A 144,179-nucleotide genomic window follows, 5' to 3' on the forward strand; every position below is an offset into this window, starting at 1 on the left:
ACAAGGCTGGACCAGGCAACTCACTATGAGGAAGAGGGTCTTACAAGCAGGCAAAAGAATCAGATACCCCTACTTCCGCTGTTAGGAGTCCAACAAAGACCCCAAGCGAATCAACTAGCTCAGCCTAATGTACACCCACACAGGCTCTCTGGTTACGTCTTTAGTTTCTGTGAGTCCCTATGAGCCCTGCTTAGTTTATTCTGTGGGCTGTGCTCTGGTGTCTTCAACCTCTCTGGCTCCTACAATCCTTCTGCACTTCAGTGGGGTTCCCAGAGCTCTGCCAAATGTTTGGCTGTGGGTTTCTGTGTCTGCTCCTGTCTGATCCCATTAGTTCCTGGAGGAAGCCTCTCTGATTATGATTGGGCTAGGTACTGATCTCTGAATATAGCAGAATTTCACCTGGATTCATTTAATTGACTCCTCTTTGGTTCTACCCTAGGTCACTGAGCCATCCAGCTTCCAGATCCTGGCTATCTAGGCAGTGTTGGGCATGGGCTCCCTCTTGTGGCTTGGGCCTCAAGTTAGACCAGTCATTGGTTGGCCACTCCCACAAACTCTCAGCCACCATAGCCCTTCCACACCTTGCAGGCAGGACAGGTTGTGGGCCGGTTTTGTGGTTGGGTTGGTGTCTCAGCCCCCTCACTAGAAGCCTTGCCTGCTTACAGAAAATGGCCGGATCAGGCTCCATAATCTCCATTACTAGAAGTTACTTCTAGGGTTACCCTCGGTTTCAGTAAGTTTCCACTGCATCAAGTTTCTACATTGCCTCTTAGAATGCCCACCTATTTCAGTCTCTCCCCCTATTCTCTCCTTCGTCCATGCATCCGCTGGCCCCCTTCCTGCCCCCACAAAACCTATTCTGTTTCCTCATCCCAGGGAAATCCATGCATCCCTGTCCCCTGCCACCAGCCTCTCCTCTATCTACCTTCTCTGGCCCTCTGTATTGTAGTGTGCTTATCCTTTATTTAACAGCTAATATCCACTTATAATTGAGTACATATCTCATACTTTTCTTGAAACAGATTTGTGACTCCATAAAATTCACATGTTAAAAACATATAGCTCAGCTGGGTGCGGTGGCCTATTCCTGTAATCCTAGCACTCAGAGAGGCAGAGGCAGGCAGATCTCTGTGAGTTCAAGATCCGCCTGGTCTATGAGTTCAGAACAGCTAAGACTATACAGAGAAACCCTGTCTCCAAAAACCAAACCAAACAAAACCCCAAAACCAAGCCAAACCAAAACACACACACACACACACACACACACACACACACACACACACACACACACACACACACACACACACACACACACCTAAGTAGTTTTGTAGTAAATTCTGAAAGTTAGACAACCACCATCACCACTGTCAAATTCCAGAGAGAAATGGTGTTGCTCTCACTCATTCCCTGTTTCTTCTTGTGCCATAGATTAACCAATTTCAGATTCTTCATGCAAACAATCAAATGACAATGGCCTTTTGTGTTTGGCTTCTTTTACTGAGCATAGTGTTGTTTAGGATCATCCATCTTATAGCAAGTGCCAATATTTTCTTCTTTTTTTATAGTAATACTGGTCCACATATAGATAAGTTGCGTTTTGTTATTTCGTTTACCCATTTATCAATTGATTTACATTGATTGTTTTAATTTTTTATTGTGACTTATTGACTTTTTGGTGACTTATTATGACTAATGCAGTGAACACTCATGCACAATTTTTTTGATACATACTTTCATTTTTACTGGACTTATGCCTATGTCATGTGATAACTCCATGTTTAACCTTTTGAAGAACTTCGAAACTATTTTTCAGAGTGGCTCAATGATTTTATATTCCCACAAGCAACATAAGTGTTCTGAGTTCTCTTAGTCCCTAGTCTTGCCAGTACTTGTTAATATCTATCTATCTTTGTGTGTGTGTGTGTCTCACACAAGCATTGGGGAAGGGTTTTTTTGGTTGAACCTAGGGCCTCACACATGCTAGGTAAGCACTCTGATATTGAGCTCTTCTTTTATTATTCCATCTTAATACATCTGAAATAGTATCTCTTTGTGGTTTTGATACTTATAATTTGAGGGGGGGCGCGGTTTGAGGCAGGGTTTCTGTGTATAGCCTTGGCTTTCTTGGACCTACTTTGTAGAGCAGGCTGGCCTTCCTCGAACTCACAGAGATGCACCTGCCTCTGCTTCCGAGTGCTGGGATTACAGGCATGTACCACCGCGCCTGATTTATTTTTATCATCTTAATGAGCAACGATAGTAAATGTATTTCATGTTGTTACTGGCTACACCCCCCGGCCCTCGCCCCCCCCCGACAGATAGACATTAACAAGTACTGCTAAGTTTAGGAGCAAGAGGAAATTATGTAAGAAAATCTTATTTTAATCCTTTGGCTATTTTGTGCTTTTATTGTTTAATCACAGGAAGCTAATATATATTCAGAATAATATTTTTTGTCAAATATATCCTTTGCAAATATTTTCTCACTTTGTAAATTATCTTAATTTTATTGATATATATATTTATATATAAATATTGCAAATATATATTTTGTTTTTCGAGACAGGGTTCCTCTGTGTAGCCTTGGCTGTCCTGGACTCACTTTGTAGACCAGGCTGGCCTCAAACTCATAGCGATCCGCCTGCCTCTGCCCCCAGAGTGCTGGGATTAAAGGCATGTGCTACCACCGCCCAGCATTTTTTTTTTTTTTTTTTTTTTTTTTTTGAGACAGGGTTTCTTGTGAAACCTTGACTATCCTGGACTTGCTTTGTAGACCAGACTGGCCTCAAACTCACAGAGATCCACCTGCCTCTGCCTCCCAAGTGCTGGGATTAAAGGCGTGCGCCACCATGCCCAGCTCCAGAAATATTTTTTAAAGTACAAACATTTTAAAATTTGATGAGTCGAGCTTGCAAAAGCAGATGTTCTTGTTCATTTTCTTAGAGGGAAAATTCTCAGCCTTTTACAATTCAGTATTTTATTTTATTTATTTATTAATTTATTCATATTACATCTCAGTTGTTAGCCCATCCCATGTATCCTCCCATTCCTCCCTCCCTCCCGGTTCCCCCCTATTCCCCTCCCCTATGTCTGTGACTGAGGGGGACCTCCTCCCCCTGTATATGCTCATAGGGTATCGAGTCTCTTCTTGGTGACCTATTATCCTTCCTCTGAGTGCCACCAGGCATCCCCATCCAAGGGACATGGTCAAATATGGGGCACCAGAGTTTGTGTGAAAGTCAGATCTCCTTCTCCACTTAATGGTGGAGAATGTCCTGTCCATTGGCTAGTCTGGGTAGGGGTTCGAAGTTTACTGCCTATATTTTCCTTGGCTGGTGCCATAGTTTGAGGAGGACCCCAGGGCCCAGACCCGCCTGTAATTTTCCAGGACCCTCTGGATCCTTCTATTTCCTCATTCTCCCAGGCTTTTCGCACCTAAAGTCTCAATAGGATGTCCTCCCCTTTGACCCACTTTCCTGGTAGGTAAAGTTTTTCATGGGGACGTACCCCTTGGACTAGTGTCTCGATATAAGTGAGTATATACCATTTAACTCTTTTTGCTTCTGGGTGAACTTACTCATTATGATAATTTCTTGTTCAATCCATTTGTCCACAAATTTTGGAAATTCCTTGTTTTTAATAGCTGAGTAGTATTTCTTAGTGTAAGAACTCAAGAAATTAAACACCACCAAACCAAATAACGCAATAGAGAAATGGGGCTCAGAACTAAACAGAGAATTCTCAACAGAGGAATATCAAATGGCTGAGAAACACTCAAAGAAATGCTCGACCTCCTTAGTCATCAGAGAAATGCAAATTAAAACGACACTGAGATTCCATCTTACACCCATCAGAATGGCTAAGATCGGTAACTCAACTGACACCACATGCTGGCGAGGATGTGGAGAAAGAGGAATACTCCTTCATTGCTGGTGGGAATGCAAACTAGTACAACCACTTTGGAAATCTGTCTGGTGCTTTCTCAGAAAAATGGGAATAGGCCTTCCTCAAGACCCAGCTATTCCACTCCTTGGAATATACCCAGAAGATGCACTACCACACAACAGGGACATATGCTCAACCATGTTCATAGCTGCCTTATTCATAATAGCCAGAACATGGAAACAGCCTAAGTGTTCCTCAGTAGAAGAATGGACTAAGAAACTGTGGCACATTTACACTATGGAATACTACTCAGCTATTAAAAACAAGAAATTCCCGAAATTTGTGGACAAATGGATTGATCTAGAAATTATCATAATGAGTGAGTTCACCCAGAAGCAAAAAGAGACAAATGGTATATACTCACTTATATCAAAACACTAGTCCAAGGGATACGTCCCATGAAAAACTTTACTTACCAAGAAAGTGGGTCAAAGGAGAGGACATCCTATTGAGACTTTAGGCGAGAGTAGCATGGAAGAATGGGGAAATAGTAGCATCCACAGGGTCCTGGAAACCTACAAGAAGAACTCTATGACAGGCAGATCTGGGTCCTGGGGTCCTCCTCAAACTAAGGCACCAGCCAAAGAGAATATAGGCAGTAAACTTCGAACCCCTACCAAGACCTAGCCGACGAACATGATATTCTCCACCGTTGAGTGGAGAGTGAGATCTGACTCTCACACGAACTCTGGTGCCCCCTTTACTGACCATGTCCCCTGGATGGGGAGGCCTGGCGGCACTCAGAGTAAGGATAGCAAGTTACCAAGAAGAGACTCGATATTCTAAGAGCATACGTAGGGGGAGGAGGTCTCCCTCAATCACAGACATAGGGGAGGGGAGAAGAGGGGGAAGTGGGAGGGAGGGAGGAATGGGAGGAAACAGGGGAAGGGCTAACAATCGAGATGTAATATTAATAAATTAAAAAAAAAAGAATGCTTTCCATGGTGACCCAGCAGAAGACCTATAATGGGGGCAAACACAACCTATTTGCATGAAGGGCTTTGGAGTGATTGGTGCAAAACTCCCTTACCACGCATCCTCTTGCTGGCTACATAAGCAGATTCTTTGGCTTCCTTTTCAAGCCTTCCGGTTACTTCCCTCTAATGCTGCCTCTTGGTAGTGTATATTAGGTCCATTAAAAAGATTTTCTCAAGTAGTCTTGTCTCTTTTTAATCTTTATCATTAGTAGAGCGGCCTAGTTGGTAACAAGGAGACAGTGGCAGAAGATAGGTAGCTGTGGGCAAAGGCATCATGGGTAATGGTGACAGTGTGGTTGCAGGGGTACTGATGACAGCAGGGTGGTGGTGGCAAGGCAGTAGCAGTAGTGGCTGGAGTGTAGCTGGAGAGTTCCATAGAGCAACAGGGAAGAAACAGTGAGGAACAGCCAGGAACGATACCAGAGTCTGTAGGTTCCAGTTGCTAGAAGATTTCCAGGGAAGTACCAAGCTTTAAGGGTCAAAGGTCCTAAAACCCAAAGCCTGAGAGCTCTAGCACTGGCTGCCGTCAAAGGCCAATAGTTCTGACAATGTAGGCAGGAGAGCTGTGATAGTTCCATTGTAGTAGCTGAGGGTCCCAACACCCCGGCTTTCCTAGGGGCTGTAGTACTGCAGTCACTATCTGCTGTTGCTGCTAACTGCTACTGGAAGCTGGTGATGACAACAGCTGCCAAGTGTCAGGGACACTGGTGGTTAAAGGCCAGCGCAATAAACTTCTAGCTGAGTATCTAGAACAGTAACTTACTGGCTTCCAAACTGTGGTGTAGCAGGCCTCTGACTCTCAGACCTAAAGTTGTAAACCTGAAGGATGCTAGCCTAGCTCCTAGGTCATGGGTGCGCAAGTGTTTAGGGCTGTCAGGGTAGGAGAGGCTCTTCACCTCGTCACTTCTTCACAGCCTCTCTTTAGCTAGGGCAACAGGACCAGGCAGCAGATGGCATCAGCAACATTCCCTCAGTCATCCTTTATTTTTGCCATCTGAATCTTGTTTCTCTTCTTCCTTCCTCCTCTTCCTGCTCCTCCTCCTCCTTTTTTGTTTTTTTGTTTTTTGTTTTTTTTTGAGGTAGGGTTTCTCTGAGTAGCCTTAGTTGTCCTGAACTCACCTTTTTTTGAGACAGGGCTTCTTTTAGGTAGCGCATATATTTGTGTCATGAGTAGCATGGTGTGCTAGCTGTTCTTGGTTGTCAACTTGACACACGTGGACCCTCAGGTGAGGAGTTGCCTGTGTTGGGTAGGCCTGTGGACATATCTGTGGGGAATTTTCTTCTTTGTTGATGGGGTCGGGAGGGCCTGGTGTACTGAGTGTCACCCCTAGGCAGGCTGCACAGGGAAGGAAGGTGCATGAACAAGACAGAGGACATAAGCCAGTTAGATCATTACTTCATGGTCTCTGCCTCAGGTCCTGCCTCCAGGCTCCTGCCTTGAGTTCCTGCTTTGGTTTGTCTCTGTGATAGACTGTATCCTGTAAACTGAGACAAACTCTCCTCCCCATGTTGCTTTTGGTCATGGTATTTATCACAGCAACAGAAAGCAAGCTAGAACACAGGATCACTGTAAGTGAGGCTTCTATGAAAGTATTATCAATCTTCTTTTCTCTGGGTGATTTTAAGATTATTTTTCAACATAGTTTGGGTTACTTCATGTGATAACTATGAATGTAGATTTCTTTTTAGCTACTTATTGTGGGATTCACTTGATTCTTGACTTGTAGCTCCTTTGGGTCCAGGAATTTCTCAGCTACTCTCTGTTAACATGCTATCCTGTTCACTTTCTTTCTCCTTACTGCATAACAGCTCTCTGCTCTGCTTCCATTGTCCCTTAACCTGCTTTGCTGGACTGTGCATTCATTATTTCCTCAATGCACTCTCTGTCTTCACAGGGTCTCCTTTCTATTCTTCTAAGTCATTTTTCTAGCTGTACCCAGTCTTCTCCAAAACATCAATTATCTGTTTTTTCCTGGTATATTTTAGAGAATCTTTAGAGATTTCAATGAATTAAAAAGAAACTCTGTAGTAGCACATGTGTATAATCCAGGCATTTGAGAGGCTGAGTTAGGAGTATTAAAAGAATGAGGCCAGCCCAGAACAGTGGAGACCCCGTCTTAGCAACAACAATAACATGCTGTTTTGTTGATAATTTCAAGATTGGCTTTCTTTCTTTTATTTTATTTAAAATTTTTTTTGGCTTTCTTTTTTTAAATAGTAAATGTAGTTTCCTTAACATGATAATGCCAAAATTTTCAGCACATACCGCTTTTCTTGTCTGCTGGTTCTTACAGTGCCGTATATCTTTATATCTTTATGTTACTGGTTAACCTTGTGTGCTGTTAATTGTCCTGAAAAAACTATGTGTGAAGATTCCTTGCGTATTCCAGAATAATTGGAGGAACTTTTATGTGCTTCTTCAAGGTTCTTCAGGACATTACCAATGTGGAAGCATTTAAAATTGTATTAATAGGTTGACATTTCTTTCACTTAACAGGTGTATCTGAAATTAAGATAGCCATTAATGCTGGGTGTGGTGGTGCACACTTTTAATCCCAACACTTCGGAGGCTGGAGGATTTCTGTGAGTTCGAGGCCAGCCTTGTCTACAGAGTACCAGGTCAGCCAAGGCTAAACAGAGAAACCCTGTCTCAAAAAACAAAAACAAAACAAAACAAAAAGATAACCATTTGTTAGAAGTTAAGATTCAGGATAGGAAATGTGGCAACAAAGACTGTATTGATAGTGGTAGGATTCTGCATTTTGATTATGATCATAGTACCAATAAATGTGTACAGAAGTATGTATCTACACAAATAAATTTGTGTGTTACAGGTAAGATTTTAAACAAGCTGAGTGGATTGTACCAATATCAGATATACATTAAAAAAATTTTTTTTTGGCTTTTCGAGATAGGGTTTCTTTGTAGCCTTGGCTGTCCTAGATTCACTTTGTAGAGCAGGCTGGCCTTGAACTCACAGCGATCCACCTGCCTCTGCCTCTTGAGTGCTGGGATTAAAGGTGTGTACTACCACGCCCGGCTACATTCTAAATATTATACTGTTGTTATATGATATGGTTATGATGGAGATGACTGAGTAGATAGTACATAGGACTTCCCTTTACTTTTCTTTGCAACTGCTTTTGTACCTGTAATTGCTTCAAATTAAAAAGTTGAAAATGAAAGTTTTTTATTACCTGACTTCATAGCTTGAGATAGTTAAGTACCTGTGTTTTAAATAAGAGGCAGTTACCAAAGACCTCTTTAATTTTAATGAGTTTAAAGTTTTTATTGCTATTAATTAGTATGAACACTATCTTTGAAAAGGAGTTTGTGTGAAAGCAAAGTTTAGAAAGAGAATGTGTATCTATCTTGGCATTAAGCTTCTGGTGAAGGTTCAGGCCTTGCCTGCACTATTAGGAACTCAGCCATCACAAGGTTGATGTATAGAGGCAGGAAATACAGTCTTTATAGTTTGTTTGTTTGGCTTCTCTGTGTAGCCTTGGCTGTCCTGGACTCACTTTGTAGACCAGGCTGGCCTCGAACTCACAGAGATCCGCCTGCCTTTGCCTTCTGAGTGCTGCGATTAGAGGTGTGGGCCACCACCCAGCTGAAAATGTAGTCCTAAAGGACTCTCAGGTACCAGAAAAAAGTCAAGCCATGAGAAATAGAACAGAACCATTGCTGCTGGGTGTCTGAGGACTATTGGAGCATGAAGAAGAGCAACACTATTATTTAGTGATGAACTGCGAGAATGTCGGGTAATGTTTTTGTGGTAACTATTTTTTAAAGAAAAACATAGATGAGTGATTTTGTTTACTTATTTATTTTAGTTAAAACTTTTTTGAATTGCAGGAAATAAAATAAATATAACATGGAGGACGGTTTCAACACCAGATCACCCTCATCTGCCTTCACTCTCCCGAGTTCTTCAGAGACAATGACTTCTATTCAGCTCTTGGATTTCAGAACAAGTTTGCTTGAAGCACTAGAAGAGCTGCGTATGAGGAGGGTGAGCCCATCCTAAGGTTTTAAGTAGAATGCTTTGCTATTATTTTCTTTCAAGGAAAGAAGCCCAAACAGCCTCTTATTTATGAAGGAAAAAAAAAAAAAAACAGATTTGTAGAGTTAGTTCTCTTCTTCCTTTTTTACATGGGTTCTGGGGATCAGGCTCCGCTCACCAGGTTTGTGGCTGGTACCTCTACCCACTGAGCCATCCTCCACAGCTCAACTCTGATAATTAAAAAAAAAGAGAAAGAGCCTAAAAAAGTTATAAAAGGCACTGGCTTTAGCAAGTGTGTTGGCTAGTTTTCATGTTCACTTGACAAGTTAGGGTCATTTGGGAATAAAACATCCTAATTGAGATTGGCCTGTAGGCAAGTCTGAGTGTATTTTCTTGATTGATGTGAGAGGGTCCAGCTCTCTGAGGGGCTGGTAGAAGAATCTGAGCAAGCTAGAGAGAGCGAGCCAGTAAGCCAGTAAGCAGCACTTCTTTATGGCCTCTGCCTCAGTGCCTGCTTCCAGGTTCCTGGCATCATGTCCTGTCTTGAATTTCATGGGCTACAAACTGTAAAATTAAATAAACTCTTTTCTCAAATTGCTTTTGGTTGTGGAATTTGTGCTGGCTAATTTTTGTGTCAACTGAACACAAGTTAGAGTCATCTGTCTGGAACCTCAATTGAGAAACTGCCTCCGTAAGATCTAGCTGGAGGAGAGTCTGTGGGGGCATTTTCTTAATTAGTGATTGATGTGGGAAGGTGCAGCTTTTTCAGAAGATCTTTAGTTTTGTCCTGTATTCCCTACTCTACCCTGCCCTCCCATCCCCCAGCCTGCTAATCCTTCCTGCTTCATCATTCCATTTCCTCTCTATCTCCCTGTGTACTTCCTTTCCTTGAAAGATTACCACAGCCCTTACTAATTTTCTGATCTCTGTGGGTATTTCGAATGAAACATGTATATTTATTTATTTTGCCACAGGTGGTACTGCAGGTCTTTACTTTTAAATGTTTTTTACAATATTATTTTGTTCATATTCCTTCTCCTCTCCCAGATCCTTCTTTCTCTACTGCTATGTTTTCTCTCTTAAAACCAAAACCAAAACCAAAACCAAAACCAAAAATATACACACAAGTGCATGCACACACACAAGTGCATGCACACACTTGTGGGCTTGGGGTGGGACTTTGTGTTTGTGTCTCCTTCTACATGTTGGGTTTTTTTTTTTTATCTAGTTTGAACTTGTGCAGGTCTTGTGCATGCTGTGGTACAAAGCCTCTGTGAGCTTATATATGCATCAGTCTTGTGGTATCTGGAAAACACTGCTTCCTTGATGTCATCTATCACCTCTGGCTCTTAGAATTTTTCCAGTGTTTCTCTTCCACATAGATCCCTGAGTCTTGAGGGGAGAAAGAAACATATTTAAACACTTAAGGCTAGCACCCACAATAATTTATTTTTTAGTTTTAAGAGACTAGTATTATCATGTAGCCTTGGCTGGCCTGGCACTTGTTGTATAGACCTGGCCTGGAGATCTACCGCCTGTGTCTCCCCAGTGCTCATCATCATTTTGGACTAAATTGGTAATGATACAATTTGAAAACAATGGGATACTTTAAATTTGTAAAGATATACAAATTAGCAATCTGAATCAACAAAATAGTTCATTTGAATCCACAGTACCTGCACTGTAGAAGTTTGCTCCATTTCTTATTTGTTTTGAGGCAGAGTGTCCTGTGCTCTGGGCTTGCTTTAGCCAGTGAAGCCAAGGATGACCCTCCTGCTTCCATCTCCGAAGTGCTGGATTTTAGCTATGCACCACTGCCTGCTGGGGATTGAACTCAAGAAGGCTTTGTTTATGCTAGCTAGGCAAGCTTTCTGTCAATTCATCCCAAGTTCTATATCTGATTTTGATAAATAACCTTGTCAGACAGATCCATGGGATTACTGATAAGGAATAGAGATCATCAGTAATAGCACAGGGGTCACCAATTCAGTATTTGAGTGGTTGGCATATGAGTTGAGTAGAGTAGGAATTATGTTGAACTTAAGAGCCTATATTGTATTGAAAACAACGTAGAAATTCCTATTTCAATATGGGGTTTGAAAGTTTTTAAACAAGTTATTTCTGGATCCAGATCAGTTGTCTAATGAGGATGAAAGATGTTTATCATGAAACTTTTAGAACATTAAAATGTGAGTTCACTTGATGTCACTTGATAAACCATTTCTGGGTTTGTACTTTAAGAGGAATTCAAGTTTTGTAGGTATAACATGCCGTGCCACTTAGTAACTGTGTTAACACATAGTATGAACTATGATAAAATTATAAATAAAAATTACTTTACAAAAAATCTGTTAAGTAGTCAAATAATAAGTTCTTGGGTTCTAAGTAAGCAGTAAATAAAATTCAATGGAATTTTGGGTAGTTTGAAGTATCAGTGATTTGCTAACTGGGAGAAAACTGGCCACACAGTAATATAGTCTGTAGCAAATAATTTTATACCACCTTTCTGTGCCTATAAAGTCAGTGCAATTACTATTGATTAGATCACTACAATACCTTTATTTTACACAGAAAACTGATAAATGGATATTAGCCATACTGTCAAAAGTAGCATTTATATTGTGAAACTTTCTTGGCATTTTAGCTTTAAGTTTTCTACTCAACTTATTTTTAATCTTTATCATTTAGCTTTTATGTTTTCCTTTTGTCCATCAAGCAACTTTTAAAAGTTTTAATAAAAATTCCTATGAGATTGTCAATGAAGGAAAATAAATTTAGCAAGAAAAATTCTATCTTCCAAGTTCAATAAAGTATCCCAGAATATAGAATCCTAAAAGTGTTTATTTTTTTTTATTAGATGCCTTAGGACTACAAGGATTTAAGTGTTTTTACAAAAACAATAAAGGAGGAGTAATTTGATGGTTTATTTACTCTTTATAACCTTTAGAAAGTGTTGTGGTTTTTTAAAGTGCTTGCTCCAGGCTGTAGTTTTACAAGATGGGCTGTGTGTTGGTTAGACACTTTCAATTCTTGACCCTGAACAGATTTAGGGACATAGCACATACAGCAGGCACATGTTCAGGAAGGCCAAGCTGTAACTGGGTACTTTTACTCTCCTTTCAAATTCATAATCTGTCTCCTTTAAAATTTCTCAGTTCAGTTTCTCTAGACTGTTTCATAAAATACTACACACTCTTTTGCATATTTTCTTACTCTAATTAGCCAAAAGTTGCTCACAATATCTCTAATATTGATGAAAAGACCCAAAAGTTCATTTTCTAGTAGTATTAAAGCAGCTGTTTTTATATTAGCAAAGTATTAGGAAGGCTTCTGATAGGGGCCATTAAAACATTTCTAACAGTTATTTTTTAAATACTTATTTTTGCTTTTAATTGTGTGTGTGTGTCTATCTGTCTGTCTGTCTGTGTGTCTTTGTCTGTGCATGTGAATGCAGGTGCCAGTGGAAGCTAGAGGGACCAAATTCCCCTGGTGCTGGAGTTACAGGCAGTTGTGAGCCACCTGATAAGGGGGCTGAGAATTGGAACTCAGGTCCTCATAACATTGTACCATCTTTCAGCCCTCATATCAGTTCTCAATTATGTTTTTCATATGACAACTATTTCTAATTTTTATTTGGAAATATTCTACCAAAATTAGAATGTACTTGTTTTCAGGCAAAGGTTTTTAAAATGTGTGTGTGTGATGTATTGGTGGACTCACACATGTGCCATGACCTGTGTATAGAAGTCAGAGATCAGAGCAGGGCGTGGTGGCGCATGCCTTTAATCCCAGCACTTGGGAGGCAGAGGCTGGTGGATCACTGTGAGTTCAAGGCCAGCCTAGTCTACAAAGCGAGTCTAGGACAGCCAAGGCCACACAGAGAGACCCTGTCTAGAAAAACAAAAACACAAAACAAAACAAAACAAAACAAAAAAGAAGTCGGAGATCAACTTTCAGAGTCTGATCTCCCCTTTCATCATGTAGGTGGTAGGGATTGAACTCAGGTCACCAAGCTTGTGCTGCAAGTGCCTTTCCCCACTGGACCATCATACTGGCCCTGATAAAGGGATTTGAATGCTTTTCTCACTTGTGTGGCCTGTAAGGGAGTATGAAGAGTTTTTGAAGCAGTGTATCATAACAATCTGTATGTATATCTTACTGTATCCACAATATCTTAAAGATAATATAATGCAGTATTTAAGAGACTTTGGAGACAGATAATTTGAGGCCAAATACAAGCTCTAGAGTTAAGAATGCTTCTATTCTCAATTACTTGGGTGGGTGAGCCAGGAGTTCTAGACCAACCTGGGCAGTATAGTAATCTTACTACTGGCTCACAGTGGACTTGCTGTGTAATGTTGGGTGTCATGGCTACCTTCAGCAGTCGACCTGACACAAACCTAGACTCACTTGGGAAGAAGGACCCTCAACAAAACTGCTCAAATAAGATTGGCCTGTGACCATGCCTGTGAGGCGTTTCCTTAGTTGCTGGTTGATAGAGGAGAGCTCCGTCCACTGTGGGCGGCACCATTCTTTGGTCCACGGGCCTGGGCTGAGTAAGAATGGTAGTGAAGCAAGCCTGTAAATAAGTAGCATTTCTTTCCGGTCTCTGCCTCAGTTTCTGCCTTGAGCCCCTGCCCTGACTTTCTCTGATGGCGGACTGTAACCTGTAAGCCAAATAAACTCCTCCTTCCCCATGCTGGTTAGTTTTTTTGTAAACCTGACCCAAACTAGAATTGACTGAGAAGAGGAAGGAGGAATCAGCTCTATCAGATGGCCTACGGGCACATCTGTGGGAACATTTTCTTGGTTGATGACTGTGTGTGTGTGCTATCATTCCTGGGAAGGTGGTCTTGGGCTAAGAAAACAAACTAAGCAAGCCAGTAAGCAGTGTTGCTCTCTGGTCTCTGCCTCAGTTCCTGCCACCCCCTTCCTGCCTTGAGTTGTTTCCTTGGTGTCCCTTGAGGCTGGAATGCTGGAACTCTCCCTTGAGCTGAGATAAACCCTTTCCTCCCCCAAGTTGCTTTTGGTCATGGTGTTTATTACAGCATCAGAAAGCAACTAGGACATTGAGAAACTATTCTTTTTTTTAACCTCAGTTTCTTCAGCTAAAATAGTAAGAATACCTGTCTTATAAAATTGCCTCCTAGATCCATCAGTATATACAATGGATATATCCATTGTAAGAACAATATCATGATAAAATCTTAACAGTCTACCTACTAAAAATAGTATAACCACACTGACATCATGAAGACATCTCCTACGTTAAAAATATTTTCAAAGATTTAATTATGTGTTTGAATGTTTTCCCTGTGATCTTGAAGTTCTGAGGAGGGTGTCTGATCCCCTGGAATTGGAATTAATTGTGAGCCACCATGTAGGTGCTAGGAACTGAACCCAGATCCTCTGCTGAGCCATATGTGCTCTTAACAGCTGAGCCACCTCTGCACCCCTCTTCTGCATTTTAACACACCTGTTTTGGAAAGAAAATGCATGCATATTTTATATAATATGCATATGTGTATTTATTTTTAAATAAGTCTTCCAACGTTACTCAACCTGTCCTTGAACTTGAAATCCTTTGTCTCTTTCTTGAGTAGATGAGTTAACAGGCATGTATTACCACCTCTGGCCAGTCGATTTTAATTATAGATATGTATTACTGCAAGAGATTCAAATGTTGCCTTCATTTTTCATGCAGCATATAATGTTGGTATTTGTTGGCATGCATCTCCTTTCTGCTTTCTATTTTAGAGACGCCCTGGTTGTGTCTTAGGGTTCACTTCTCACTGGCATGAGTCAGATAAATCCTCATAGGGAGGAGTTATTCATAAAGCACTCTTCCCTCCAGTGTGCGTTTAGAGAGTGCAAGTGACTCCATTATGGCAATGAAATAATAGGACATGCATGTTGGGACGTTTCTGGGAAAGGTCATATTTTTATTAAGATAGTGCATTTTTTCTTTAAAAAACTTTCTATTTATTGTTGTTATTGTTATCATCAGTGTGTGTGTGTGTGTGTGTGTGTGTGTGCGCGCGCGCGCGCTCATGTGCGCTTACACTACAGTATCTGTGTGGCAGTCAAGGAAAACTATGGAGTAGGTCATTTCCTTCTACTTTACATGGATTTTACATGAATCAAGACCATCAGGCTCTAAAAGACGCGCCTGTCTCTGCCTTCCAAATTTGGTATTAAAGGCGTGCACTACTCCTCCTAGCTTCTATCCAGGTTCTAGATTATTTGATTGATATGGGACCCCAGTCCTCTGCTGGATTTATACATTTAATTTGTAAAATGCCAGGTTTTTCCTTTAAGTGTGAATGTGTGCTTTTCTGTCTTTAGAAAAAGCTGGAACTAAATGCCTGAAGTTTTAATTTTCATAGCATTCTTTTTCTTTTCAACTTAGGAAGCGGAGACTCAATATGAGGAGCAGATTGCTAAAATTATTTTGGAGACCCAGGAACTGAAATGGCAAAAGGTAAGTATTCCGCTCCCAGGTTAGCATCTTCAGCGTCTATTAGAAACCCATTCCAGGGCTGGAGAGACTGCTCAGTGGTCAAGACCTCCTGCTCCTCCTGCAAGGGCCTGTGTTCTTTTCCCAGCACCCAGATGGAGCCTAAAGAGCTATTCCCTAGACTAAGAGTTCAAATGACAGAGTTTAAATTTGACGACAAATTATGGGAAATTTTAAGGCAAGACTGGCCCACTGGGTAATACAGAATATGGGAATAACCAGGGCAGTATTACCTGAGGGACAGATCTACAGTTGTATTCACGGAGAGAGAAAACAGGTAAGTAGTAAGAGGAAAATTGAAGTTGAACTCTGAGTAGGTTTTCAAATGTAAGTCATTCTTGGTTTTTGAGTTTGTTTGAGTCTGAGTCTTACTGTATTCAGTCTCATTTTGAATGTCTGGGCTCAAATGATCTTTCTACCTTAGTTTTTTGAGTAACTGGGACTACAGGTATTTTCAGCTGTACCCGGCTACATCTTTGTTTTGGATAGGGAAAATCAACAGTATTAAATTCAGAATAGGAGGGGCTGGAGAGACGGCTTGGTGGTTAAGAGCACTGACTGTTCTTCCAGAGTATCCAGGTTCGGTTCCCAGTACCCACATGGTGGCTCACTGTAACTCCAGTTCCAGGAGCTCCAATACCCTCTTCAGATCTTTGCAGTTACTAGGCATGCAAGTGGCGCACAGGCATACATTCAGGCAAAAACTCAAACACATAAAACATTTTAAATTCAGTAATTCACTAAATCAAAAAATTTAATTTATTCTTTTTTCAAATACCAAGAGCATGTTTAGGAGTACTCAGGCTGATTTCTAGGCTTTCGTGGAAATAAATATAGAGGCATAGCCTGGAAAGTATTTGAGCAACAAAGAGGATGATGCAGTAGTACTTTGATCTGTAACCATACTGAAGTTCTATAATAATTAAAATAAGGCTAGTGAGATGGCTTAGCTGGAAAAGGCGCCTACTGCCAAGCCTGATGCTTAAATTCAGTCCTGTCACTCCCTAGCCTGTGACCTCCACACATGTGTGCACGCACACATGCATAAACATCTTCACACAATAAATGAAGATTTAAAAAGTTAAAATAGCTTTGTTGTATATATGAATATATATTTAATAGATATACCATAATAGAGTCTAGAAACAGAGCCAAATATATATGACAATTTAATTAATGATAGAAGTAACTTTCAAGCCAACAAGGAAGAATAGGTTATTTAATAACTAGTATTTAAGTTGCATTTCACTGGGAGAAAAATAAAGTCAGATTCCTATCATACTTTTCAAACTTGTATACATAGAGAAACTGTTGTACATTGTCAGCAGTGTGTAAGAAGTACTGAGCTGTGTTGATCAGAATAGTGCCAAACAGCCTGTTAAAACCAGCTGTATTCATTAGAACTTATTGTGGTGAGAACATTTTATAGTCTTGAGGTTCCAAAAGGGGCACATCAGAATGAGAATATAAGGAGGGTTTCTGGGTTTAGGCTTAAATGCCTTTAGGTAGATGATTTTAACTGAGGGGATTGATTAGAACTGACAAATTTGTGATGGAAGATTTTAGCATAGGTCAAGGTAACAGTATGAGGTTAGGTTTTTTTTTTCATTTTTTTTTATTAATTTATTCTTGTTACATCTCAGTGGTTATCCCATTCCTTGTATCCTCCCATTCTTCCCTCCATCCCATTTTCCCCTTACTACCCTCCCCTATGACTATTCCTGAGGGGGACCTCCTCCCCCTGTATATGCTCATAGGGTATCAAGTCTCTTCTTGGTAACCTGCTATCCTTCCTCTGAGTGCCACCAGGTCTCCCCCTCCAGGGGACATGGTCAAATATGAGGCACCAGAGTACGTGAGAAAGTCATACCCCACTCTCCACTCAACTTTAGAGGATGTCCTGTCCATTGGCTAGATCTGGGTAGGGGTTTGAAGTTTACGGCCTGTATTGTCCTTGGCTGGTGCCATAGTTTGAGCGGGACCCCTAGGCCCAAATTTGCCTATCATAATGTTCTTCTTGTAGGTTTCTAGGACCCTCTGGATCCTTCTATTTTGCTATTCTCCCATGCTTCTCTCATCTAGAGTCCCAATAGGCTGTCCTCCCCTCTGTCCCAGTTTCCTGGTAAGTGAAGATTTTCATGGGACATGCCCCTTGAGCTAGTATGCAGATATAAGTGAGTATATACCATTTGAGTCTTTCTGCTTCTGGGTTAACTCACTCATTATGGTCATTTCTAGCTCAATCCATTTGTCCACAAATTTTGGGAATTCCTTGCTTTTAATAGCTGAGTAGTATTCCATAGTGTAAATGTACCACAGTTTGGAGAGATCGGGGATACAAGGCACTTTCCTCAACATAATAAAGGCTATATACAGCAAGCCAATAGCCAAAATCAAATTAAATGGTGAGCTACTCAAGGAAATTCCTCTAAAATCGGGAACAAGGCAAGGCTGCCCACTCTCTCCATATCTCTTCAATATAGTACTCGAAGTTCTAGCCAGAGCAGTAAGACAACAGAAGGAGATCTGGGGGATCCAAACAGTATGAGGTTCTTGAAGATAGTTTTGAGAATAAAGTATTGTTTTATAAACTAGGTGTTTCCCAAGTAAACATGTATCTTAGTTTTTGCATTGGTCCAAAACAAGTGGTGACACCTTTTTATTGTGTTTTTAAATGTTCTTATTAAGAACCGTTAGGCACAGGTATTCTAGCACAAATAAAATGGTTCTGAATGTTCTGTTCTTTTTTTCAGTTCTCAGTCCTCTTCCCTTCTTCAACCTGACTTAGAGAGGAAACCATTATTATTTAGAATGTAGTAAATCAAATCTGTACTGTTTTATGAAGTCATGGTTGATTCTGGTGATGGATAATTATATATGTTTTCATATTATATGTAACACATACATAGATGTTTTCTTGGGGTTTTTATCATTGGTGTGTGAGTTGGTACAGTATCTATAGGCGAGTACTTAAAACTTGAGTCCCACATTTGGATATGCCAACATGGAGAAATGCCAAGGGAAAGTTGAATATTGTACTGTAGATTACTTCTAAATCAGTAGCTAAGTGCACCCAATTTATCCTAAGACAACAGAAGCCATTTCCAAATCACAGTTTTAGTCCATTGTTGGATTCATCCCACAGGTGGCCAAGAATTCAGAAAGCAATACTAAGGTTAATGACATTGGAAATGTCATTTAAGAAATAATATGCATTTACTCATTTAAGGTTCTGGATTGTTAGCAAGGAGGAAATAAAATACTTGGGTACACATAAAGAATTAAAAACCTCATAAAGCACTGTTATTGGGACTGATGATCTGGATTAGGAGTCCACAGGCTTTTTATGTATAGAGCCGTATGGTAAACATTTCAGGCTTTGTAGACCATCAGAGCTCTCTAACAGCTATAGGTGGTGCTTAGATGAGTAAATATGTTATTCCTTTTTTTAGTTTTTCTTTTAAACTATTTAAAAATTACAAAACAATTCTTAGCTTACAGGTCACACAAAACAGGTAGTCGGTCAAAGCTGGCCTGTAGGTTTTAGTCCTGTTCCCCTACCCTTTCCTTTCCTCCCTCATTCCTTCTCCTCCTTCTCTTCCTCCCCTCTCCTGCCCCCCACCCCCCGCCCCGTCCTTGAGACATGCTCTCACTTTGTAGACCAAGGAACTCACAGGAATTTTGCTCTCTGAATTCTGGGATTAAAGGCATGTATCACTATTGTCAGGCAAGTTCTAGTTTCTTGATTCCTGATCTAGATCTATCTCTGTAGGCTCAGTAGAAAAGGCTGTCTGTATTATATATTTGCCTTCCTGATCCATTTCTTTTGATTGGGAGTTGTTTTATTTCCTGAAGACAGGCTGTTTCTAAAGTTTTCTTACATTTTCTATTCTTAAATTTCTTGTTAGCATGGCAGTCTAGGTATTGGAGAACGAAACCTAATATTTGTTTATTTAGGAGATCCAAAGATCTATGCCTTGTAGTTCAGCTATTGTGCTAAAAGACAAAGTAACTGATAGAAGTTTTTCAAACATGGCTTCCAGGTATTTCATTTTCTTTGGAGTCATCTTCAGAAGATATCTTTGAGTTTTAACTTATGTAGAAGAAATATGCTAATATTCAGTGTTGATAAGATTTTGTAACATATTGTATAAATCCCAGGTTTTCCTGAAGCAAAGAAATGCCTCAAATCAGGGGAGAAATAGCCAGTTTTATAGGGCAGTCTCTAACAAGTGTGCATGGTGAAAGCCGGTGACTGTTAAGCATATGGACATCACAGTCTTAGAAGTTGGGGACAGTAGGAGAGTATGAATAATACTAATGTGCTAGTGACTGTTTTTCCTTAAGAAGGCAGATGATGGACAGTACATTTCTGAATTAATGACAAGGCTTTATAAGGTTTTCTAATAAAAATGCTGATGAAGTGAGTGCTCTGTCTGGAGGAGAGGCTACTTAGAAGCATTCAAGAAATTCTTTTTACTCTCAGAACTGTAGCTCCATGGCAATAAGTTTCAGTCAACCCTGAGAAGAAGTAGGCAGTAATGAGAACAGAGAACCCATTAGAGGGTTAACTTTAGGAAGCCCATTCCTAGGAGCTGAGGTTTGGATTTACAAGAATGACATTCATCAGGAGGGTTCTCCTGCCACAGGAAGTATCACCAGGGTTAGCCTCAGTAATCTTAGTAACATTATTAGTGCTACAGTCGAGTATGGTTTACAGTCAGTCCTTGTTCTGATGGGAAATAGCCTTTAAAAAATCTCTCAAAAGATTAGGCTTTTGGGGTATCACAGAGCTCAGGACCATCTATCATGAAGATTATCTGGGGCATTTGCTTCAGCCTTCCTGTCATCCTTATAGTGTGCATGAATCCTCAGGAAGCATTAGAACATTGGAATGGTTGACATTACAACTTGGATTCCTGCTGAAGTTCTAAACCCTCCTTGTTTCTGCAGTATTCTGAAATATAGGTATCTCCAGAAGCACACCTGATGAGAATGGTAACTCTCTTCTGATAATTGGAAGCTTTGCAGAGTGAGATAAGTCCTGTCATCTTGGCTAGTTTACCTCTATTAAGGAATCATAATATAGAGGTCAGTGGAGACTGCTGACTCTTGCCTGATATTTTTCGATTTCAATTTGAAAACTTAACCTGTCAAAAAACAAGATTAAACCTAGATTAGGGAGAGTGCCTAACTGTAGAGGAATGTTAATTTGGAACATGGCTATTCTAGAAGGTCGGTGTGATCCGGCTAGAATACAAACACACCTTTAATCTAGGAGACAGAGGCAAACAGACCTGAGTTCAATGCCCAGTCTGGTATAGAGCAAGTATCAGGTAAAGAAAAGCTTAGATCTAGGCGTGGTGGTACATGCCCTTAATTCCAAACGAAGGTAAAGTTAGTTTGTTGAAGGAGGCACCCATGTTTGAAAGTGGTGTCTAAGTGAGTGGTGATTAATCAAAGAAAGATTTGACAGAGTAGGATATGCCCAACTCTCACAAGAAGAGGAAAGGGAAGTTGCTTAAAAGGCAGTTTTACAGAGAGAGGAGGCAGAACAATAATAGAGAGATGTGTTGCAGAGAAAGAACTTCAGGTGAAGATGGAACAAGCCAAGAAATGAGAAGCCAGAAGCAAATTGCTGGAATTAGTTTGAGGCCAAGCAGAGCAATTCTAGGCCAAGAGAGAAGCCAGATTAAATAAGTTAGCTGGGATAAGAGTTTGAGCCAGAACAGCTCAGTTGAACCAGCCAGCCCAGAGCTCAGAAAGAACAGAATTATTAAGCAGTAACTCTTAAAGGCTGAAAACGTTCTAGGCCTGGGTTAGATTGTATGGAGGCTAGAAGTCTTCAGGACTAGGCCTAGGTTAGCAAAAAGAGGCAGAATGCCTCCCAGACAATTGAGTCAGGAAAATAAAAGTTATTTTTTATACCTAACCTATCAGCTTATGTCATAGTAATTGCTTCGAGACTAGATTGTCAGGATTTCTCCACCTTTGAATTATAAGGACTAGCAGTCTTTTAAAAAAGTTTCTATATGAGCAGTAATTGATAATAAATAGCTTTCAAAGATATATATGTTGCTGATTATCAAAATATGTCTTGATTTCTGTGCACAGAGATTTTCCTTTTGTTTTCTTTTGAGACAGGGTCTCAAAAAGAAGGCCTGTGACTTGCTGTGTACACCAGTCTGGCTCTCAGCTTACAGAAATCGGCTTGCTTCTGCCACTCAGTGCTAGGATTAGAAGTATACACTAACACACTCAGCTGGTCATTTTTTCTTTTTTCTTTTCTTTTTTTTTGGGGGGGTTTTCAAGACAGGGTTTCTCTGTGTAGCCTTGGCTGCCCTTGACTCACTTTGTAGACCAGGCTGGACTTGAACTCACAGTGATCCACCTGCCTCTGCCTCCCATGTGCTGGGATTAAAGGCATGTGCCACCACTGCCCGGCTTCATTTCTTATTTAAGACTATATTACACTTAAGTCCTTAAATATATATATATATATATATATATATATATATATATATATATATATATATATATATATATATATATATATATATATATATATATATATATAATACCAATATGTATATATGTATGAATATAGTACATCTTTGTGTGTATATGTGTGTGCGTATATATATTTGTGTGTTGTGAAAAGCTGTCCTCCAGGCATGACATGGCTATTGCCATCTTGAAATCAGAACAGTTGTGGTAACTGCATGAGGTTCTCACAATACTTGGTGGGAGAGCATATGGCAGCTGCTGATACGGCAATGAGAAGCAAATCCTGGCTTACCATTTCCTTCCTTCTTTCTTTCTTTCTTTTTTGCGGGGGTGAGGGGGACAGTGTTTCTCTGTGTAGCCTGAGCTGTCCTGGAACTCTCTTTGTAGATCAGGCTGGCCTCGAACTCACGAGATCTGCTTGCCTCTGCCTCCCGAGTGCTGGGATTACCATTTCTTACAGCTAGGGTGGATGAGGTATAAGGAAAAGAGAGTACAAATTAGATTTGTGTTAAGTAGCTTCCCAGGGGATCCAAAATCTTAGAACTTATAAAAAGAATTTAACAATGAAGAACTGGAAAGTGATGTAAAGACAGAAGTGAGGAACAAGGCTGAAGGAAATGATGTATATGGTGCCTCGTTAGCCAAGCTGCTTAAGGTTGTGTTTTCCTGATAGTTAAAAGAGAGAAACCTTGGTCCTAGCATGAGTGTGTGTGGGTGTTTGTGGCCTTGCTAAGATCCAGGGTGAGTTGTATGAAGTAAAAGAGGCTCTTGTGACTCTAGATGACTTAGATTGGCATATAAATTGGGTTTGGAGGATGAAAAAAAGAAAGGAAAAAACAAAACAGAAGGAAGGACAAGATTTGGGTCAAGAAGAAGTATTTAGCTAAAAATAACAAACCAAATTCAGTGCTTTTAAACTAATAGAAGACTTTTAAGCCAGGGCAACAGTTTACTACAGGTGTCAAAACAACTAACTAACTAGCTAACTAACTAACTAACTAACTTAAAAAACAAAACAAAACAAAACACTGCAATTCAGGTGGAAACTGATCAGGGTTTCATAGACCCAGCTTGCATTCTATTAAAAGGCCTCATATATTGCTAACCTTTTTGTGTAGCTTACAGATTTAGAAAAGCATCTTAAATGTGTACAGGCACACCTGAAGGAGCAGGGATGGGAAATCAGTGTGCATATAGTGCAGGGCACAGCTATTGAGTTCTTGGGAGTTTTATTGTTCGATAAAGTACAGTTGAAACTCAACCAGGCGACTGAGAAAGCCTTACAAGAGTTTGTGCCTTTAAATATAAAAATATCAGCTAGGGAGTTTAAATGCAGAAGATACTTTGTGTGTTTGGGGAAGGTTACTCAGAAGATAAGATTTTTGGCCAGAGCCATGAGGCCCCACAAACAATGGAGATTGTTGCAACTGCTGTTGTCATTGTGCCATAAGTAGGTGGTAAAATTACTTCTGAACATAGTTCACTCTTTGGTTGCAGAACACGGACAGATAAAGCTGAATAGGGACGGGAACCTCTTTTTCTGCTTTTGTAGTATCAGAAGGCACCATGCAGACTGCTGGAGAGAATTGTTCGTCAGTCATGAGTCCTGTGTGCTATCCTATCAACACGCCAGGCAAGGTGTACTCACTGGAACAGTAGTAGCACAACCATTATGGATGCAAATGAATGTGTTTTGAGTACATTTAAGGTCTGTTTCACAGGAAGGAGCACACATTTAGTATGATATGCCAGGGTGAAAACTTGGGACTAGGAAGCACATAGACTCCATAATGTTATTATAATGTTTTAATGAATATGGTGTACCTATCATCTTGTTTTCCAAACTTTTTTGTTTATGCCCATAGATTACTGTTGCAGTTAGCCTTTGTTGGGGAAGCTTTTTTTTTTTTTTTTTCTGCAGTGGGCAATGGTTACCTTAGAGACATAACAGTCCTACTGCTGAGAACAAGTGACTGTTACTTTTTCACAGCACTCAAAGTTTAGACTTAAGTAGAGATTTAAAACAATCTTACACAAGTATTACCCTCTCCAAGATTCAGGCAAATTGGGAAAGAGGAGGCATAAAGAATGTAAGAGCCAGAGGCAGTGTTCGAATGTTGGGGAAGTCTGTCCTCCAGGCATGATGCAGCCATTTTCATCGTGAAACCAGAGCAGCCGTTAGTCTTCACTGGACACTTAACAAGATTGGACCCACTAATATTCCCTCATGAAATTACAATGCAGCATACCAATAGAGAGTGGGATACCCCCTCTTTCTAAGGGGGCATATATATCATTAACAGTTGCTGGGAGTGGTGAGACTCTTTTTCAGTGGTATTCCACCTGTAAGTTCCCCACATTCCTATAAGTAACTCCAGTTAAAGTCTTTGGTTCACCAAGCCAGACTTCAGTGGAATTGGTTTTTTGCTATGTATGTCATTGATTCTCTTTCTGGAATAAGCAGATGTTTGTTCATGTTTCCCCAGGAAAAAAATTCTCACAGCAATCTCTTTTAAGGAAATGGATGTAGTGTGGATAGTCTCCACAAAGGAGACTATCGTATTTTTAATTTGAGGGTCTAAGGGTAATTCACAAATCAGAACAAGGTGAATTTGTGAGACTTTTAGGGATACTACACTGTATTTATTGGCTGTAAGGGAGAGAATTGTTTGAATACTTAGAACAATTTCTTTTTGTAAGTTTGAAGATTAGATGAAAAATTGAGCAACGAAAAAGGACAGTTTCTTGTTTTTAAAATGTAAATATACTATATTTACATAACTTCTATCCTTCCCTCCCTCTCATCCAACTTTTCCCATGCCCCTCCATTCCTTCTTAAATTCATGACCTCTTCTTTATTATTGTTACTGAGTCCAATTAGTGTTGCTCATATTTGTGCTCGTAAATGTGGTTAGTGCTGATCCCTTGGCCTATCAGGGAATTTATCCCTGGAGAAAACTAGTTCTTCCTTCAGCAGGTATTGTGAGATTTCCTCCATCCACATCTGTATGCCAATGAATGTGGTCATTATGTAGGTCTTGTTTAGGTATCTGCACTGTTGAGATTTCATGGATGTGCTTTTCTGTCACATCTAGAAGACAGTATCTCACAGCAGGTGTCCTGGCCCTCTGTCTCTTGGGACTCTTTGCAGAGTTACCTGCACACTGAGAGCAAATTCATTTGTTTTTTTCTCTCTCTCTCACGCACGTGTGTGTGTGTATGTGTGTGACTTTTTAACTAGTTAAAAAATTTTATTATACAAAGTAACAGGTCTTGTTACATTTTCAAACATATTTTTCTCTTATTAATCTTTCTTCCCAACTGCCCATTCTACTGCCCTCTTCCTTCTAGTCTTCTTGAATTAGCTATTCTATTTTTACATCACATGAATTAATTCTGGTGCCCTTCCCAATATTCCTTAATTTATATTTGTGTGAGAGGCATATAGAACCCCCTTTAAAAAGCTAAAACATAGCCAGGTGTGGTGGTGCACGCTTTTAATCCCAGCACTGGGGAGACAGAGGCAGGCAGATCTCTGAGTTTAAGGCCAGCCTGGTCTACAAAGCAAGTCTAGGACAGTCAGGGCTGTTATATAGAGAAACCCTGTCTTGAATAACCAAAACAAAAAACAAACAAAAAAAAAGGAAGGAGGAGGAGGAGGAGGAGGAGGAGGAGGAGGAGGAGGAGGAGGAGGAGCAGCAGCAGCAGCAGCAGCAGCAGCAGCTAAAACATGACAGTGATTATGCCAGTGACCTTTCTGCTGCTAGTAAGTATCCACAGGTGTCTTTTGCAAGATGCTTCCCCCTATTTGATAACTGTGTCATTAACATTTAGGTATTTTGTCTATAAAGTCATCAATTTATTCTGCCTTTATTTTTCATTTAATTCTCTTTTTGAGAGTGTCTCACCTTGTATTGCTGGCTGCTCTGGAACTCAAAATGTAGACTAAGCTGACCTAGAACTCACAGAGATGGCCTGCCTCTGACTACTGAGTGCCGGTCTTTTTCGTTTGGTTTGGTTTTTTGAGACAGGGTTTCTCTGTGTAGTCTTGGCTGTCCTGGACTGGTTTTGTAGACCAGGTTGGCCTTGAACTCACAGTGATCTGCCTGTCTCTGCCTTCCAGAGTGCTGGCATTACAGGTGTGCACCACCACACCTGGCAACTGCTGGTCTTTAAGGTGAGCTTTAAATAATAATTTAAGAACTGGATTTGGAGACCTTTCTATAGAGCTCTTTGCAGTCCAGTCTTTGTGGCAGATTAGCCCCTATATTTTTTGTGTTAAAAACCATTAGCAAAAAGTAAGGGTCTTATCTTCAGAACTGACTCCTCAAATACCTTATCCTTGAGTCTCCAGCTGACTTTTTTTTTTTTAATCTTTGTTTGGACTGGTGTAAAAGGAACTTTTATTCGCCTGTTTCAGTTGCTGCCTCTTGTCTGCTAACCCAGGCCTAGTCCTGGAAGCTTCTAACTGCCATGCATTTAACCTAGGCCTAGAAGATTCTCAGCCTCTGAAAATCACTGCTTACTTAAACTCACCTTTCTTGTTCTTCCTGAGCCCTGGGCTGCTTTGTTCAACTCAGCTGTTCTGGCTCAAACTCCTCTCCAAATTGACTTACTCAATCTGGCTTCTCTTTTGGCCCAGAATTGCTGTGCTTGGCCTCAAACTAATTCCAGCAATCTCCTCTAATCTAGTTTCTTCTCATTCCCTTGCTCGGTCTTCACCTGAGTTCTCTCTGTTCACCTGAGCTCTCTCGCTCCAACCTGTCTATTACTGTCACAGTAAAACTGCTTCTCCTCCCCCCTTCTCTCTCCCATTGCCCCTTAAGTAGCTTCTCTTCCCTCCTTTTTAAACGAAATTGAACAACACACTCTTTTTAAAAGATTTATTTATTTATTGTGTATAAGTGTTTTGCCTGCATGTACATCTGCCTGCCAGAAGAGGACATTAGATAACATTATAGATGGTTGTGAGCCACCATATGGTTGCTGGGACTTGAACTCAGGACCTTTCGAAGAGCAGTCAGTGCTCTCAACCTCTGAGCCATCTTTCCAGCTCCTCCTCTCTCTTGCAAGAGTTGAGTGTATCTTTTTCTGTCAAATCTTTCTTTGATTAGTCACCTTTTCTGCCACTCAGTTAGGCATCACTTTCAACATGGGTGCTTCCTTCTACAAACTATCTCTACCTTCATTGTTCGAGATTAAAGGCATGTACCACTAAGCCTAAGCTTTTTTTTTTTTTTTTTTTTACCTGGAACTTGCTCTATACCGGGCTGGCCTTGAACTCAGATCTGCTTGCCTCTGTCTCCTGGATTAAATGAGTGTTTGTATTCTAGCTGGATCACACAGACCTAGACGTCTTTGGATGTGATCTCTTTCCAGAGCATCCATGATCTGATGATCTGAATTAAAATTCCTCTACAAACTGGATTAAAGTCTACATTATTTTCATAGGAAAAACTTTAGGATTACATTATAAAAGATTTGCCCAATATCTACAACTTTTATAAGTCATTTTCTGTCTAATTAGAGGTTTTAAATAATTTCAAATTTTTCTCATTTTGCCTTTATCCTATTTTTTCCTAATAAATTTAGTTAGAATTTTTCCCTCCCTCGTCCCTCCCTTTTCCTTTCTTCCTTCCTTCCTTTTTTTGTTTTTGTTTTTGTTTTTTTTGAGACAGTGTTTCATGTAGTTCAGGCTAATCTTGAACCTTTTGTGTAACTATGGTGGGCCCTGAATTCCTAATCTTTACTTCCCATGTGCTATGAAATCAGGCATTGTAGAAAACTTTGGAGTCAGCTCTATCTAGAGTCTAAAAATTTAAAAAGCAATGTATTTTTATTATGAAGAAACAAGTGAAAGCAACATTTATATGTGATTCTATGACCAAAAGATAATTAAATTGGTTAAAGTCATATTTCAAGAGAATAAATAGAAATAAATATGCTTTACAACATTTTCAATATTTATTATATGAATGTTTTTGTATAGTTATCTTCATGTATATATGTCTATCAACTGCATACCTAGTGCCCACAGAGGTCAGAAGAGGGACATCTGATTCTCTGGAACTGAGGTTACCAATGGTTTGAGCTGCCGTGTGGATGCTGAGACTGGTCCTCTGTAAGAGCAGCAAGAACTCTTAATATATGAGAAATCTCCTCAGCTTCCTGTTCTTAACTTGTAAACCAAATCAAGATTTAAAATCAGAAAATTTACTAGACTTTGTTTTAACTTCTCATAATTTTCCTTTTTCTTTCCTTATAATTTAAAAATAGGAGACTCTTCAGAATCAAAAGGAGGCATTAATAAAGCAACATGAAGAAGCAATGGAGGTTTTTAAAAATCAGGTGATGCTCATGATGATAGGCTAACACTGCAATAGCAAATTCTGTATTTTTCTTTCTACAATGAGTATTATGACAAACTATTCTCTAAACACACAGGGAAAAACACAATAGTATTATGGGAAAGCAGGAAATAAAATTATTTTTGCTTTAACTAATGGTAATGTAGAGAAAATTGGGAAAAGTGTTTTCTTGGTGCTGTATATGGCCTAAATAATCCCGTGCTGTGCTCATTCCCCCTCTTTCTTCTGTAGAAGTATGCCATTGTCCTACCATTCTCATGTTTCCCATGCTGCCTCTTTACCCAAATTGGCCTTTAAGGTTCATGGGTCAATTCAGCAGTAATTAAAAATATTAAGAGGAAGATGTGAAGCCAGGCATGGTGGCACCTGCCTTTAATTCTGGAGGCAGAAGCAGATAGATCTCTGTGAGTTTAAGGCCAACCTGGTCTATATTTCGAGTTCCAGGCTAGCTAGGGAACAGAGAGATAGATAGATAGATAGGGAGAGAGAGAGAGAGAGAGAGAGAGAGAGAGAGAGAGAGAGAGAGAGAGAGAGAGAGAGACAGAGACAGAGACAGAGACAGAGACACAGACAGACAGACAGACAGACAGACACTGAGACCCTGTCTCAAAAAACCAAATCAAAGAACAAAAAAGCAAAAACAAAAGAAGATACGAAGGAGGGAGAGGAGAGGATCCCTGTTTGCTGTCTGCTGAAGCTTCCACGAATAGTAGCCATCAGTAACTGAAAAATAAAGAAAATAAAACTAAAATATTTTAAAGAAATGAAAGCTATACCCTCATTAATTTGATATCCATCACCTTTAACTTTCTCAGATTTATTTTTACTCCTTAGAAAATATTAGTTTAGGGCCAGGCGTTGGTGGCGAACCCCTTTAATCCCAGCACTTGGGAGGCAGAGGTAGGCAGATTGCTGTGAGTTCAAGGCCAGTCTGGACTACAAAGTGAGTCCAGGACTGCCAAGGCTACACAGAGAAATCCTGTCTCGAAAAGAGAGAGAGACAGAGAGAGAGACAGAGAGAGAGAGAGACAGTCAGAGAGAGAGAGACAGTCAGAGAGAGAGACAGAGACAGAGAGACAGAGACAGAGAGAGAGACAGAGAGAGAGAGAGACACAGAGAGACACAGAGAGAGACACACAGAGAGAGACAGAGAGAGAGAGAGACAGACACACACACACACACACACACACACACACACAGAGAGAGAGAGAGAGAGAGAGAGAGAGAGAGAGAGAAAGAAAGAGAATAGTAGCTTAGGAAAATCCACTCAGATACAGTATCCTCTGTAACTTTTTCTTTATATACCACTATTCTCATTTTTTCTTCATTTTCATACATGTGTGTGGAGAAAAACAAACACACATGAAGAAATAAACCTGTGTACCTCACATTACTAGTTTGTTGAGGTTAGTGATAATTTACATCTTGGGATGAACTGCTTTAAACAAGACACACTTTCTTTTTTTAATTTGAAATAAGTCTAACATAAGCTAAGCCTTTTAATTGAAAGGTAAGGAAGCAGAAGCCCAAGGGTAACACGTGTTCCCTAGACTGCAGAAGTCTACATCTTGCACATAAGAACATCCCGATGCCTGCAGGGTGCAGGAGATCGTCAGAGTGTTGCCTCACACTTGTCTTCAGTCTCATCTCAACGCTTGTTTATTCTACAGCATTAGAGCTTGATTGCAGGGCCTTGAACATGGCTGGAAAGCCCTTGTCACTGTGGTGAATTAGCAGCCCTGCGTTTAGTTTTAAGTAAACTGTTGAGTAAATGAAGCGTATGAAAAAGAGATAGGGACATCTCAAAGAAAAAATATTGACAATTTCGCTGACGTCCTTAATGCTGGTTAGATTTTCCTTTGACATACTCTGTTTTAAAAATTTTTTTCAAATGACGGTCATTTTTATTTTATTATCATAAATGTTTAAGCAGACTCAGGATAGAAGTACTGTTCATGCAAATACAAATGCTGTGATTTCATAAAATTATATCTTTAGAAAATGATACATGCTATTGCTTAAAAGTGGATAGTAAGGGGCTGGAGAGATGGCTTAGTGGTTAAGAGCACTGACTGGTCTTCCAAACGACCTGGGTTCAAATCCCAGCACCCACATGGCAGCTCACAACTGTCTACAACTCCAGGATCTGACACCCTCACATACACATACATGCAGGCAAAACATCAATGAGCGTAAAGTAAAAAAATTATTTAACAAAATAAAAATGGATAGTAAAATATTCACATATTTAAGGTTTTTTTGGAGGGTTAAGCCAAACCTCAAAGGAACTATAGGTGTTTAAGTGATTTAGGTATTTATCTGCTTTTGTGATTGCTTTTTCTTCTCTTTCATACATCTATATTTTCTGAATGTGAGAACATGTTCAAAATGTATAAATTCAATATAGAAGTGTAAGATGGCTTTCATATTTTTACTGATCAGCAGAGATCACTGCTAATAGTTTACTTACCTGTATTTTGACTTTAAAACTTACCAGCTGCAAATGAAGATGTTTGTCTTGGAAGAAGAAAAGGTAGGTATTAATTTTTAAAGTAACTTAAAATATGGTTAAATGAATTATCATCATTGCTCACAATAATAGAAGTGAGTGTTAGTAATCAAGCAATCAGAATGGTGGTTGATTAAGTCCAGGACAGCCAAGGTTACTTGACTTTTGTGATTTTATGATTGAGAGTATTCAGGTATAACACATGGGATGACTTTACATAGTAAAATTGAGGCTAGAATTAAGGCTTCTTCAGCACCCAAATTGACATTCTTTCCTTGTGCAATGGCTCCTTCTGTGAGCCATCCCATGTTCCAGTGCAGCGGTTCTCAACCTGTGGTTTGCGACCTCTGGGGGTTGCATATTAAATATCCTGCATGTCAGTATTTACATTATGATTCATAACAGTAGAAAATTACAGTTATAAAGTAGCAATGAAGTAATTAAAGGATTGCAGCGTTAGGAAAGTTGAGAACTACTGCTCTGTACCTTTTCAGTGCGAGCACCTGCTTTAAATGTAAAACTCTTAAGATGACTCGCATCTGGTTGCCAGCCATTTGGGAGAGGAGACATGACTTCTAACAAATCAAGAAACTTACCTTGCACTAAATATTTTCTTATGCTAGCATAGACATATTGGACATACAATTTACAGTGTTAATTTAGAGACATACTCTTAAGCAAAAGACTTTTAAAGGAAATTTTCTACTATCTTTATATTCATGATATAAATATACCTATACCTTATTAATTAGAAAACACTTGACCCTCTGCCTTCTCAGTTTTGCTTGCGTGGATCAACTTGCCACTAATTAAAAATATTAGTTTAGGAAAATTGCCTCTATGCTGGATATGTAAATTTTATTCATGATATCATTCTATCACCAGTATTTTACAATAACTGTTTGTATAGAGCTTATTTTGTATTAAGTATTTAAAAGTAATCTGGAAATAATTTGAAGTATGTAAGAGAATGTGTGTAGGTTATGTGCAAACTGCCATTTTATATAAACAGGCTGAGCATCCTGAGGTTTTGCTATTTACAGAAGGGCTCTTAGATTCAAGTCCTTGTAAGTTCTGAGACATGATTGCATATTTTATGTAAGAGTTTAATAATTACACAGTGTCTATAAGTTCTCCTAGAAGTGTTCATATAAGTGGAATTATCATAATTAGTTTATTTTATGATAATTATAATTATATAAAGGTTATTACAGTATTTGATGTTTAAAAGCTGTTAGAAATGTAATTTTTCATGTAGACACATGCTTAAAGTGTGTGAAGTATTAGATTTAAAGTACAGGTTTTGGTTCTTGAGTTCTTCTATTTTCTCCTACACTAAAAATAAAGTATTGAAGTGTGATTTTTCTTGACTTAAAGGGAAAATATAAACTTGCTACAGAAATCAAAGAAAAAGAGATAGAAGGATTGAAGGAAACATTAAAAACATTGCAGGTAAAGTAATTTACTGTTTAAATATTAATTTTCTATTTTAGCATTGTGTCAACAAAACACCGTTCAACATGACTATCAAAGCTAATAATATTTATATCGCATTGTATTATATAATATGTTTGCCTGGGGACATATATTAAATAGAATACACATATGCATTATAGGATATGTATATTAAAATAGCCTTCATTATTTGTTGTAGTAATATAGGTGTGTTAGTCGCTGTTCTGTTGCTATGAAGAGACACTATGACCAAGACAGCTCTTATAATACAGATCACTTAATTGGGGGCTTGCTTACAGTTTTATAGGTTAGTTCAGTATCATCATGGTGGGAAGCATAGTGGCACAAAGGCAGGCAGACATGGGGTTGGAGAAGTAGCTGAGAATTCTACATCCTAATCCATAGGCAGAGAGAATGTGGCTGGACCTGGCTTAGGCTTTTGAAACCTGAAAGTCCGTTCTCAGTGAAACAGTTCCTCCTACAAGGCCATACTTACTGTCACAAGGCCACAACTTCTAATCCTTCTCAAATAGTACCACCCCCTGGTGACTAAGCATTTGAGCCTGTGGAGGCCATTGTTACTCAGACTGCCACAATAGGTAAATATCTGAAGATTTTTAAAAACATTTCATGTGTGAGGAAAACAAGTAAGACCTTTATGTTATAATTTATCTGTGGTCCTTAAAAATTAAAATTCTGGCACTAGACAGAGGAAGGCAAATCTCTGAGTTTGAGGCCACCCTAGTCTACATACTAAATTCTAGGGCAGCCACAGTTATATAACAGAGAGACGATGTCTCAAAAACCAAAACCAACGAAACAAAATTCTAACATTAACTGAATATTTGCTGCAGATTTTCTGCAGATAAAAAGACAAAAAAAAAAAAAAAAAAAAACCAAAAAACCATAGCCTTTGCCCTTAAATTGTTCAGTCTCATAGAATATACAGAAGTGTTTGGCTACTGGTAACTTATTCAGTACTTGTTCATAGAAAGTCTGCTCTGTGCCACTTTTCTTAGTGGAAAGGATATAGCAGTGAGCATAAAAGGGGAAAGATGTCTGTCTTGAGGAACCTACAAAAAAAAATGAAGTCAAAACTGAAACATTGTTGTAAAAGACGTTTTCATGATTTCAAAGTTTTACCGTATAGGTAACAGTACTTGAAAAGAACAAATTACATGATCAAATATTGCTAATGATGATTTCGATGGGTTCAGTGTTACTGTGCCATAAGGAGTACATAGCTTCATCTGTGTAATTTTCTTTTACAGCAAGTTTATACCAATATAAACTGAAGAAATAATGAGAGACTCAAAAAACAAAACAAGAAGTTCTAGCATTAACTGAATATTTGCTACATGTGAATTTCTTATTTTCTGCAAATATAAAGACTAAGAAACTACAGCATAAGTTGGGCATGGTGGCGCATGCCTATAATCCCAGCATTTAGGGAGGCAGAGGCAGGTGGATCTCTGTGAGTTCGAGGCCAGCGTGATCTATAAAGTGAATCCAGGATAGCTAAGGCTACACAGAGAAACTCTTGCCTGGAAACACACACACACACACACACACACACACACACACACACACACACACACACACGGCTTTTGCCCTTAAATTGTTCTCAGTCTCATAGAAAATAAGGAAGCTATATACAGTCATAATTTGGAGTGTCCTGTAAAACAGCTGATGTGGGATATTAAAAACTGTCAGTGTTAAGTAAAAGTGGTATACCTGAAATTTCAGCACTCAGAAGGCTCAGCAGGAGGGTCATGAGTTTGAGGTCATCATGGGCTACATAAATACCTTGTATCAAAAAAAAAAAATCACTGTCATGAAAAAAAAGTAAGGATGAATACACTTTGCTTAGAGAGAAACTATACACAATATATGAACCTTGATTGGATCTGTACCAAGGAAAGATACAGCCATAAAAACAATTAAGGCTTCAGTTGGGGAGATTGGATATGACTGTTTGTTAGGCTGTATGTATTACTGTTATTATTCCTCTGGGTATAATTTGTATTAGAGTTGTATAAAATAAAGTCTTTGTTCTTAGAAAATCTTAAAGTGGTAGGTGTGAAGTTTTTTAAATTCAAAAATATAAAACATTGTTCAGGGAAAATAAATGGTTATTGATTATGAATCAGTATTTTTAAGACTTTGTTTTTATTTTTTGTGAACTACTTTTTTCTTGTAGTTCTTTGTTATTACTGGAATTTTTACCTATTCGTTTTCTTGAGTTCATTCTTCTTTTTAATTAGTAATTTTTGGTTTCATATATGTGCCTATATATTCTGGACCCTTTATTTTCTACTGTCTCCTATTTCCCTCCTACCTCTAACCAACATCCACCAATAAATCTCTTTTCCTATTTGCTAGTTTTGTTTCTGTTTAGTGTCCCACAGAGTTTAAAATGTGAGTTTTGAACTGACCATCAGAGCCTGGTGAGCTCTCAAGTGGCAACCCAGCTGGGTATCATTGCCCTCCTCTCCTAAAACCCATCACCTGCCAACAGACCAGCAGTCTGCCATAGGGTCCTGTGAGTCTATGCCTTTGCCCATAACTGCTGTTAGGAGAGCCTGCCTTCTGTGGATCTAGTGCCAGTATGCACAACAGCTGATTGGTAGTTGCTTTGACAGTGTCCTGCCTGCAAGATGGCATCTCACAGCTTCCATCCCCATCCTTCAGCTCTCATATTCTATCTCATCTTCTGAAATGTTCTCTGTACCTTAAGGGAATGTTGTGAATGTCTAAGGCCGAGTTTTTAGCTGTCCTGGATTCTCGGCATCTTGTGCAGTCACAGGTTTTGTACTTATCTTCATTTATGGCAGGGAGGGTAGGCATAGCCTGTGTCTGTGGCTATAAACAGATGCTTAGTGAGTAGTTTGATGTGAAGCAGTTCAGTTACACAAGTTCTGTATTTTTCACTAAAATAAACCCTTTGTGGTAAGTGCTTCAAGTAGTTTTTTTTTTTAGTTTCCATTTATTTATTTATTTGTTTGGAGAGAGAGTCTCATTATGTAGGTCAAGCTGGCCTCAGTCTGCCTGCTTCTGCCTTCAGAGTACTGAGATTAATACCATGTGCCATCATGCCTGGCTTGATTTTGATTTTTAATTTGTCTTTTTGTTTAATTCTTGCCATAAATAAGTTTATATTTTTATGGCTTTGGAAATTTTAGTCCTAGGAGAAGGACATTACCACTCCAAGTTACCACCCACTCGTGTTTTATTACTTCTGTATACTCAGTTTTATATTAGATCTTAATATTATGGATTTATTTTTGTAGCACAGTATGAGATATTTATCATATTCCATATTTTCCAAATTGTTACACAGTTGTATTAACACTATTTAGAGTCTCTTGGAGATATTAGGCAATTTTTATTTTATACTTCTTTTGTTACTTTGAGATAAGAAAGTAAAGAAAAATTAAGTACAAATTGGCTGTGAACTCTAAGATAGATATTTTTAAGAAAAGGGAGAGAATGGATTCCATGTCTCAGAAAGACTAAATGAGATACTGGAAGATATTTATGCTATAGTAAAGCAGTGGTTCTCAACCCTTTAATACAGTTTCTCATTTTGTGGTGACACTCAATCATAAAATTACTTTTGTTGCTATTTCATAACTGTAATTTGTTTGTTTGTTTCAAAATAGGGTTTCTCTATGTAGCCTTGGCCATCCTGGACTCACTTTGTAGACCAGGCTAGCCTCGAACTTACAGAGATCCATCTGCCTCTGCCTCCCCAAGTGCTTAATAATTGTAATTTTGCTACTGTTATGAATAGTAATATAAATATGTTTCCTAATGCTCTTAATGCAACTTCTGTGAAAGGGTCATTTGATTCCCCAAAGATCTCACAACCCACAAGCTGAGAATTACTATAGTAAGAAATTTTTGTTTGAACCAAAGCAGTAAAAAGTAAATGAATCTCGAAGGAAACAAATGATTGTTAAGAGAGCAATAAAATGTATCAAGTCAGGTGCGGTAGAGTATGCCTTTGATCCCAGCCTTTGGGTGTTCAGAAGCAGGCAGATCTCTGTGAGTTTGAGGCCAGCCTGGAGTATAAAGTGAGTCTAGGACAGCCAAAGCTCTGTTACACAGAGAAACTCTATCTTGAAAAAAACAAACAAACAGACAGACATAAAAGTGAATTAAAATTGACAATGATCTGAGAAATTGTTGTAGTATCAGAAAGGAGAAGGTGTTAGGTACTGACTAGTATATACTTTCAGTTGTATACTGGGCCCTTGGAGAAGGAGACACTGTGTTAAACAGTGTATTGATTGTCATGTAAATACTGGTGGTTCCTATCTTTTTTTTTTTTTTTTTTTTTGAGACAGGGTTTCTCTGTGTAGCCTTGGCTGTCCTGGACTCACTTTGTAGACCAGGCTGCCCTTGAACTCACAGCAATCTTCCTCCTGAGTGCTGGGACAAGGCATGTACCACTACCTATAAACAAAGAATGGAGGACAACTATAGTTACAGAACACAACTGAATGCTTTTAATGTTGTCAGTACAAAGTAGTTGTATGGCAAGATGTTGATAATGGTACCCATCATTATTCTTTCAAGTTGATGGAATAAAAGGTCTAGTTCCTTTTTAAAATTTATATAGCTGTGAGCTTAGTGGTTCTTACCATACTGCAGATAATCAGTTTAAAATGATCCTAGTTAATTGGACATGATGCCATCTTCTGTAGTCAAACACTTGGGAGATTGGTATATAGGCTAACCTGTGCTACATAGTAAATTTCCTAATTTAAAAATAAATCTCAGTAGGGGATTTTCCCCATGATTATTTGTAAGATAAAAAAAATGTATGCCAGGTGTGGTGGCGCACACCTTTAATCCCAGCAGGTGGATCGCTGTGAGTTCGAGGCCAGCCTGGTCTACAAAGTGAGTCCAGAACAGCCAAGGCTACACAGAGAAACCCTGTCTCAAAAAAAAGTTCATGTAACTTAGAAAATGTAAATTACTAACAATATAGCTATTATAAAGACACCCTTTCTTATTTGTGTTTATATATATATATAAGTTAAAAATATATTTTTCTCAGAGTTCACATTTAATAGATACTGTAAGAAGAATAACAGGCTGATTTCTGTGACTGGTATATCAGATGGTCTGCTCACAGCAGACCTCAGGCCATTCCCAACAGTGGAAGAAAGACTGGCCAGCCCAGCCCTCTAGGAAAGGCATGTCTTGACTCCAACCACGTCTTTGTTTAAGCATGAGTAGAGTACAAGAGATTTTCTTTTGTCTTCTCAATGATGCCTGGCAGGAAAATGTGATCACTTCTGCTTAGAGAAATTATTATAGACACAGACATATACTTGTCACAAAAATAACTCAAAATGGATCATAGTTCAAAGTGTAAAATACAAACCTATATAGTGATTCTAGAAGATTATACAGGAGAAAAATTTAGATGGGTTTGGTAATGACTTTTCAGGTACAAGACCAAAGGCATGATCCATGCAATGATTGGTAAACTGGGTTCATGGAAATGAAAGGCTTGTGTGTTTCAGGAGACTTTCAACATAGTGAAAGACAAGCCACAGATAAGAAGAAAATATTTACAGAAGGTGCTCCTGATACAGACAGCTATCCATCACATAAAGAGAACTCTTAAAGCCCAGTAAGAGGAGAACAACCCAAACAAAAAATACGCCATAGATCTCAACAAAAACCTTACCAAAGATAAACAGACAGATGGCATATGCACACATGAGAAGATGGTTCACATCTATGCCATGAAGGAACTGCAAAGTATCAAAAATAACACTATACTTAAGTTGGAATAACCAAAATCTAGAACACAGATACTAGCAAGTGCTGGCAGGAATGGATAACAAGAATGTTCGCCTCTGTGGAGACAATTTGACTGTTTCTCACAAAATTAGTTATTTGTTTTTAAAACAGACAGGGGCTAAAAGTTGGAACACTTTAACATAGTGGAAACACTCTGTGTGGTGCTATGCTGGATACATATTATCCATTTGTCTAGACACATAGAATGTTCAAGAGTGAACCCTGTAGTAAACTGTGCATGTTGAGTGATAATGTGTCATTGTAGGTTCAGTAATTCTAACAGGCACATAATTTGTGTGCAGGAGGGGAGGAGGGGAAAGGAAGGAAGGAGAGAAAGAAAGTTGATCATGTATGAGAGAAGGGAATCAAGAATAGTTGTACTTTTCTCTCAGTTTTCCTATGAAACAATATATATTTTAAAATCTTGAAAAAGAGACCTACAGCTGAGTAGAATTATAATAATTCTTATTACTAAAATATTTACCATCCTCTCAGTTTTATGTAATTCAGTATATTTATTTTTGAGATGTAAAATTAGTATTATTGATTAAACAAAGTTAAGCTGTAATGATTTCATGTTTTACCTTCCCCCAAATCTCCATCTTTTCTCCCATCTATTTTCTTAGAAGATATATTTTGTCTGTCTTTTGTGTCTTTGTGCTCTCACACTCTGTCTCTCTCTGGGCTTGTGGTATTTTATGTAGTTTCTGTACATTTATCTTCTAGTTCACTAATTTTTCAACTATGTTTTATTTGTCATATAACTTATCCATTTAGGTTTTATGTTGTAGCTGCATTTCTGTTTTATAAAAGTTTAATTTGTTGTACTCTCAAATCTGCCTTTTTTTATAGTGTCTTATACTTTTCTCATACTTTTTACTTTATCTTTTTTGTCTTTAATTATATAAAATAATTTTATATCTTTGAGATTTTTATCACTTATCTCTAATTATTGGGGTCAAGTCTTCCCCTGCAGTGTCTGCATGCTGCGGTCTCCCCTTGGAGGTCTTTGGTTTTGATGTGTTCATAAATTTTAACTTGCTAGCCCATCTTTGCAGGAAGTGTAGTTTCTGGTGAAATTATGTCATGTAAGTTTTCCTACAGAACTCAGTTATGACATTGCCTTTTTTCCTTCTGATTCTCAAAGTTAGTGACAATCCCTGGTCATGTACATGTTCAGAGAGTGTGTACTGGGCCTTCATATTCTTTATCCTACAAGTTTAAGGTCTCTAGTTGTGTCTGTTTTCCTGAAAACCACATCATTTAATTTTTATTCTTGAACTAAAAATTTAGTAAAAAACAAGCTTTCTTGTGTTGGTGTACTGAATGTTTTTTTTTTTCAATTAAGAACCGCTCATTGACTTTTATTCATTGAACACGGTACTGGGCTACACAAGGACCTTTTCGTATACAAATACAGTGTACTAGCCTATCCCTTCATGCTCCTTAGTTCTCCTTCCTTCCCTTCAGTCATCCTTACTCCTCTAGTTTCACATCTACTTTCATATTATAGATACACATGATTTTATGTCTCTCTAGAAAACCAAAGAACCAAAGATGCTTTGTCTTTCTGATGTTGATTTAGTTTACATAATATGATTATCTCTAGTTGTGTCAGTTTTCCTGAAAACCATATGATTTAATTTTTCTTTATGGCTAAAATTTCCAATTTTATTATATACCATGTTTTCTTTACTCATTCCTCTGTTGGTAGACACCTGACTTCATCCCATGTCTTAGCTATTATGGGATTGCTGCAGTAAACATTGATGTGCAAGTATCTCCATGCTATGTTGATGTGGGTCTTTCAGGTAAATTCCTAGAAGCTATTTAGCTGGGTCATATAGTAGGTACCAATTCCCATAGTCCCATGGACTAGTTTACATTCATAGAGATAGTGTGTAAATGTTCTCTTTTGTACATATCCATGAGAAAAAAAATTTTTTTGAGATAGAGTCTCATTATGTAACCCTGGCTGGCTTGGAATTTGTCACATAGTGGTCTTGAACTTAAAGAGATCTGTTTCTCTCTATCTTTTGAGTGCTTGGATTAAAGGTGTGCACCACCATGCTTGGAATTATTTGCTTTCTAAATGACTACCATTATGACTGGGTGAGATGATATACTTTTAATTTGTGTTTCTGATAGCAAGATCGAACATTTGAAATATTTTATTGGTCATTTGTACTTCATCTTTTGAGAACTGTTTGCTCATTATTAGTGTATTTATTGAGTAGGTGATTTGATTTTCTGATATTTAGTTTTTTGCATTCTGTGTATAGTTTAGATATTAATTCTTTTAAAGACATATACCTAGCAAAGATTTTCCCCCATTCTGTAGGCTGTCTTCTAATTCAGTTAATCATTTCCTTTGCTGTGTAGAAACTTCTTAGCTTTAGGAGAAAGTTTATCTGCCAGTCAGTAGAGATGAAGACTGACTTTGTGCTTTCATAGGGACTGTGTTCAGGTAGTTGCCTCCTGGTGTTCTTTTGGCCTGGGCTGAGGACGTAAGTGTGCTTATTATCCAGGTGAAACTGGACAGCTTTATAGATACAGGGATAATTTTCAGTCTTTCATATGCTACATTTTATTTATATATTACTTATTTTATTTATACTTTAGGTTTTAGTGCTATTCAGAAACAGATACATATATCTTTGCTAAAAATATATATTATCTTTTTATGACAACTTTAAAATTTTACTTTTTATTCCTTGATAGTTTTATGCATGTATATAATGAATTTTAGACATGCATTTTTGTATAATTTACGCAGTTCTCAAACCTAAGCTTTGCAGATGACAGCATCATGTCATACAGAATAATTGTGAGCTTTCACTATTTGTAGTGGTGTAGCTGGCTGGCTACAATAATATATGTTCCCAGCATCATCTCTGTTCACTTCTTAATGCTAACTTAAATCAGAGTAATCCTTTGCAACAGCAGTCAGCCTGTTTTCTTGAAGCTCCCTAGCAAATATATAACCCCTACCACAAATTACAAGGCTATCAGTGATTTTCATCCTTTTCATCCTACTATCTCTGGAGTTATCTTTGTCTGTTTTCCCCATTTAATTCTTTTTTTTTCCACATGAGCTTTCTAATTATTTGAAAAAAGAAACTAAAAGAGGTTGTCAACCATGTTAAGCACTTTGAACTTATTGAAATATTTTTCCTTCTATCTCTAGCCTTTAATCAAAAGTTTCTCTTTCAGGAAGATATTTTCTGACCATGCAATGACATTGCTTTTCCTGATTATTTTTCTTTAGCATTCACCAATATCTTAACATGTCATGTATTTTAACTTACGTACATTGCTTATGGTTTATCTTCCTCACAATAAAAGTGGGCAACCTTTTCCTGGGTCCACTGTTGTTACCCCCAATATCTCCAGTAATGCACTTCCCTTAAAGGGGGCAAGCATTCAATATTTACTGAAGGAAGTGACTTACACATAACCTATTCTGTTGAGGTCATGGCAGCTGGGTAAGGCATTTGTTTCATAGTGAATGTGGAGCAGTTATTTTATTTTCCTAAAAGTTTAACAAATGTAAGAATATTGAAGAAGATGAGAATTCATACATGGCTGGTTAGAGTTTAACTTGGTCAGCTATTCGGGAGGACTAAGTGACATTTTTTAAAGATAAAAATGTATCCAGTGTGAACTAGCCTGCCAGAAAAATATGAAAAAGCAGGGAGACATTCTGTTAAGGCAATGCGCAGAGATGAAGGGCTTCTGCTCCTGCCTGAAAACAGAAAGCAGTGTGCCCACCATCATAGCCCCAGAGATTTGGAGATCATGCAGCAGGAACAGGGAAAGGCAGATGAGGAAGGCATGGAAGCTCTGTGCCCTTCTCTCGTGTGCCTGGCACCAGGTCCACCAACATCAGTTTCTTCCTGTAGTGCTCACAGGTCCCAGCACAGATGGCATCCCCTTTGCCCTGAATCCGCAGTGGGTCCCTTTTGTACTTCCTTCCCTTCAGGTAGCATCTCTCTCTCTGGGCCATTCCTGGGAGTGAGGGGTTGACTCCTGAATCCAAAGTATTAAAAGTAGCTTTGTAATTTTTTTTAAAAAGGACAAACTTTAGAAAGTCTGCTTTTTGAAATTTATTCTACTAAAATAATGAACTAAATTCAAATATAAACACATTCCAGAATAATTTACAATGCTAAAAAGTTGAAAACTAGGTACCTATAAACATGAGAGGGATTAGGCAAACTCTGGTAAAGTTAAATGTTGGAATACTATGTTTTATATAGTTAGAAGAGTCCTACAGAATAGGATGTCTATTGCTCTCATATCCCACTGGCTCTCCTTCAGAGTACAAATTCACAGAAGCCCTGGGAATATTAATGTATTCAGGACTCATTGAGGGTCATGAGATTTTTTAATTCAAATTTTATTCCTGTATTTATTTGTAAAGTATCAAACACTACTGGACACTGTTTATCACATTTTTGTTTGTTTGTAACATGGTGTAGTTCTTAGGCTTTCTGTCTGTGTGCCACTACTGCACCAGAAAAATGCACTCTTTGGGCCAGGGATATGTTTTATTTATCCTGTGTCCCGGGAACATATGTAGTAGTAGTAGTTCTGTAAGTATATGGGTGGAAAAAAAAGGCAATGAATGTATTTTTTAAAGACAGGATCTTACATATGTAACCCAAGCTGGTCTCAGCTTTCCTTCCAAGTGCTGGGATTGTAGGCACAAGACACTGTACTGGCTTGAATGTACTGGTATTGTAAGAAAGAGAGTTACTACAAAAAAAAAAATCACTATTGTAGTAGAAGATAAAGGCCACATTTGGTAGCATGTATGATGTCAGAAGAAGTTTACACTAAAGAATCTTAATAAAGTTTTCTCCATTTTTCAAGGTTTCTCAATATTCTTTACAGAAGAAAGTGAGTGAAATGGTAAGAAAATTACATATTTTTAACATTGGGTTAGTACATAAGATACATAGAAATATTGAAATATAAATTGACACTTTTGGGAAAAAACTACTGGATATTGTTACAGTTTAAAGACTTGCCACAATTTCAAAGACATTATATTATAGCTTAAGCAAATTTTACAAATTTATTTGCAGATTTCTCAATGTTTACATATTAAAAAATAAATAAAGTATGTGGCAGGGTTCATCCTTTATTGTTGGTACTTACTGTTGTTCAAGTAAGCATTGCTGTTATTTTTATTTCTGTGCACATAATTAATATTTATTTACAGACTAACATTTTATGAACTACTTTTTAAAAATATTCTCCCTTGTAGCTGTATTTGATTCAGAAAGAGTTTTGTGTGTGTGTGTGTGTGTGTGTGTGTGTGTGTGTGTTGTCAGAGGGAGTTTAGGTGAACAGAAGGCTTCTTAGGTGGGTTTATGCTGTTTTAATCTTCGTTCTCTAGACTGTAAAGCAAATAAAGGCAATTTTTAGTATACTTTGGCTATCACATAGATAGTAAATGCAGATCATTGCTATAACATTGGACACCATATTAGATATCTTGTTTCTTGAAATTGTTTTGATATGTTAAAAATGAAAAAAAGCTTATAGAAAGATTGTTAGGCTTGATTGAATAAAAGATGTGAAGATTCTGTTGCTATTCAGCTGGAGAGAATAAAGATAATATTGTCAGACGATTTTAAACTGATTTTAATTAAGAAGCTGAAAAAGTAGATTCCAGTTTAGCTGTAAGTACCATGACATTTGTGCTGAAAGTCATCTTCAACGCTACAGTGGTTTTACACAAAATATAGAGAAATTGAATAATGCGCCCTTTGACCTGGGAGATAAGGCTACAAGTGAAGGATCAAAGGCCATATAAAATATATTTTATTTTATTCCAGTTTAGAATTTCATTAAACAGATACTCATAATCTTTTTAAAAATAAAAATATCTCTACTTTTTTTGTTAGTATGAATGATAAAGTCATTTTTTTCCTGACAGTTGAAAACATTGTATTACTTTTCATTAAAATTATTTTATATATTGAGTATATTTAATGTTTTATGCCCATTTAGGAGCAATATTTTTATATAATAGTTAAAGCCATATTTTCTAAACAGTCTCATATATATTTATCTTATAATTCTTAATTTATTAATCTTTTATTCTTATATAATTCATGTGACTTTTAAGAAATAACTTAATTTTTAAATTTTTATGTGCGTTGGTTTTTAGCCTGCATGTATGTCTGTGTGAGGGTATCAGATCTTGGAGTTACAGACAGTTTTGAGCTGCCATATGGGTGCTGGGTATTGAACCCTGGTCCTCTGGAAAAGCAGTCAGTGCTAGTAACTGCTGAGCCATCTCTCTAGCCCCCATATGACTTTTTAAAATTCAAAGTTAATCTTATTTTATGAAAGCATACATTAGCTTCTATACTATTTAGCACTATGGGCAAGCCAGGAAAAAAGATAGACATTCCAGTAGTGTCCAGCCAGAAACTGTAGAACAGCAGAGTGTCCTAAAAGAAATAATTTAAAAATAATATTGAGAAATTTTAAAAATGTTCATGACTTCCTAGAGGTGAGCCTTTAACTCCTAGTAAATGCCAGTCTACAGAGAGTTCAGGAAATTGACTTCCTTCTAAAGGTGGATTATAAAGGTAGAGATGTGCCCCTACAGAACTTAACATACCATGAGTCAAAATATTTCTCTGCCTATTTCACCTTGGAAAAATCATTGTCATTACCAATAAGAATGCAACAGAAGGGCTGGAGAGATGGCTCAAAGGTTAGGAGTACTGGCTGTTCTTCCAAAGGGCCTGAGTTCAGTTCCCAGCAACACATGGTTGCTCACAACCATCTATAATGACATCTGGTGCCCTTTTCTGGTGTGCAGACACACATATGGGCAGAATATTCTATAAATAATAAATAAAATTTAAGAATGCAACAGAATACACTGGAGAGCAGATTTAGAACATCAAATTGGCAATTAATATGAGTTAGTCACTGAGGAAAATTCTGTTGTATCTAGTGGGTATCACATAGATGATATTGTGCATCATTAGGGTTACAGATAGCTGTCATGACTGTAATTATTGTCTGCTTAATGAAGGAAAACCATTAAGCCATGTTTGTCTTCTCTTTTTTTCTAGTACTCTCTTTTAAGGAAAGACTTAGAGGAAATATGTCTTTTCTTTGTCAAATTAAAACAAAGTTTCAGTGTCAAAGGTTTTGATATAATTCAGATGACAGTGTATTTTCTTTCAAAATAAAATGTTTCAGTTTTTATTGTTGGCCTGTATATATTTGTGTCTGTGCACAGTGTACATGCCTGGTGCCCACAGCTGTAGGTTTCCAGGGGATTTAGAAATCTTAATAGTATTATTTATCATCACCATTGAATAGGCTGCAGTATCTTAAAAAGCAGAATTATATCATGCATATCAATGAAACTTCATTTTTCTTATATTCTGCTTTGGCAGCAAAAGGGATTTTTGTAATAAGTATATCACAGTTTAATGTATATGGAGCTCTGTGAATAGGGAGTGCTTGTGGAAGGAATCTCCAAACTTTGCTGTGTTTTTCACTAACTAGATTATTAACTTTTGTAGATGTTGACTATCTGCTTAATACTTTATTTGAAAGGTTAAAGAGACTATTGTGGGATCATAAATTAAGATATAATAGTGTTCTTTTAAAGGCTATGTAATTATGGATTTAAGCTGAAAGTTCCCTTGACTTGAAAACATTCCATTAGAATCCAGTGATACCATTTTTTTTAGTTTTTTATATATCTATTAAGAATTAGGTCAATTCTCTTAAATGAAAAATTAATATTTAAATATGGTTCATTTATTTTCTATTGTTTAGTAATTGATAATAGTAACTACCTAAGTAGATAAAAATTTATATAAATTGGTAAGATTAGCCCTTCTGAGTAAATACAACTTTTACCAATTATGTCTCCAGATTTAGTGTGTGTCATACACACACACACACACACACACACACACATATATTTGTTGTTGTTTGTTTGTTTTTTGTTTTTTTTTCAAGACAGGGTCTCTCTGTGTAGCCTTGGCTGTCCTGGACTTGCTTTATAGACCAGGCTGGCCTCGAACTCACAGTGATCTGCCTGCCTCTGTCCCCCGAGTGTTAGGATTAAAGGGGCACACCACCATGCCTGGCAGTAGATATTCTTGTAAAGTAACTTTTATTCTCCTAACTTAATTGTTGACTCAGAGTCTTACTGCCTTCCTCTGCTAACCTAGGCCTTGTCCTGGAAGCTTCTAATCTCCTTACAATTTAATCAAAACCTAGAATGCTTTCTTTCAGCCTCTGAGACTTACTGCTGAATAAACTCGCCCCTTCTAGTTCTTTCTGAACTCTGGCTGATTCAACTAAGTTGTTTGGTCTTAAACTCCTCTCCAAGCTGACTGATTCAATCTGGCTTCTCTCATCTTCTGACTGAATTGCTCTGCTTGACCTCATAGTATCTTTGGCAATATGCTCTAATCTGGCTCCTTCTCATATTCTGGCTCATTCTGTCTTCACCTGTGTCTAGCTTGTTCTCTCTCTGCAACCTGTCTCTGTAACTGTCTCAGTAAAACTGCCTCCTCTCCCTGTGCTGCTCTACCTTAAATTGCCTCTCTTTTCCCTGCTGTTCTTGTGTGAGTTGGGCATATCTTATTATGTCAAATCTTTCTCTGACTTGTCACTTTATCTGCATCTCAGTTAAACATCACTTTCAAGCAGGGGTGCTTCCTTCTACACCTGACCTTCATTGTTGAGGATTAAATGTTGTACTAAGTTCATGTCTGCATTCTAGCTGGATCACACAGACCTAGATGGTCTTTGGATGTGATCAGAGCAGCCATACTGCTGAATTAAAAATTCTACATTTTCTATGATACTGCATTATCTTCTTGTTACTGAAAAGTATTGTTCTTGGTCCCTTATTTATATTATTATTTCATGTGTGGGGGATGGAGCATGTGCTTCTTGAGAGGTCAGAGGAAAACTTTTGAGAGTTGGTTTATCTTTCCACCATATGGGCTTAGGAGATTGAAACATTTCATCAGAGGCCGGGCATGATGACTTTAATCCCAGCACTCAGGAGGCAGAGGCATACAGATCACTGTGAGTTCCAGGCAAGCCTGGTCTACAAAGAGAGTCCAGGACAGCCAGGGCTACACAGAGAAACCCTGTCTTGAAAGACCAAGAAAAGAAAAACAAAACAAAAAACAGTTCATCAGGATGGTGGCAAGTGCCTTTACCTGCTGAGTGATTTGTCTGGTTCCTTGTCATTCTAGTTTTACAATTGTTTTTTATGGTTATCTTTGTACATACATGTCCCATGACGTGCACATGGATGTTAGAGATCAGCCATCAGAAGTTGTTATACATGTATGCGTATGTTTATTTTATATGTATAACTTTAAAATTATTCTTCAAAATAGGAACAAAAGGCTCATTTACACCATCTAGCTAAAGAAGATTATCACAAGCAGCTGAATGAAATTGAAAAATCCTATGTCACAGTAACAAATCAGTTTGGATTGGTGAGAGAGAATCACCTAAAGTTAGAACAAAACGGTAGGTGCTATCTTATCCAAGCTTTTATTTTTAGTGGGGAATATTTAAGTGGTTATTCTTATAATTGGTAAATTGAACCTACCTGATACTAGTAAATGGCAGTTTAATGAACATTAAATTAAGTTAGAATTATACATTGCATTGGACTGCTGTCTTGTCCATATTAGTGATACTGTCTTTCAAATGTACAATTTATATAATTGGTTCCTAATATTTTTATCTTATAGTACAAGAAGCAATGCAGGTAAACAAGAGACTCTCTGCCATAAATGAAAAACAAGAATCTGAAATACACAGTTTAAAGAAGGTATAATTGACATATTAAGCAAAAACTGTAGTCTAAAATAACTGGTTTTATAGTTTATTATGGAATATTACTAGAAAACAGTTGAGTATTTATTGGTGGAAGTTAGCAAAATATAAACTCATAAGTGTTAGGTATGATTCTAGAAAGTACAATGAATAATTTTTCCAATCCATTCAAAATATTTTTTCAACTTACCATCAGAGACATACATTCTTAGAGAACTAGGAATAGCCTATAAAAATTTACTGTCAGCTAGATAGATAGTATGTTTGCTTTTTCCTTTCTTTCTTTATTCTTTTTCTTTCTTCTTAAAGTAACTTGTATGTACTAGGTAATATGTGGTGCTAAATATAACTATGAAGAATATAAAACATGTTCTACTTTAATGAAGTTGATAGTATGTTCCAATTTATTTTCCTGTTGATGTGATAAAATGCTCTAATAAAAGTGCCTTAAGGGGAGAAGGTGCCTATGTTGACTCATAGTTCCAGTCAATTTTGGTAGGGAAGTCAAGGTAGTAGAAGCTTGAAACATTTGGTCATATCATACCCACAATGAGAAACAAACCATGAGTAATGCTTGCTGTTCAGCTCCCTTTCTTTGTTTATATAATAAAGGATCCTAGCCAAGGGAATAGTGCCACCACAGTAGATAGGTCTTCTCACCACATTTAACATAAACAAAACAATATCCCCAAGGCATGGCCAGAGGTATGTCTCCCAGATGATTCTAATTCTCATCAAATTGAGCTCCTGGAGTCTCCCTTACAAGTTAGGGTTTTCCTCTAGAGTATCATGTAATGGCTTCTCAAGGTCTTTTTGCAAGGTCTCTGACTCTGTCACACATTGCCTGGTCTCAGTACTGTCTGGGACAAGGGTTCTAGATACTATGAATCCATTAATTTTGTATCTTTTAGGCTTAGAAAACCAGTACCACTTTGATTATCCTGTCAAGTTCTGCTACCAGATTGGAGATGTATCTTCTCCTTCATGGACTGCAACTCTTACCTTCTATGTGCTAACCCTTGGGAAACATTCTCCTAGGGTATTAGTTTAGAGGAATAGGGAAACCAACTCTCTGAACTATATTCTTAGAACAAGCTCTCTTCTTTCAAATAAGTTTGTATTTTCACAAGTTGGAGCTTTTTGGTGAGTGCGGTTTTGTCCTTAGGACACAGTTCCTGTTGTGTGTATAACAAGAGAACTTTTCCCCAGTAGTGCTGATCTCTTTGGCAATACAGAATCAGTATGTTGATAACCACAAAATAACATGCTAATATTTTGATTGGTACTTCACTGAATCAATAGGTCAAGTTAGGAAGAACTGACATCTTGTTGATGTTGTCTTCCTGCCCTGGAACGTAGGTCATCTTTGCATTTATTTAGTTTTAGCATGTCTTTCTTTGGGTCTTTTATTAGTAGATATTAAAATATATCAGTATAATAGGTTTCATGATGAGTTCTTTTTTGCTTTTTAAAGACAGAGTTTCTCTGTAATAGCTCTGGCTATCCTTGACTTGCTTTGTAGATTAGGCTGGCTTCAAACTCACAGAAATCCATCTGCTTCTGTCTCTTAAGTGCTGGTGAGGACATTTTAATGCATGTATATGATGTGTTTGATATCTTCAGCCCCCATTGCCTTCTCTTGTTCCCCTTGCATCATTGATAATCCTATTCTTAAATAGTCTCCCTTATATTTTCTTTTCTATGTTTTCAATGACTGTGAGTTTCATTAAGGCTGCTTACAGGCACGTGGGCACCTTACCAGTGGTTACACCACAGAAGATGTCTATTCTTTCTCCAGAAACCATTAACTGGTTAGAGGTAGCGGTAGGGCCTTGTGAGTTCCTCCTTTTCTCCATGACAGGATGTTGATGCCCCCAATTTTAGGTAGATAATCACAGCGTTTAAGTTCAGAAGTGCAACTGCTATCTTATCCCTGGGAGCCATTGTTCTACATCATCCCTGCTCTTCTTCCAGCTATCGCGTTCTTCCTGCTTATTCTCCGTGATGTTCCTTGAGCCTCAGAAGGGGTGATAATAGATTTTCTGTTTATAGCTGAGCACTGATGTTGCACTTATTCTCATTTGTTTGGCTAGTTACAAAGTTCTGCTCTTCCCCATCCCCCCAAATCCAAACATATTTTTTCTCTTTTTCATTAGAATATAAACTGACATCTAAAAGATAAGATAAAATCAAGTCAAACAGCTGGGCATGTTGGTGCACACCTTTAATCCCAGCAGTCAGGAGGCAGAGGCAGGCAGATCTTTGTGAGTTTGAGGCCAGCCTTGTCTACAAACCCTAGACAGCCAAGGCTATTACACAGAGAAATTCTGTCTTGAAAAACTAAATGAAAACAAAACAAGAGAAAACAAAAAGAACCAAAGAGGAAACACACACAGATACTAAGATACATACATTCATTCACACAGAAAACCTATAAAAACAAAATCAGAGCCATAATATATAAGCACAAGACCTATAAGGTTAAAAAGAGAATACCCAGTCCACCTCCCCCAATAAAACAAACAAACAAACAAACAAAAACTTCAAAAATACCACTGAGTTTGTTTTGTGTTGGCCATCTACTGCAGGGCATGGAGCCCAGCACTTTTTCTTTTAATTGAAAAATAAAATCATTCATATTACATCTCAATTGCTATCCTATCCCGTGCATCCTCCCATTCCTCCCTCCCTCCCGCTTTTACCTCATTCCCCTTCCCTATGACTGTGACTGATGGGGACCTCCTCCCCTTGAATATGATGCTAGGGTATCAAGTTTCTTCTTGGTAGTCTGCTATCCTTCCTCCAAGTGCCATCGGGCCTCCCCATCAAGGGGACATGGCCAAATAAGGGACACCAGAGTTCGTGTGAAAGTCAGTCCCCAGTCTTCACTTAACACTGGAGAATATACTGTCCCTTGGCCAGGTCTGGGTAGGGGTTTGATGATGACTGCACCAATTGTCCTTGGTTGGTGCCATAGATTGAGCAGAACCCCTGGGCCCAGATCTGCCCATCATAGTGTTCTTCTTGTAGGTTTCTAGGACCCTCTGGATCCATCTATTTTCCTATCTCCTATATTTCTCTCACCTTAGGATGTCCTCACACTATCCCATTTTCCTGGTAAGTGAAGACTTTCATGAGACATGCCCCTTGGCCTAGTGCCCAGATATAAGTGAGTATATACTATTTGAGTCTCTCTGCTTCTGGGTTAGCTCACTCATTATGATCATTTCTAGTTCAATCCATTTGTCCACAAATTTTGGAAATCCCTTGTTTTTAATAGCTGAGTAGTATCCCATAGTGTAAATGTACCACAGTTTCTTTATCCATTCTTCTACTGAGGGACATTTAGGAGCCTCGCACTTAAGTATAGTTTTTATACCCAGTGAGGCTCCATGGAAAAACTATTTTCTCCTTTGAGAGCAGTTTGTCAGTTAGAAACAGCTTCTGGGTTAGGGATTGTGTTTACTTCCCTTCTCAGTGCTGGGAACCCATCTGGTTCAGACTTACGTAGGCCTTTGCATGCTGCCAGTTCATTTGTGAGTCAGTCCTGATGTGTCTAGAAGGCCTTGTTTCCCTGGTGTCATCCACCCCACTGGCTTTTAGAATCTTTTCACCTCCTCTTCCACAGTTCCCTGAGCCCTGAGGAGATGGGTTTAATGGAGACATCCCATTTAAAACTGAGTGTCCCAAGGTCTCTCCACTCTCTGGACATTGTCCAGTTATGGGTTCTCTGTATTTGTTCCCATCTACTGCAGGAGGAAGCTTCTCTGATGACGGCTGAGAAAGATACTTATCTATCAGGATAGCACAATGTTATTAGGAGTTGTTTTATCGCTATATTCCTTTACCACAGCCGCAGTGTTTGGTTTTCCTTTAGACCCATGGTCTATTTAGCCTTAGGTTCTTGGCCACCTGGGGGTGTTTTTTAAGAACAAAATTTTAATTAATTTTTATACATTTAAAAAATAAAACAGCATTACATCACTTACCCTCTTCCCTTTCCTCCTTGTGACTCCCTTCCATACCCAAATCCTACTCTCAAAATCATACCTTGTTTTTTAAAAAAATATTGTTACTTGCATAAATATAACATAATGAGTTTGCTTTTGTTGTTTGTGTAGACATGATTTCAGGGCTGACTACTTTGTATTGGATAACCAGTTAGGGACTCATCACTAGGAGAGGCTAATCCTCCCTCTTAGGAGTCATTAATTGCCTATAATTCTTTGTCTAGGGACCTTGTGAAGTGCCCCTTTTTTGAGATAGCATTGCCATTGCTCTAGTCTTATTTATATGGACATTTCTAAGAGACACCGCTTCACAGCAGGCCTTCTGGTATTCTGGCTCTTACAGTTTTTTCATGCCCCTCTTCTGTGATGTTTCCTGAGCTGTAGATGAAGCAGCCATGTTGTAGATGGGTTCTCTGGGGCTAGGCTCCTCTTGATCTGTTGTTTTCTTTATTGTGTTACTTAGTTGTGGTTTTCTGTGATGGTCTCCATTTTCTATAAAGAAAAACTTGTTTGATAAAGAAGAGAGCTACGTTTATCTGTGGGAATAAGGACACTATTTAGAATGTAGTAAGGAATTGTGCTCTTCTAGCAAGATGACAGTGTTAGATTCCTTTCTAAGGTCTATGACCTCGCTAGTTCCAGGAAGTTGCCCTCGGGTCCAGTTATTTGGGGGGCGAGGAGGGTCGCGGCCTGTGGATAAAGAACGGGCGAGAGAGACGACAGGGCTCAAGCAAACATTGCTTGTCAAGAGCCGTTTATTGTAAGGGGGTGTTCAAATTTAAAGCAAGCCTCAGGGAGGGCGGGGGCAGGAAGGAATGCAGTGGAAAGTTACAGAATCTTCTGGGCCAGGCCCCAAGGGCAACAGATGGGGAAGGGGCAATTACTCAGAAGTCGCGATACACCGAATGTTCTCTTTCTCAAGGCCAGGCTGGATCTTCTGTGGTTGCCAGGCAGATGTTTATCTCAAGCGTGCAGACAGCTGTGGCTTTCAGCCAGCAGGGCCTCTCAGCCAGCTGGGGCAGGTCAGGCAGGGTCCTATGGCTCCTAACATTGCCTAGGTTGCTAATACCAGACAGGATTTCCCTCCTTTTGAGTGGGCCTTGAATCCAGTTAGACAGCTTTTGGTTACCACCAATATTTAAGTGCCACTTATTTTGGACCTTTTTAGGTATCTTGGCATGTTGGCCATTGTTGCAGTCCATAGATATTACAGTTGGATAGAACTATTGCTTCTTTTCCTTGGTGGCTTGCATAATATTTTTCCATTACCATGGAAACTAGACTGCAGGAAGGAGCCTTTCAGGTTAGATGTAGCTCTAATCATCTGAGTCTGGTGTCCTAAGTGTGAGGTGTCTACAGCAAGAGGGGCTTACCTTCCATCTCTGAGAGGCAACCAAGGGCAACAGGAGTTGTCTATATTGTTTTGGGAGTCATTTTAACTACTCTGACCAACCATTTAAAAGGAGGTTTCTGTTGCTTCATTTGAGGTTTGTTAGTGGTTCTTGTAGGGAACTTGGGTCAGCCCAAGAGGCTTAACTTCTTTAACATGTGTATGTGTATGTATTTACACTTACATGACATGTGATGTGTATAATTTTAGATAAATATAACATGAGTCCTGGAAGCTTTATTAAACAATCCTGGTATCATTTGTCCCATCTCTCCCTTCCTTCCATATTGATATCCAGTTGGAGCCTCCATCCCACTTTTCTGTTAATCCCTTGCATTTTTTAGGCATTTTCTTAGACTTTCCATATTTCTTCTTTTTGTTCTTGCATGTTGTCTACCTTTTTAATTAAATCCTCTATTAATGAGTAACTTTTTAAAGTTTTAAAAAAGTTCTCTATCTGATGATTCCAACACATTTGTTGTATCTGACTGGTTCTTACGCTTGTTTAGTCCTTTCAAATTGGGCTGTTTACCCTTTCACTGTACCTTGTGGAATTTTTTTTTTCGAGACAGGGTTTCTCTGCATAGTCTTATCTGTGCTGGACTCACTTTGTAGACCAGACTGGCTTTGAACTCACAGCTATCCACCTGCCCCTGCCTCCCGAGTGCTGGGATTAAAGGTATGCGCCACCATGCCCGGCGGTACCTTGTAGATTTTGTTTGATCATGAGTAGGCCTTTAGTAACATGCTAGTAGGATGTCAGGGGAGGGTGGATATTACGTATTCTTTAAACTAGATTTAGTCTTTTAGTAGAACTGTGCTACCATACTGTGACCTTTATCAGTGTTTCTTCCATTTCCACCTTTCCCTGGGGAAGGATGGGATGGGTGGAAAAAGCTTGAGTTCAGTGTTTCTGTTTCTTTTAGGTAGGATGGCCATGATAAGAACTCTAGCAGGTCAGGCTTTTATAATAGTTTCCCAGTTCTCTTCTAGGGAGTAGAGGAGAGTAGTCACTACAATCTCCTGTGAGTGCATGGTAGAGCTTTTAGAGGGAAAGCTGACAAAAGATGGTGCCAAGATCCTGAGAGTTTTGCTCCGGGAATTCCACACTGAGCCTCTAGCAATTGTCAGTTACATGTCAGGTTTTCCTACCTTGGCATAGGCTCTTATAGAAGTTGCTGCCCTAGTAGATGGACTCATTTTTAAATTTAAAAAAATTATTATAATTTATTCAGATTACATCCTGACTGTTAGCCCCCTTGATTGCATCTTCCCTTCCCTCTCTCCCTTTCTTTTTCCACCCTATTCCCCTCCCTTGATGCTGGGACTTGCTGCTGAACTTTGGGTGGAACCTGGAGAGTGGTTTGGAAGAATAGGGGGATGGAAGGACGTAGAGGGTTCAGGAGCCCCACAATGAGACCATCAAGGCTGGCAGATCTGGACCCAGGAGAGCCTGTACAAACAGTTGTGCCAACCAAGGACAATGCATGCAGCAAACCTAGACTCCCTGTTTAGATCTAGCCAAATGGACAGCTCATTTTCCATGGTTGTGGGGAGAGCAGCACTGCCTCTGACATAAACTCTGGTGCCATCCCCATTTGATCACTTCCCCTTGGTGGGGAGGCCCAGAGACACACAGAGAAAGGGAAAGCAGGCTATCTTTTAAAAAATTTTTAATTTATTATAATTTATTCAGATTACCTCCTGATTGTTTATCTCCTTCCCTTATATCTTCCCGTTCCCACCCTCTTTCCTCTTCTGCCCTATTCCCCTCCCCTAGACCTCTGACAGGAGACCTCCTCTCCCACCATATCACCACAGCCTATCAGTTCTTAGATGGAGACTTTGTGTTTGCCTGTACCTTTGTTTCTAGGCTAGCAATTTGCCCAGGTTCTACATTTTGAGACAAATCTAAGAACTGTTGGTGTTTCCATTTGCTCTGGCTTCTACTTAAGTTATTTATACACCCATATAGAAACTAGAAATTCTTCTATCTATATTTATAATTTTGTTGATATTAGTATTTTATTAAGCATCCAAAGACATGGACATATATTTTGAAGAATTTAAACAATCAGGACAATTGGCTACTTTTTCTTGTACTCCATTTGAAGAGCAGCAGGACCTCTCAGGATAAAGATTGACACACTGTCTAACATTTCAACAGAGTTCAAAGCCCATTTATGTTTGTCACATTTTACAATACTATAATATATGAGTATTAGATTTTATAATGCCAGTACATTATTTTTATGTTCTCTGGACTCTATCTTACATCTGAGGAGTTGGAAAGTAAAATCATTAAGAATAGTAGAATGCATAATAAATAATCACATTTCTAGCCCTTATGGCCAGACATGATGGTGCATCCTTATAATGTCATCATTCAGGAGGTTGAGGAAGGAACATCAGGTGTTCAAGGCCAACCTCAGCTACACAGTGAGTTAGAGGCAGTTTGGATTACCTTAGATGCAGTTTCAAAAGAAAAAAAAGCTTTATGTGTAATTCAGATTTATAAATGTTGTTTTGTAGACTTGAGATTTTTTTTTTTCATTTTGGTTTTTCGAGACAGTGTTTCTCTGTGTAGCCTTGGCTGTCCTAGACTCACTTTATAGACCAGGCTGGCCTTGAAATCTCAGCTATCCACCTGCCTCTGCCTCTCTGAGTGCTAGGATTACAGGCCTGTGCCACCACCCTGGCTTATATTTTTATTTGAAGTTTATATTTGATGAACATAAATAGTTCTTTAAAAACTTTGATTTGGGATTCCAGGTAATTTCTTATATTAAAACATCTATCACTATCTTTAAAATTCTCAAGTCAAGCTGGATGTGGTGGTGTACACTATAATCCCAGCACTTCGGGAGGCAGTGGCTGGTGGATCGTTGTGAGTTTGATGCCAGCTTGGTCTACAAAGTGAGTCCAGGACAGCCAAGGCTACATAGAGAAACGCTGTCTGGAAACACCCCTCCCCCCAAAGTAATTATTTGGTATGTGAATAAGCACATTTTAGTGGTTATTTAATTGTTGTTTATTTTGTTTTACAGCACTGAAATTAAATTTGGAACCTCATACATGCTAGATAAGTTCTCTACCACTGAGCTATACCCCCTAGCCTCAATTATTCATTTTAAAATTATTTTTCAATTGATATTTGTTAGTACACAAAATGTGGGTTTTATCATGGCATATTCACACATATGTATCTTTATTCTTTATTCTCTTTCTACCCCCATGCCCTGACCTTCCTCTCTCTGTATATTCCCCCCTCTTTCAGCTGGGTCCCTTCATCCAGTTAGTCTCCTGTTACATATATTCCACCCCTGTCTCTTAGTTCTGTTACAGTTTTTCCTCTACTCTCATCAATAGTTGACTTCAGATATATTCAGGTTAACATACAGGGTTAGCCTTCACAAGTTTCTTAATTTCATTTCATTCCATTTGTCAATTTCTGGGGTAATTCCCTCATTGCTGGGGTCTTAGGAAAAAAAAAATCCTTACCTATACCTACACCTTGGAGTGTTTTCCCTATGCTTTACATTAAGGTATTTGGTTCACTTTGAATTGATTTTAGTATAGGGTGAAATATAAAGCCCTAGTTTTGGAATTCTGTATGTGGCAATTGTTTTTCTAGCATCATTTGGTTTTTGTTGTATTTGTTTTTAGTTTTTTTGAGATCCGGTTTTTCTGTGTAACAGTGCCCTAGCTGTTCTGGACTCACTTTGTAGACCAGGCTGGCCTGGAACTCAGAGATCGCCTGCCTCTACCTCCCGAGGCCTTTTTTTCTTTTTTGAAGACAGATTCTCACTGTATAACCTGACACTCACAAAGATGTACCTATCTCTGTGTCCTAAATGCTGGGTTAAAAGTACACCATCACACTCATATTTATTGCAAGTTTCATCCATATACACATACATACAAAATGAATTTTAGTATTTTACCCAGTTCCTGTCTTTTCTCTCTCCCTCTTCTGATGAAACCTTTCTTCCCAACAGATCCCTTCTTACCTTCACATCTTCTGTGGTGTGTGACTGTCTTAGGGTTACCATTGCAGTGATAAAACACCATGACCAAAAACAACTCAAAGAGGAAAGGTTTATTTGTCTTATGTTTTCACATCACTGTTCATCACTGAAGAATGTCAGTACAGGTACTCAGTGCAGGAACCTGGAGGCAGGAACTGATGCAGAGACCATGGAGGATTGCTCTTTATTGGCTTGCTCTTAATGGCTTATTCAGCCTGCTTTCTTATAGAACCCAGACCGTCAGTCCAGTTTCATAATGGGCTATCCACCATCAATCATTAATTAAGAAAATACTCTACAGTCTTTTCTACAGCCCAATCTTAGGGAGGTATTTTCTTAATTGAGATTCTCTCCTTTTGGATAACTATAGCTTGTCTTAAGTTGACATAGCTAGTACAATAACCAGGGTTTAACCAGGGTTATTGCATGAGCACAGGTGGAAGATTTTCACTAGAACACAAGCAATCTATCAGTGGGTAAACCACTGAATAAAGTGATACCTCCTTTAGTATCTGTTATTTTAATAGTCCCTCAGGGAACTATAGACCCTTCCCCATTCCATGATGAAATGTTGATGGTCCCAGTCTTGTACAGGCTATGTGGGTAGTCATAGCTAAAGTGATAGATGAGTGCAATAGTCATGCCATGTCTAGGAGACATCTTTTTGAGCCATTTTTCTTATCTTCTAGGTCTTATATTCTTTTCTACCTACTATTCTGTGATGTTCTCTAAGTCATGAGGGGTGATATAGATGTTCCTTTTAGGGCCATCATTCTGCACGTTAAGCAGTTTTAAGTGTCTACATTAACGCCCACCCACTACAAGAAGCTTCTTTAACAAATTTTGAGAGTGTTTCTAGTTTACTGATGTGAACATGGGTATTTAGAAGGCAGTTTGAGGATGTGTCCATTTGGCAAGACAATAATAGTAGTTGTAGTTGTAGTCATAGGAGGAGGAGAATGAGGAGGAGGAGGAGGAGAATGAGGAGAATGAGGAGGAGCAGGAGAATGAGGAGGAGGAAGAGGAGGAGGAAGAGGAGGAGGAAGAGGAGGAAGAGGAGGAAGTGGCTTTCTCCTAGGTCCTGTGACCTCTCCAACCATGGGCTTTTGACGAGGTTTATAGTGCCAGGTACAAGTTCCCTCCTGTGGAATATGTCTCAGATCTTCCCAGAAAGAAGGTGGTTACCCCATCATGAACATGTTACTGTTGGTCTAGTGGACACATCTTGCCTGACGGATTTCTATGGTTGCTCACATGGTTCACAAGGCCATGTACATGCACTGGTAGTTTATGCACTAATGATTTTGGTCACTCTATAAAGCATTACTGTCAGCAAGATTTTCATACCTGTGACTGACCAATAATCTGAATGAACAGTAATAGAAATAATGTATTTTAGCTCATTATTGCAGAAGTTTTAGTCCTTGGCACACTTGCTTTTGAGCCATGATGGATGAACATCTTTACAGGGAGCATATGTGGAGCAGAGCAGTTCACTTCTTCTATGGACAGGAGGCACAAGAGGGCCTGGGACAAGATAGAACCCAAAGCTATGTCCCCAGTGACTTACTGGCTGGCTTGGACCTCACTATGTAGATCAGGCTGGCCTCAAACTCACAGAGACTTGCCTCTGCCTTCCAAGTGCTGGGATTAAAGGCGTGCCCTACTGTGTCCTCCCCTTCCCAGTTAATCCCCTTTCCTATTTCCCTCTTCAAATCATCTGTTTCCTACTGTTACCCCTTCTAGAATCCCCTCTTCCACCATCGTCCTATTTCACTTTTCTGGTTTCTGCAGTTAATTCAGGTTATAAACTCATATCTAAAGATTGAGAGTTAGAAACCACAAATGTCTTTCTGTGTCTGGGTTATGTCACTCAATATAATCTTCTCTAGGTCCATCCATTTACCTGAAAATTTAATGACTCATTTTTCTTTATAGCTAAGCAGTAAACTATAGTATGTATGTACCACTTTTTCATTATCCATTAGTCAATTGAAGTAGGTTTTCATTTCTTAGTTATTGTAAATAGAGGGGCAATAAACATGGCTGAGCAAGTTGTCTGTAGAATAATATGTCAAGTCATTTGAACACAAACCAAAGAGTGATATATAGTTGGATCTTATGGTAGATTTATATTCATTTTTTTGAGAATTGTACACAATGGTTTACAGAGTGGCTGGACTAGTTTGCCATCTCACCTGCAGTGAATGAGCCTTGTCCTCTACTCACATCCTTGCAGCATTTATCTGTTATTTGTTTTGTTTGTTTTTAGTTCTTTGTATAGTCTGGATATTACCCCTCTATCATATGTATATCTGGCAAAGATTCTTTCCCATTCTGTGGGTTGATTGTTTCTTTTGTTGTACAGAAGCATTTTAGTTTTATGAGATTCCATTTGTCAGTTGGCTTTAGTTCATAAAAAATTGAAAGTCCTATACAGAAAGTCCTTCCCTACACCTGTATCTTGTAGGGTGTTGCCTGTGTTTTCTTCTAGAAGATCCAACAATTTGGGTTTCACAGTGAGGTCTTTGGTCCATTTGCAGTTGATTTTTATGCAGGTAGTAATTACAGATCTAATTTCATGTGGATATACAGTTTTCCCAGCACCATTTGTAAAGTTGCTGTTTTTTTCTCTAGTAATTTTTTTTTTTACTCCTTTGCCTGTAAAATTTCAAAGTGTTTAGACATTCTAGGTATACTATTTCGTGTTTTAGAAATTTTTACAGTCATTTTTGAAATCTTTTTTTAAAAGCCTTCTTTTTGAAAATTTCAGAAGCTAACCAAGTAGTCACATTGGTCATATCACTCACTTAAAACTTCTAATCATTAATTTTCTTAGAGATAATTTTCTGTTTCTTTTACACTGTTGTGTGATTTTGTCCAGAACAGTTAAGTTATTGGTTTGTGATAAGGTAGAATTCCTTTTTTTGTGTGAAGCAAAATGAAACAGATCAAACTCGGTTGATAGATAGACTAGGTATTGCAGTTCTGTGTGCTCCCTCCACTGCTGTGGCAATCAGGAAGAGTTCTGATATTATCTCTGGGCAAATTCATGACCTCTGCTGTTTGTCTAAGTAAATGTCAGACTCTCCAGGAGACTGTGATAGTAAGCAGACTCCCCTGCGCTGGAAAAGGGTGGGGAGAAAACAGCATGGTATTTATGACTGCAGGAAATATAAGCTGTAATTTCATGAGATCAAAGCATGTGCTGTTGATCTGTTATACTAACGGCTTTGAATAAAATGGTTAGAAAACAGACAACGTACTAAAAGTTCAGGATATTTTAAAGCTTATAAAGGCTGTAAAATTAAAAGCATAGCTTTTCAGTGGAAAATTATTTCATGGAGGTCTTTGATTTCCATTTATTATGCTCTTAAGATGAATTAATATATACAAGAAAGAAAAGACATGAAATAATTAGTTTTCACTTTTTCTTCTAACTTCCCTGTTAGTTAGTAACTATTATTTTAATGAGAATTGGTATATTTTAAGTTATCTCCTAAAAGACAACTAAATCCAATGGCTTCACATTTCATATTACTGTTAAATGTAGGGAAAGGACTGATGAGATGGAGTGACAAGTAATGTCTCATACCCACAACTTAGAGGACCCGAGTTCAATCCCTAGAACCCCAATGGTGGAAGGAAAGAAGTGACTCCCACAGGTTGTCTTCTGATCCCCACATGTGTGCTTTGGCTCATATACCCACACATGCACACTCAAGTAGATAAATAAACATAGTTTAAAAAAATACAGAAAAGAATAGAAGTTCATTGCATTTTGATGCCATAAAGAAGAAGAAAAACCTTTAGACCATCAATTGTCGTTTGTTCAGAGATCTATGAGTTATGTACGTGTCTTTATGCTTACCATGGCTTGTTAACAGGCCATTGAGGCTTAGGAATGAACCTGGAACACATCTCTAATATAAAACAAGTCATTTAATAACTTAATTTCTAATGTGTTTGAATCCTATTTACTTAATTATATCTTGATGTAGGAAAAGCTAGTATAAAAAACTAAAATTTCAAAAACTATTTTTTGTTTTTATTTGAAATTTATCTTTGCATAAGAAAGCAAATAGAGCGGCTGGAGAGATGTCCCAGCAGTTAAAAGCTCTGGCTGCTCTTCCAGAGGTCCTGAGTTCAATTCCCAGAAACCACATGAAAGCCAACAATCATTTATAATGAGATCTTCTGGTGTTCAGGCATACATGCAAATAGAGCATTCATATACAAAGCAAAAAAATGTTAAAACATTTTTAACAAAAAAAAAAAAAAAAAAAAAAAAAAAGAACAAAAAACAAAGCAAGCAAATTGACACCCCCCCCCCGAGACAGTGTTTTTGTGTGTGTGTGTGTGTAGCGCTGACTATGCTAGAACTTTGTTTGTAGACCAAGCTGGCCTCAAACTCAGAGAGATCTGCCTCTAGAGTACTGGGATTAAAGGTGTACTCCACCACCCCTGGCTTGAAACTGTTTTTATAAAAGCTGTTAATTGTATAAGAGAAGATACACATTATATTCATTGGTGTCTTTAAAAAGTAGAATCAGTGGGGGCTGGCGAGATGGCTCAGTGGTTAAGAGTGCTTGCTGGATCTTCCAGAGGACCCAGGTTTGATTCCTAGTGCCTTTGCTGATTGTCTGACAACTACCTATAACTCAAGCTCCAAGGCACCCAGGACCCGCTTTTGTACCCTATTGGCATACACACACACACACACACACACACACACACACACACACACACACACACACACACAAACACACACACACACACACACTCATAATTAAAAATAGAAGAAAAGGGCCCAGGGGTCCCACTCAAACTAAGGCTCCAGTCAAGGACAATACAGGAGGTAAACTTTAAACCCCTTCCCAGATCTAGCTAATGGTCAGAATATTCTCCACAGTTGAGTGGAGAGTGTGATGTGACTTTCTCACGTACTCTGGTGCCTCACATTTGACCATGTCCCCTGGAGGGGGAGACCTGGTGGCACTCAGAGGAAGGACAGCAAGTAGCCAAGAAGAGACTTGATACCCTATGAGAATATATAGGGGGACGTAATCCCCCTCAGGAACAGTCATAGGGGAGGGGAATAATGGGAAAATGGGGGGAGGAGGAATGGGAGGATACAAGGGATGGGATAAACATTGAGATGTAACAAGAATAAATTAATAAAAAAAAAAAAGGAAAAAAAAATAAAAATAGAAGAAAAGATAGACTTCTTTAACTAGCTGACTATAAGAGCTATTATTAGGTTAAATAATACATAATAATAAATATCAGTCAAATATTCTGGAAATCTGAGTTGAGACTAAAACTTTAAGATTTTTTAGCAGATAATTTACCTTTGTGTTAATTTAATACATCTTAAGACCTTACATTATTGAAGCTAAATTTATCTTTTCTTCTGTTACTCTCCATAGTCATTTTAGCTAGCACCCCATTTTTTTAATATTTACCAATGCTGGAAATGGTAAAAACAATAAATTGTTCAGTAAGTTCATTTAAAGGACATTTAGCCTGTGGCAGACTAAGATAATGATTCATTCATTATATTGTTTGCTCATCAGAATATACTTGAATCTGAACTTAAAATGCAAAATTATTTTAAACTCACAGTGTGGGGCTTCTTGATTATAACAGTCAAAATTATTTTCCAGTAACAAAATACAGTGTTCTTTTAAAGCAACCACAATGCTGATAACTCACATCTGCTAAACTTTATTTTTCCAGTTTGCTAATAAAACTTCACTGGTCTGCTCATGCTTAACACCAGGAAGTCTCTGTGACACAGCACAGCAAGTGCTGCGTTGTTCCTTGACTGGAGGAAAGCCGGCTGATTTACTCATAAACTCTTAGCACTGTCTTCATGCCTGCTACTTTCTAAACAGTCTTGCAAATTGACTGTAAACTATTGTACCATTAACAATAATCTGTTTGGCTGACTTTGAGTGCCTATATCAAGTGGCTTTTATTGCCATTTATTTTATGCTGAATAAATCAAACTTGATCAGATTTATTTTAAAGTAAGTCCTCTCTTCTTTACATTAATCATTCTTTACTAAGTATATTCATTACCTTTTAGTTGTTAAATTTCTGAAGATATTCAGGTATGATAGACTATAAGTTGTGAGATAAGATACTTTCCTCAAGGAACTTAAAGAGCAGTGGTTCCGTAAGTGTACCACCATGCCCAGCTCAGAGGTCATTTTGTATCGGTAGCACTATTACTGCGCATATCTTGTGCCTCTGTTTTTAATCATCCCAACTGTTTACTTCAATTTCTTGTCTATCTCTTTTTTTTTCTTGTCTATTTCTAGTAGACACCATTTCTCCTTTTCTTCAAAATAAGACTCCTATTAAAGTAATCTTAAAGAGACCTGTGATTTGGTGTACTGATGTTGCTTTCTCTCTTCATATTGTTTTCTTTTATATTATAATAATACATACTATTCCTGCTTTTATATCTGTAACAAATACAAATAATGAAATACATAACAACTACCTCAGAAAATTTAATACGCCATAGAACTGCATGGAAGCACTGCAATTTACAAATGAAATTAAGTTTAAAACGAGATTAAGGTAGTTCTGATGGGCTTGGGCTTTCTGCACCACAACTCCAGGTGGGTTGTTCCTCTGTGGAGGCCTACACAGTGGCTCTGCAGCCTCATTTGTTTCTAAATGTCTCCCCTGTAGGAAAGTCTGAAATTGCTTCAGACTCGTCAGTTGCTTGACCTTCCTTCATGCTTCTCCAATGGCTACTTCTCTGTAAATTATCCTGTACAGCCATTTCTGAACCTCATAGAACCCCAGGGTCATCTGATCTTCTGGCTTCCATCCTCTTGTTGTTCTTGTTGTTGCTGCTGTGAGCCGTGCCTGTTCATCCAGGAGCGCAGCATAGTGCTGCTGGGGCTTGTCAGGGCACAATCTGAAAGCTGTTAATCAGATCTGACAACTTTTTATGGGGAGAGCAAATCAGACCTAAAAGAGGGGTAGATTATTTAGTGTCAAACAATTTACAAAAAATATATTTCACTTGGCCTCACTTCGTTATGCATGTTTGCAATATTCTGAACAAACTAATTTTTACAATGTTAACAAGACCATGGATTTGGTGATGTCAACCGTCAGTGTAGTGCGCATGATCAGTCTAAGTCAGTCCATATCACTCATTCCTCATCTACTGTGAGGTTCAAGCATGAGCATGCAATCCAGTTCTGGCCTGCAAGAAGCAGTTGAAGGGAACTTTTTAAAAAAATAAAGAATACCAAGAGCTAGGTGTGATGGTGCATGCCTACAGTCCCAGCACTTGGGAGGCAGGAAGGCTGTGACTTTAAAGCCAGCCCGTGAGACTGTCTTAAGAAACAGGAAACTTAGTATCCCTGGTTGAGATAGTCATGTAGTATCGAAATTGACCTTTGGTTACAAGTCCAAAGAAGAATAATCCCACAAATGGACATGACTAGTAGGTATTGGTAATGTATATTAAGCATCAACGGATGCTAGAACCTGCTTTACTTTGTGTTCCCTTTTATGTGATAGAGGATACTCTTATTATTTTGTGGCTTAAGATGTGAAATGTAAACATGAAGGAAGCAGAGAATGAGTATAGAAAGAATACTCAATCAGTTATAGGACACCTGTGCAAAAGTGGCCTACGTAAAGGTCTTTTCAAACTCTAAAAAAGATTACTTTCACTCATGGATTATTCCTCCATCCACTCTTTCAAAACTTTACCCTATGGTGCCTGTTTTTCTCACTTTTTTTTTCATAGTTTTTCTTTCAGTGAATTTGTATTCTTAATTTAGTGACAACTCCATGAGATGATTTCATGCGGCTTTTCAGCTTCACATTTCACCTAAACTCAACCTTTAAATACATCTTTTCTGTCCCCTTCCCCTTCCTCTCCCCCCTTCTCATTTTTGTTTGTTATTTGTGGGGTTTTGTTTTTGTTTTTGTTTTGTTTTTTTTCAAGACAGGGTTTTTCTGTGTGCCCTGACTGTCCTGGACTCACTTTGTAGACCTGGCTGGCCTTGAACTCACAGAGATGTACCTGCCTCTGCCTCCAGAGTGCTGGGATTACAGGCGAGCACCACCACACCTGATCCTCCTCCCTTTCTTTATCTTCCTTTTTGTCTTCCCTCTTTCCCTTCCTCCTAATCTAATCCTCTCTCTGCTCCTTCCGGATTTTGTTTTATTTCCCAAGCTAGCTTTGAATTAATTCCCAGGGTCAAGCTGGGAATTCTTACCTCAGCCTTTCAAGGAACTGAACTTCCACACCTGTTCTGCTATTTTAAACTGCTTGGAAGTTATCTCTCTTTGTGATTTATTGTAATATACTGGTCACACACTGGACTTTGTACTCTCTCATTTTCTCCATACATGAAACAGAGAAACAAACAAAAAATTGCAAGTCTGAAAAGTGGCCAATCCTGTAAATTATCACTGGGTCACCTAAAACTCCATTCTGTGACTTTATTATGCATCATCTTTTATTTAAAAAAAATTTTTTTTTATTAATTTATTCTTGTTACATCTCAATGTTTATCCCATCCCTTGTATCCTCCCATTCTTCCCTCCCCCCATTTTCCCATTATTCCCCTCCCCTATGACTGTTCCTGAGGGGCATTACCTACCCCTGTATATGCTCATAGGGTATCAAGTCTCTTCTTGGCAACCTGCTGTCCTTCCTCTGAGTGCCACCAGGTCTCCCCCTCCAGGCGACATGGTCAAATGTGAGGCACCAGAGTATGTGAGAAAGTCATATCCCACTCTCCACTCAACTGTGGAGAATGTTCTGACCGTTGGCTAGATCTGGGTAGGGGCTTAAAGTTTACCGCCTGTATTGTCCTTGGCTGGTGCCTTAGTTTGAGCGGGACCCCTGGGCCCAAATCTGCCTATCATAATGTTCTACTTGCAGGTTTCTAGGACCCTCTGGATCCTTCTACTTTGCCATTCTCCCAAGCTTCTCTCATTTAGAGTCCCAATAGGATGTCCTCCCCTCTGTCCCAGTTTCCTGGTAAGTGAAGGCTTTCGTGGGACATGCCCCTTGGGCTAGTATGCAGATATAAGTGAGTATATACCATTTGATTCTTTCTGCTTCTAGGTTAACTCACTCATTATGATCATTTCTAGCTCAATCCATTTGTCCACAAATTTCGGGAATTCCTTGTTTTTAATAGCTGAGTAGTATTCCATAGTGTATATGTACCACAGTTTCTTTATCCATTCTTCTACTGATGGACACTTAGGCTGTTTCCATGTTCTGGCTATTATGAATAAGGCTGCTATGAACATGGTTGAGCAAATTTTCTTGTTGTGTGCTGGAGCATCTTCTGGGTATATTCCAAGGAGTGGAATAGCTGGGTCTTGAGGAAGCCCTATTCCCATTTTTCTGAGATAGCACCAGATAGATTTCCAAAGTGGCTGTACTAGTTTGCATTCCCACCAGCAATGAAGGAGTGTTCCTCTCTCCCCACATCCTTGCCAGCATGTGGTGTCACTTGAATTTTTGATCTTAGCCATTCTGATGGGTGTAAGATGGAATCTCAGAGTTGTTTTGATTTGCATTTCCCTGATGACTAAGGAGGTTGAGCATTTCTTTAAGTGTTTCTCAGCCATTTGATATTCCTCTGTTGAGAATTCTCTGTTTAGTTCCAAGCCCCATTTCTCAATTGGGTTATTTGGTTTGGTGGTGTTTAATTTCTTGAGTTCTTTATATATTTTGGATATTAGGCCTTTGTCAGATGTAGGGTTGGTGAAGATCTTTTCCCAGTCTGTAGGCTGTCGCTTTGTTCTCTTGACAGTGTCTCCTGCCTTACAGAAGCTTCTCAGCCTCATGAGGTCCCATTTATTAATGGTTGACATTAAGGCCTGGGCCGTTGGTGTTCTGTTTAGGAAGTTGTCTCCTCTGCCAATATGTTCCAGGCTCTTCCCCACTTTTTCCACTAAGTGACTTAGTGTCTCTGGTTTTATGTTGAGGTCTTTAATCCACTTGGATTTGAGTTTTGTGCAAGGTGACAAATATGGGTCCAGTTGCATTTTTTTACACATAGACCTCCAGTTAGACCAGCACCATTTGTTGAAGATGCTATCCTTTTTCCATTGAATGGATTTGGCTTCTTTGTCAAAAATCAAGTGACCATATGTGTGTGGATTCATATCTGGGTCTTTGATTCGATTCCACTGATCAACCAGCCTGTTGCTGTGCCAGTACCATGCTGTTTTAATTACTATTGCTTTATAGTACAGTTTGAGATCAGGTATGGAGATTCCTCCAGAGCACCTTTTATTGTACAAGATTGTTTTAGCTATTCTGGGTTTTTTGTTTTTCCATATGAAGTTCAGAATTGAGCTTTCAATGTCTTTAAAAAATTGTGTAGGTATTTTGATAGGGATTGCATTGAATCTGTAGATTGCTTTTGGTAGGATGGCCATTTTCACTATGTTAATTCTCCTGATCCATGAGCAAGGAAGATCATTCCATCTTCTCAGGTCATCTTCAATCTCTTTCTTCAGAGTTTTGATATTTTTTTCAAACAAGTGCTTCACTTGCTTAGTTAGAGTAACTCCTAGATATTTTATATTGCTTGTGGCTAATGTGAAGGGTGTGGTTTTCCTAATTTCTTCCTCTGCAAGTTTGTCATTTGTATATAGGAAGGCTACAGACTTTTTTGAGTTAATTTTGTATCCAGCCAATTTGCTGAAGGTGTTTAGCATCTGTAGGAGTTCTCTGGTGGAATTTTGAGGGTCACTTATGTACATTATCATATCATCTGCAAATAGGGATAAGTTGACTTCCTCCTTTCCCATTTGGATATCTTTGATCTCCTTTTGTTGTCTTATTGCTCTGGCTAGAACTTCGAGTACTATATTGAAGAGACATGGAGAGAGTGGGCAGCTTTGTCTTGTTCCCGATTTTAGAGGAATTTCCTTGAGTATCTCACCATTTACTTTGATTTTGGCTATTGGCTTGCTGTATATAGCCTTTATTATGTTGAGGAAAGTGTCTTGTATCCCCAATCTCTCTAAAACTTTAAACATGAATGGGTGTTGGATTTTTATCAAATGCTTTCTCTGCATCCAAAGAGATGATCATGTGGTTTTTTATTTTCAGTTAGTTTATATGATGGATTACATTGATGGATTTCCGTATATTAAACCATCTCTGCATGCCTGGAATGAAGCCTACTTGGTCATGATGAATGATATCTTTGATGTGTTCTTGTATTCGTTTTGCAAGTATTTTATTTAGTATTTTTGCATCGATGTTCATAAGAGAAATCGGTCTGAAATTCTCTTTCTTTGTTGAGTCTTTGTGAGGTTTAGGTATCAGTGAGACTATGGCCTCATAGAATGAATTTGGTAATTTTCCCTCCATTTCTATATTTTGGAGTAGCTTGAATAGTATCGGTATTAGCTTGCCCTTGAAGGTCTGGTAGAATTCTGCACTGAAACCATCTGGCCCTGGCCTTTTTTTGGTTGGGAGACTACCGATGATTGCTTCTATTTCTTTAGGGGAAATGGGACTATTTAGCTTGTTTATCTGTTCTTTGCTCAACTTTGGCAAGTGAACTTGATCAAGAAAATCGTCCATTTCCCTTAGATTTTCAAATTTTGTGGCGTATATGCCTTCAAAGTAGGATCTTATGATTCTTTGTATTTCTTCAGTGTTTGTTGTTATGTCTCCCTTTTCATTTCTGATTTGCATCATCTTTTATAATTTGAAATAAATATAAATGGAACATATTTTAGAAGAGTTAACAGCTTTCTAAATCAGGATCAGTGGTTTCTGTCTTTGGCTTTATGTATCTGTTTCTGGACATTTTCTATCTTAGATAGTGCATACAAATATCATGTTTTTCAACAGTAAAGAAACTTCTCATTTCCTTTTCATTTTTAAGCTCCTTTTTCATTTCATGATACCCATTGTCATTTCTTCCAGCTTTATCTGGTTACCCTGGGATCATCTTTGAATGATCTGTTTCCTTTATTCTTTCTTGTCTATTACATCTTCATTCATAATGTGTCATGCTTTATATTGTCTGTTTTTAATACACACACACACACACACACACACACATTGGCAAAGAAGAACTTATTAAATGAATTATAATTTTAAAGATTTGGAAACTATTGTGAAAATGTCTTCCTTTGATGAAATATGTATACTGAGTTCCTTTTTTGTTTCTTATGTTAGGAATTAAAAAAAACAGCTTCAGAGTTAATTAAGTCCAAAGTCCTATGTCAGCATAAGATGGAAGAAGAAAGTATAAATCTGATAATTAAAAAACAAAAATATGAAGAGCTTCAAGAAAGACTCAACACGGTATTTGATTAAATTTACTCAAGTTTATAAAATTAAAACCTTACCAAATGTATGAGAACTTCAGGGTTGTTGCACAAAATATTTCTTGTATGAATCTTTTTTTTTAATTATTAAATTTCTTTCTTTCTTTCTTTCTTTTTTTTTTTTTTTTTTTTAAGGTTTTTCGAGACAGGGTTTCTATGTGTTAGCTTTGGCTGTCCTAGACTCACTAGGCTGGCCTTGAACTCACAGTGATCCACCTGCCTCTGCCTCCTGAGTGCTAGGATTAAAGGCGTGTGTCAACACGCCTGGCTAGATTTCTTGTTATTAGCAAAAACTTAGAACAAAATTTGGCCATAACAGTTTTACCCCCACTCAAATGTAGCTTCAGATAATTTTGTGACACAGTGGTGTCTCTTTTTTACATTTTAATTTAATTAATTTATTCAGATTACAACTCAGTTGTTATACCATCACTTGTATCCTCCCATTCCTCCCTCCCTCCTGCTTTCTCTTTTTTCTTTCTAAGTCACTTTTAAGATGGGAAGTTTCATAGTTTTAATATTTATGTTTGTACTGGCCTACACTGGGCTTATTAATTCACTGGAGTCAATGTCTCAACACAAACATGGCTACTTAATTGAATATAGAACTTGGAGGTTTTTTTTTTTTTTTTTCAAGACAGGGTTTCTCTGTATATCCTTGACTGTTGACTGTCCTGGACTCACTTTGTAGACCAGGCTGGCCTCGAACTCACAAAGATCCACCTGCCTCTGCCTCCCGAGTGCTGGGATTAAAGGCGTGTGCCACCACTGCCAATCCTGAACTTGCAGAATTTTGCATTATAACTTTAACATTCTTGAATTTTGAAGGAGTTGGAATTAAACAGGAAAATTAATGAAGAGATTACCCGTCTTCGACAAGAAAGACATGTAAGTAATCATCACATGTCTCGGAATTCAGTTAATATTTTAAAAAGCAGTAGCAAAGTGGCAAGTAGATATGGAATGCTATTTGCCTAGTGTGGAGTAGACATTCACCTACCATGTACTGAGTGGGTATGCTTTTGTATTTCTTCCACTTTGTGTTATTGAAGAAGATTTTATTTCTCTTTTTGAGACAGGGTTTCATTATGTAGCTCAAGTTGTCTTGGAACTGTCTATGTAGATCATTCTTGACCTTACACTCACAGAAGTCCATCTGCTTCTGCCTTCTGGGTTTAAAGTGTGTGCCTTTACGTGTGTGTGTGTGTGTGTGTGTCAGTATGTGCATTTGTGTGTATGTGCTCACATGTATGCTCACACATCGCTGTCTGCAGAGGCCAGAACTCTTCAGTCCCTTAGAGCTGGAGTTACAGATATTTGCACAATGGCTGGCTTGTTTAAGTAGATGCTGGAGCCAAGTCTTATGCTCGTGATTGTGCAGCAAGCACTCTTAATGGCTGGGCCGTTTTTCCATACTAACTTGTTTGAGTCAGGGTTTGCTCTGTAGCACAAGATGGCTTGGAGCTGACTAGGTAGCCCATGTTGGCCTCAAATTTATTGACAATCCTCCTGACTCAGCCTCTCAAATGTTGAAATTATAGGCACATATTTCCTAGCTAAATTTCCATTTTTAGAAGTAGTTTTATTACTTGTTAGATCAGTGGTAACTTAGGAGACAATTACTGAAAATGTATACATACCGTGTGTGATTTTAGAACAATTTCTTCTCATTTGAATCGATTTTTGTATTTAAAATACAAAATGGGAAAACTGCAGTTATTTTAAAATTGCTTTTAGATTTGTCTTATGTACATGAATGTTTTGCCTGCGTATATACATGTGTATCATGTTTGTGCCTGGTGCCTACTGAGGCCAGAAGAGGGCATTAGATTTCCTGGAACTGGAGTTACAGATGGTTGTGAGCTATCATGTGGGTGCTGGGAAATGAACCTGCTCCTCTGCAAGAGCAACAGCTGCTCTAAACTGCTCAGCTTTCTCTTCTTGAGCTCTTCTTTTTCTGCTTTGTCTGTTCTTCTTCTTGCTTTACTTCCATTTGATCAGTGATATCCTAGTCTACAGAGTAATTTTGTTTTTGTTTATGAGACAGGGTTTCTTTGTGTAGCCTTGGGTATCCTGGGCTTGCTTTGTAGACCAGGGTGGGCTTGAACTCACAGAGATCTTCTTGCTTCTGCCTCTGCCTCCCTGAGTGCTGGGATAACAGGCATGTGCCACCACACCTGTCTCTACAGAGTCATTTTATAATATTATAATATTATAGTTTATGTAACATTATACTAGAGATATATTTCTCACCTGTGGGTGAGCATGACATTAAGTTTATTTCAGTTTTAAATTCCTTACCATGTTCAGTAATATCTTAGGATCTGTGGCCCATTTCAAAAACTTACTTAAGAGTCTTTTAGAAATAATACTTGATAGAAATTTGTGTAACAGTAATTATTTTAGATAGTAATTCACAGAAGTGCTATTAATTTAATATATAGTATCAAAATTAGGCTATAATAATAGTATCTTAAAAACTAGAACTATATTTGAAGAATTAACTTAGAAACATATTTTATATTTTTGAAGGATACCCTCTTTTGTTATGAACATATGCAGCAATTACTTCAGCGTCAGACTCAAGCTAATAATGAAATCGATGATGAATTGAAGGCGCTAAGAGAAAATAATCAGGTTATGTGGCTGGTCTTTGCTACTTTGTGGGTTCTTCTGTTTCCCGCCCTTTACTCCCACCTGTTTCACCCCTATCACTAGATAGGAGAGAAGGAAGGATAGAGGGGGAGAGAGACAGAGAGAGAGAGACATGAGCTAGAGCTTTTGCTAGAGCATGAGACAAATCATAGCTTATGATACCCTCGCACCAGGGGATTAAAACAAAAGTACATTCTCATAGTATTTCTGTGTTTTTAAAGAATCAAAATTCCAGAATTCTTACTACAAGGTTACATGTTTTAAGTATATTTCTATCTAACATACTTCCCCTGTTTAGTTGCATGTAAGTATGTTCTATCATTTAATTTTAAAAGTTAAGATGCTAGATTGCTTCATCAGTTTTTAGCATGAATGTCTAAATTAATTAATGCATTTTAACATTTAAATTAAAACCTAGTTAATTGTTAGTTTTATCAAATATCTGGCTTGAATTTTTTGAGACTACTCTCTAATGTAGTTCTGGCTTTCCTGGAACTCAGGATGTAGATCAGTTGGCCTTGAGTTCACAGAGATGCACTTGCCTCTGTCTTTGCTGTTAGGATTAAAGGTATACCATGCACAACTAGTAAATGACTTCATTTTGTAATGACACAAGTGGAAATTTTCTTTGGTTTAAAATTGTGGCCAAGGTCAACACTGAAAGGAAAATGTGTCAATCACATTTTAAACGAACCAGTTCTCAGAATTTGGAGGCCTATCTTCCTAGGAATAAGATCAGACTACTGGCGTTAGCACACTCATTCCAACATCTTCCTAGTAGGTAAAAGATGATAATGGAAGGGAACAACATATGGTTAATAGCATTTTAGACTTTACACATTAAAAGGAGAGGTTTTTCTCTTGCCCTCCGAGTGAGGGAAGATCTTAAAGAAGGCGTCTACAAGAAAAATCCCTTGTGTGACAACAGGGAGGCTGCTACCTTACTCCTTGCCTGGATGCCTGAGATACTGTAGATAATGGGATGTTCCTCTAGTGTTGCCAGGAGAGTGAAATGAAGTGAGTTCATGTGGAAATTTATCAAGAACAAGAGTGGTGCCCAGGGCTGATCTAGAAGTTTAAAAGCCTTTCAAAGCTTTAGGAGTAGTCTGTGTCTGAGAGGTTTGACATGTGGCCTTGGAAAATGAACAAGAGAACCTTGCTGGTTCTGAATTCCATGTGAAGGAACATGGGGACGAGTGGAAGAGCAGTAACATTCCAGGAACATTGACTGTGCCATGTTATGGGATGATCATTCCATCCATCTCACAAGGAGCTGGGGTGTGTTCAGATGTGGTGGCCAGTACAAGTTATTTATGTCCTTTTGAGGGGACTCTCTTGGTAGCAAAGGAAACAGAGAAAAGTGGAATATTTCCCATGTCAACTATAGCCATCTCCCATGAAGGGACAGTCACCATAGAGATTCAGGGCTAACTTCATGAGTGAATAATTAGAGTAGTTGCATAGGAACTCACACTTAGAAATAAGTATATTCCTTCTGTTTAACTCTGAACTCAGTGTCTTGAACTTTTGTTGAATTTTTGTCTTTTGAATTTATGCTTTATAAACTTAAGTCTGATTGTGTGTGGAAGCATGTGCTGATGGCTTAGCGCTTCCACAGACATTTTTGTGTTTCTGTTGTCTCCCAATCTTGGTTCTTGCCTGCTGTTTCTTCTACTTTGCCGTGGTCCGCTGCCTAACTACCCTATCCCTGTGTCTTTTCATTTTAGTGAGTACCTAGATGCAGTAGGAGGGGCTTGAAGGGGGTACACATAGCTTGCAGCACTCTGTGGGGAGTCACGGCAGCAGCTTTCTGTTTCAGGTTGGCAGCACCTTGGCATGGGCAGAATGAGTATCCAATCCAGTGCTTAATGCATCCCTGCCTACCGTTTCCATCTTATAACAGTTACACTTTGCACTGGGTTTAAATAGAGCCACTGAAAGGAAAGATTGGCTTACATTTTTTGACTAGAATGTGATACATGGGTAAAGCAGGTGGCAGGAAGAAGTGGGGCCTAGGAGCTAGTGGCTTTTGCTCATGCAGTTATAAAGCAGCTTTTAGGCAGCTGTGAGGGACTTCATTTGTTCTGTGATTTTTTTTCCTTGTCCAGAGAACTATGTCATTAAACAGAAAATGAATTGTCCTAAGGCAAAGTGAAACACAAAAGAAAATTTACATATTTTAATACCTCTACAAGCATGTTTCCTCTGCCTTTTTGTTTCGTACCAGGCCACACAACTTCTGTTAGTTCATCATAGAACCAGACTTAAGCAGAGCAAAGCAGTATCTTTTCACCACTGATGTCCTATGGCTTATCATATAAATGGTTTTGTCTGCCTTCAGGAATAGAGGAATTAAAATGTCGAAGATACAGAGGGAGAGAAGTCAACTGTTAGAATCAAGCCACTCACCCTCTTAACCCCTTCAACTATTCTAGTAAAAGACTAGTAGAAAACAACTTTTATAAGCACAAGCCTCTTCACACCTTTTCCCAAGAGTATATGCTTTATTTTGTGGAGACATGATATCACTGTATAGCCCAGGTCTACCACAGCCCGTGGAATGCTGGATTATAGGCATGGGCCACTATGTCTGACTCAAATTCATTATGAGTAGCTGCTATACCACAGTCGTCTGGTCATCCCCACATACTATAGATTAGCTAATGTACTCCATGATGGAGTAGAGACACAGAAAACATAAGCAGTGTTGTTTATGGTCTTATAAATCATGGGGAAAAAAACAGTACTACATCCTTGCCCTGGTTCCAGTCCAGCACTGTTTTTCAGTGTTATGCTCAGCATGCTTTTCATAGAAGTATGAGAACTGTTAAATTTCTGTGTCTTAGTTTTTTGGTCAACTTGATATAAGCTTTAGTCTGGGGAAAGGGAACATCAGTTGAGGAACTGTCTCCATAAGATTAGCCTGTGAACATGTCTGTGGGACAGTTTCTTGATTAGTGATTGATGTGGGAGGGCCCAGCTTACTGTGGGTGGTGTCACCCCTGGGCAAGTAGTCCAGGGTTGTATAAGAAAACCAACTGGGTAAGCCAAGCAGAGTGGAGAGCATGCACTATCCCTCCATGGCCTCTGCTACAGATCTTACCTCCAGGTTCCTGCCTTCAGTTCCTGCCCTGACTTCCCTTGATGATAGACTCTAACCTGTAAGCTGGAAACAAAGACCCCTTACCTTCTCAAGTTACTTTTGGTCCCTGTATTTTTTCACTGTGATATAAAGTAAACTAAGAAAGTTTGTTAAAGTAGTTGTACAAAAACCCAAACTCTCAAATGGCCTCTTACAGGTTTCAAGTCCCACATTTATGTATTACTTAATTTTGTGGTATCTATAGTGGTCACTGCTTTGAGCTAGTAACCATGTCTGTAAGTATGGCCCTAGGATCTTTCAACTGTGAGTACCAATATGTTAAATATCCAAGTGCCTTTTTCTGTAATTGTAATTATTACCTGTCTCGGTATCAATTAAAAAGTTCTATAATATCCTACAGTACATTTCCAAGTATTGTCAAGTAGAACATTAAAAATGAAAACATTACCATCTATCATATCATTTTATAAAGCAGAATGTTTAAAAATATATGTATTTTAAAGACATAATCTCAGGATAAAAGGACAGATCATTGTAAGAAAAGTCATGTAGTGACATTTGGCCATGGCCTAGTGAGAAGTTTGTCATGGATCAGTGCTTCGCTGTAGACTGATGTCCAAAAACCACTGATATATAGCATAACAAAATATTAATGTTGAGTGTTGCTAAGGGTTACACTGTTTAGAGATGACAACTGTTTTCTCGAGGAGCATTCTAATCCCATTGGTACTAAAAGGGATCATTGCTCTTGATAATGTCTGATTGGTTTTCAGTGCTCTGCAGTTATACTGTCATCTGTCTTTTGTTTTTAGTAGTGAATTTAGAATGAACATAGATATATAAATTCTATCTATAAGTTTAGTTATGTTTCTATAGTCATAATATAAAGAGTAATTTTCATATTTTACTCTTGTAGTTATTGTATTATTACTGTATTAACTAGAGTAATTTACTGTTTTTTTTTTTTTTTGAAGATTAAAACATTTAGTAAATGATTTTAATTTGACCCCTGGCAATATCTATTTTTCATAATGTTTTTCAAATTTGTTATTTCAGTTGGGAATAATAACATTTTCACATATGTTTATATTATATACAAGTTTACATTCCTGATGAAGACAGCAGCATTGTAACTGAAGGAGCATAAGCACATGAGATGGTGTCAAGCATGCAGTAGGACCTTGTTACGTGTTATTAAATGAATGAATGGAGTACCATGAATAAACTTGGACAAGTTAGAGACTACCTGGTCAGCGCTTCCAGCCAAAGATGATTAATTGAACTTACATTCACTTCTGCCACCTTTTGAAACTGCTATAAATGGCAGTAAATCCACAAGGATGTGGAAATGACAGAAGAAACACAAAAGGCTAACCTTTAAGATAGACAGCAGAAACAGGAAATAGAAACCTAATTCAAAGTTGTGGAAATGAGGCCTGATATGAATGTAGTTGAGTGGTAGGTACCTTGCCTAGCACTCTAAGTTTTATATCAGATTGATATAAGCTAGAGTTCTTTGGACAAGGGATCTTCCACTGAGAAAATGCCTCTAGTAGATTGTGGGCAAGCATGTGGTGCATTTTAATTGATTGATGTGGGAGGACTCAGCTCATTGTTGGCAATGCCATCCCTTGAACTGATGGTTCTGGATTCTATAAGAAAGACTGAACAAGCTATGGGGAGCAAGCAAGTAAGCAGTACTCCTTCATCGCCTTTGCATCTGTTCCTACTTCCAGGTTCCTGCCCTGTTTGAGCTCCTGTCCATATTTCCTGGATGATGGGTTGTGTTAGGAAACTTTAAAATAACCCACTCCCACCCCACTCCCATCCCCTGACCCCAAGTTGGTTTTGGTCATGACATTTTCTCACAGGAATAGAAAGCCTAGAACAGTGAGGCACTGGATTATATCTCTATACCACAAAAACAAAAACAAAATTAAACCCAGAAATGGTCGGGAATCATAGGACTCTGGCCTTTTGAAGTGAGATAAGCAGTTGAAAGGCACAGATGACAGTATATGTAAGAATATATTGCAACCCCAGATTTCTCCTTTCACGCCACAGGATCGGCTCTATCCTCTTGGATGTACATAGTTGGAATTTGAGAGAAAGCTGAGGTTCAAAGAGATACAGTGGTGTGCTGGGGTCCCCTTATAGTTAGAGAATTGGTTTTCAAAATAGTAGTGGCCAGAAATTGACCACGTCACTAGCAGAAATAGCAACTATTATAAATGAATTCTTCCTTCTCCCCCTTCTCCCCCTTTCTACTCCCTCTCACCCATTCTTTTTCCTCCTTCCCCTTTCTTTCCTTTCTTTTTCCCCCTTCTCTCAATCTCTCCTCACCCTTTGCTTTTCCTTTCTCTATCAATACACTGTTGGAACTATTTTAATGAAAAGGGCCTGATGGCACTCAGAGAAAGAATAAGCAGGCTACCAAGATGAGACTTAATAGCCTACAACCATATAGTGGGGGAGGAGGTCCCCCTCGGTCATAGACCTAGGGGAGGGGAATAGGGTGAAAGCAGGAGGGAGGAAGGAATGGGAGGATACAAGTGATGGAATAACAATTGAGATGTAATCTGAATAAATTAATTAAATAAAAAAAGAAAAGAAAAGAAAATAGGGTCAATAGTCTAGCCTGCCAGTGTAGTTCTCTGAGTTACAGGAAAACGATTTTAATCCCCAGGAATGAGAAGGGGAGATTCCTTTCTGGGGAAACTAACATGCCCAAGAGGGAAGACCATAGATCTTTTAGTTAATGTTTTCTAAAAGAAATAGTTCAGCCAGAACTCCCTACAGTGATGTCCAGTGTTTGACAAACTTTTGACCATCTTTTTTATTTATTTATTTAAAAAAATTTAATTTTATTAATTTATTCAGGTTACAACTCAATTGTTATACCATCACTTGTATCCTCCCGTTCCTTCCTCCTTCCCATTTTCACTCATTCCCCTCCCCTAGGTCTATGACCGAGGGTCCCCCACTATGTGGTCATAGGCTATCAAGCCTCATCTTGGTAGCCTGCTTATTCTTTCTTTGAGTGCCATCAGGTCTCCCCACCAAGGGGAGGTGTTGACCATCTTTTTAAGTACAAATAGATTATTAAGGATTACTGCACAGTGGAACACAATCTCTCAAGCGAAAAGCAGACAAAAATAGTAATCCAAAAACTCATGTAAAACTAAGACTTAAAGGAAATTTACTTACTAATCCACAGGACAAGAAGTATAAATTCATAAACACAGACTAAGAGAAACTCTACTAAAATATAAATGCAATAGAAAGGTTATGAGATAATGTTGAGACTATTGTTTAGAAGGTAGAAACAAAAGATGGACGAGTAAAACTGAGAAGTATCTCAGGTGTAAAATGTTCCTGAGGACCTGAGTTAAATCCCTAGCAACCACTAGAAAGCCAGCTGTGGTGGTGTGTGCTTCCAAGTGTTGAGAGGCAGAGACAGGCTGATCCCTGGGGCTCACTCACTGGCCAGCTAGTTTGTCTAATGATGCTGTTTCCAAAAACGCTCCTGAGGAATAATACCTGAAGTTGACCTCTTTCCTCCCTGTGCATACACACACATGCACACAAGGCAAGATAGAAATACGAGAAAAAGAACTGAGGAATGAGTCTAAGGAATCTGGTATGTTTCAGTGAAAGAGAAGGAACCAAGAAAATAGAAGGAAAAAGACTGATCAAAGAAACAATATAAAAAGTTTCACAGGGCTGAAGGATATAAGTTCATTTTGCCTAATAGCAGTGTGTATTATTGTAAAATATACATTACACATAAAGAGATAATTCTAAAACTGCAGAAAAGTATGGCATGCAAAGAATTAGGAATGAGAATAACACATTGGCCTTAGCTTCCTCATTGACAAAATTGGAGGGTAGAAAAGAATAAAATTGTGTCTGCAGAGGCTGGGAAGAAATAGTCAACGTAGACAATTGGGGGGCAGGGCAGATGTTCCCCAGAAACAGTTACATCCATGCCTGCTTAATCACAACGTAACAGTTTGCTGTACTCAGAAAAGGAAGTAAAGCAAGAGAGAGGAAACCATGAGATCTAGGAAACTGGAGACTGCAGGAGAAGGGAGGGAGTCCTCACTGATAACCTGGCTTGTGCAGTCAACTGAGAATAAGACTTCAAGTTGTAATGGAAGGATGGAAGGGCTCCAAAAATCCCGCACCAATACCTTAAGGAGGTAGTCTTTCTTTTAAAGATAGGTATGAACCAGAAGGAATTGATAAAACACCTAATAAATACTGTTTTAAGAACATTATGCTCTCGGTCATTTATTGTGAATAGAATAGAGACTGTGGTATATTCTCTTATCTCTCTTAAACATTGATCTACTTTCTAAAATAGAGTATGCTGCCCATATAAATAGATACAATAAAAACATTGGTTAGAGTGTTAGAATACTAAGTGTCTATTAGCTATACACCACTGTAAATATTTAGAAACTGCCCTGTTATAAATGTAACCACGGATTAAGGAAATTTGTATTATGTGAAAATACAGCAATCACAATAGGTATTCATTTAGATATTTCAAAGTGCACAGCTCCTAGTGAGACAGAGAAGAACGTTCTTGGCACACGTTGCAAAAATACTTCTTAATAGATGTATTGCCGTAATTTCACAGCTGTATTTACACATTGATATTATAGGTATAGTTGAGAACTCTTTAAAAAGAATGTTCTTAAGACTTAAATGAGATGAATTTTTATTTGATAGCATGGAAAGTAAACAAGAGATAGTTTGCTTTTTCAAAAGGCAAATTACAGAGCAATAAATATGTGAGATAAGGTTCTCAGTTGTTTGTGAAGTTGTTTTTGTGCTTTTCTGCAGTGAGTAACCTCCTCTGATTCCAGAAACATGTGAAGTGCTAGCTTTGGGGAGGAGAACTCAAAGGTCACTTCCCCCTTTTGCTTTTTTTATTGTTTTGTGTTGGGAATTTTACTGAGTGTACTTGGCTTTACAAATGAATTAAATGATAAATGAATTAAATTAAAATTCTAGATGCATTAAATATAGATAGCTTTTCAGTTTGTTTGAGTTACAAGCAGATAGTAAAGAAACCTAATAATATTAGTGATAGTGACCCATAGTTCCCAAATCCTAAATCTTAAAAAAACACTTGGAAATTTTTTTTAAGGTTTGGTTGGGTTTTTTTCCCCCCCTTGAGAAATAAAGTGGGGATAAAGTGATTCTATTGTATTAATTCAATGAAATAACTAAGTGATGTGTTAAATAAGTTAGGCTAAAAAATATTAACTTGAAATTAGAGTTGTTTTTTAAGGTTTTCTAGCCAGTTAACTTCTAAAATAAGCAGATAAAAACGCCCGATGGTAGTTAAAATCTTTAGTAGGTTAGGCTGCGTTGTGCTACAGTTCACGCTTTTCAATGCTGTACTTTATATTACTTTTCAGTACATTAAAACTTATGCAGTGAAACTGAATAATGGCAATGTTTTTATACCCTTTTATAGCCATTTCTTCATCATAGCCTCCCCCTATTTCCTGTTAGCTAAACTCTAAGCACCTTTCTGTTAATTTATGAAAATTATTGTTGAGGTAGCACATTATCTCTGATCTGTATGGCACTTTCAGCATGTTCCACGTAAGGGTCTGAGCAACATAAAACACATCAAAATTCATTAATGTGGTATTGATTATTTTTTGGATAATTAATTTTATTGCAGACCCTTGAAAGAGATAATGAGCTGCAAAGGGAGAAGGCAAAAGAAAATGAAGAAAAGTTCCTTAATCTTCAGAGTGAGCATGAGAGAGCACTAGGAACTTGGAAGAGACATGTAGGTTTATTAAATTGTAAAATATTCAAGTATTTTAAATATCTATAGACATTTAAAATAACTTTTGAATGCTAAGAAAAAATTACAAAATTGGTAAGTCAGGCGCATTTTCTTCTTATACTCAAAGTGAGTGTATTTTAAAAACGAAATTAATAAAATTCCCTCTGATGTTTTCATGCATGGAAAATTATATGTGTATATGTTTTATATACACATATAAAGCATATGTGACTCTATGGACTAGCTATGTGTCAAAAAACCTAATTTGCATTTTAATAAAATGATTCAGTATGTCTTAGTGAATTAGAATCATATGTAAGCCATGGTTGGTGAGCGAAGTTACTGTCCTCATTAGTTTTGTTGAGATGTGCCAAAGCCATGTTAGAGCATATGTGCAGTAGTTGAGTTCTGCTGTACTAATACTATGAGATTATATATTGTAAACAGCTACTTCCAGTAATTCACATTTGTTTCTTTTACAATAAATGCTAATTTTGATAAAATGTGTAAAGCAATTGTAAAAAATGTAAATTCATTTGCAAAGCAAAATTTCATCTCAAAGACTGATGGACCACAAAATTGATTTTTCCTAGTAACAATTTTTTCTGCCTTTTCAGTTCCTTGAGGAAGAATTAAAACAGTTGTCTCAAGCCATGACCTATGGAAAGCATGGCTGTAATCACTCTTTAATAAACGAATTAACACAATAGGAAGTCACTATACGTTTATGAAACTATATTTTAGAAACATAAGATTCTATTTTAGATTACTATACTAATTATACCATTTCCTTTATTATGCTAATATATGTCTGAATCTAAGGTCTATATTCTGTAGATGCTTCATTTGATTTTGATGTAGAAAACTCACTTATTTGTAGCTATTAAGTTTTTCTAATTCAGAGTTTTAAGTGATCAACCTGGTCATTGATGGTTTTCATATGCCTCATTCAAATCTAAGAAAAATAGTTCATATTTACATCACAATACTAAAAATTGGTTAATAATACTCACCAGGAAAATGTCTCCTTAAGCAACAAGCACAGTCACTTCAGTCATTCTGCCTTGCATTTCACTACCTCCCTCCTCATCCAGTCTTCAAGAGGCTGTGGAAGAGGCACTGTGAGGATTGGGAGCACTGGAGACAGAAAAGAGCTGCAAACTAAATGTAACAAACATGCTACAAAAATGGATCAGTTAAGCAAAACAAACTAACGTTCGTTTTCTCTTCTGAGACTACAACAGTGCCCAACTTCTAAGGGCCAAAAAAAAAAAAAAGAAGAGAGAAAATGGGATGGGAGATATGCACATCTGTTAAGAGTCCTCTTGCAGGGGACCAGGTGTAGTTCCCACACACCAGTGTGTAGTACCCACACTGGGAAACTGAAAACCACCTGTGACTCCAGGGTTTTTGATGCCCAATATTGGCCTCCATGAGTACACTCACACATGTGCACAAGTGCGCACGTGCAGACACACACACACACACACACACACACAAACAGCTAAGTAACACATTTTTTCTTAGAACAAGGAGAAGCAATTTTATTAGTGAAGCTGTAATTTGTAAGTTTAGATTTGTAAGTTAGATTTCATAATTATAAACTACCATTTTTTTTTTAGTTCTAAATAGAATATAGTTGAGTAAGAAAAAGCCACTTCGGTTTTATAAGGATTTTCTTTTTTTTTCAAAGATTCATTTATTTATGTATCTGCTATTTTGCCTGCATGTACAGCTGTACACCAAAAGAGTATTGAATTCATGTGACTACAGTTACAGATGCTCTCAGCCACCATGTGGGTACTGAGATTTGAACTCAGGACCTCAGGAAGAACATCCAGTGCTATTAACTGCTGAACCATCCCACCAGCCCCTTGTAATGTTTTTTTTAAATGGCCCATGTGTCTATCTGTGTGTAACCACATGTACGCTTTCTATGGAGAAGCAATTGTGAGCTGCACAGGTGGAAGCCCAGTTCCCAGGTGTAAATCTGAGACACAATACAGTGTCTCCTGTAGCGCCTGGTGTCCCACACCTCCAGCTAGCTCCCCAAAACTCTGCACATGCACTTGGGAGGCAGAGGCAGGTGGATCTCTGTGAGTTCAAGGCCAGCCTGGACTAGACAGCAAGTTCCAGGACAGCCAGAGCTGTTAAACAGAGAAACCCTGTCGAAAACAAAACAAAAAAATACCAGAGGTGTAGTTTCTATAGGATTTCTGACTAGAAGTAAAATCTTTTTATCTGTAAGGAGGTATTTAGGGGCATGGGCCCTAGTTTTGATTTTGTATTTCAATCCTGATTTCCTGTTTTCTGTGTGCACTGACTTGGGCAAGTTACTTAATCTTTCTGAGCCTCACATTTCTCAAAGAGTATGAATATGCAATTGTGTTTGTTAAACATTGTCAGTATTTACATTGTTATTTCTTAACATATGTAGTTGACTTTATTTTACTATTTCATAAAACAATGTTTTCAGGTAAAGTTTATGCACTTGTTCATTTTGGCTTAATTTTATTCTAGGTTGAAGAACTTAGTGGGGAAATGAATGAGCTTAAAATTGAGTTGTCATCACTTAAGGAAACTCATGTTAAGTTGCAAGAACATTATAACAAATTACGTGACCAGAAAAAAATCGAGGAATGCAAGAAGTTTCAGGTAAAATTTAAATGTTTTTGGGTATTAACTATTAAATTAAGACCATTGCTGGTGATTTTTTTCTATTTTATTTTATTAAAAAAATATTTTTTCCTTTTTGGTTTTCAAGACAGGGTTCCTGGAATCATACTGTAGGTTAGACTAGCCTTGAACTCAGAGATCCATTTGCCTCTGCGTCCTGAGTGCTGGAATCAAAGCCTCTTAACAAGTTAGTACAGACATGTCTGTCGTTCATTTTTATTTTTTATTTGACATGTCTGTTGAGGTTAACATAAGGCTCAAAAGTCTCTTGAATATGGATTGTTTGGGTTTGGTTTGGTTTTTTGAAATTGGCTTTTCTTTAGCCTTGGCTGTCCTGGAAATCACTTTGTAGACCAGGCCAACCTCAAACAAATAAATATGAAAAAGAGCTGACATGCAGCTTGATGTTTTTTCTCTGTCCATTGTTCTGTGCTAGAAACCATATTCCTGTGACTGTCCCACACAGCACCCACTGGCTTCTGGTCCACCCACCCTCCTTTTTGAGACAGGGTTTCTTTGTATAACCTTGGCTGTTCTAGAACTTGCCCTGTAGATCAGGCTGGCCTCAAATTCTCAGAGATCTGCCTCCCTCTGCATCCCAGGTGTTGGGATTAAAGGTGTTACCTACCACACCCAGCTGAATATGGATTTTTAATTGTCTCAGGACTACATTTGTTTGAAAATCCCTTATGGTGGCACATGCCTTTACTCCTAGCACTCAGGAGGCAGAAGCAGGCAGATCTCTGTGAGTTCGAGGACAGCCTGATCTACAAAGCGAGTCCAGGATAGCCAGGACCCTGTCTCTCTCTCTCTCTCTCTCTCTCTCTCTCTCTCTCTCTCTCTCTCTCTCTCTCACACACACACACACACACACACACAGACACACACAGAGAGAGAGAGAGAGAGAGAAACAACAATCAAAAAAGAAATGAAAGAAGAAAAATGAAAACACTGTTCTTTCTCCCACTGTAGCTTTAAACGGTCTTTGACATATGTGGGTCTATTTCTGACTCTTGTGTTGGTCCTATATTTATCAGACATATAATTGATGCCAGTAACAGTGTCTATATTAATGCATCCCTAAACACATCTTCATATAGAGTAGAAGTTCTTTAGTTTTGATGCTTTAGTTTTCATTTTGGTGCTTTTATTTTATTTACATTTTGCTATTGTAGATTTCTTACATTTTTATTTCACTTTTAGATTTATCAACTTCTGAAAGAGAATTCCACCCTATTTTTTATTTAGATTGTGTTAAGTTTTTGCCAATTCGACACAAGCTAGTATCACCTGAGATCAGGAATCCTCAGTTGATGAACTGCCTCAATTGAGGCCTGTGGTCATGTCTTGATTAATAAAAGATGTGGACAACTATGTGGGTAGTGCCACCCCTGGGCACATAGTCCTTATTGGAAGAGGGGGAGGAAGGATTGAAAGAGCCAGAGAAGTCAAGGACACCACAGGAATGCCTACAAAATGAACTAAGCTGGACCCATAGGGGCTCATAAACCAAAGAGCATCCCTGGCATAGATCTAGGCAACCCCCCCCCACTGCCCCCTACAGCTTGGTACCCATATGTGACCATTAACAGCAGGAGCAGAGGCTGCCTCTGACTCTGTTGCCTGCCTTTGGATCCCTTTCCTATAACTGGATGGCCTTGTCTAGCCTTAAGAGAAGAAGATGGGCCAGGGCTGTCATGGGAAGTCTTCCCTTCTCTCAGAAGAAAGGGAGGGGGCACACAGGGGAAGAAAAGGGGAGGTGAGAGGGGGGACTGGGAGAAGAGGAGAGTAGGGAACTTTCTACCAGGATGTAAATTAGTTAATTAATTAAGGGGGAGGGGCAAGGAAAGGCAGCTGAGGAAGCAAGCCAGTAAGCATTCCTTAGCATTCTCTACTTCAATTCCGGCCTCCCAGCTCCTTCCTTGAGTTTCTGCCTTGTGGACTGTGACCTGGGATTTGTATGACATAAGCCTTTTCCTCCCCTAAATTAGTTTGGTCAGTGTTTTATCATAGCCCAGAGCTGCAAATGAGAACACTGGGTGTTTTTTCTCAAGATTGTTGTCATGGGTTATGCCCCTGATTTATATCCTAGTGAGTTCATTGGTACAAAGACAAGGTGGTGGTTTTTCTGCGTTGATTTTTTTTTTAAGATTTATCTATTATGTATGCAATGCTTTGCCTGCTGGTGTACCTGTGTGACAGAAGAAGGCTCCAGATCTCATTATACATGGTTATGAGCCACTATGTGGTTGCTGGGAATTGAACTCAGGACCTCTGGAAGAGCAGAGAGTACGCTTAACCTCTGAGCCATCTCTCCAGCCCTTCTGTGTTGATTTTGCCTTGTCTTGCTGGATTTGCTTATTAGATCTGAAAGTTGCAGGGAGCATCATCTACAAGCATGGATAATATAACTTCTTCCTTTTCCTATTTGTATCCCCCCATTGTCTTAGTGCATTATTAGAGGACATGTTTTCAGTTTCTCTTCTCATTCAAGATCATACTACTATACAGCTTTTTAATTATGTTCGGTTATCATCCTTTTGTCCTTAAGTTTCTTCAAGGCTTTTATGAAGGATGCTGAATTTTTCCCCAAAATTTTCTTCATTTATTTAGATGATCCTATGATTTTTATCTTTGACTATGTTTGCTGGACTGCTTATTAGTTGTGTTCTTGTGTCTGCAGGATACCTCTCAGTTGACCATGGCATACAATATTTGTAGTATGCTGTTGTGTTCCGTGCCTGTTGTGTCTGACTGACATTTCATTTACACAGGTACTGCAGTGTGTGTTTTCCAATTGTTTACATCTTGACTGCATGTGAGGATGCAGCATTAATTTGGCCTAGTTGTGAATAACCAGTGTTCTTTGAGTGGCTAATAAAATTCATCAGTGTGTCTGTCTAGTCTTGGGCATTTTGCTGTTGTTGCTGGAGGGTCTTTCTAATTATTATTTAAATCTCACTGTATGTTTTGATTTGCTTAGGTTTTCTCATATTTTCTTGGTTCAATTTTAGTAGTCTAGAAATGTTCATTTATTCTCTATTTTTAAAATGTATTGAATTATAATTTTTCAAAATAGTCCCTAATGATGATCTAGGCTTCAGGGACATCTCTGTGTCCATTTTCATTATTGATAGTGGGAATTCGAGTCTTTTCTTTTTTCTTGATCAGTTTGGTTAGAGGATTTTCTATTTTTTCCCCCACCTCTTTGGAGAACTAAGTTTCACTGCTTTCCCAGACATATTTGTTTGCTTGCTATTTTGATGTTGCTCTCTTATTTTCTCTATGTCAGTTACTTTGGATTTATTTCCTTTTTCAAGATACTAATTATTAAAACTTGGAGTTAATTATTTACTTATCTTTTTTTCTAATAACACATATTTAAAGTTGTGAAGTTTCCTTTTGGTATTTTTAGCTGTATTCTATAAACTTTGATATAATTTTCACTCTCACTCAATGCTATGGATTGAATTTAGGACTTTGCACATGTAGGAAAACACTCCAGTACTGAACTCTGTTCCCAACCCTCGTAGTTTTATTTAAGATGGTGGTGGTGGTGGTGATGATGGAGAAGAAGAAGAAGATGATGATACATGGTATCAGCCTATATAGCCTAGGCTGACTTTTGGCACTCCATTTCCTGAGTGCTGGGATTACAGGTGTGTACCACCATGCCTAGAAGTTCAAAGTGTCTTAAGATTTTTATTGTGAGATATTTTTTAACCCATGGGTATTAGTGTGACCCTTTGGAAGCATGTTGTTTAATCTCCAAATATATGAGAATTTTATAATTAAATTTCATTGTGGTAAGACTTTTCTTCCCTTTAAATATATCAAGACTTGTGGTGAAGTTTATTTTTTTTATCTTGGTCAGTATTTCTCCTCCTTTTTTTCTTTTGTTGTTGTTGTTTTGTATTTTGTTTTTCAAGACAGGGTTTCTCTGTGTAGCTCTGGCTGTCTTGGAACTTGCTCTGTAGTGCAGGCTGGCCTTCAACTCAGGATCTACCTGCCTCTCTTTCTAAGTGCTGGGACTAAAGACATGTGTCACCACTGCCCAGCTTCTTAGTGAATATTTCATGTACCCTTAAAAATAAAATACATTCTGCCAATGCTTTGGTGAATGTAAGTGTGCACCAAAGTAAGATTGCTGCCAGTGCTGCTCAAGCCTCTACCTCTGGGTTGTTTTTACACTTGTACCACTTTGAGTTTCAACTGTGAGTTTCTTTATCTTCAGTTCTGTTAAGTATTGCCTCATGTGCTTTGAACTCAGTAGGCATTTGATTTATGATTATTATACACATTTACGATTGTTACAGCTTCCTGGTTGTCTTTTCTATTATTATAAAGTATCTATCGTTATTTTGGTAATACTTGTTGCCATGAGACCAATCTGTTAGATAATGAATACAGCGATTCCATTTTTTATTATTAATGTTTAAAAATGTCTGTTTGTTTGTGTTGTTGGTTTTTTGAAACAGGGTGTGTAGCCTTGGCTGTCCTGGACTCACTTTGTAGACCAGGCTGGCCTCGAACTCACAGAGATCCATCTGCCTCTGCTTCCCTTAGTGCTGGGATTACAGGTATGTACCACTGTGCCCAAATTACAAATGTTTTCATATAATATATATATTATATATATATATTTATTTATGTATACAGTATTATACCTGCATGTACTACATGCCAGAAGAGGGCACCAGATCTCATTGTGGATGGTTGTGAGCCACCATGTGGTTGCTAGGAATTGAACTCATGACCTCTGGAAGAGCAGTCAGTGCTCTTAACCACTGAGCCATTTCTCCAGCCCCTCATATAATATATTTGGATCATGTTTTTTTTCTCACAGTGTTTCCCCATCTCCCTCCCTCCCTGCCTCCCTCCTGCCCTTCCTCTCTGTCTCCCTCCCCTCCACCTCTCTCTCTTCCTCCCTGTCACCACCTCTCTCTCATTGTTGCTGTTGTTTTTTAGACAGGATCTTTTGTAGTCCAAGCTGCCTTGAATTCATTGTATATCCAAGGAGGAATTTTAACTTAAAATCTTCCAGCCTCTGTCTCCCTGAGTACTGGCATTGCCAATGTGTACCTCCATGTTAGGCTCCCTGTTTCCTTTTGTTATGATAAGTAAGAGTAGGAGGAATGCCTTTTACTTACTTATTCTGAGCAGAATATAGTTATATTTTATTATTATGTAATATATAGCATAAAGTTTGCTATTTTAACATGTTATACATGTAGCTTAATACTGTTAAGTACATTGAAAATGAATATTGTTCTGCACCAATAAAATCATATGTACAAGAACAGGCATTGGCCTGGATTTGGCCCCCTGCCGTGGCATGATGATCTCTATGCTCTTGATTTATTATAATATATTTTCATATAACATTAAACCAGAGCTTTGATGGGAATAAGCATCTACAGCCATATTGTCATATTTTTCCTTCCTGTTCTTTATATTATTGTTATTATACACTTTGCTTCTGTGTAATTTATGGACCTTATCATATAATGTTTATTTTTTTTAAAAAGATTAAGTAATTACCTGACAAATGAGTAACAATTAGATAAATATCTTTTATACATATCTGTGGTGACTGTACCTGCCATTCATCATTCCCACAGGAATATCTTGGGTAACTGTAAAAAGTTTTCCTCCCCTGAAAGAACAATTTTCACTATAGTCCTTTGTCTGAGTGATCTTATCTCACATATTTAATCTCTATTCTAGTAATTTACCTTGAAAAGACACATCCAAGGACCAGTTACTTTAGCATGGCTAGAAAGTACAGTACATTTTCTAGAAATGTATATTATGTGAAAGCACTTTTTAGTTAGTTCTACCCAAATGAGAATTCTTGTTTTGCCGTGTCTAATCTTTTCATAAAACTGGTATAACTACTATGTGTACTTGTTCACATCCCTCCTCTCTTTTGTCTGTAACTTATTCAGTGAACATTCACTTGCTACAGTCTGTGACACACATTGTGGAAGATGATGAAAACATGCTGAAATCGATACCTACAGGTCTTTGTAGGAAATTGCTGTATGGCAGGAGAAAAGGGACATGCATAGTTATAACTTACTGAGAACAGCACCAGAGAAGCACATAGAAAGGAGAGATTAACAGCTTTAGATGGGGCTGCTCAGAGTAGATCTCACCAGGAAAGGTTTTATGAGCTGTCAACAATAGGAACGTTTCAGGCAAAGATGATAGATCAAGTGAAATAGTATAGTCAGAATTCAGAAGTATAAACTGTTATTCTACATTTACCTAGTAGTTGAGTATGGTTGCAGAGAGTTCTGGCAATATAGAGAGCAATGAGAGACCTAGAGAAGGCAGGCAGACAGCAGAGGGTGAGAGGGGGACAGTCCACTCAAGGGGTTCACTTTTTTACTATTTTGGGTTTTTAAACAGAAGAGTAAAGTGGTCAGATTTGCTTTTTGGAAAGATCATTTTAAGATGCATGAAGCTCTAGGTTCAATTCCTCACACTGCATAAAAGTGGACATGGGCTCCAAACCTGTAATCCCAGCACTTGGGATATGGAGGCAGGAAAATCAGAAGTTTAAGGTCATCTTTGGTCAGGATGCGTTTGAGGGCAGCCTAGGATACATGAATTCATGTCTCAAAAATTTTTTAGTGATGATGTAGGACAGAATAGCATGTAAAACAGCTTAGAGAACACTGCAGCAGTCTAAGCAGGAATACTGATTTTAATATCCATAAAGAAACCTTGTGAGTGATCGGATTGCTTACATCTATCAGGAGGCAGAGGTAGAAGAGATGGCTTGTGAATCCCAGGCTATCCTGGGCTACATAGCAAGATCCTGTTTCAAGTAAAAAGAAAATAAGTAAAGCTTACTTTCATGAATAAATCTTTCAGCATTCATGTTAAGAAATACAGATAACACAGAAACTTTAAGAGATAAAACTGGGGCCTAAAGAGGTGGTTCAGTGATTCAGAGCACTTAATGCTCTTAGAGAGGCCCTAGATCCCATTCTTAGAACTACATGGCAACTTAACAACCACCTGCAATTTCAGTTCCAGGGGATCTGATGCCTTCTTCTACCCTCTGTGGGCTCCTGCTTCTTTGGCCAGGCAGTGGTGGCACATGACGCTTTGATCCCAGCACTTAAGAGGCAGAGGCAGGAGGATCTCTGAGTTTGAGGCCAGCCTGGTCTACAGAGTGAGTTCCAGGACAGCCAAAGCTACACTCAGAGAAACCCTGTCTCAGGGAAAAAAAGAAAGAAAGAAAGAAAGAAAAAGAAAGAGACAAAGAAAGAAAATACTGCTTTCCAGAAAGGCCAAGTACCTGTTCTCTCCAACTCCCTTAAGCATTGTTTTACCATTTATTTGTTTGGGGAGATAGATCTTACTGTATTGAGCAGGCTAACCTCAAACTCATAGCCTTACCTCCTGGGTACTGTGAACTCAAGTGTGCAACCCCGAGCCTGACTTTTAGCAGTTTTAATATGTATTTTTATTTTGTGTTTGTCAGTTAGATTTCTTTCCTGCATTTTCATTTATATTTTCACTTGCAATTAAGCATGTTTGGCTATCTCCCACATACAATCTTTAAATTAAATTGATAAACCTTTAGCCAAATTAACCAAAACAGATAATGCAACTTAATAAAATTAGAGACGAAAAGGGAGACATTACGCCACATACCAAGGAAATTCAGAGAGTCATAAGAACATACTTTAGGGGGCTGGAAAGATGGCTCAGAGGTTAAGAGCACTGGCTATTCTTTCAGAGGTCCTGAGTTCAACTCCTAGCAACCACATGGTGGCTCATAGCCATCTATAATGAGATCTGGTGCCCTCTTCTGGTGTGCAGGCGCACATGCAGTCAGAATACTGTATCTATAGTAAATAAATACAACATTTAAAAAGAGCATACTTTAAAAGTCCATATCTTACCAAACTGGAAACTCTAAAAGAAGTGGGTGAATTTCAAGGTATATATGGTCTAATAAAGTCAAATCAAGATGAACTTAATAATTTAAATAGGACTATAACATCCAGTGAGTTAGAAACCATAATTTAAAATCTCCCAACAAAAAAAAGTTCAGGGCCAGCTGGAATTAGTGCTAACTTCTACCAGACCTTCAAAAAAAGTAATGCCAATAATCAAATTATTCTGCAAAATAAAACCCAAAGGACTGTTTACAAATTTATTTTACAGAGTCACTTGCCCTGACAGCCAAACCAGACAAAGATCCAATGAAAAAGAAAATTATAGGCTAATTTTTGAGGAACACAGATGTAAAACTTCTCAATAAAGTACTTGCAAACTGAATTTTTAAAGACACATGAAAAAGATTACACACCATGATCAAATTGACTTCATCCCAGAGATGCAGGGATGGCTCAACATATATGAATCCATAAATGTATCCACCATGTAAACAGACTTAAAGGACAGAAACCACATGATCACCTCATTTAGTGGAGAAAGGCCTTTGACAAAATCTAATGGTCATTCATGATAAAAATTATAAATCCATGTAAGACTTTTCATTTATATTGAGCCAAATTTGCCGAAAGAACATATTCTTTTTCTTTCTTATTCCTGCTCTTTAGCATAAGAAGACATCTAGTTTTGTCACCCCAGCCCATCCAATATCAGTACATCCTATGGCACTACACCCAGCAGACACTGTGTCTGATGTATACTTCTCAAAAGTGCTCGATTTTTTTTTTTTTTTGTCCCCTTCAACTACTCACCTCTTTTTTTCTTTACTGTATTTCACTACTCTGTTCTTTTCCTTTTACCTCCTAGGCTGCCCCTTAAACTGGCAAAAAACAAAACAAAACAAAAAACCTCCAAAAAAACACCTCTTATTACCAGTAACTGAGGACAGTGTACAGTAAAGGCTTTGTGTACATTATTGAATCTTTATAGCATTTTCATGCCATAGATGAGAAAGCAGGCACACTTGAGCATGAGCTGGGTTTAGTTAACTGGCTTAGCATGAAAAGTGAAAGATGTCTCTTCTGACTATGAAGTCTGGATCCATCTCCATCCTGAGCGCCTCTGTCTTCCTGGCCCCTCCCCACTGTTCTCCTCATCCTCTTGTGTGACTGCTCATCATACTTCAAGGTGATGGGGATTCTGCACGGATCTACAGTGCTGTGCACTGCCTATATCTTACTAAAGGTTCTTTGCTGCCAAACTTAAGTTTTTTGAGGGCAGAGACTGATTTGTTCATTATTGTTTCCCAAAGTCTGGTGCAGTGCATCATGAGTCATGTGATCAATATTTTGTGTAAGAAAATGGAAACATTTTTTGAGACAAGGTCTGCCCTGTAGCCTAAGCTGACCTGGGGCACATAAAGTCCAGGCTGGCTCCAGACTTCTGCTTTTTCTCTTGCTTCAGCCTTCTAAGTGCTGAAGCTATAGGTACGTAGCACCACTGGTTTGTTTGCTGTCTTAAAGATGTTTAAAATGCTATTTAAACAATTTGCCTGGTCCAAGTAAATATGACCCCCAAGTTGGCCTGCCTATCTGGTATAATAATGTGACAGACATGATTGAAAGCAGATAGATCTTCAGTTTGTATAAATATGAGGCTGTATGCAGGGAACTCTTTGACTTTCATATAGAAATTGCTGAACAGTTGAAAATTTAAAATTCACTTTTATCTCAACAAAGTTTGCTCAAATGTTTAACACATTTAAATAGTCTTTTTCTATTTTATACTAGAATGTTCTGGAACTAAATAATGAAAATAGTGATGAACTATCTATCACACCAAAGTACAGTTCTGGTCAAGAAATATGTGGGGAAAATACAAAGAATTTTTGTTCAGATACTGAATACAGACAAAAGGAAGAAAAGAAAGACCTACCTGTAGAAGAAATGTCAGAAGGTAATTACATTGATAAAGTACATTCTGGGCCTTCTCTGGCATCTAGGGGACTAACAGTTACAGCTCTGCTTTAAGAACCTTCTAGTATTGTTCATCTGTATGTAAATAAGCATTCTGCAAAGTGAGTCTTTAACAGTGTCTTGGCGGAGAGCATTCTCTGGGTCACCAATACACTTCTGGTGACCAGGACACAGCACTTCTCTTGGTTTAGTGCCCATAGTAAGTGCTGAGATGATTTCCCAGTTCCTCCACTATGACTGAGGTGCTCAACTCAGGATGAGCAGCACATTATAGAGATGTTGGAGAAGAATGATTGGACCGATACAGCCCTTCAAGACCTGAAATTTATGTTCTAATTGTTTTCTATACTTATGATTTAATATCTATAGTTAAAGCAAAGATGAATGAAATTATATCTTGGGTAGATATTCTATGAATTGGCCCAAAATCTATTCCAGAATTTTAAAATACTTATAGGGCAATAAACAAAAAAGATGATTGTCAAACATGAACAAACTAACTATTGACTTCTGGATGTTGTTAGACGTGGGTTGTAATTGAAGTTAGTATGCATTAATTCTTATCAACTATCTGTTCATATAGGCTTGCAGTAAGAGCCCCAAGGAGACAGCTCTAGGAAAGATAAAGACCATTGTGTAAATACCTCATGCCCACCCCTCCCCTTGGGTTTTGAAGACAGGGTTTCTCAGTGTAATAGTCCTAGTCTAGACCAGGCTAACCTCAAACTCAGGGAGATTGCCCCTGCCTCTGCATCTCAAGTGCTGGGATTAAAGGTATGCACTACCACACCCTGTTCTGCTTGCCCTCCTTTTAAACCAAAGTGATTTTGCTATTGTAAAATTAAAAAAATGTTTTGGGGCAGAGTCAAGAATTTAGCATCTGAACATACACTTGCTATAGCATGGGAACTCAATATTTGAATAAAATTAACATGTTGTAGGATTAGTGTTCAGTAGACTATTTAAGGCTAAATATGTTTTCACAAAACATAGATAACACATATTATATACAAGCTTTACTAAGATTATAACATTTTATGTGTCCTCTTCATGACAGATTTGTGGCCTTTGGAAGTAAGTACCAGAAATGAAATTAATACTGTGGTATTTCATGAAGGAAACCAAAGTGGAATGTCACCAAGTGAAGCCCTTTGCCTAGATAAAGACCTAACTGATCAAGAACAAACCTCCAATGTTACTGACAGTGGAAAATCAATCACCGTAGAAGTAAAAGACAAGCTGTGCTTAGAAGAAGCCAATAGCTGTTTAGAATTTAAATCACTGAACAATTTCTTTTTAGTGGTAGATGAATCACTAGAAACAGAAAAGATATGCCTAAAAGGAACTGAAGGATTAGGCCTTCTCCACAGTGGTGTAGATGTACCTCTGGACACTCAAAGTCACAAAGTGTCCCTTAGTAGCGTTTCAAATGAGATGGCCCACAAAAGAAACTATAACACCAATGTTTCTGAAAGCACGCCATTCAAACAGCAATTCAAATTGCTTCCAGCAAATTTGGAAAATACTACAGAGAAGGAAATTACAAGTCATGACCAAACCAAAGCATCAGTTCAAGATAAAAAGCTAAATCTTGATCAGACTAAGAAACATGGCTTAAAGGATTCAAGTAATGTTATGTTAGACGTTGAGTACCAAAAAATAAAACAAACATTACGTGAAGAGAGTGAGTGCAGCATGGTACCTTTTTCATGTTATCAGCAAGCAAGCAAGGCTCCCAAGAAGCCTGAAGCAACTGTTGCCTGTGTTGCGGTGATCAGTCCATCTGCTGTCTCTGGTGATAATTTGACAATACTTAAGAATTCAGAAAACAATATTAATACTACGCTGACATTGGTGAAACCCACCTCAAGGCCTGCAGAGGGAGCTATAAGGAAAAATATAAATGACATTCAAGACAGTCCCCTTAAGAACCATTTGGGAGTTTCAGAAAGCGGTGTGACGATCTCAAACATTCAGGTTAACCAAAAAACCAGTCATGCTTTGCAAGCCAAAGATTTAAAAACTGCAGTTCCCATGACATCTTCCACAGAAAGACAGCATTCCGATGAGAATCAGACAACTGAGACCACAAAAAGTGGTCTCTTTTCCTTGGGAAGACAGTGCATGTTGCTGACTAACAGAGAGAAAGCAGAGGCACTAAATGACATCCTGTCAGAAGGAACATTCCGTGAAGGTCAGTTGGAAGACTCACATTTGTCTCATGGAACACCATCTGCAGACTCAGTAAACACAAGTACAAGGCCAGCCTTTGATCTTCCCACTCCAGATAAAGTACCCGAGAAAACTCCAGGATACATGAGGTTTGTGGCTTCTAGCCCTTGGTCAAAAATAAATCAAATTAAAACACGGGACACTGTAACTTCCAGCATTCCTTTATTGCTGAAGGAGAGACCAGTAGGTCTGTCAGAAAACAGAGTGAACACTCCAGTGACTTTCTGTAAAAATGTTGGTTTGGATGACACTAGAAAAAATACTGCAGCAGGTAAGAAAACAAGGTAGTTATTTCAAATGGCATGTTTTTTCCTTTTTCTTTTCTACTGCTTAGTTATTCCTGACAGAGTCTCCATATTTGTTTAAAGTTAAAAAGAATGTATGTGTGTGTAACTGGCATTTGCTACTTTGTAAGGTTCCTCGTCTACCCTTCTCCACCCTTTTCTTCTTCCACTTCAGCCCCTAACACTAGATAAGAGAGAATAAAGGATAGAGGGGGAAAGGGAGAGATCCCTGAATAAAGTCAGGGGTTGGAAAGGGGACATCCTTATCTTTAGACTACTTTTTGTTGATTAAGGGCATTAAGAGTTCCTTGGGGTACGTTTGATCTTCCCACCAGAATATCTAATTTCTTCTTGTTGTTTCTTCTTTGCCCACAACTGTTTAACAAACCACAACCAACAACCTACCACGCTTCTCAGGGCCCTAGTATTTATATACCCTCTGAAAACTCCCCAGGATTCTAACACGCACTGAAACTATCTGCAGCTGGCAAAAAAACATGCCTCTGCTAGAGCACGAGGTATCTCAAGGTCACCTGCTGTGAAGCAGATTCATATCCCCATACCTGAGATTAAAATGAAAACATTCTTATAACATTTCTGTGTTTTTTTAAAAAAGCAAATTTCCAATTCTCACTACATGTGTGTTTGCATGTATAAAATCTCCTAAGCATCATATAGTGCATACATAGGGTGGTTTTATTTAGATGATTTTCCCCCCCAAGACAAGGTTTCTGTGTAGCCCTGGCTGTCCTGGAACTTACTCTGTAGAGCAGGCTGGCCTCAAACTCACAGCGATCCGCCTGCCTCTGCCTCCCAAGTGCTGGGATTATAGGTGTGCGCCACCGTGTCCGGCTTAGAGGAATTATTTTTAACCTAATCGTAAGTAGTACTATCAGTGTATCACTAATTACACTTGGAAGTGTTCCTTTTCATTGTTAAAGTATGGCATCAACAGTAGGTCTAGGTCATCACGTTTGAATTAGGAATAACTACCTGATGAAGGTCTCTCTCTCTAAGAGTAAATTGGTCTTCCCTCTTTCTGTTTTCCTTTTCCTTTTGTACCCACTCCTTTACCAGCACTATAAATTCAACCTGTTTTTCATTTTATTGGCAAAAGTGGAACAGAAATTTATTTCATATCATTGGGTTTTGTTATTATTGCTTGAAGCACTTGAATCCTTTAATAATTATGTACCTATTTTTATTCACATTACTTTAGAGATTAGAGGATCCACTTTCTTTTTAAAGTAGCATGTGAATGATACTAATCTAAAAATAATGATGATAATCTAAAAATAACTCCAGAAACAAAATACAGTGACGATGAGATACAGGAGTTGGTAGAGAGATGTCCATGTTGAGTGACAATACATTGAGGAACATTACTTTTACTACAGATATTTTAAAAGGTAGTACTATTGGGCTGTGAAGGCAGCTGGTAAAAGCACTTGTCATGTGAAAGTAAGGGCCAGTGTTTGATCTTCAGCACCCTAACAAATGCTGATGGGTATGGCAGCCCACTTGCATCACAGTAGTGGGAAGCAGAGCCAGGATAGAGGAAGCTGGCTAGCCAGATTAGCTGAATAAACTATCTTGGGGTTCAAGTGAACAACTCTACCTCTACATACAAGGTGGAGAGTGAATGAGGAAGACATGTGATATCACTCTGACTACATACAAACATGCTTATACATGCACATACATGAAAAAACCCCACTGTATGAATAAGTACTGTACAGCTATAAATATACAATCAAATTAATATTTAATATATTAAATATATCAAAACAATACTTTAAGATGAAAATGAAGAAAAATTTCATAGTCAGAGTTGTTGAGGTTAAAGGCATTCATAAGACTTCTTGGAGCCGGGCGTGGTGGCGCATGCCTTTAATCCTAGCACTCGGGAGGCAGAGGCAGGTGGATCACTGTAGGTTCAAGGCCAGCCTGGACTACAAAGTGAGTCCAGGACAGTCAAGGCTATACAGAGAAACCCTGTCTTGAAAAACCAAAAAAAAAAAAAAAGACTTCTTGGACAGTCTTACTGGTATTGAACTGACCACCTTCCAGCTTTGGCTTCTCTAGGTACTAGGGACAGAATGCTCAGATTACAAATGTGTGTCACCATGCTTTGCTAACTAGATTTAAAGAGAACTTTGTGGATTTAGACTCAGACTTAATAAACTTCTTTCAAAGAAAATTGAAAAAAAACTTAAAAACATTAGGGGCTTAAAGACAAAGTAAATATACCTTGTTTTCTAGCACCACTGATGTAGGGAAAAATAAACCCCAAATTACTGTATAACCTCATTTTCCAAACTGGAATTTTAATGTTAAGAATTGTTTTAGGTGCTGGTGTTAACAAGCACCCACTTTCTCAGTGGCATAAAGAGATGTCTAAAACTAACTCACTCTCTCTCTCTCTTCATATATATACTTTTTTGGTTTTTCCAGTTGGGGTTTCTCTGTGTAGCCTTGGCTGTCCTGGACTCATTTTGTAGACCAGGCTGGCCTTGAACTCACAGCAATCTGCTTGCCTCTGCCTCCCTGAGTGCTGAGATTACAGGCATGCGCCACCACACACGGTTGGAATTATTCTTACTGAACATTTCTTTTAATATTTATCAGCTCTGTGTTTAAGTAATTTTGGTTACTTTTGTTACCCCTTCTGTTTTGTTTTTTTGTTTGGTTTTCTAAGACAGGGTTTCTTTGTGGAACAGAGCCCTGGCTGTCCTGGACTCTCTTTGTAGACCAGGCTGGCCTCGAACTCACAGAGATGCACCTGCCTCTGCCTCCCAAGTGCTGGGATTAAAGACGTGCTCCACCACCCCCTTCTGAACAGTGCTTTGTGTCAATTTTCTTAAATAGTTTGTAAATTCTGGTGTTTATTTGTCTTCCCCACTAATCTGAATTTGTAAAATGGTCATTATATAATTTTTAAGTGGTCATTATATATTTGTGTGTGGGCAGTGTGGTAACCAGGAAATAAGAACATTTGTATGTGTGTGCTTAAGAGGGTATTTACAATACAATGAAATGAAATGCCACGGAGGAAGGTCTAGGAAATAATAACCAAACTGAAATGGAAATTTATTTTTAAACGTAAAATCAGAAAGTTCAGTCATTAAGATGAATATCTAGAGAATACAGTTCAGTTGTTGTCATTTCCTGTTTGTCAATCAGGTACTGCCAGCATTAGCAGAGTTGCTGACACTGTGAGTAACTGGAGTATCCATCCAGATCCCAAGGGACAACCCAGTGAAGAGAGGAATGCAACTGCAAAGACGTTTTATGATTCTTCTTTTCCCACAGAACATGTAAGTCAATTAAAAATACTGCTGAGCAGACCTCAGTGAGCTAATTCTCCAGATATGTGTAGCACTGTATGCATCTGGATACTATAAGCCCTAACTGATTGCCAGAATAATATCAAGAGGGCAACATGGCACCATTTTTCACAATTAAGGCTGATAGAAAACAGCAGGAAAAAGTCACAGTGTATAAATCAAATAGATAAAAAACAGCCTGTTTGGAGGACTGAGGCATCATCTTGTGTACTCTGTCACCTCAACTTAGAAATAGTGGACTTGAATATCCAAAAATGTTTTATTAATAAGCTATCAAGCTGATTAGTCTAATTTGTTTTATTTTTAGAAAATGTATGAAAGGATAAAATCTCTGAATACAGTGAAAGTATATATGCAGTAAACACAGTATTTGTAGAGATCATATGGCTTCTAAGATCCCATTCATCATAAGAGCAATTAACCATAGCTGATAAGCTATTTGGTTAAATTCCTAAGTTTTATATCTTAGTGCGTAGAACTTTACCCAACAAATCTGCATTGTTTAAAGTCTAAACAAAATGAATCCAGACCAGTGCTGGTGTAACTGATAAAAGGTTATGCAATGGCCTTATGAGATTACCATAGCAACACTTTCTATACCTCTTTGAGTTTTTAGAGGCATCAAACAATTCTTCACACTGCATAGCTGCATAGTAACATATCTGACACAGTTTCCAGCCAGGCACCTCATTTGCCCCTTTAAATGGGAAGAACCTCAAATAAAAGAGCGTAACTCCTCTCACAGTGGTGAGCTTGGCACAAGGAAGCCTGACTCTCACCTGGGTAAGTTGTAATCAAAGCAGAAAGCAAGCTTCAGTCAGAGCTGGGTGCTGTCAGCAAGGCCAATCTGAGTAAGAAAGGGTTTACTTTGCCAGAGGAACAGTCCAAATGGTTGGGGATGTATAACCGAAGAAGGCTGACAGCCACATTGTGTGCATTACAGAAAGCAAAATGATGTTATGTTCATCCACTTTTTTTTAGTTTAAGAATCCCAGCCCATTGGATGGTGGTACCTACCTACATTTAGGGTGAGCTTCCCACCTCAGTTATCCTCATTTAGGAAATCTCTATAGGCAAACCCAGGGAGTTGTTTCTATGATTATAAATCCCATCAAATGGACAATATCAGCCAACACATTTATATACAAGATTCTGCTTTCTGACTGGTAATGATTTCTGCAAAGACACTATGTTGTATACTTTATTCTCCCTTGGGGAATTTGTCATTCTTAAGACCATCATACCAAATATGTAAACACACTATAGACACCCAGAGCACATCACAGTCCATGTCCACTGGTATTCCCGCGTGTGTGTCTCCAACTTGGTCCTGAGCTGAGGTAGGCTGACAAAACACAGCAGACATCAGATATATACTTAGTGTACATTTTAATTCCATGCCACATTTCTAACTTTACATGAATAGCACCTAAAATCTTAAGATGCTTATAAAAAACCAAGGCCTAGAAAAGCTGACTAGGACTTGCTTAGACCCTTGGTCCCAAACTCAGAGGGGGCTGGGGAATAACTACAGAATTTTAGGCAATATAGCAATTCTCATGGGAACTTTGGTTAGATTCTAAATACCTAAGCTCATTTAAAAATTCATTACTCTCCATAAGAATGAAATGATAATGCTACACACATGCCATACTTAGCAAAAGACTTTATGTCAGGTACCTCAGAGATCTTCACAAGATTCAAGAAAAGATGATAGAGTCTGCTTTTGTGACAAGTGATTCTTTCCTTGTAAGAGGCTTATTCTATTCTAAATTATGGAGCATTGATATGATGGTTCTGTCCTCTAATTTCTAAGGCTGGAAGGCAATAATTGTTTCCACTATAAACTGCTACGATCTAAATCTTAAAGGACTAAACTTAGATTTATATCAGAATGCTTACTATTTGGTTAGAATCTTAGCATTTTAATGTAAATTATTGTGAATTTATAAGATATATACACAAAACCCTTACACCAAAACCAAACCATTATCCCAAAGTTACCTAATTTTCTGATAGAAAAAAAAATTTGGAAATCTCATCTGAAGATCAATTTTCCATAAAATTACTTCAAATTTGATAGGGAGAAATTGGAAACAATGACAGTATTTAACTCACGATAGTTATATTGCATACTTATAAAAAGCTACTGTTTTTGAAGCTCCTTTGCATAATTGGTTATGAAAGTGCTCACAGGAAAAGGCAAGATAGAAGATTCTATAGAATAATCAATACACAACTAGCAGCTAATACCACATTCTGGGTAATGGTATAATAATGGTATTTCTATCAGAAAAAAATCCCTTAAAATTGAGTATTGTGTCTTGGAAACATGCCTCTTCTGATGACCTCAGTGCCCTTTCCTGCTCTTCACAACAGTGTTGGAAGCCTGACATAAAAGGCTGTTGGAGAGTTTGTATGTTTGAATTTCTAATCTTCTCCCACTTTGACAAAAGTTACCAAACAGACATTTTTTGGGAAAAGAGGGTGTGAAAGACAAACTGACAGTTATCTGCATATTAAAATTCATCATTAGCTCAAGACCTTCCAGAAAACATTGAGGTAGCCCTGGGACACAAAAGTATTTGAAGAACTATTACATAGCCTGGGATTCACAGTAGGCACCATTGCTGCTGAATTACTACAGTAATTCTAAGTCAGCCATGGGATAGCTATAGTTTATGCTAATTGCAGGTGTTCTGGATTTTCCTTATCCCTATCTGTATGGTGATTTTGGTAGTAAAATAAACATCATCTTTCCTAGGTGAAAGCAGAGCCCTTGATTTCAACTGTGCAACAAAGCCATTCCCAGACAGTCAAGATTGCAGACACTCCTGATCCACTCGCCTTTTCTCCTGGTAACAATGACTGGCAGAGCCTTGTGATAAACCGACTAACTGAGATTGAAAAGTTACTAAGCTTAGAAAGTGACAACCAGCCCAAGAAAAGAAAATTAGAAGAGACAGTAGAAAAAGTAACTGATTAAATGTTGATAGATGCTTTCATTGGTGAAACTGATGTACTACATGCTTTATAGCGGTCTTCAACTTTTTCTACTATGACAAGAACCCCATCTTGTATTTGTAGAGCTTGCTGCTAGCAAACCAGGCCCCTTTAACTTTTGTCTTCCCCCTGTATAGTTCCTTCAAAGCAGTTTGTTAATTCCTTTCTTTATAGAATTCAAATAATATGATTAAGACAAAGTGGCCCTTAGAAAGGTTACTTTCTGTTTTCTAGAGATTTTGATATTCCTTAACACTGAGAAAAATAAATGACCAGATTAGTCAAATTTTAGTTGATAACACTTTACTATGACTTAGAACTTTTTTTTCCCATAAAGAACAAAATTATTTGCATAAAAATTCAGGTATCTGAAAGACTCAAAAGGCTGTTTTTCACTTTGTTCAAGTTTTGTTTCCAGGCATTAAGAGTGTCGTACAGCTGTTGCCACTGCTGTTTTCCAAATGTCCGATGTGTGCTGTGACTAAAAATTAAGAACAAAGTATTAGTCAACCTTTTAACTGCTGAAGCGTTTCAAAACACTACACAGTTGAATCTTCCTCAAATCAAAATTGAAGGAGAATTTAAGCATTTGCTGCTATGTTTAGAAACCTTTTTACCATACTGATCTCCACATCTATAAAGCAGACACAAAGTCATTAGTATTCTAGCCAGTGCTTAGCCATTAAATGAAATGTGCTGGAAAATAGGACTCTTTCATTAAATAAGCTAATCACATTCAGTCTGAACCTTAATAAAATTATGATAAACAGCCCCTGTTTAACTATAGTCAACTGGTATAGTCACTACCTTGGTTCTCTAAACATTTAAGTGAAATAATCAGAGCAAACTAAATTGTCCTACAGAATGAAGCAAAATATTACAGGTCTTACCTGACAACTACTTTTCTTTGGGTCTGATCAATTTTGCAGTAGACCATTTTAGTTCTCACAGCTGAAAAAGATTTTTTTTACATGTTAGTTAATAGCTAAGGTATGGCCAATTTAGCAGAATAAAACTTACAGTGCTAATAACATTTTTTAAAAATCAGCTCTTTGAATCTAATAAAGAAAATGTAGGATATGGGGGTGACTCTAGCTGAGATTCATAATAGCAGGGATGGCCATGGAAACTGAAGAGGACACCCACTAGACAGGACTCCTAGTGGAGGAAGGGAAACACCAATCCACCCACAAGAACTTCAACGCAAAATTTACCCTGCCTGCAAGATACATAGGGATAAAGATAGAGCAGAGATCGAGGGAGTGTCCAATCAATGTCCACCCCAACCTGAGACCCACCTCACAGGAGAGAGCCATCCTCTGATACTATGAACAATACTCTGCTATGCTTGCAGAAAGGAACCTAGCTTAGCTGTCCTCTGAGAGACTCCACCCAGCAGTAGATTGAAACAGATGCTGAGACTCAGCCAAACGTTGGGCAAAATGTGGGGAGTCTTGGGAAACGGTGGGAGAAGGATAAAAGAATCTAGAGGTGACAGGAGCCCCACAAGACCAAAACCAACTAACCAGGTCCCATGCACCAACCATGCATAGACTGGACCTAGGCCCCCTACACATATGTAGCTGATGAGCAGCCCAGGCTTCCTGTGGGTCCTCTTTTAAGGGGAAGATATCTGACATGGACTAGGTTGCCTGCTTTTTGATCACTCCCCCTAGTGGGGCTGCCTTCCCAGGCCACAGGGGAAGAGGATGCACTCAGTCCTGATGTGACTTGATGAACTGGGGTGGGTCAGTGGCGGGGGCTCTCCTGAGGGGGATTAGGGGAAGAGGCTGAGATTGGGATGTAAAGTGTATAAATAGTAAAAATAAACCAGGAGGAAGGTTATGTAAGTAGATGTCTGTCTGATGACCGCTGGAGCGAACTATTCAGCATGACTATGTACTGGGAATTCCAGTTGCAAAGGCAAGCATGGTGGCTCACACCTGTAATCCCAGCACATGTGAGGCCAAGGTCAACGGCAGCCTGGGCCAGTCTTTACCATGTCAAAACAAAGAATTCTATTCTGTTCTACAATTAGATTATTAGAAACCAAGCCAACAGTTATATCCATCTTATTAGCTATACAATCTTTCCAACTTTCAAAATCTACCAAACAACCTAGCTTTGTTAGCATAAGGCTCATTTCAAGATAAAAATCTTATGATCTACATCATAGATATTCTAGAAAGCAGTGAGAATGTTCTATTGCCTTACCATCAATAACAAATGCTTCAACATCATCAGCTCCAATCTGTAGCTCTTGTTGCATTGTATCAAAAGAAATCTCCTTGTTTTCTACTGCCATTCCCATAAAAGTGAGAAGTCTCATTTTCGCCATATTTTGCTCATGTAATAGGCCTAAATTATAGAACAGTGAACCCTGTTAAGTGTCCATGTAAAGGCTTGTGAAATCATACTTAAGCAGTAGTTTTCACATTGTGTGAGCACTTACATTTAGCAAACCTGACAAGTTATAGTTGACATTAGAGTACTGAGTTCTTTTTCTAAACTGTATTATTTTATAGAAATAAATAATAGAATACAGGTTGTTAGGTTTAAAGTTAAGCATGGGCTACAAATACTATTTTTAGGCACTAAAGGTTTTGTATATTTTTATACATTTTAGGAGATGAAAATAGATATAACTCATCTCATAATTTACTTAAAGCTTATTTTTACCAAGAGTTCTTCATTTAAACAAGTTCCGTGTCACTAGTACTAGAAAATAAGTAATGAATCCTGTTATTTAAATGAAGAGCTCTTGATGAATATAAGCTTTTTGTTTTTGATGGTATAGCACTTGCCTAGCAAATATAAGACCCTGATTTTTGTTCCCAGTACTATGCACAGATACAACTCTAAAATATTTTGATTTATATTTTCTTCCTTCCTTCCTTCTTTTTTTTCTCCAGACAAGGTTTCTCTGTGATGTCCTAGAACTCACTCTGTAGACCAGACTGGCCTTGAACTCAGAGATCCACCTGCCTCTGCCTCCCAAGTGCTGGGATTAAAGGTATGCACCACTATGCCCATTTTATTGTTATATTTTCATTCCCCTTCTGGTCTCTCTGGATTTAGGACCTGCAAAGCAGGAATATGTTTATCATTTAACATTTACAGGTCAATATATTCAGCATGAAAATTGTATTGTTAGTGGGGCGGTGGTGGCACACACCTTTAATCCCAGCACTTGAAAGGCAGAGGCAGGCAGACCTTTAAGTTCCAGGCTAGTGTGATCTACAGAGTAAGTTCCAGGACAGGCAGGGATACACAGAGAAACCCTGTCTCGAAAGAAAAATGTAGGCTGTACTGTTAATAGATATGCATGTTTGATAAGGCCAAAGATAACAGCTATCTACCCGGTCATCAAACAGTTACCAAGTAGGAATTGTAGCCAGAGAATTTAGGCCCATTTATAAAAAGATATAATCTACAAATGCTAAAACTCTTTGGATTTTTTTTAAAAAAAAAAAAAAAAGAAAGGGTCTCTCTACATAGCTCTGGCTGTCCTGGAACTCACTGAGATCTGCCTGTTTCTGCTTCCCAATGCCCCTAAACAGAATTATAGCAGAATGTTATGTACTTGTTTTGACAAGTATTGTTATTATCAAAACAAGTTTTAAAAAAGCAACATCTCAAGTTTACTGTTAAAAAGTTACCTAAGCACACATGAATAAAATGATATTTCATTAGTGGAAGACTAGGGAAGCCCATTAATACAGGGCACGATCATCTGTTAATTAGCTGTAATCACTGTAATTAATGCTACAGGCATTTGGCACAGATTCAACAAAAACATGATCATAACTCAAATGAATGAGGTACACAAGTAAGTACTGCTGAGTTTAATGGAAATCTACAAGCATCAAAAAAAATCAATTAGTGCACATTAACCCTAATTAACAAATGCAAATCAGATGGTGATTAACTTTCTGAAGCAAGAAGGTAGCAACTGGGTAACACCAGATTACATGTGGACATGTTAGGGCCATGTGGTTGACACAAGATAATTTGATTGGCCCAAGTCAGTGTTAATTAAAATGTTTTGACAAACTGATGCCACCTGTGGAATGCATTACTTACAATATTTCACAGCATTTTTCCTAAAGCATCTGTTAAAACAATTTTTTTTTCCTACAAAAGGCAAATTAAGGAATTTCTTTTCTAATTGGCGCAGTAAAACAGCAGTTAGGAATTTGTTTCTATCAAGGAATATTAAAAGATTCTCAAAGATCCCTTAGCATTCTTGGTCATATGTACACAAACAGTTCCCTGAGTATGAAAAAAAATAAAAGACATTTTAAATTCTGAAGGTCTGATTCAAAACTGCATGCAGAGATACAGGTGCATGTGCTTACGGAGTATATGGGTAAGGCTGTGTCCTCCACTATCCCTTGTCCACTTTCTTTCTTGAGAAAGCTCTCACTGAACCTGGATCTGACCATTTAGCAACACTGCCTAGTCTGCATACTGTGAGATCTGCCTGTTGTGCACTGACCAGCACTGGGGTAACAGACACAAACTGCCTTGTCCAGCTTGTAGATGGGTGCTGAAGTCTGACCCCAGTTTTTATGCTTGCACAAGTACCTCACCTCTACCTCCCTAAAAATACTCTTTAGTTTACTAATGCTCTTGTGCAGGATTCTGACTGTGAATGAAAATATATCAAAAGAATGAAGACCATTCCTGGAATAAACTGCATGAAGTCATTATATTCTGTCTAAACACATTTATAGCCATTACTTTTAAACAAGGAACCAAGTGTATAGCCTTTAGGACTCCTCTTTGGAAAAGGCAAATTATTATGCAGGTGAAACTTGAGTTACAGATCTAAAGGCAGCGGCACTTTGGTTCATGAACTGGGCTCCTTTCCCAGAGGGAAGGCTCAGGGTTCTCCATTGTATTTCAATTTAAAGTTATAAAAAAATCTAATTTTATGGAAACATTTATTCATTACTAATATGTCAAAACCTTAATGCAGTAATAAAAAAATGTGCATCATTGAGCAATTTCTGCATTGTCACTGACCCTTGTCTTAAAATGCTGCAATATAGAAAACGCAGTTTTAATGCATGCAATAGCTTATGAACCAGTGCTCCTTTGAAACAGTCAATTACACATGGATGGGGGAGTGTCAAAGTGTTAATTACTACTCCTTTTTGCCATGGTGCGTAAATAAAGAGGTTGCTGACATTAACATTCCATCACACAGCTTCATGCCACAAAGCAAATTAACTGGGACAGAATGTGGTTTTCTGGGTCTAGTGCACCTGGCAAAGTATTCTACACAGACACTCATGCATCTAATCTTGGTGCATTTCAAACACCTTATGTTCAAGTAAGTCAACCTTTCCCCAAACTATTGGCTGGACAGAATGTACAGGTGAAAAGAATTAAGGTTAACTAAAGTAAAAATGAGTTTAATCAAGTCCAACAGTCCTCTTCAGTATCTACATCTCACATAACCAATAAGGCTAATCACTCAATTTTAATATGAAGACCTCTACTATATTTTAGTTGCTGCCTACCAGGACAATAAAGTTCTCTTATTTCAGTTGACTTAAGCATTCAAACAAACCCAAAAACTAGTAGCAGTTTTAGAACATTTAAAACCTGTTCAAAGGACAGCAAGATGGCTTGGCCTGGAAAGACACTTGCCACCAAGTCTAACAACACGAGAGTGATACCTGGAACCCACACAGTAGGTGAAAACAGCCTTCTCCTGGCTGTCTTCTGACACCCACACAGGTGCACAAATATGCGCATGTACACATAAAACCAACAAACCACCAAATACAAAATCAGATTTCTTATGCTGTCTTTAATGTATAGTTCAGAGAACTTTTATTACTGTATTATAGCACTACACATTCATTTTGGCAGTGGAGTCAACCATATATGGAATATTATTTATTAAAGGAGGTGTAAAACCTGATAAATTCTACAACTAAATTTTACACACATAACCATGTATCTAAGCAATAATGTAAACAAAAAAGATATCAATATTAACCATTAGCCTTTCATCATCAAATGTTGCCATCTTTAAAGTCAAGTGCCAGGTGCAATGGCTTATGCTTATTCCTGTCTCTCCCTCAAAAAACAAACAAAATCAACCCAATCAGAACCCAACACTTACCAAGTGAATCTATGAAGTCTTTATTATTCTGATAGAACTTGACATATGATGCCAATTTAGCACTCACAAAAATGGTTAGTAACTACAGAGATAAAAGACAAAATAGTATCAAGAGAAAAGCTAGATGTACACTCAGGATATTTTAAGACACTTCTAACAATAATTCTCCATATTTAGTGTAGAAGCCTTTACCAGCTCACTGCCCAACCAACCACCATTTAGTTCATAAAAAAACCCAACAACAACAACAACAAAAAAACAAAATCAGGAAATACACTGAACTCTAAGCTACTTAACTCAAATGGAAAACAATACCAAAAAAAAAAACAAAAAAAAAACTAGTAGTCCTTCAAAGCTATGAACATAGGATTGCTTGTTTCTGAACAAATGTCTTGCTATATATAGTTGAACTTATGATCCTCTTGCTCTAACCCTTCAAATGCTGGGACCCAAACTGGCTAATCTTTTTTTTTTTTTTTTTAAATCTTAATTTGGAGCAGTGATATTAAGTAATAAAAAGAAATATGATTAGTGAAGTTCAAAATGGCCAGGGCAAGACAGGAGATAAAGGAACATGGAGAAAGCTGGTCCTAATACCAGTCTGTTCCCAACAGAAAGTAGGCTCTCTCCAGTAATACCCTTCATAAATAAGGAACAAATGGGGGCCGGTGGCAGGGGGATGGGCTGCTGCTTCAGTGTGTAAGACTGGAGAGAAACGATTCACATCAAAAGACAAACTACTTACATCATGGATAAGCTCGCCTTCCAAAAACTTGACTGGCTTTAGAGTAAGAAGATGGTCAAAGAGAAAGGCATTTGGATCCTTGAGTGCCCGCACAATACACCTTGATAAGAAAACAAGGTAAGTTGGGCCTTGAAATCCTAACTTGTTGTGGATTATTTTGTAGATGTAAGATACAGTTAATTCAGTGATCTAAGAGTTCAATATAGGACAGAGAAGTTACAAATTCGGGTTAAAATAGATCAATACCTTTTTATTAAGGGTATGCTTTGAAAGTCCTTATTTTCTCATTAGCAAATAGCTAAATTTTGTCAAGTAACCAAACTTTTCCCCATCTACATACATTATTAAGGAGAACTAACCCCAGTGTGAGTTCTGATTCTTTAGTTATACTTATTAGTGACTAACAACACAACCCTGAGCTAGAAACACCAAGTATCAATCCTGGACGCACCACTGACTAGCTCTGGCCTGCTAGCAGTTGCAGAGATTATGTCTGTAGTTCATTTCTAAGCTGATGGCAAGTGCTCATGGGAGCAACACTCAATATTACCTGTGGGCATCAACTCGAGCCTGAGAAGCATTGTCTTCTGTATAACTCCCGAGCAATTCCACCATGACCTTTGATGCAGCATCACTATAAAGAGCATCATTTCAATAGTCTGAATTTTGTTAGTCACCCTCTACTGAAAATACTGACACATATATAAAACAGTGGCCAAGATGGCTGTTTATTAAACAAACAGAACCTGCCACATAACTAAGGAAAAATAACAAAAGATTAAGCACTATTAAGGAAATAAAAGATGAGAGAGAGAAAAGATAAGGGCAGAAAATGGAGGCGATTACAGAGTAAGCTGAGTCTCTGAAGTTGTGACAGGCATGTGAGGTAGTTCAGGTGTTTAAGGCATCCACACTGGATCAAGACAAAGTGAAAAACTGCATAACATGTTGAAATTTCAGAGAAAAAAAAAATCAAAGAGCATAGAGACTACTTTGAAGAGTGCTGTAACAATGCAGAAAAGTAACATGATGTCTGTAGACACAACCCTGGAAAGGCAGAAATAACTAGGGTTGACAATCACAGAAGATGGCCACTGGGTTTGATGGTTGAACAGAAAGAAGCCTTTACACCAAGATTTTGCCAGAAGCCAACAAGAAAATACTCATTTAATTCTGCAGTTTTCTTTTTATGAAACCACACCACCTCTCAACAAAAACGACAGCATCAACCGGGCAGTTGTAGCTTATGCCTTTAATCCCAGCACTCAGGAGGCAGAGATAGGTGTATCTCTGTGAGTTCAAGGCCAGCCTGGTCTACAAAGTGAGTCCAGGACAGCTAAGGCTAGACAGAAAAACCCTGTCTCACAAAAACAAAACAAAAGGACAGCATCACCCTGGTACTATGCATCAGAATATCATCATTAAATAACTTAGTCTAACATCATTTACAGCTTTGGGGTTTATAATCGTAGCAGTTTTAAAACAAAATCAAGTTTTGCTTTCTAAAAAGTTTAAAGATGAGAAAAAAATTCTTTTAAATAATTTTTTTTTTTAAAGATGGGGACTTATATGCCTCAGGCTGGTCTTAAAACTATGCCTATACCTCAGAAGATGACCTTGAACTCCTAATCATTCTGCTTCTACCTCCCAGCACCAGTATCAGAGGTACATCCCAGTACACCCGGCTTAAGTGGTTCTGAGTATGGGCCTCAGTGCTTCACTCACGGCAACAGTCTGCTAATTATGCTACCCAGTTAGTCCTTGCAGTTTAACTTTGAAGCTAAACTCTAAGAAGCAGATCTCTGATGACTATGGAGAACAAAGTAAAACTACTAGCTCAACTTGTCTTCAAGAAATGTCGCTGTCTACCCAAACAGCTGGGGAGACAGCAATGCAGTACTTCTGAATACCTTTTCTTACAATCCACGAGCGCCTCATAGAGTAGTCTTAAGAGGGTGTGTTTCTTTTCAGTGGTGAGCTTCCAGTCAGAAATCCACTTCCTCACCTACAACATGATTTATGAAAGGGGAGAATGTATTAAGCAGTACAGAGTCAGTATAAAACACTAAGCACTTAGAAGGGGGGTAGAGGGGCAGGAGGATTGGTTCAAGCTCACCCACAACTACACAGCAAGTCTGAGGCCAGCCTGGGCTACATGAGCTCCCACTACATCCCACACTTCCCCAAAGGAGCAACAGAGATGATGGTCAGGACCATGGAGCTGCTACCATCTCAGCTACATTTCCTACAAACATAACACTCACTTGATCCAGTTCTGTTGGGATGTACTGGATGGCCCCACATGATGCCGCCACTTTGATCAGGCTGCAGTACACTGTGTACCTTACAGGAGTGCTCTTGTCCATCCCATGGAAAAGGTTGCTGAGCCTGGTTAACAAACAACCGAAGTACTAATTGAAGTTATCTGCTCTCACAACAAACACAAGGCAGCACTAATAATAACTTCATATTACAAAGGAGGGAACTAGGGCACAGAAAGGTTAAGTAACTGCCCAAGACACAGAAAGCTGCTGACAATCAAATTCCAGAATTCCTGCTTCTAGCAATTACAATTTATACCATACAAGCAGCTCTTTTATAAACAAAGCATTCAAAAAAAAAAAAAGATTGATTTTAAATTGTGTACCATGTGTGTGCATATGTCTGAGCAGGTGCATGCACACGTGGTGCTAGCAGAGACCAGAGTGTTGGTTCCCCAGGAGCTGGAGTTACTGAAAGCTGAGCAGCCTAACATAACTAAACTTAGGTCTTCTGTGGAGCCACCTCTCCAGCCCACCCTTTGCAGTCTAACACTTACAACTGCAGTCTCAGAGATGGGCGTTCGCCTTCCCGAAACTTGACCAACTTTTCACACAGACTTTCGATCAATGCTTCTTGCTTGTCTGGTTCCAGGATCAACAGGAGGGATACCACACTGTTCATCACACTTTCAACATCTACGCAGGCATCAAGAATATAATCAGCAGAGATACAACATCCAACATGTCTAATTCAGTTTGTGTTTCAATACAAAGATGCTCTAACATAGTTTGGCTTCTGTGGAAGTTTGAGAAGACACTTGATTTCAGGGAACGCATTAAAGAAAGAGCACCCATGAATTCACACTGTACCAGCACTGTTGTAGAGCCAGCATTCAGAAAGCAGGTGCATGACTTACGTGTTCATATACTTTTTCTTTTTTAAAACATTTACTTATTTTTATGAATGCAGTGCTCTGCCTGCATATATACCTGCAGGCCAGAAGAGGGCATCAGATCACATTATAGATGGTTGTGAGCCACCATGTGGTTGCTGGGTATTGAATTCATGACCCCTGGAAGAGCAGTCAGTGCTCTTAACCACTGGGCCATCTCACCAGCCCCTCATATACTTTCTCTTACGATTTTTATTGGTCTAATATCCAACTATCTTGAAATTACTAGCTGAATTTTAGGCCAGGATGTCTCAACTGAAGAAAATTTTGTATTTTACGTAGAGAATTATTTCTAAACTTTTATCTCTAAACTTTAACAAAGATTTCAAAATTCACAGTACAGAAATTCCATTTGTATCTCATAAAGAACAGCCTGATGTGACTACTGCTCGACTCTTTGATGTCTATCCAAACCTCTTCAGTTCATTTTAAAACTATCAACATCTACTATGTGCAGAAACACAGATATACATATTAAAAAAGGGTTTCCCAAAATGGCTTACTTTACAGGTCTAAGAGAAAAACAAAACAAAAAACCCCCAAAAGCTGAAATTATTTGAAAAGACTATAATAAAAAAACTGCTTGAAAATCTTCAATTAAAAAAATATTTTCATGTATTTTTGTTGTATTCCTTACCTTCCACAGTGCTTAAAAATCTTCAAAGTCTTAAACCAGAGCACACAACTGACAAAAAATTCAAAATGGAGAAGTTTCCTTATGATTAGTACGCAATATTTTGAAAGAGAATGAAAACAAACCTTTATCATCTTCCTTCAGGCACACGTCACAGGCTTCAATAATTTGAGCTAAATCTACATGAAGTCCACCTTCTGAGTTCTCTTCTGAGATCTCAGCTCCTTTTAATTTCAGGTAAGCACGAAGTTCAGCTGCCTGTGAATCAAACACGGTTGCTGAATCTATGTCCATTTATAAAACTGACTTATGACAAAACACAAATGTCAAACCCATCCGCTCTGCTTTCAAAGTAACATGCAAATGGTAACTGCCTTCAAATTGTGCTGATTCCTTCACTTGCTCTCCAGAGCCATGCAGACACACCTCACTAAGATCAGGTTCAGTTTCCTGTCAGCTGTATCTGCTGGACTTCCAGTCTGTGGCAAATGTTTTCTCATTTAACCCACTAGGAGGGATGGGGACTCAAGTCACGAAGTCAAAGTATTTTTCTAAAATAAATGAAAATTTTGTTGCCGGCAAATGTATATATAAATAGAGCTACTAGAAATTACAGTCATCACCTGGACAACAAGTTAATAATCTATAACTTGAGAGCCATTGGGACAAGAATTTTGGGAGATTCCAATATAAAAAGATAATAATGGCTATTAGTGCAGCCTGTATTAAAATGTTTGTATATCAAAGTGGATGCACCGTGTAACAATATCTTAAAATGTAACATGGCTCTCTGGGTCAGAAACTCAAATGAGACTTTTGGTCCTACCAAAATAACTAACTACTAAACTAAGTAATTAGGATATTTCCTACTTTACTCCCTAATTATGATCTTTAACAATTTTTTCCTTTGATTGTTTGGGATTCATGTAGTCAAACATGAATGCACACGATTTTTTAAAGCTAATAAAATAAACTAAATCAAAGTAAAGAATTCCATTGAAAAATGCACAGGTAGCAGGGTGTACAATTGTGACCACAACACTTGAGGCAGGGCAGGGCCATCTTTATCAGCTCCAGGTTCCAGGCCAGCCCAGGCTACATAGTGAAACACTTGCCAAAAATCAAAACAAAATAAAAGAAAGGGGAGAGAGAGGGGAAAGGAATAGAAAAGGCAGGGTGTCAAATTTTCTGGACAAACTCAATATAACCGTGGGGGCGGATAACCAGCATTTTTAATCCCACAAATGTGTTTAGCTACCTTAGATCTGATGGAATTATTTTTCCAAGCAATAACAGTACTTCATACAAGAAGTTGGTATGGTATTATAAAAAGAGTATTTTGAAAACTCAACTATCATATTAGAAAGAACAAAATACCACCAGAAATCATTCTTCTTTACGTCACAAATATATAATCCAATCATGGTTTTAAAAAATCATTTGTTCATTCCCTGCTTTACAAACCTTTTTATGAAAATTAGTTTAATTTTTTTTATATTATTTTTTCTGGCCACAGGAAACATGACCAACGACAAGGTTTCCACTCACAGACCATGGACCTAAAGTCCCTTCTCGGTAAACACTAGCCAATTCCTGGTAACACTTACATTGCTATCAAATGCTGTGTCTTCTGCATCTCTGTATGTGTGCATAACTCCCTCTCACTTGTTTAACATATGGAACCCCAAGTTTGTCAGTGGGTATGGCGTGTATGTCGTCAAAGAATAGTTTAGATTATACAAAATTAAAGAATAGCATTCCAATAACTAAATTTTCTGTTGTGAGAAAAAAACGAGAAGCCATCTTCCCTGCATACCGAACTATAAACCCCAATTAGTACACTTCAAAGTGCCAGGATAGCCCACCAGATACAAATGTCTCACAGCAGACATGGGGCTGACAGGTGGGATCGTGGGAACAGAAAACTCGAGTCAACGCATAAAATGTAGGCCACCTTCTCCTGTGACCGTTTAAGACCCGCATTTAGACGCTCAGCTCAAAGCTACTTTTCAGGGACTTTTATATCGACCACACGCGAACTTCGCAGACACCGTTCCCCGTCCGCGGAAAGTTCTGGGTCAGCAGCAGCGGCTCCAGATGAGTCCCGGCGCCCACCGGGACCGAGTCCTGACCGTCGGCCGCGCACGCGCCTAGACCCGGGCTAGGAGCGCGCGCCCCCACCTCATGGCCTCGGTCCTGGAGGTCTCCCGCACCCGCCGCCCCGCAACGTGCACCTGGTCTTCCTCGCTGATGTCTATAAAGGCCGGGACGCTCATGGTGAAGGCCCGGCTTCGGAATACGCTCCACTCGAGAACCACGCCGACCGGAAAGGGGAGCAGGGCCGCACCGTATTACGCACAACCGCTTCCGGGTCAAGCAGAGAGCGCGGGTCTCGTGGGCGGGACCTGCAGCACTACTTCCTCCCCGCGGGTCTCTGATTTGCTCTCAACTTCTCGTGAAACACCAAGCCTCTCCCCGAAACTTAGGTGGGTTGGGCTAATTTGTCCTCTTCTATCCTGGTGCCAACTAGACAATCTCTGCCACAGGCATCGGAGAATACCTCAGCTACAAAGTCCGGAGCCTACTGAGCTCTTGCTAACTCTGAAAGCCTTCCAGATGGCCCCTGTTCCTTAAACCTTGGAACTTTTTGTTTTGTTTTGCTTTTCTGGTTTATGCTTCCACCCAGTTTACTGGTCCAGTTGCTAGGCAGACTAGTTTTCAAAGAATGTTCCCACTTAACTAATAAGGGCTTATCCAGAATATACAACATCACAGTATCTTTTACTCAGTATCGGTTAGGGGTTGATTACAGGATTCCCCACTCCAAGGATGCCAAAAATCTATGGGTGCTCCTCAAGAATGGCTTAGTGTGTGTGTATAACGTCTGCACATCCTTCATCCTTTTTTTCTTTCTTTCTTTCTTTCTCTTTCTTTCTTTCTTTCTTTCTTTCTTTCTTTTCTTTTTCTCTTTCTTTCTTCTTTTTTTTCTTTTCTTTTCTTCTTTTTTCTTTCTTTCTTTCTTTCTTTCTTTCTTTCTTTCTTTCTTTCTTTCTTTCTTTCTTTCTTTCTGTCTGTCTGTCTTCTTTCTTTCTTATGGCTTTTTGAGACAGGGTTTCTATGTGTAACAGCCCTGGTTGTCCTGGACTTGCTTTGTGTACCAGGCTGGCCCTGAACTCAGAGATCCGCCTGCCTCTGCCTCCAGAGTGCTGGGATTAAAGGCGTGCACCACCATGCCGGGCTCTCCTTCATACTTTTAAGTCATCTCTAGGGTACTTAAGACCAGGTTGGTCCTGAACTCATAGAGATCTGTCTGTCTCTGCCTCGGAGTGCTAGGATTACATGCATGAGCCTCCATACCCAGCTTCTTTCTCTTTTCTTGATGAAAATTTGTTGTTCCAATTGTTTTAAACTTTAATGTTGTTAGCTTTTATTCCCTCAATATTTCATTTTAACTCATCAATAAGTCTTTCTTTAAAAATACATATATTTTGTTGAATATTTAAAAACATTATTTTAATATTAACTTACCCCATCCCCACCTACCCCCGACACTTTCCTTTATTCTAGGACTTTGTTAAATAGAAGAATGTGACTTCAGGGGATTCTTGAGAGAGAGGTAGTAAAAGGATAGGGGCAACATTATTTAAGGCTTTAAACATTTACTCATTAATTTAAAAAATGCCATTCTCTCTGACATAATTATGTACCAGGCACTGTTGCAGGTGTATGACCTACCAGAGAGTTTAAGGCATGCAATGTATTTATTGTTTATGTTGCTGTGGTGGAATCAAACTTATAGCTTTGTGTGTGCCAGGCAAACTTTCTATCACTAAGCTATAACCTGGGTCCTTGTCGTATTAAGGTTCCAGTTGCTGTGATGGAACACCATGACCAAAAGCAAGTTGGGGAGGAAAGGCTTTGTTGGCTTACACTATCACATCATAGTCCATCACTGAAGGAAGGTAGACCAGGGACTCAAGCAAGGCAGGAACCTGGAGGTGGGAGGTGATGCTGAGGCCATGAAGGCTGCTACTTGGCTTGCTTCTCATGGCTTGCTCAGCCTGCTTTCTTATAGAACCCAGGGTTACGCATAGTGGGCTGGGTCCTCCCCCAACAGTCATTTGTTAAGAAGAAAATGCCTTATAGGCTTGGCTACAAGCTCAGTCTTACAGAGGCATTTTCTCAGTGGAGGTTCCCTCCTCTCAGGTAATTATAATTTGTGTCAGGTTGACATAAAACGAGCCAGCATGGTCCTTTATAATTTTTTGATGATACTTTTTACCAAATTCATTTGTAATTGTCGTAGCTGTGGCCTTAAAGGTAAAAGTCACAGTGACAGGGAGGGGTGGAAGGGGCTCATATCCTGATACCAGGAAGATGTGGTACCAACCATGACTGCCTTTCTCTGGGATTGTTTTCATGTAAGAAAGATAAAACTCCATCTTGTTTTCATGTGTTATTACATGGGCTTTGCCTCAGATCAAAGGAACCTAATTTTGACCAACTCAGGAAAGTTTGAAGTCATTTTGTAAATAAAAGGCTTATTTCAGTAAGTGCATGTTACTAGGTTTTATTGTGCATATTTATGGTGGGAATCTTGGACTCTCCTAGCTGTCGTGATGCAACGCTGAATCCTTTCAGGACCTACTATCCTTTTAGGACCTCAGAGTTTTACAGCTAATAATTAAGTTTTATGCCTGTGAGGCAGCATATGATTACAGTGACTTCATAGGGAAACAAATAATGTTGAGTCCAGCTGATCAGCGCCTTGCTGAAGTAGATTACACACGAGCAATGACAGAACCAGTTTGACACCTCAAACACACTGAAAACAGAAAGGACTGTCTCCCCAATAGCCTGCATATGCAGGGAAACGTCTCAGACTCACCTCTTCATGTTGTGTGACACAGCCAGGTTTGGAAACATTTATGAATCTGTTCAGTCTGAAGAAGACATATTTATCACTCATGTTTTTAAAGTGACTTTAGAAAGGCATGTGTGGCCCAGGGGGAAGAATTTGCCATTCTCATCAAGAGCTTTAGTGACGGCAGATGATGCAAATACAAGAGGAGATTTATAAACCAGTCATTTTTAATTTTTAGAGGAAAAAACCCTTGCTATTCTGAGTTCCTGTATGAGCCGCACCAACCACAGCCTTGTTCTGCTTGTATTTGTCAAGGTTCTTGGGAACAGCACCGAGAGAATGCATGTAATTACAGGAGGTGATTTATTAGATCAGCCTGCACCATCAGAGGCTGGGGAGTCTCCTGATGGCTGTCTGCAAGTTGGCGTGCTGAGGAAACCAGGGGCTGCTCAGTCTAAGAAGCTGAGAACTTCAAGGCCAGAGGACTGGAGGGCGCAGCTCTGCCTGGAAGCTGAGTGATTCTGTGTAAGTACTAAGGTAGCTGCAGCCTGAACTCTGCAGCAGTGGGGGCTCAGCACTCATGAAGAGGCCAGCTTCCTCTTCTGCCTGTTGACCCATATGGGCCTGTGGCCTATTGGACAGGGTCACTCACAGTCAGCAGGCCCTTCCCCTCAAGGACCTGACATATATATATATATGTATATATATACACACATATATATTTATATATATGCTTATAATCTGCATGTAATGGCATGTACCTTTAATCCTACCACCCAGGAGTCAGAGGCAAGTTGATCTCTGTGAAATTTGAGACTGACCTGGTCTACACGGAGTATTCTAGGCTAGCCAAGGCTACATAGTGAATGAAACCCTATCTCAAAAAGAAAACAAAGGAAAGTGATGGTAAAGAAAAAAAAATGAGGATTTAGGCAGCTGCTATCAGAAGACAGAGCAACACACCAGCAAATATTCTTAACTGAGGGGTAGAGGGGTGAGTAAGGCTAAAACACCTAAAAACTTCTGTTTATCTTTCATTTCTGTTGTTGGTGCATTCATTTTAAAAATGAAATATGTGAGCTGAGAGTGAGGTGAGATGTGGTGGTACATGCCTTTGATCCCAGAACTAGGGAGGCAGAGGCAGGCATATATATCTCTGTAAGTTTGAGGCCAGCCTGGTCTATAGAACAGAGTTCCAGGACAGCCAGGGCTACGCAGAGAAACCCTGTTTTGAATAACCTAAATAAATAAGGATTGTGTGAACTCATCACCTGTTACAGAATTTAGACTTTTAAACCTTTGTGTTGAAGTATAACCTATGCTCAGAAATACACACACACTGTGGTGAGTCACCATGGGCCTCCACCCTATCTACACGGATGATAAACATAAAATGCAGGATGCTCCTTTGGAAAAACATTTTGGCAGTTTTTAAAAGGCGAAACAGAGGCAGGTGTGGTGGTGCGTGCCTTAATCCCTGCTCTCAGTGAGGTAGAGGTAGGTCGATCATTGTGAGTTCAAGGCTAGCCTGGTCTACAAAGTGAGTCCAGGACAGCAAGGGTCACACAGAGAAACCCTGTCTCAAAAACAAACAAACAAACAAACAAACCAAAAACAGAAACAAAAAACAACTAAACAAAACAAAGCAAAACGGTGAGACAGTAATTCTGGTCATATGTATATCCAAAAGAACTAAAAAGAATATATTCATCTGTATATTAAAAAAGCTGGTGCACAAGAGCTGAGGTGACAGCTTTGTGGTAGAGATGAAACCCTGAGTGCAGTTACTAGGTTTGGAAAAAAAAAAAAACCAGAAAACTTTAGCTATGCATATACATGCATGTTTACAGCTGCATTATTCATAAAGGACAAAATGTTCCTAATAGCCAATGTCCATCATTTGGCAGATACATAAAATTAGCACAATTTACAAAGTAGGATATTATTCATCCATAAAAAGGAATAAAATACTCACATGCTACACCCGACCTGAACTCTGGTAGTAGTGTGCTAAATGACAGAAGCCTCTAACATAGGCTTTAGGTAGACATTTAGGATCCAGACTATAGGTCCAGCAGAAGGGCGCCATTTCCTGGATGTTTTTGCAACCAGGTGGAGATGTAACATCTGGTTAATAAAAGAACAAGAAAATTGCTACGTGGAACAATCTGGAAATTTCATTAAATGGAATCAGATTTTTCCATTCGGGACACTTTTCTCACTCCCCCCCTTTCCTTCCTACACTGGGTGTAAAGGGGAGCTGGAGTGAAGCATACAGTTTGCAACCCCAAGGTAACAAACAGAGGATGAATTCTGCAAGCCAAAGGAATGCACTCAAAAGCTAAAAGCAACCCGATTCCTGGATCCTTAGGGAACTGCCTTATCAGCCTGGGGAATGTGTCTCCAGACTTGTAATTTTCCAAGAACACACTGCTTATCTGTGCAAGCCGCTGTATGTCCATTTTCCTTTTGTTACTTTTAGCCAACCTTACCGAAAACACGTGTGAGAATTGGAGGGCTTCAAGTAACAGGCCCTAAAATACAGCACTGACTTAGAGAGAGGTAAAGCTTTGATAACAAGGACCCAATTTCAAAAGCTGCAAAGTGCAGGACTCTCCTTACACAGTGTAAAAACATTCTCCGTGGAAAACTGTCTCCTTTTGTTTCTTGGGACATAAACTACGATGTTTTATGTTGTTGTTGGAGAAAGAGTAGATTTTAATTTATGTTGTCAGAGCCTGGTTACTTCTTGCTCTTGTCAGCAAAGCCACAAAGGATGAGGTAAATTCAAATTAGAGCTGGCCACTTTGTAAGGAGAGATGACTGGTAATAGCCGAGCATCACTATCTTAATCCATTGTGTGTTGGTACAACAAAATACCCGAAGCTTGGTGTTTTATGATAAAAGAGATTTGTTCAGCTAATAGTTCCAGAGGGCTGAGGTCAGAGAATCACTGTACCAGTGAGCACTCTACTTCCTGTGTCCCACCATGGCAAGCAGAAGAGGCAGGGATATGGTGGCCAACTTGCTTAGTATCAACTCACCCACTCGAAAAGCCAGCATTAGTCCCATCCGAGACCTATGGCCTCACAACCTAATTACCTTGTGTTGGCTTCCACCTCCTAAAAGTTACCCTACCTCGGCATTGCCAGGCTTTGGGCTTTAGCAGAGTTCCCTGCCCCTGGTTCCCATGGGGGCTATGTGAATAGGTCCAGCTGTGGGTTGTTTATAGCACCAGAGCTGAAGCTTAGGGGAACCTTCATAATTTACAATGCATAGTAAACATGGCTGCACTTGGCTTGGTATGAAAACATTGTCCCCACCTTTCCTAGACTGTTGTACAAACACCACCCATTCATTTTGAAAAAGCGAGCAGGCAAACAGGAATGGTACCGGCTTGAAATTCCCTCCTCGGCAATCAATTGAGCTGTGTTCACTTCACTTAAAGACCGGTTTGACATAGTCCCCACCGCTCTTCTCGATATGACACCTACTGCCTACCTTAATCGTTTATATTACACACCTAGCCTCTGCAAGCACTGGAGTTTAGGGACATGTGTAGAACCACTGTCCAGGAAAGTCTTTGTAAACAGAAATCTGATTGTTTCTCTTATTAGAATACCTATGTACAACTGAGTACTGATTATATCAGCAATCTTCAAACTTCCTTTGCACCTTGGAACCACTGTGAGAGCTTTGTGAATTCTGGCTCTTCTCCACTTCACCCATCTGTCTTGAGGCTCTGCGTCTTAGCGAGCGACAGCCGAACAGCGGAGCTCAGAAGAATCTGGTGCGGGTGTTTGTTGAATCACAGTGAGACACACTGGGCTATTGCCTAAGATCCCAACCCGTGACACATTCCAGGTCCTACCATATTGAACCGCTTTCCCTCAGCACATCAGCCTACTTCAGATTCCAAGCTGAAACCTGGAATGTGCATGCTCCAGTGTCCACCGATGGACACACAGATGAGCTTTTGAGACTCTGATGAGACCTGTCTCTTCTGAGACATGTTGTGTGTCTGCTTCCCTCTCCCACTCTCTCAGAGGAAGGAAGCACTCCCTTCGTTGTCTGCCCTCTGCACCCTTTGTATGCTACCATATTTGATCCCTGCCAGATCTCTCCCTTCTCCCACCATGCCACCAGCTATGACCATGATTTAGTCTCTAGTCTTTGCAGCAAGGGCTCTCTAGCCAAGTCCCTGATACTCATGAGATACTTAGAAACAGTCAAAGAATAAAAATACTAGTTTCTGGAGCTGGAGCGATGGCTCCATGGTTAAAAGTTCCCAGTACTCACACGGGGTCTTTCAACCACCTGGAACTCCATTTCTGAGAGATGTGACACCCTCTTCCAGCTTCATAAGCGCCTGCAAGAGCATGGTGGCACATACACCCATGCAGGCTCATGTACACACACACACACACACACACACACACATACTCACCCACTCACTATTAATAAAGAATCTTAAATATGTTTTAGTAGAGCTAGAGATACGGCTCAGAGATTAAGAACACTTGCTGCTCTTGCAGAGAACCTGGGTTCGGTGGTGACTTATAACTACCCATAACTCCAGTTTCAGGGATCCAAAGCCTTCTAACCTCTATGGGCAACACGCACACACCCTGGTATATATACATACATGCAGGCAAAGCACATAAATAAATCTTTAAAACTAGTTTCTGAATTAAATTAAATTAAATTAAACCTAAACCAAACACCACAATTCATATACCTCTAGTTATGATAAATCACTTCAAACTAAACACACACACACACACACACAAATAAAGGGGAGGTTGGCTAAATATTTTTTTTTAAAAAGAGGGAGGGATCTTCATAAAAGAAATTGTCTCAAATTTCTGTTAGTCTAGAAGCTCCCAGAATGAAGCAGGTTTAACATACCGGGCTGCGTCCACTGGGGTCTCCTGCTGACATTGCCGAGGGCTGACTCCAGCAGCAGCAGCAGTCATATCTGATAGCTTTCCTTACAAAGAGGGGCGGCTGGGAAGGTTTTAGAGGTAAAGCCGCCCCAACCTGTGTGACTCTGAAGTGAAGATGGGGCCCTTTCTGCTCGGGAGCCCTCCCGCTTTTCTGTTTGACTTGTACATGGTGGCCAAGGCTCCCTTTAATAGGTCTCTGCACAGACTCTCAGCCTTCCTGTCTGCTGCCTTGCCCTCCATCTTGTTTCCTGTGATAGCCACAGTGCTTGAGGAGAAGCTGCTTCCTTCCTGCTGTCCCGGCGACTTTCATGTCACCTTGATATGCGCTGGAGTCATCTGAGAGAAGGGAGCCTCAGCTGAGGAAATGGCTCCGTAGGACAGGGCTGCAGGCAAGCCTGTAGGATGTTTTCTTAATTAGTGACTGATGGCTGGGCAGTTCACTGTGAGTGAGGACACCCCTGGGCTTGTGCTCCTGGGCTCTCTCAGAAAGCAGGCCAAGCAAGCTGTGAGATGCAAGCCAGTAAGTAGCAGCACTCCTCTATGGCTTGTGCACCAGCGCCCGCCTCCAGGCTCCTGCCTGGTGAGTTCCTGGCCTGACTTCTTTCAGTGGTGGACTGACACCTGGAAATGTAAGTGAAATAAACACTTTTGTGCTGGTTTGAATAAGAATGGTGCGTCCATAGGCTCAAAGGTTTGAAGGCTTGGGCGGTCATGAGTGGCACTCTTGACAGGGATTAGGAAGAGTGGCCTTGTTGGAGAAAGTGTGGCACTGTAGGGTTTCAAATGTTCAAGCCAGGTTCAGTCTCTCTCCCCCTCCCTCTTCCCTTCCCTCTCCCCCTCCCTCTCCTCCCTCTGCCTTCCCCCTCCCCTGCCCTCTCCTCTTTCTTCTCTCCTCTCTCTCCCACCCAGATATAGAACTCTCAGCTAAAGCCAGACATGGTAGTGAATGCCTTTAATCCCAGCACTTGGGAGGCAGAGGCAGGTGGATCACTGTGAGTTCGAGGCCAGCTTGATGTACAAAGCGAGTCCAGGACAGCCAAGGCTACACAGAGAAACCCTGTGTCTCGAAAAACAAACAAACAAAAAGAGTTGCTGTGGTCTTGGTGTCTCTTCACAGCAATAGAACATTGACTAAGTTGTTTTGGTCACGGCATTTTGTCATGGTAATGGGAACCATAACTAAAATCAATACCTCATTCATTCATTCATTCTTTCAGTCAGTTAGTTTGAAGTTCAACATTTAACCCAGGACCATCACTTGCTAGGCAAGGGTTCTGCTCTGAGTCACATTGCCGTCCCCCAATGAGTGTTTCAGAGGGCACTGCATACTTGCATGCCAGACTTTGTTCTACATGCAGAACAGGGGTTCAGAGTCCCTGCCCTTGTGACTCTTCCATTCTAGCAGAGGCAGACTCAAAGATTTGTTTGTTTGTTTGGTTGGTTGGTTGGCTTTTTGAGACAGGGTTTCTCTGTGTAGCTTTAGCTGTCCTAGACTCTCTTCAAAGACCAGGCTGGCCTCGAACTCACAGCAATCTACCTGCTGCTGCTCCGAAGTGCTGGGATTAAAGGCTTGTGCCACTCACTATGGCTGGCTCAGACTCAAAGATGTAATACCATCTGAAAACCATACTACATGTTTGAAGGCCGTAAGTGCTATGGAGGACAAGGAAAAGGCAAAAAGAAACCAGAGAAGAACGAGGAGGGAACATAAATATAAAGCTGCTTGTGTCAACTAAGTGGCTGATTTGCCTGGCATGGTGGTGGTGCACGCCTATTGTCCCAGCACTTGGGTGGCTGAGGCTGTCGCAGCATGGGTTTGCGGCCAGGCCTGTGTAACTTAGTAAGGCACTTAGAAAACGGATGAATAAATAGTGAGTGAGAGCCAGGTGCGAGGTGATAGAAGGGTTTTTATTTGACCTCTATGAAGGAGTACAGGATGGGTGTCCCTAGAAGAAAGGGTTGTGCATGTGTATGCAGGTGCCTGAAGAGCCTGGAGGCGTTAGGTCTGCTTGGGTTGGAAGGCAACAGCAAGACTCTCAACTCCAAAGGGCATTCCAGGCAGGAAAAGCCACTCTTCTGGAGGCCTGCAGTCTTGAGGGCAGATGAGGCTGGGTGCTGGATTGGCGGGATTCCGGGAGGCTGGGGGAGTGAAGGAGTAGAAGACGAAGCTGCTGAGAGCACAGGGCCAGGATGTGAAGGGACCATGCCCTGCTAAGGAGTTTGCACTTTACCCTGTAGACAGCCGGAGTCCTGTTGATGATTTTATGCAGGGGAATGACATGTTTATATTTATTTGGAGGAAGATAATTCTGGCAGATGTAGTGGGGTGGTGAGAGGCTGGGCAAGTCACTTAACCTTGCTCTTCCTCTGTTTCACCATCTATCAAGTAAGACCAAGTGTATCTGCTCTTCTTACCTCCTAGGACTCTGGTGAGGAAGAACTGAGATAAGAGATGTGAAAACACTTTTGAACGTATATGGTACTATAAAAGTGAAAGCCGGCCCTGTTGTTATTTCAGCTGGCCTGTGTGTGGGAATGTGGTTTTAGAGGAGTTTGAAGAGTCAAGGAGAGAAGCAGAGGAGAGGCCAGAGTCCTGTCTCCCTCAGAAAAGAAAACCAAATAATCTCTTAATTTATTGAATCCCTATTTTGGCACTCTACTGTGCAAAGAGCCAAAGGGATTGTTGTGGAATACAGAGAAAGCCAACCCACAGAAAGCCTTTGGTCTAACTGGAGGGTCAGCATCCTTCCAGGTTTAAAAAAAAAAAGAAGAAGAATATCCACTGCTGGGTGTGGCAGTGCACACCTTTAATCCTAGCACCTGGCAGGCAGAAACAGGTAGATCTCTGTAAATTCAAGGCCAGTCTGGTCTACATAGTGAATCCCAGGGCTACACAGAGAACCCCTGTCTTGAAATAATATCCCCCAAAATAAGAAAAAAGAGTACTCACCCCAGGAAAAGACCAAGCTGTGAAAATGCAATCCATTCCGAAAGCAAGATGTGAGAAGGAATGGGGGCTGGAGGAGTTGAGAGTCCCGCTAAGGAAATAAAGACTGGCGGAAGAAGTGGCTCAGTGGTTAAGAGCAGGCACTGCTCCTCCAGAGGACTGGGGTTTGGTTCCCAGCATCTCCACCAGGCCGTTCACATTCACTCGTGACTCCAGCTCCAGGGGCTCCAGCGCCTTTGGCCTCCTCAGACTCCTGCACACACATGCACAGCCTTCCCTCCCCATAACTAGAAAGAAAAGAAAAAAAATGTTACATTTATCACAACCATTTAGTTGGCCAAATAGCACCTCTGTTGCTCTGGAAGAGGGAGAGGAAAGGCAGGCAGAGATGAGTTTCATAGTTAGGTGCATCGTGCAAACCATCCTTCCAAATTAATGACTTATAAACAGAAATGAGTATGCGTCACCATATCAATTCCTTGGGTCAGTCTGCCATGAGCTGTGAAATTGGACTGCTTATAACTTAAAATGCTCTGAGTGTTTTATCTAGAAATGGTTGCTATTATGATTGTGGTATGGCTGCTGTTACTTTAAGTCCAGAGCAAAACCAAGGTTCAACCCCAAAACCAAAAAAAAAAAAAATCCAAATGTCCATAGTGATAAAATCACACGCCCACGTCCAAGGCGTCTGACTGGAACAACTGTGGTGCTCAGTGCTATTTAGTCTCTCCATATTCACTCCAAGCTCGTTGTTTGAAATTAATCCCAGACATTGTATCACTTACCCATAATTATTTCTGCACGCAGCTCCAGATGATGACTCCTTTTAAATTTGTCACAGCTAAAATATTAGTTTTGAAACTCAATTACACAAAAATAAAAAGCCTTTAAAAAGATGAGTCGAAGATCTTAGACACATATATACCAGATATACAGATGGCTAGTTAGCATATGATAGGCTGCCCCAGGCCACGAGCCACCATGGAAGTGCAAATTAAGACAGGAATGTGATGGGGCTGGAGAGATGGCTCAGCTGTTCGAGGATAGACTACTCTTGCAGAAGACCACCTCTCAGATTTGACTGGGTCACGTAACCAGGAAGCCCCAGAACGCTTATCAGCACACCCAGCTTTTCATGTGGGTGCTGGGGGCTGAACTCCAGACAAACACTTTACTGATGGAACCTTTCCCTCAGCCCCCCAACAAACTTTAAAAAAATATATTCTTGGGCTGATATTTGTGTGGACTTAAGTTCTCAGTTCATATGGACAAACACTGCTTGATCTTCTGGTAGGAGTATGTATAGCTTTGTAAGAAACCACTAATTTTCCAAAGTGGCTGTAATGTTTAGAATTCCTACTACAAAAGGGGGTGGGGAGAGAGTGCTGTTGTGTCTCTGTCGTTCTTGGTCTCCTGGAAGGTCCTGACACAAAAGGAGACTTCTGTGTCACAAGATCTCTGGTTCAGCCGTGGGTGTGGGAGAAAAGGATTTTCTCCAAGACAAGTATTATGGCTCTTTTGAAATGGCTGCACTAGGTTACAGCTCTTTTGTTTTGTTTTGGCTTTGGTTTTTAAAGACGGAGTTTCTCTGTGTAGCCTTGGCTGTCCTGGACTCTCTTTGTAGATCAGGCTGGCCTCAAACTCACAGCGATCTGCCTGCCTCTGTCTCCTTGAGTGCTGGGATTACAGGTGTGCACCACCAAACTGCTGGCTCCAGGCTAAGCAGCATCAGAGAGCTTTTACTAAGTCAGGCCAAGGTGACGGCATCGTTGGGAGCCTGTCTGGCAGTAGTGGTGGTGAGGGGAGAGCTTATGCCCAGAGCACGCCTGGCTAGGCAAGTGAATTTGAAGGTTCAGCAGCAAGTCAGACAGACATGGTATTATACAACAGTAAATTTCTGTTGTTTCAGGCCATTATGCTTGTGTGAGCTTGCTAGAGTAACCATAGAATACAATATTGAATCTATCTGAAAAAAAAAAAAACTTAAGATGGGGGTGCACATTATATTTGGAGGGAATAACAGAGAACAAGAAAGCCGGGGATGATAGGAAACTGCTGGGACCTGCTAAAGGACTTGTGTTTGTTTAGATGAAGGGAAGACAGTGGTTAGCAGGGCTGCATAAAACTTCACTCAGTGTCTCTGCTTTAGCAACTGGAAGTTGGGCTCTGCTCTGAGGCCTGGTTGCCAATGTCCAAGCCAAGGCTTTAAGGAGTGTGTGAAACTCCCAGGTGTCCAGGGTGATGAAGGGATGGGATTTAGCAGCCCCAGGTGGGTGTTCTGAGGGAGGCTTCTGGAACAAAGACTTTCTCTGAGGAGTTCTTAGTAATGACAAAGGCTGTTAGCAGGTAATACAAGAGCTGTTGTCATCCTACTGTAGTGGGACTGTTGGAAGGTATATTTTGTGAAGGAAGGAGAGGGGATGGAATCCTGAGGCAGGAGGTGCATGGTTGCAGACACCAGGCTTCTTTAATCTGGGGGCAGTGGCTGCAGGCTGCTGACCTAACGCTTCACAAACTCTTATCTCTCAGACAGACAAGCGCACACTGGCTGCACTGGGCTTCATGCTTCAGAAGTTTAAATAAATAACCCTTCCCCCTCAATTCAGCAGCTATCAGAGAAAATGATATTGTTTTTACTCATCCTAGCGAGGGGAGGCCCATCTGAAGTCCCCACGCTTTCAAGCAGAAAGAGCATTTCTGCCAATGAAGCGTGTAGTGACTTCCCAAGTCGAAGGCGAAGTTTTTTTTTTCTTTTTTTAATCACAGACAAAAGATGAATGCTCCCATCTAACTTTGTCTGCCCGTTATTTTCCCTAATATGGTCAGCGGCTTCCATAGAATCGAGACCAGAAAGGCTTTTGATAATGATGCTGTCTTCTCTTGGATAATGAAAAGTTTCTGACATTTAGGTGAAAAAGTCAGAATACTTTGTCAGATGGGTTGTGCAATGCATGAGAAAGCCACAAAATCACATTGGTTTGAGTAGCTGCAAGGGGCCACGGGAAGGTTACTGTACTTAGGGGGAAGAGAAATGGATGGTCTTTAGAAATTCCACCGAGTTCCTTTCATAAAAGTGTATCAATCCCCATTAAAAAAACACAACTTGATGACCTTGACTTCCTTTGGCAAAATAACGAGAAGAGTCTGCCATGAATTGGAACATCAAAGAACCAATAAATTTAATGAGTTGTTTTCGACACTAAGGGCTCACTAGCTGGTGTGTTTCAGTATTATTGTGTCTCTGGTGGGGGTGGGGTGGGTGGGGTGGGGGGAGGGTGGCAGGGTGGGATCTGTCTTTTAAGCTTTGCCAGGAAGCATGTGCCCAAGGCCTGTCTTACAAAGGCGTAGACTAGTGACAGAAGTCCTGTGGCCCACTAAGGGTGGACCTATGGTAACTTAGAATACTCTTGCTATGTATTTGTAGCTGGATATGCTTTCTAGACTCTTTTGTAAATACTGAGGATGGTGAGCTGGCCATGTGGCCCAGGTGGTAGAGTGTTAGCCCAGCAGGCATAGAGCCTTGAGTCTGAATGCCAGCATCACATGAACTGGGAATGGATGGGCACACCCATAACCCCTGTACTCAGGAGGTACATACACTTAAGGTCATCCTTGGTTACATAGCCAGTCCAAGGCCAGCCTGAGACATATGGGACAGTTTCAAAAAAAGTAAAAACAAAATAGCCGGGCGTGGTGGTGGTGGTGGCGCATGCCTTTAATCCTAGCACTTGGGAAGCAGAGGCAGGCAGATCTCTGAGTTCAAGGCCAGCCTCGACTACAAAGCGAGTCCTGGACAGCCAAGGCTACACAGAGAAACCCTGCCTCGAAAAACAAAAAACAAACAAACAAAGAATTATTATATTTATGTGTGTGTGTGTGTAAACAAATGAACAAAAATACTAAGAATGCCATATTAGGCCATACCTTGCCAGATTGCTTTTCTCAGGAAAGATGAAGTTAAGAAGCTTGGGTCACAGGGTTCACAGGGGTAAGATAAGACTGAAAGATAAGGGCCCCATGTTTAAAGGCAAGATGAGGTAGCAAGCTAGGCCAGGACCTCCTCTTCACGTTCTTTCCTAAGAGTGTTCAGAGTTTTTCCGTTATCTCAGGAGCTGCAAATTCAGGTGTCAACAAGACGCAGGCAGCTTCACAGGCATCCTCTGTGAATGCTGGGGATCTGGTGGATACTGGCAGGCTGGGTAAATAAGCCTTGTCTTGGGGAGACAACATTTTCCTATCTCTGGCCTATTGCTGACAAGCACAGTGTCACACACAGCTATGAGCCGAATTTTGCTAAAGCTTATGATTTTTTTTTCACAAAGAAAGGAATCTATATCTTCATATGTAATTTTCTAATTTCGACATACTGGAATCTGATTGCAATATAGATAAAACATTGTGCAGAATTACATATTCTGCCTTTGGGCCACTATTTTTCTACTTCTTCCTGTATGAATGCTACCTGGGAGTATGGAATTTGCTGGGAGACTGGGCAGGGCTTTATAAGATTCAGTGGAAGTAGAGTTTGTCACCTGAAAGTAGGTGAGGTAGCGATACTGGACAATGGCAGGGTTTAGATTTGCTGGGATACCCGTAGCTCAGGGCTGAGAATGTAGGTCAACGGTAAGAGGCTTTCCTAGTCCCTGACCCGACACACATATAAGAGGAAGGAAAAGGAAAGAAAGATCTCAAATTCAAAAGGCTAGAGTTGGCTTGGGGACTGTCTCCTCAGGTCAGTCAAAAAAGTGGTTGCCATGTAAGCATAGGAATTTAAGTTCAACCCCCCAGAACTCATGTTAAAAGCTGTTTGTGGGTTGGGTGATGGTGGTACATGCCTTTAGTCCCAGCATTCAGGAGGCAGAGGCAGGTAGATCGATGTGAGTTCAAGGCCAGCCTAGTCTACAGATTGAGTTCTGGGATAGCCAAGGCAGGTAGATTGATGTGAGTTCAAGGCCAGCCTGGTCTACAGATTGAGTTCCGGGACAGCCAGGGCTGCACAGAGAAACCCTGTGTCAAGGGGGAAAATGCTCGATATGGCGGTACATGCTTGTAATCCTGGTACTGGAAAGGCAGAGGCAAGATCGCTAGGGCTCACTTGCTGCTCTCCTAGCCTAATTGATGGGTTCCAGGTCAGTATCAGTGAGCAATCCTACCTCAAAATAAGGTGCCAGGACTTGAGGAACACCCACCTGAAGCTATCCTTCGCGCATATGCATGTACCTTCCACAGACAAAGCCAGAATGGGATGTGGTGGCTCCTTGAAGAATGGGTAGGAGAGATGGCTCAGAGGTTAAGAGCACTGACTGCTCTTCCAGAGGTCCTGAGTTCAATTCCCAGCAAGCACATGGTGGCTCATAGCCATCTATAATGTGGTCTGATGCCCTCTTCTGGCCTGCAGGTGTACATGCAGGCAGAATGCTGTATACTTAATAATAAATACATAAATCTTTACAAAAAGAGTGGGTAGCACATACTAAAAAAAGGTTTTGGAGATGAGCTTCTAAGGCCACAGTGAGAAAGGAAAGGCCTTTTGCAGTGCCTTGAGGTTCATGGGGGTCTGGGGCGTGGTTCCTAGTGATTAGAAAGTGTAAGAGCTGGCATAGGAGGGGTGGCACTGCTTAAGGAGTGCACCATTGTAGTACGTTTTTGGCGGTTAGATGCTTAGTGACATGGAAAACTCCTTATTTTTTTCCTGCCATGCAGATAGCATTTATCTCATATTTAGTAAGCAATTTAGCATTCAAGATGCAACGTCCAATCTCTCCTTACAAACTAATGAAACTCAGAAGTCTATGTGTTTAGCACTACCATGGAGCACATAACACACATAAGATGTGATTTGTGGCTGGCTGGGAAATATCTATTTCCCAAAATTTTCTCCCATTTACCATTTTCCTTAGAGATTCCTTGGGTCAAGGTACCTCTGTAAACAGCCACTTTTGATAGGCTCGCAAACCACCCTGAGCATCCCAGGTTACTTAAAATAGCCAAGGCCACCGAGCTGTGCTGTCTTCAGAGCATCACCCAACAGGCTTATTGGTCTAGCATCCATTGGGAGGAGTCAGTGAGGACACCAGAGCATTGATGGAGAGACATGAGAGGACCTCAGGACATGGCCAGAGGGGACGCTGGAGAGGTACAGCAGGGGACTAGGTACCACAGGAGTACTCAGGGCCAAGAGGAGCCTGGGAACTTGGTGAGGGAGAGTCATTAAACAAGACCAATCATCAGAAGGGCCTCACTGCCCTGCTCAGTGTGAGCGCGGGGTTATGGCTGCCACCCTATTGGCCTATGACTGATCTCTCTCAGCACCTTGACATATTCAGAGACATATTCAGCATAGATACTCTCCGGGGTTGAAATCCTAGATCATCATTTTTTCTGCGGAAGAGTATGGTGACACTGGCTGAATTACAGCTAAAAATCCAAGTATTGGATGCCTTAATTTATGAACTTTTAAAAACCAATTTATGCCAGAAATTTAAAGTACTTTAATAACTGCCAATAAATACTACCCCTTGTTATTGGCAGAAATCGGGTCGCTTTTTTATTTATTTATTTTTTTTGCTGTGACAGTCAATAAACACTTTTTTCTTTTAAGTATATGAGGCCTTCTAGTGGGTTAAAAACATTTAGCAGTGGGAAAAAAATTATCTCAGGAGCTAAAGAGATGGCTCAGTGCTTAAGAGCACTGGCTGCTTTTCCAGAGGATCTGGGTTCAATTCCCAGCACCCACATGGTAGCTCACAACTGTCTGCAACTGCATTTCTAGGGGCTCTGACACCCTCACACAAAGTTACATCCATGCAAGCAAACACCATGCACATAAAATAAGAGTAAATAACTTAAAATAAAAGACTTAAAAACTGTATCTGCATATTAAGTAAGCAAGCACACTCTGATAACCACAACAGCATGAGTCTGCACCTTGGGGTGGGGAGATTATAATTTTTTATTTATTTTGGTGTGGTGCTTTCAGATTAGTTTCAAAGCAAACACAGCTGCAGACAGCGTATGAAGACCAATCGTATGAGTTCCCATATTGATCTGGTGGTGCTGATCGTCTTATTGGGTCAGGGGCAGAGGGTGCTTGCTCCCTGACATTTTGATGAGCAGTCTAAGGAGTGTGGCTGGTAAGGTGATAAGTGGGGACAAGTGGCAGACAATAACTCCCTTCTCATTTCTCCTGCCTGCTCACTGTTGCTGGACTGTCAACACACCATAGTGAGTATAAATTAGCTTTAAAAAAAAAAAAAAACATAACCTACTGGCTATGACAACTTTCCTTGCTAGTTAAATTACTGCAAACTGTTTTTCAGAATTAATAACATTCCTATTTCTGACTTCTATAAGGCTTGTGTATAATTAATATTTTATATATTTTTAGCTATACTATAAAATTCTCTGTACATAAAATTCTCTCTCTCTCTCTCTTTTTTTTTTATAAAATTCTCTTTTAAAAATGTTCAATTTATTGATTTTCCCCCCTAGAAAGTTGTGACTATGAATACTATCTGACTCTAGAACATTCTTGCCACTTCTTAAAGGGACCCTGCATCCACTGGCAGCCACACCTTAATTATACTTAGATTTGGCTGACTTACTCAGTTACTTACAAACATCTAGAAATATGTTATTTAAGAACAGATATCTGGGGCTGGAGAGATGGCTCAGAGGTTAAGAGCACTGACTGCTCTTCCAGAGGTCCTGAGTTCAATTCCCAGCAACCACACGGTGGCTCACAACCATCTATAATGTGATCTAATGTGCACTGTATACATAATAAATAAATAAAGAACGAACAGATCATCTGTGAGGGCTAGGTATCCAACTGTACCCCCCTAGGTGACATGAGGGTGCAGCTTTCTCTCATAAGTCAGCCTGTTTTAGGCCCTCAATGTTTCAGATTTTTACTGGTTTCCTTTTGATTAGCGCCATGGAAATCTCAGCTGTCACTACACCAGGGGAATATTAGGTCAAGGTCAGAGAGGTTTTCCCTGAGATTTTGATGAGCAGTTTAAGGCATGTGGCAATATGGACAGTGAACACCTGAGAATGTGACCATCTCATCATGCATACTTTCCTTTAAAAATCTGCCCTAACCTAGCCAGGCGTGGTGGTGCACGGCTTTTGTTCCAGCACTTGGGAGGCAGAAGCAGGTGGATCTCTGTGACTTCAAGACCAGCCTGGTCTACAAAGAGAGTTCCAGGACAGCCATAGCTATTACAAAACCAAAACAACAACAGCAACAACAACAACAACAACAACCACAAAATTTGCCCTAGATTCTAAGATTCTAATGTATTTTTCAAGTGAATATAGTACTAAGTTAGTGAGTGACCTCCGTGCTGAGAAGGGGTACATTTGTTTGAGTTTATATTCACTGTGGTAGCCAATACTTAGCTATCGATCTCCCTCATTTCTAAAGTTTTTTTTTTTTTTTTTTTTTTTTTTTAAGGTGTTAGGTGTGACAGGTTTTGAAATGGCCATGATTTTTTTCTGACGTTTCTCGCTACGAGAGATGGGGATGAGGGTATGTCTTTGTTCCCTTTCAATATGATGGAATTGTGATTTCTTTGGCCAAAAGAACGCAGAGATATGATGTTACATGACCTCCAAAGATGGATCATAAAGTACTGCATGGTTCCCTTTGTCAATGAATTCCCCTTGGCTGTTCTGAGAAGTCTCTGATCAACAAACACAGGCAAGCCTAGCCTACAGCCATCCCTGTCAGCTTACTAGGCAAGCCCACGAGGCCATCCTGGGTCCTAGCCGTGGGCTCATGCCCCCGGTGGCCTTTGTTGGTATCACGTGGAAGAGCTTTTAAGTCAGGTCAAACTCCTGATTACAAAACTATGCGACACAGTGAAGAGAGCTATTTGTTTTCAAGCTGCTTTTAAGATTCCCTACAACAGCAACAACTTCTGAACTAAAGTTGTGCATGTGCATGTGCCATGATATCAATTTCTTGGATTGATGACACTAGCCCGGCAGTCCCCTTTCTCCCTCACAGCGCTGATTGTCCATTCCCTCAAAGGGAAACCTCCCTGTAGCTGTTCTCCATCCCACTTCTCCTCTCGTCTGCTTTTCTGTTTTGCCTGTTGTTGCTAACGCTTTCCTTTGGATTGTCAGGCATTGTTTGTTTTGATCTCTGAATGACTGAAACAATCTGACCCAAGGCTTATGCAAATGGATTTGGACATTTTACAAAAAAGTAATATCTTGAAAATTCCTTCCACTTGCATGTACCCGTGAGCAAATGTTCTTGAAGTCTTTTATTAAATTGGATGTTCATCTACAAAGTTAAGTAGGTCATTGTCCTTGATCTGGTCATTTGAAAAATTCGGAAAATGGAAACAGAGATATTAGAGAAACGGAAACTTCAGTTTTCTATTTTTCTAAGTTAGTATACCTTTAATGCCAAAAAGAAAACAAAAAGTTACGAAACACTGGCCGCAACAGTGAGTTCTGAGCTAATGGTTAGTTTTGAGATTTGAAGGAACTCTTCACTCATGACTTGGCTGAAGGCTTCGAAGATTCGTTTCCAGCTACAGACACAGTAAGGATGATGCAGGAAAAAATCAGGTATCAGAGAACCAAGTCTCCCAGATAGTGGCTAAGACTCTGGGTATCTCGAGATCATGTAAGATGGCTTCCTTATTTCTTTTTACTTTTCTAAGAGGACACAGCTATGCCTTGACGTTTGTCAGAGGCTTCGCTTGGCAACTCCTTTCCTCCCTAATATTACAGACTTGTGAACTTCTGATGATGGTTGATAAATGAAAGCAAAGTGTCAGTGAGTAGAGAGGCTGCCCATGTGGGGACTGGTTAAGACATTGGAGGGAGAGGGGGAGGGAGAGGGGGAAGGATAGAGAGAGGGAGAAGGAGAGGGGGAGAGAGAGGGGGAAGGGGAGGGAGAGGGAGAGCACTGGCATGAAAACAGACAGAGCAATCTTTTCTTGAAACAGTACAAAGATAAAGTCAACAATGCATTTACTGCTAATCAGTTAAGGATAGATGGCTCCCCCCACCCCGGACTCCTGTTCCTAATTGCATTTCCTGAAGAAGAGGCATTAATGTGTGCTTGTCAAAGTCTCTAGTTCTCATGAGCGTTTTAGAGCATTTTTAGACTCTCCACTAGCCCCCGATGAACCCCACCGGGACTCCAGGATATGACATCTAAATTGGAAGGAGCCTTGATATCATGAAGTCACTGCTGGTCACTGTGGTTGCAGGGCCAGCAGCACTTGACTCCAAACAGGAGCTTCTTAGAGATATGGAATGTATGTCCCCACGTCAGACCTGCTAAGGCAGAGCCAAGGAGTCCAAGGGGTTGGGGCATTAAAGCATAAGAAACACAGGTACCACCATCTGCTGTCCCGGGGAGGAGGGAGCTGGTGTGGCCTAAGGTGATGAAACTGTTGTAGCTATGGGTAAGAAGGATTTTAAGTTCCATTGTGAGGAGGGAAAGACCAAGCCAAAGCCCACAACACAATGGTGGTAAAACCAAGAAGAATGGAGATGATTTGTGGGAAGAATTAAGTATTAAATTAAGTATCAAGAAAACGGTGGGGGTGGGAGATGAAGATGTCTATATGGGGCAGGTTAAGACCCAGTGGACTGAGGCAGTGGAGGCTCAGGGACTATTTTGCAAACAAGGGCAGACCTTCTGATCATTTTTAAACAGCATTCCCTATGGATTCTTTAGAAGAATTCTTGCTGTGGGGGGATGCCATGCATGTGGAGGTCAGGGATTAACCTCAGATGATTTTCTCCCTTCATCTCCACCTTATTTGCGTTGACAGGATCTTTCACTGTGCAACCTGGAGCTCAAAAATTTGGCTAGAGTGACTGGCCATCAAGCTCCAGGGACTCTCCTGTCTCTGTCTTCCCAGAACACAAGCACACACTATCATTCCCAGCTCTTCACAGAGGGCTGAGAATCCGAACTTAGATCTTCACGTTTGTGCAGGAAGCGCTCTAGGGGCTGAGCCCCCTCCCTAGTACACCAGCAGAAAGCAGGAAGTCTGCAGGAGAACTCTAGCATCGAGATAGTTGTTTGTTTGTTTGTCTTAGCACGGTTTTGCTTGAAGCACAGAGAATATAGTTTCAGACTGTTGGAGCAGGTGTTTTTCTTAATCTTTTTTTTTTTTTTTTTTTTTTTTTTTTTTTTTTTTTTTAAGCCAGAAGAACTGCTGAGTTCAGAGGAAATGAGTGCGCTTTTATTTAAATTTCCTGAGATTAGAGGAAGAACACATTGCCAAACAATGCCTCTTCACTTCAAAACCTCGGCCCATAAATTATTGGAGGATATCTTATTAAAAGTCTGTAAAGTTTCCTATTAAGAACGGTTGATTGCCGTCCAGACCATCATGGCTCTGCTGCCTCCTCTGAAATGCCACAGCTGTCGGGAAGAGATATACTTCCAGACAAAAGGTTTTGTTTCCCTAGCAATAAATTATTCTAGTGATATCTCGAGATAGATAAAACTTTCACTTATGTTTGAGTGAAGGGAGATCTTACTGATAACTTGTTTTTTTTTTTAATCTATAAAAAGAAAACAAGAATGTAGATGTAGATAGCAAATTAAATCAGACTTCCTTTAAGTTGAACGAAGCAATTCTTTGTAAAGCCAGCGAAGATTATTATTATGGATAATGAAATGATTTACTGGAAAACATGGAAGTGACATTCAATATGGCCACATCTCGGCACAGCATCAAGTTGGTATTTTCAACTTTAACCTTTGAGCCATTAAGAAAAAAGAAAACCCTCATTCTAATAATATTTTATGTAAATTGCTGGGGAAAAAACCCTCTCCATGGAGTGCTATGGAACTTAGAAGAGGTAGGAAATGCCTTGATTGTGGTGTTGATGTAATAACCCATTGATTTCATGGCAGATGAGGTCTTCGAAACAAAGCTGTGCTCCCAGCTTCCTGGCCCCTCTCCCTCCTCACTCCTCCTTGTCTCTAAAACGAAGGACCTTTCTTACCAAAGTCATAAGAAAATGCATTATATCAAACACATTTGTTTTCAGAATTGCAAATATCATTTTACCAACAGGGAGTAATGATAGATACCAAGCAAACTGCTAAAGACTTTTAATTTATTTTCTATGAACCTGCTCAGGGGACATTGGACTCATAAAACATTTTGTAAGCCAAGAAAATGGCTCATCTCTCTCTCTCTCTCTCTCTCTCTCTCTCTCTCTCTCTCTCTCTCTCTCTCTCTCTCTCTCTCTCCCCCTGTGTGTGTGTGTCTGTCTGTCTGTCTCTGTGTCTCTGTGTGTCAGTCTGTCTCCCTCTCTCTCCCGCACCCCCCCTCTCTCATTTCTTGCTCTTATGTTTCCTTCTGACTTTTCCTTTAAAGCTAGTGTGAGCCAATGAGAAACATTGTTTTATTTCATCATTTCCAGAGTAGTGTTAGTTAAGAAAGATCTGGTCTATCTCCCACCAGACCCTGAAGAGATTCTCTTGGTTGCTGGTAAAGGCCCAAATTCTGATATTTAAGTTTATTGTCATTGCTGTTGTTGGTTGCTCATTCTTTCATTCTATTTATTCATCTGTTTGTTTGTTTTGGTTCTTTTTGGCAAGGAGGGAATGAAGCCAGGACCTGACAGCCAGGCCCACTCTACCACCAGGCTCCATCCTCAGCTGTAGGTTTTGATTTTGACAGTGCATAGAGCTGATTGTGGGAAGGTGATATTGGGGTGTCACAGCAATAAGAGCTAAGTGGTCCCAAAGCCACAGGACACCAACTGAAACGACACTTGTGTGGCAGGGAAATCATAATTATATGTCACTTTCAACTTAGGAATGACAGAGTTGTGTCAACATATCACTCATGCTGTCTTTCAGAAATCAAAACAAAACAACAACAAAAAACCCTAGCTAAATTTGGGTTGTGCATGCCTGTAATCTCAGCATTCTAGAGGCTTGAGGCAGAAGGATTATCACAAGTCTGAGGCCAGCTTATATTATGTAGTTTAACCTCAGCTCAAAAAAACAAAGTAACCCACCCCCCCCAAAAAAAAACCCAAAACCAAACCAAACCAAAATAAAATACAAAAGCAGACAAAACTTATTTAACAAAAGCTTTATAACTTCAAAAAATGAAACTGACCAGGAGTGAAGGCACATTCCTTTAATCTCAGCACTCAGGGGCCAGAGGCAGGAGAATCCATGTTAGTTTGAGGCCAGCCTAGTCTATAGAGTGTATCATTATGTATAATGAGACCCTGTCCCAATAAAATAAATGAGTAAGTAAATAAATATCATAGATTTCAAAAATACACAACCTGCAAGCTTCTGTCCTTTAGTAGAGTACCCAAAACAAAAACGATCCTTGCATATTATCAGGAGGTTTGTGTTTGAACAACTTCGCTTTGCCTCAAGTCCTCTGCACAGTGAGGACATGCTGCCTTCGGAGGCCTGCAGTTGTTAAAAGGACATTAATCATCTAAGCAAGGTCACAAGCAACAAAGGCCAACGAGAGGTCAAAGTGCACAGGTCCAGTCATTTATCAGGTAGAAATGGGCTACATTTCAATATTTTGTAAAATATCCTTTTATGAAAAAAGCTATCGGTCATTGTATAGGCTGGAAACTCCGATTTTTCCTTAGGACAAAATGAATGATGACAGCAAACCGAGGGACACTATTCGGCTTTGCAGGACCACCAGGGTTTGAACATACGTTTTCAATTTCTGTAAGGATGTGATTATTATGTGGGAATGTCTTCCTGGCTAAAGAGAAAGATCCGTCAAAATCGCTTTGCCTCTGATAAACAGATTAGGATCAATTGGTTAAGGCAATTGCTGGGCTGGTAGCACTAAATACCGTGTAGATTATGGTTTTCCACTGGCTTTTGTGATGGTTCAAATGATCGTTTCTATCTAGGTCCCAAGTGAAACACTGTAGATGACATTTCACTTGTTTAATTGATTCAGCCTGATAACTCAGTGCATTGCTCTTCTCGGTTTGGGACACTGTTTCTTCATGGCTCCAGATACATTTATGCTTTTGAAAACTTTCAGGGACCTCAGTCCTTCCAAATTCAGAGAAGCAAGCCCTCCACTTCCGACTGTGTGTGACCCTGAGTTTAATCAAAGAGCACATTAGTCTCTGAGTTTCCCTTTAACAGTTTTATTGAGATATAATTCATACCATATAGCCCACTCATATACTGTATAATCTGTTTGTTTCCCATAGTCAGAGAGGTGTAGCTATCACCACCAACCTTCGAGCATTTGCCTCACTGCCAAAAGGAAATCTCCGTTTCCCCCAAATGCTCGGCTTAGACGATCACTGATATTGTGTCCTTAACACACATTTCATACAAATGGAATCACACTACACATGATACTGGAAGGACAACTTTCTTTTAACAGAGTGTTTTCAAATCTCTTCCACCCCGTAGCATGTATTAACAACTCTTTTTTTTTTTTTTTTTTTTTTTTTTTACAGCCAGATAGTATTCCACTGTAGAGATATACCTGTTTCACTTGTTCATTCATCAGTTGATGGAAATTTGAGCTGTTTCCTTTTTGAGGGGCTGATGTGAACAATGCTGCTGCTGTTGTTAACGTATATGTACAAGTTTATATATGAATCTATGTTTCAGATCTATTTTTTTAGGTATCAAGGAGTAGAATTTTGGGTCACATTGTGACTCTATAGTTAATGTTCTGAGAAACTGCCAAACACTTCCAAAGTGATTGGCCCAATTACATCTTCATGGGAAATGTTGCAATAGTCCACCTTCACCTCATCCTTGGTAAACTTATTACTACAGGTTTCTTGCTTGTTCTCTCTGATTACGCTGCTGCTACAGTGTCAGAACTGGACACTGAAGATTCATTGTACCAGGAAAGCTTTCACTTGGTAGAAAAAAATTATTTTACATAATCAGGACACACACTTAACAGATATGCCATATGAACTTTTATTTTGCCAAGAGTTTCGTATCTTTCAGCACTAGAAAAGACTAAGCCCACTTGTAGGATTAATTGCACCCTGTTCTCATAAATTCCACTAGGAAAGAAGATATTTGTCACAGTTAGGAGAATACAAGATGGGCTATACGTTATGATGTCCAGTAAACAGAAACATGGTAAAAGGTTGCATAGCAGGTCTTGTTGAGGCTGTGTCAGTATTGTGACATTTGTCAATCACATGTTGTTAATGTATTTTAAAGAACTACATAGTTGGAGGTGATTTGATTCTTTCTTCTTTCCCTTTTTCCTTTTGTCTGTACCAAGCTTGAACAGAGGGCCTCCTGCATGCCACGTGAGTGTTCCACCACTAAGACACATCCCTAGCTCTTCTAGTTTTATTTCAGTAGTCTGAAACAGACCTCCCTACATAGTCCAGGCTGGCCTTGAACTTGTGATCTTCCTGCATCAGCTTCTGGGGTGCTAGAACTACAGGTATGCACATCTCGCCTGGATGAGATGCTTGGATTCTTAGAAAGCAGTAGTAGCCATTGATGGGACACTATTCCCTCCTATAAATGGATCAGAACTTATGTAAATATCTCTTGGCTCTCGGAGGCATAAATTCCAAACTCCCCTGTGATAAATATGTTGCTATGGGCAACACAAGCACTTTCCCTTGTAGATTGAGAGCTGATGCATTGAACTTCCTGCTGCTGACTTTGGCCTTGTGGAGACCCAGCCAGAGACTATCTTGAGACTGTGTAAAATTGATGCAAAGCAGACCAAGCTTCACTTAGCAAGGGCTCATCTGGAAGACTCCTATGAGTCCACCAAGCAGGGACATTCCAGCAACTCAATTTATCTGTCTTAAAAGGTTAAGCTTGTGCGTTGACCCTGCCAAGACGCAGGCCTATGCTCCCGAAGGCTGCATGAGTTGAGGCTGCTGTGGGCCCTTTCCAGCCATTCCCTTGGGCATGCCAGTGCTTTCTTTATCCCTGCAGCCTGATACTAAGCCTGCTGTGTTCTAACAGGGATTTCTCTTCCCAGTTGAGACTATGCTATATGGATCGTTCTTAGCTAAAAAGCAAATTCCACCGTAATGGGACAATGAGGGGGAAATCACCACAACAAAAATGTCCTGTTAGACATCAACACAGAAACCAAGAGCAAAACATGGCAGAGTAAGTGCGCTGTGCTAGAGGGCTGTGGGTCAGACAGCTCAGGTCAGTCCAGATCCTGTCTCTCGCAAGCTTTGTGCTCTTACAAAAAAATCAACAAACATTCTGGAGATCAGGTTCTTTTTAATAAAATTAGAGTCTTCTTAGGCAGTTGCTACTGACTTGTATCTCCAAACCTCTGTTCTCCAAAGCAAAAGTCCTACGGGACCAAGAAGTACCTGGAGTTTTCTGATGGACATGGATGGTGCTGCGTGTGCCTGCACGTTGTGTTACAGAGCTCTGCCTGTGGGTGTCCTCAGTTTACAGCATAGTTATGTTTTATAATCCAGTCAGGCTGCAACTCTTTTGAAACAGTTATTAATCAAGAATTCCATACGTTGTATTTTGATCACACTCAGCCCATCCCCCGACTCTTCCTAGATCTACCCCACTTCCCTACCCACCCAACTTTTTGTCCTTTTAATTATTTTTTAAACCTAGCAAGTCCGATTTGTGGTGCCCATATACTGCAGTGTAAAGTCCAACGAGGGCCACACCATTACAAAACAAGCTCTCTGTGTCCCAGTTACTGACAGGTCCTCAGGAGGGGTGGGACATCATGACATCATGCCTACCTCCCTCTTTGTTGCTGGGATTTTGTCTGGCTGGAGCTTTTACAGGATGTGATACTGTCACAGCTTGCCACAGTTCTTTTTATACCCACTCTTTCTGTTAGGAAGCTGAGGCTAAGTGACATGCCCAGAGTCATGCATCTGCTAAGGAGAAGCACACAGGAGGAGAAGCACCCCATCATGGCTTCTGCAGTCTAAAGCCCATGCTGTTCCCCCACCCACATCATGGATTCTGTTTTAGGGTTAAGGCACCTTGAGGGACCATTATAGGCAGATTCTAAGACGCATTTCTTATATGTACTGGAGAGAAGGGGGACATGGATTGTGTCTGGACTGTCCCTGCTCCCCCAGTCTGTCCTCTGGTCAGTGCTCCATCTCTTCCCCTTGCCGTTACTGGCTACATTCTTTTTTTTTTTTTTTTTTTTTATTAATTTATTCTTGTTACATCTCAATGTTTATCCCATCCCTTGTATCCTCCCATTCCTCCCCCCCCATTTTCCCATTATTCCCCTCCCCTATGACTGTTCCTGAGGGGGATTACGTCCCCCTATATATTCTCATAGGGTATCAAGTCTCTTCTTGGCTACTTGCTGTCCTTCCTCTGAGTGCCACCAGGTCTCCCCCTCCAGGGGACATGGTCAAATGTGAGGCACCAGAGTATGTGAGAAAGTCGTATCACACTCTCCACTCAACTGTGGAGAGTATTCTGACCATTGGCTAGATCTGGGAAGGGGTTTAAAGTTTACCTCCTGTATTGTCCTTGGCTGGTGCCTTAGTTTGAGCGGGACCCCTGGGCCCAAATCTGCCTATCATATTGTTCTACTTGTAGATTTCTAGGACCCTCTGGATCCTTTTATTTTGCTGTTCTCCCATGCGTCTCTCATTTAGAGTCCCAATAGGATGCCTTCCCCTCTGTCCCAGTTTCCTGGTAAGTGAAGGCTTTCGTGGGACATGCCCCTTGGGCTAGTATGCAGATATAAGTGAGTATATACCATTTGATTCTTTCTGCTTCTGGGTTAACTCACTCATTATGATCATTTCTAGCTCAATCCATTTATCCACAAATTTCGGGAATTCCTTGTTTTTAATAGCTGAGTAGTATTCCATAGTGTATATGTACCACAGTTTCTTTATCCACTCTTCTACTGAGGGACACTTAGGCTGTTTCCATGTTCTGGCTATTATGAATAAGGCTGCTATGAACATGGTT

At 39.4% G+C, this 144,179-nt stretch overlaps 2 protein-coding genes across 2 annotated transcripts; one reads left to right on the top strand and one right to left on the bottom strand.

The window, feature by feature from the left end:
• Positions 1-8,796: 8,796 nt before the first annotated feature.
• On the top strand, positions 8,797-102,789 carry Ccdc73 (coiled-coil domain containing 73). The gene is made up of 17 exons (XM_051144281.1): positions 8,797-8,934; positions 15,335-15,406; positions 28,226-28,297; positions 30,815-30,850; positions 32,204-32,278; positions 42,977-43,015; positions 47,512-47,647; positions 47,875-47,954; positions 69,596-69,724; positions 70,576-70,635; positions 72,280-72,384; positions 81,210-81,320; positions 83,841-83,975; positions 93,704-93,869; positions 94,947-96,392; positions 99,589-99,722; positions 102,517-102,789. Exons 1-17 carry the CDS (start codon positions 8,797-8,799, stop codon positions 102,736-102,738), a joined length of 3,156 nt encoding a protein of 1,051 aa, XP_051000238.1. The 3' UTR covers positions 102,739-102,789.
• Positions 102,790-103,041: 252 nt separating this feature from the next.
• Positions 103,042-115,866, bottom strand: Eif3m (eukaryotic translation initiation factor 3 subunit M). Its single transcript, XM_051144282.1, has 11 exons — positions 115,722-115,866; positions 113,613-113,745; positions 112,458-112,596; positions 111,904-112,027; positions 111,550-111,644; positions 110,190-110,273; positions 109,640-109,739; positions 108,895-108,976; positions 104,970-105,113; positions 103,646-103,706; positions 103,042-103,236 (listed from the first exon to the last, which is right to left on the bottom strand). The coding sequence occupies exons 1-11, from the start codon at positions 115,761-115,763 to the stop codon at positions 103,116-103,118; spliced, it is 1,125 nt and encodes a 374-aa protein (XP_051000239.1). The 5' UTR covers positions 115,764-115,866; the 3' UTR covers positions 103,042-103,115.
• Positions 115,867-144,179: the final 28,313 nt, after the last annotated feature.

This window comes from Acomys russatus, chromosome 4 (assembly GCF_903995435.1).
Source record: "Acomys russatus chromosome 4, mAcoRus1.1, whole genome shotgun sequence".
Taxonomy (NCBI): Eukaryota; Metazoa; Chordata; class Mammalia; order Rodentia; family Muridae; genus Acomys; species Acomys russatus.

Bases quoted from the DNA above. Each gene is read 5' to 3' on its own strand.
- Ccdc73 (XM_051144281.1), top strand. From the start codon at position 8,797: ATGGAGGACGGTTTCAACACCAGATCACCCTCATCTGCCTTCACTCTC. The intron at 43,016-47,511 runs GTAAGAAAATTA...TCTTCAAAATAG, and splicing joins AGAAGAAAGTGAGTGAAATG to GAACAAAAGGCTCATTTACA. The intron at 99,723-102,516 runs GTAAGTCAATTA...CATCTTTCCTAG, and splicing joins CTTCTTTTCCCACAGAACAT to GTGAAAGCAGAGCCCTTGAT.
- Eif3m (XM_051144282.1), bottom strand. From the start codon at position 115,763: ATGAGCGTCCCGGCCTTTATAGACATCAGCGAGGAAGACCAG. The intron at 112,597-113,612 runs GTTTGTTTTCAT...ATGCCTGCGTAG, and splicing joins CCTGAAGGAAGATGATAAAG to ATGTTGAAAGTGTGATGAAC. The intron at 111,645-111,903 runs GTGAGTGTTATG...ATCATGTTGTAG, and splicing joins TCCCAACAGAACTGGATCAA to GTGAGGAAGTGGATTTCTGA.